Genomic DNA, 116,825 nt, shown 5'->3' on the forward strand with positions numbered 1-116,825 from the left:
GTGGCGCTGTTAATTGTTTTCCAGAAAAAGGTTGCGGAGGTCTGCACGTTTGAACTGAATGTCACCTCATGTAAATCACAGCCTCTGTGTTGGAGAAGCCAATAACTGGGATAATTAGCGTGACTGTCTGCCGCGCCGCACGCAGAGATCGAGGAAGCACACGCTGCTGAGGAAGAGCGTTCAAACGCAGGGGGAAGATTCCAAGTGTGATTAACTTAAAAAAACACCTTCAGAGTTAAATCTGGAGTTTTGAGTGGGAGGACCAAAGAAGAAGACACATAGACTGAAGGGGCAGGTAGAGAGGGAAAGAGACATGAAGAGAAGACGCACGTGGATGTAGAAAATCACAGAGACAAACACATTAGGAGACGCGGAAGAAAAGGAAACAAGTGAACATTCCTCCCGGCGAGGTCAAGCCACTCGGTAAACAAACAAACAACGCTAGCTGCACACACACAAAGGGGGTGAGGCGGTGTAAAACAACAAAGTGTCTCAGTCGTTTGCCTACGCCTTACTTTGTCTCCCCTCATCAGTTACATAAACACAAACAAAGGCCTTTAAATTCAGCTCGGCTTTTTGAAGTGGAACAGTGACATGTGCTTGGGTCTCATTTGCTGATGATTAATGCAAAGTAAAAAAGAATATATTAGGAATGTAAGAATATATCATCCCTTTGATCGAACCATGCTGTTGACCATAATTGTCTGCATGTTGACGTCGCTGCTTTACGTTTAATTACGGCAGAGATACTCCCTTGAAGAATTCCTTTTGTCTCTTAACATTACAGCTCAAATTAGTCGAGCTCAATGTCACAAAACTCATATATAAGCAGATGTGAAATGGCTGAACTTGGAAATAATGATATGGTAACTAAAAAGCCTATACAGGTGCCAAAGTATGAGTGTTTAAAAAAAAAAAAAAAAAATTCAAAACCATCCAGCAGGGAAAAAACAGCAAAATCTCACATAAGATAATTTTGAATATATGAAAAGGATCATTCCAGTGTTGCAGAGTCCCACCACCAGTATCACACTCCATATCTCTCCCACCCTGTCTCCCCCGTGCCGTGCATGGGTTTTCCTTCCATTGTGGCGTGTGAAACTGAGAGCGCCGCTCACAGCGCCTGGCCAGCGATCCATTCTTCCTGGACAGATTGATGGAAAACAATCAACAGACTATACATCTTGCTCAGGCGCAGCGGGTCACCGGCACTCATCCTGGACAGCTGGACTTACATCCTGGGCCGCAGCGCTGAGGTAAAGCACCAAAAGAGGGTCTGGGAGGGAAACTGACTTGTAGGAGGTGAGACGCTATAGGTTGGGGGGGGGGGGGGGGTATATGGAGCTGGCATGAGGCGTGCAATCTGCGTTCTCACTTAGCAGGAATAATCAGTAAACAATGTATCATCAGTGAGGGCCGGGATTAGGGCGGCTGGGAGCTACACTGCTCGATGACACACTGTTCCAGCCTGCTGGGAGAGGCCCGAGTATCCTTCACTGAGAGGAGCTGCTGTGTCTATTCAATTACGAGCAGCAACACAGGCGGCCATGTAACACATTGGCTGTGAGAGAGCACTTAGTGGGCCGTGCGCTCGACTGTCCACACACATCAGAGCATTGAGAAAACAAAGCGTCGCCCCTGCCCCCCCCACACACACACACACACACACACACACACACACACACACACACATAACCATGCACGTCCGAATGTATAGCATCACACACCGAGAGGCACACGCTCGCGCTCTTCACGCCTCATTTGAAAAGCAAATTGAGCGCATCTTCTAGGGCGAGTCACGGACTAAATCCTGGAAAACGTTACCCTTTTTTTCACTCGCAGCACTGCTCGCTCTCACACGTCACACATGAGACCTTTCATATGGTAAATATATCTTCATTCTATTTCTCCTCTTCTATCTCTATCTCCTGCAATTTCCAACACCCAAAATGTAATAAAAATAGCTCTTCCAAGTAGGACGCTACTCATTTGGGTCAGCTGTGGCCGGCCAAACCCCTTCATTCTGGGACAGAACAAACACTGACACAAAAGGCAGTGGGAACGACCAAGGAGAGCGGCCAGGTCAAGCAGGGAATGTCAAGCAGTAATGACAAAGCACTTTGCCGAAAAAAAATAAAGCTACAACAGCGCTATTTACAGTAGCTCTCGCCAAACTCCTCATGTCATGAAACCCAGAACTTTTCACTGATTTGGCATTTGTAAATTACATTTTTTATGCCCTAATAAACTGTTTGTTACCCGCATTCAGCTGGGGAGCATTAGCTTAACTACCTATAAAGTGTGATAGCAGCTATGTTTGGTTTATTGGGGAAAGAATTAAAAACAGAAAAACACACACACACACACACACACACACACACACACACACACACACACACACACACACACACACACACAAACTCAGGTACATAAGATACTTATTTTCAATGTGTTCCCTCCTAGTTTCCTCACCACAAAACAAAAACAGCTTGTGTTAATTTGACATTTCATATCATGGAAACAAACCCATGTTTACTCTAAGAATGACGTGTTAATTTTTTTGTGGTGTGTTCACAACTGAAAGCGAGCCAGTTGTTGGTGTTGAGAGTGCTGAAGGTCTGGATGAGACAGAAAGAGGCAGTGCAGTTTTAGAGGCTCCTCGACCTCCAAACTCGCTGCTGTCAATCAACGCAGCCGTCTTTCCCTTGGGGCTGCGCTTTCCTCCAACCCGGGGTGGTGGTGGTGGTGGTGGTAATGGTGGTGGGGGGGGAACCACCGCAGGGAAGAAAGAACACAACCAAACAGATGCAGAGAGCTGCAGGTCAATGTGTGTGTATGTATGTATGTGTGTGTCAGTTAGGTTATATTGCCCGCCTGTGGATTCTTATAAGTGCGCATGCGTGTGTCTGCATATGTATTTGTGTACTGTGTATGATTATATCTGAGGGTGGGAGCTGCGTCTATGTGTGTGTGTGTGCGTATGTGTGTGTCTGTGTGCGTGTGTGTGTGTTGTTATGTGTGTGTGAGGCAGATTTGTGAGGCGGCCAACACCTGAGGGAGGGGAGTTCTGCCTGCATATCGATGAGCCAGCAATTCTGCCTCTTTGCCCCTCAGCCCTGCACAAACACCACAACCAGCTCAGGGCCAGTCCGCCCATAACATCTAGTGCAGCTGCCCCCATCCCACATCAAGACTGCACAAAAGAAACATCAACGAGAAACAACTAAAAATGTCTAAAACGAAAAGGGCTGTGCCGAAAAGATCCCTCCTCCCACAAAGAGAAACAGCAAAAGAGAGATATTGTCAGGGTCTCATGACTCTGTTTCCAGCTTCTCTTTGTCTTGGAGGGAAATGTAAAGCTAGTGATAGGTGGACGGAGACACAATAGAAAAAACAACTGAGAGAAACAAGCAGAATAGAGAAGGAAATTAATGACTATGCTTCATAAAATAAAAAAAGACCCAGGACGTGTGAAAGAAGGAGGAATTAATGAAGACCTCAAACTTCAGACGTCAGACACATCAGCAGATAGAGTCAGAAGAATGTAGGATAGCTGCACTGTAAGTGTGTTTTCACCTTCTCACTAACACAGTCATGGATATGAAAGTGAAACTAAGCTGAGGGGACGGAAGGCACTGCCAGTAAACCACATTAGCATCAAATGCAAATGAGAAGGGGGCTAATGGCTGGACAGGTGCAGACTGGGCCTCTAAATGACACGCGCGCGCGCGCGCGCACGCACACACACACACACACACACACACACACACACACACACACACACACACACACACACACACACACACACACACACACACACACACACACAAATGAGATGGATGAATTAAACATGGGTGGGCTCGGCTTGGGGGGCTGGCAGGGCTGACATAAAGTCAATGACATACATTATTCACTAGCGCACGTTAGCCCAGCCAAGGCAACACATGACCTCTCACCCCAGGAAGTGCATCCAAACATAACAACCAAAACAATGAGGGGGTTCCCCACTACAGAGGTAGGCAAAGAGGGAGAGAGAGAGACAAACAAGCTATTCAGCAAAATGCATCTGCTTGGAAAATGCAATCCTCAAGTTTCCTTGTTCCTTCCAGATGTGTCGGGTGATCTAGTGTAAAACCGAAGCAGGTGTAGGCCCATGGCGGGCCGGAGAAACAACAAAAACAGGTCCACAAGGGCTAACTAACTACCCACCATGAAGCTGCTGAGAGTCAGTCCGTTCCACTGGCTCACAGAACAGGAAATTGTCGGCCATGACATCACCCTCCCCGGGAGGAGCACTTCCTGCCCGACATTCTTCACTCAAGACACACACACACATACTAGCCAGGAAATGGCCTCTATCAACACACACACACACTCTCCCGGGGAAATAGCCAACATCGATGCGGATACACAAGCAAAGACACGCATGCAAGGAAATGGGCCACATCAACGGCGGGCTGCAGGAGTGTGTGCAAATGCAAACACACACTCAGAAGCAACTATAAACCTGAAATAACATTGTCTGTGCCACACACACACACAAACACACACACACACACACACACACACACACACACACACACACACACACACACACACACACACACACACACACACACACACCCTTCCTTCAATGGAAAGGGGGATCATGGGAAATGCTGGGCTATCCAGTGGATCCTTATCTGTGGTCACAGAGAGTTTCTCTCCCCCCTCCAGAGAGGCTCTCCCTGCCTGGGGACACCCTGCGGCAAGCCTGGGGGAGCTGGCCGGGCAGGAAAGGGCCACGGGACACAGGTGGTAGAAGGCACGAGAGGACACATGGGGCCGGAGGGACAGTCATACCCCCAAAGCGAGTAGGGCCGAGATATTAGTCCACAATTAGATGGCTGCAGCAAATGAATGAACGAAAACAGTTTTGTGGGGAGACATATTTGAGAAAAGCTATGCAGAGAGATGGCAAAGGTGTACACGGGTGAGAGGCAAATGTGCTTGTGATTTGAGGCCCATCCAGGCACATGATAGACTGACTAGCAGTAGCTGCATGTGATTAGCCCCACACTAACCAGGAGTGATGGAAGCGGAGTTGCTGGAGGGGGTTAAGGGCTCCACTCATTTTATCCTCCCTCTGTAAGAGGCTAAAGTGGACCACACATGTTTCCCTGGGGAAGATATAGAGAGGCGCACACAAGCCTCTCACCTTTCAGCTGCTTCCCCTGCGCAGTGTCAAGCACAGACACAACATGTCCTGCCAAGGTCTTACTGAATTTCTTAAAATTCACCACCTCAGAGGTTAAATGCATGAAATATGGCATATGTTATCTTCATCTTCAGGACTGACTGATTCAGATCAGATGGACTGTGAAAATCTGAGACAGTCAGAGATGACAACGCTACATATAAAACTGAATGCCTCTGCTACCATGATAGTCCCAAACCAAAGCAGCATGAAAACAGGACAGATTGTGGGGGATGTTTCTTTCAACTCCAGTAAAAATCTAAGAAATGTTAAAGTGCTTTTTGCTATCGTAGCCTAAACAAATATCCTTCATAATTAAAATCTGCCTCGTATTGCTCCTTGCAGACGCTTTAAAGCCCAAACAAATTCACTTTTCGACAGGAGGGGAGATAAAGAGATGGGTGAGGGAGATTTTCCCGGTGAGCGAGTACAGTACCCAGAGCGCTGCCGATCCACACTGTACCAGATTTGTTCTCCTAACAATCAAATAAGTTTCTCATTAGCTGACTTTATTTTTCCTCATTCCTGCGGTTTTGCTGCAGTGGCCTGTTTCTCCCATCTTAACGAGAAAGAGCTAATTAGGCAATCAGACCCATTACTCTTCCAGAAGAGTTAGAGCTAGCCCAGCTAATTAGGGCTGTAAAATCTAATCATCTCTGCGAAACAGCAGAGGGCTAACGAGCCCTTATTTAACGAACTAAACAACTTCAAGGGTGGAGAGAGGCTGTTGATGGTATTTCTTTATGAATTTGAAGGAGGGGAACTCGTGGTAATTGAGTCAGTTTCACCCTCACAGTTGTTTGTTTATGAATCCCTGATTATTACAACTGCCAAGAATATATTGGTACTAAATGAGCAAACGTATAAACCCTCCTCTCGTTATTCCCCTTCAGTCCCCCCTTTAAAGCAAGCCAACCTCCCCATTCGCTCTCCTCTCACCTGACCTATTTTCCTGTCCAGAAAGAGTGCTCGCTGGAGAGGAAAACAGAGATATTGCTGTTGTTTTCCCTCCCCCTGTTCTAATTTGTTGTTCGTTAATGCTGCCCTCACACCTGAGCCACTGGGCGTCGGGGGAATACCGTCAGCGAGCGACCACAACACATGCTCAGTGTGGGTAAAGCTGTTCACAGCAGAGATCAGCCTGTTTCGCCAAGGTGGTTCTGCTCAAACTGCGGCAAAACCCGAAGGGAAAGTTTAACCGCGGCGAGCCAGGACGACACCCCCCGTAGAAGCGAAGCATCGGAGCTCACTCATGAGAAATTCAACAAGTATGCGCACACAGAAAACAAAAATCAGAAATGTGGCACGGAGTGATGGGCAGGCGAGTTGTCTGAGGCCACGTGGTGGGGTGCAGCTGTCTCAGGGAGCGCTGAGGTGAGGCCTTCCGCTTCACTGGAGCGGAACGAGGGTGACGCACACACACAAACTTGCACACAACACGGACACACAACACACACACACACACACACACACAGGTAAAGAGTAGCTTTTGACTGCAGCAGCGAGCACAGGACAGCTGTGTTCATCGGGTAGCACAGGTCACTGCCTGATTAACACTCACACAAATACACTCGAATGTGACAAATTCAAATCCTACATAAAACCTAAATAATCTATGATGCACTATGTGATAATGCAGTTGTTTGGAGAGGTTGAACACAGTCAGACAAGGCAATACTTTATGGAAAAATCACTTAAGTACAGTAAGTTCAGCCTTAAATCTGAAGGCTCTAACTGCTCAAGTATAAACAATAATTTCCCTCACACTGTGTGTCCACGTGTGCTACATGGACGCTCAGGCCGGCCCGTAAATCTACGGGGCTTTTCTTTTTTCCCCCGACTGACCGTAAATCGTGCGAGCTGCTGCATCTGTCAGAGGAAGTTTATGACGGCAGGAGAAAGGTGTACACTCAAAGAAAAGTGTGTGTTTGCAGGAGTGTGTCCGTCTGTGTCAAAAGCGGCAGGCAAGCTTTTATACCCAGAAGCACGCGCACACACACACACACACACACACACACACACACACACACACACACACACCAGGCTGACGCTGTAAACCTAACTGCTCATCAGCTAAATCATCAACCCAACCACACAAACACTGTTTGACCACACTTGAAGCAGAGCTCAACTGCTCTGTGATTGCTCCTCCACCTCACACACATACCACTGGAATATTATTCACTAGTGTTTCACACATTTTGCGCACAGATACGATTATGGTTGCTGAAACTTTAAACAAGCTGTGGCCTGCTTTATTATGCCTGCAGGTTATGTTTTCTCAGCCAAATAGCATGTGGGAAAGAGCTTTCATCCGTTTACTTCACTGGAAATATATATGAAATTTTGTCGTGCTTTTTTTTTTTACACCAGTATTGTCTTTCTGCAACATCTGCTGCCGGTGTATTCTGCACACAGTTCCTGTTCACACCCATCGGCCGTCATACGTGCTGTATTTATGTTCGCGATGACAGCGCTGCATCACGTCGGCCGGGGTCAAAGGGCAAAGTTTGCTTACCTGTCGATGATGACAGGGTCTGATGGGGTCTCGTTCCTGTTGCCGCAACTCTTCTTATCACAGCATCGACTGCAGGGAGGCGAGAGAGGAGGGTTGCGGTGGGGGCAGAGACAAAGGGGAGTTAGTCACAGAGATGTGAACAACAGAGAAATAAAGATAAGGTACATCACAGACATGGAGGAGGAAGTCAGATGAGCATACAGGAAAAAGAAAGAGAAGTAAAAGGGCGTGAGACTTTGGCAGAGTTTAAGAAGCAACGTGAATTGGATTTCTGCCGGGCTTCCAGAGGTAAGACCGGGGCTCTAGCGCTACAGTAGTTGAGATCAGCAGGGCGATTTTAGGAGAAGTTTGGAGGAGAAGAGCAAAAGCAGGGAGCTTGAATGGGGCTGGAAACAAACTTGAATTAGCCTCCAGGGCTCAGGTTAGCTCCATTTCTGTCAGACATCACACAACCAGACATCTTATGTTCTCTATTTTTCCTCAGCGCTCGTCCCCTCCCTCTATCCCGCCTCTCTCTCTCTCTTTCTCTCTCTCTTTCAGAAGTGGGTCACAGAGTGGTCCCACTGGACCTGGGGAGTAGTGCATGCTGGGTAGAAGGGGGTTGCATACTGATGTGACGAGTCCTTTCTGAATCATTTGACTGCAGCACAATGTAACAGTGTTGTTGTGTGCTGTCAGCCCCCCCCCCAACCTAATTCCCCCAAAAAGTATCATCACGTCTACCTTTTCTTCCCTGTCTGCATGTACCTGCATCTTACTACGTGTGTGTATGTGGGAGGAGATGGAGAAAGACACAAAAGAGGGGGAGAGAATGGGGGGAGAAAGATTGACCCTCCCCCCCTCTACTTTCTTGAGTCCCTCAGGACAGGAGGCTTGGAGAGCCAGATCAGATTTCTGATCTCGACCATTTCCTCCAGCATATGAAAACAAGTGGTCTAAATTGCCTTGTGTGATAACCAGGAAGTGGCTACACTTTGCCACTGGCCATTTCTCTACATGTAAACTCTACGTGTATTTCCAAATGGCTAAATGATGCTATTGTTGATTGTAAATGCAAGCAAAGGCCTGTGAGATCTACGCTTGCGTTGGTATATTTGACTGTGTGTGTGTGTGTGTGTGTGTGTGTGAATGCGTGTCTGTATTTTATGTGTAATCCGAGTCTGTCCCCTTCTGCACATAGCTCACTGTCAGGACACAGCAAACTGCATGTATTACACAGACTAAGGAGGATGGGTTTGAGTAATGAGCTTTTCCTTGTCCTAATTAGCTGAACATGAGAGGGATGCACACTCACGCACACACACACACACACACACACACACACACACACACACACACACACACACACACACACATATCCCTACCAACAGAAATAGGCCAGGGCCCATCTCCCCAACCCACTTTGAGGAAAATGATAAGATTTCTATTGTAATTTAGCGGTGCTCCTCGTGCCTTTGCCCCCCTCTTTACACAACAGATACGCCTCCAATGTGAGAATAACGTTTTGTCTTACCTGCACATGATCTCATGGGTCAGCAGGACCCGACACATCTCTGGGTTTTTATCCTGGCCCTCATAGATAATCGCCTGAAGGAAGGAGAGAAAATTCAAATAACAGTGATTTAGAATTTATTTATGTGTGGAATGTTGAAAGGAAAAAAAATAATAAGTGAGTCGTGAATAAAAAAACAGAAAAGTGTGTGTCTTTCATCTGGGAGTAGTGCTGTCTATCCGGCAAATGTGTGTGTCGTGGAAATCCGGTCTTCCTGAACAGGAACGCTCTGTTCTGACAGAGACAGTAAGAGGAAAAAGTGTGTGTGCGTGTGTGTGTGTATGTGCCAGTGCATGTGTGTACTTCTGCGTGTGCATATGTGTTTGTGCGTGCACGTATGTTTATATGCTGTGTACAGTGAGCAGTTGGGCTGCCAGACTGGAGTATAGTGCACCATCTGGTCCATGCAGCACAGCGTCCAAAAATCTAGTCTGGTTACCCCTCCAACCCCACTCAACATGCTCTCCAGGGCTGTGATCACCGTGCGCACACACACGTGCACACACACACACACACACACCGATAAACACGCCAACACGAACGCACTCACACAAACAACATCCCCTCCTACTCCTTTCATTCTAAGGCAAACTCTCTTCAAGCCTAATGGCACTAGAGGCAGAATTGGCAAAACAAAAGACCCGATATCAAAACAGCGTTGAAGAGGCTTATTTTCATCGTATCTAAGTTGTCCGAACGGAGAATTCCCTCAGTGTGCGCCAGCCCACATGTGCTGCTCTGTATTTCTTTGTGTGATTGAATTGGCCATAACACACTCTGGGATAGTTTGTTCTGTTTCACATTGAGGAAATGAGGGTCAAGGTCCTCAAAGAGTGAGCTGGCATGCATCACTGTCTCTCTCAAACACTAACACTAACACACAAGCGCTTCTGCACCTCACCGAGATATCCACACAGTCACAGAGCCACACACACACACACACACACACACACACACACACACACACACACATATATACTGCCTGACGCTTGTAAAAACACACACACACACACACACACACACACACACACACACACACACACACACACACACACACACACCATCCGTACTGACTGGCTGCTGTGCAGAGGTAGAGTATGAGGACACATGTCCTCTACTTTTCTGGGCCTCTGTAAATGTATTCCACAGGTAAGACAGGTCGTTTATCAAGCCGGCTGTGCTGTGCTGAAGTTGAGGGTCTCAGACACAGGCATGTGGTGGGGACCAGCGAAGAAGGGGGGGGCAACATTCAAACCAACACCACCAACAAACTCCCCGATGCACAGTGTCATTCTTTGAACCTGTAGTTTAGTGCAAACCTCTTACCTGTTTAGTCATAGAGTCAATGAGACGAACGTACAAGTCCTGCTCGGTCCTGATTCCTGCAGAGAGACAGAGAAATGGGTCAAATGTAACGCTACTAACAATGTACCACAAGTTTGATATATTCTGACTTCCCCTCTGAGGCACTTTATGCAGACTAAATTAGTCCAAACTGATACTAATGATTCTCAGTATTTGCTGCTGTCAGTTTGCTTGGAACTCAAAAAATTCTTTACCCTTGCTGTTTTTCTCAAAATGTGCAAAGCAGGGAGAACCCCATAGTTTACTGAACTATAATCAATATAATTTGATGATTCAATCGAGGCACCACGACTAAAAAAATAAATGTTAAAAAGGAGTTTAAGAAACATTTTATTATGCTTCCCTGGGTTGTTTACTGCTGACCGGAGAAGACATTTTTACTGTAGAAATCAGCAATCACAATAATAATATTTATAAGAATAATTACTATTAAATAGAAATGTAGTGATAATAAAAGTAATGTGTAGATAACAACTTGTAAAGCATTTACTAAACAGATAACACAGAAGATTTCCTGAAATAATAAAATAATACATATAAGAAAACAGGATGTGACTTCTTTAAACATTTGTTTCCCGAATTTGCTGACGTTGGTTTAGCGTATTAGTCATTGTTGTTTTTATTTTTATTGCTTCATAAAAATGATGGCTAAACTCACCGTTACTGTAGAGGAGCTGAAGTCTATAATGGATCCCATTGTTGGTCTTTTCCCCCGTCGTTTCCTATGAAAATTAAACCAAACAGAGCCGGTCAGAGCAAGAAAACCACCTCCTCCTGGGACTTTTACTGCGCGTCCACGGCTTGATATTTTTAGACTGTGATCACATTTAAATCACTTCGTTATATCAAAAAGAAAGAACACAAGGTGCTGTGTGTAACTTGAACAACTTTTCTTTATTTTATTTTTGACGAAATATAATATAATCTGATATTTTAGAGAAGAGAAAAACGTTCTCGACCAATAGGCCTGTTTACAACTTTATTGACCCACATTGGAAACGGAAATTGTCGCTACAGACAATTAACAAATGTAATAATACAAAAAAGGACATATTTATTAATTACATATTCATAAAATCACATAGTGTATAATATAATATTAAAATGTGTTATTGCTGACCAACAGCAGAGGGACGTTTGGAATTAATAAATAACAAACAAGTCGATACTAAAGGCTGATGAATAAAACACGCATTTAAAGTAAAACACTCACTTTAAACGCCACTTTCAAACAGATCAATATTACACTTGATCGACGCATCAAACACTAATATTGATGTTTGTATAGATAATTAAATATCGTGTCTGACAACACCTGCAGGAATAAGGCAACCCGCTGTGCTGAACTGTCATAAAAATATCAGTCAGTGTCATTAGTGGCAACTGGCTGAAAAAGCATTCATGCACTTGATTTACACCTTTAAATAAATTACTTTAAAATTGATTTCGAAGGGTTCTTTTAAATTATAAAGAGAAGCCAAAATAATCAGAAGTGTGTAAATCTTTCAGGAAACCACATCTAAAACAGCCTCCGTGTCCCCTGCTGTGTGTGTCTGGCCACTTTGTTAACACACGTCTGACAATTTATCACTTTGACTAAACAGCCAGTACTGTGTTAGTCAATGTTCCAATAAAATTAGAAGCTTATTTAACAGATTTTATTATATACTGTCATGGGTTGAAAATGTTTTTTGTGTGTGTGTGTGTGTGTGTGTGTGTGAAATGTGTAAACTCACCTTTTCCTTCTCTACAAAGTCAATGTAGGTGGTTCTCTCTATTTCCACCGGCTGACCCTGTCTGTCGTACAGAGCCAGGACGAAGTGGAAGAAGTTGGACTTGCGAAGGTTGGAGGGCGGCTGTTTCTCGAAGTGTGCCCGAGCAAGACCCACTCCGCTGCGGACACAAGCACAAACCAGCACCATCCACCACGGAGGCAATTTAAAAAATGTATTCAATAAAAATGCAACATAAGAGAGATCTGCTTTTAAAACACAATCTACAGTTGCTTATGTTTTAGTCACTGTCTGATGATAAAATCCCTAACGACACATCATTTAATTAAAACCGATTTCGAATGCGCACAAATGCCTTTTCTAGTTTAATTAACAATAATGAAAGAAATAAGTTGAAATGTTAAGCCATAAGCCCCAAAGGTTAATTATACTAATTTACATTACAAACATAATTTGGAACGTAAATTGCATTCATGGCTGTTGTCGATAAAAGTTAGATATTATATTTGTACCATGACCAACTTGATTTGTTACAGGCCTAAATATTTTCCATTGTATTGCTTTAAGAAAAGAAAAGCCCCCCTAAATTCAAGCTGGACAAAAATATCAAAATATGCACAAAGTAAGCTACTCTACTTTATCACAACCAAAGAAGAGCAACAACCACCGCAGTAAGGTGAAACACACTCTTACAGCACTCGTTTCACGCACGAAAGTGAATCTAAGTCTTCATTTAAACCCCGCAAGCCTTAAAGTGCTTGGAGCTAACTGTGCTTTCCGTCCAAAAATATGCTAAACCACTCTGAGCCACATGCAGCGTTATATCATGTTGGACTTGCAGCTAGAAACTTAAAAAGCCAGCAGGAACGGTGGTTATCCAACTCTACGTCCTCTGGGAACGCATGCTGCCCCAAGTGATAGGCGCTCCGTCTTTAACGCCGCGGCTCTGAACGCGCTCTCCCCCCCGCCCGGTCTCCACGCCCCGGAGCAGCGCAGCGCCAAGGCCGCCTCGGGCTCACCTCTGGGCGGCTGTGTTGGAGTCCAGCACTCCGGCGCCCTGCATCCATGTCCGAACCGCGTTCATCCCGGCCACCATGGGCTCTTCTTTCATACTACTCCCACTCCTCTGGATGCTCTCGTGGATGCCAAACATCAAAACGCACCTTCACGCTGTCGCTGTCTCTCTCACGCTCTCTCTCCTCTCTCTCTCTATCCTCCTCTCCTGGGCTCCCTCCTTTTTTTCCCTGCCTCCCCTCCTCTTGCGTCTGTTTGATCGCGCTGTCAGAGGAGCAAAGTGGCGTGGTCTGTTTCACTTGGCGTTTAGTTGCGCGTGTTTCTCAAAGTAAACAAAAGATGCGACATGTGGAAGGAAAAAGGGGAGCTGTCGGCATCCAGGGTTAGCTGCACCTCATGTCAGCGACTCCACGAGTGAAACAAATAAATAAAAAAGAGAGGGGGAAGCAGCAGCTGTGAAGATGAACAACGCTGAGAACGATGAAAGGGGAAGCGCAGGATGAGAGGCTGCACGGAGTTGGCGACAGTCCCCCGGATCAAGGTGCAGCTGACAAAAACACAAGCAAAATGTCACTTTCTGCAACAAACAGTCCGCGGCGAGAAAGAAACACCAAGGAGATGAAACACGCTTCACCCTCCTTTGCTCCGTGTCTGTATTTGCAGAGTCTTCTCCTCCGTTCAGATGAATGAAACGGAAGATTACGCGCAATTAAAGAGGCTGTCCTGGGCAAACTGCGGCTCCGCTCCTCGTCAGCTCCTGCTCGGGTGATTTGCGCTCTATTCTTCCCTGAGGAATCACTTTGGACCATCTCTGGGATGCCAAACAGGAGAGAGAACTAGTAGGTGAGGGAGGCGGGGTTTACAAGGCGAGTAGGAACGCCCCCCAGTTAATAACGCGGACCATCAGCTGTCCACCAACCCGACCAGCACGCTGTCCGCCTGCCTGCTGTCCCCGCCTCGTCCCACGCAGCGTCCCGCCCCAGCCACTTAGACAGAAGCTGCGCACGATGTGTGTGTGTGTGTGTGTGTGTGTGTGTGTGTGTGTGTGTGTGTGTGTGGGGGGGGGGGCGCTCATGTGTGCCAGCGCGTACGTGTGCTCCGTTTAGAGTTGACAATTAACGAATGCGCGACTATCAAACATCAGCTCAGGGGAGGACATTAGTTAAATCCGTGCAGTTTGCACACTGAGGCTAAAGGGCAGAGTGAAGAGCAGACCCGCGGTGGCTGGAACATCCATCGTCCGTTCGCTGCGTTGTCGCTTGAGCCGCAGCTATGGAAATGTGCCCGCATCTGTCTGCAAAACAAGACGAAACAGAAGCCGATCAAATGTTTACACGAGCACCAGAATAAAGCGGAGTTTCGTCTCGTTACTATGTGACAAAAAACGTGCAAGAGCCCAAATGAGATGACACAATGTGAGGAGTATACTTCCACCGCCTGTGTGCAGAGTTAATTGCGCTTACTTGTGTGAAATTAATTCAACATTCACAAATGAACACCCGTATTTCAATTTACCAGAGCGCAAGAGTGTTACTTTGAAAATAATACAAAAATCACTTAATTTGAACATTTTTTAAATTTAAATGTAGTGTTTTTTTTAAAGAACTGAATCAACCGCGTCGAGCGGTCCAAGTGCTCATTCAGAGTATCAGCTCTGGCAGATTATGAGCTTAAGAAAGTTTCAGCTCACAAAAAGCCTGGCAGCCGCTGCACACATTTCTTTTTTTCTGTTACAGCCCGATGGTTTGAAATTAGCTTTGATTAGATGCATTACATAGTCTTGCGGACTAAGTGCTGAATCCAACATAAATATGAGGATTACAGCTAAACTGCGCAGTTGTCCCGCTGTCCAAAAAATACAACCACTCAAAAATAACTGCCCAGAAACAAAATAAACAAAAACAAAATGTGTGAAATAAATAAATAAATAAAAAACGATTGCTCACAGAACCATGAAACTGCAAGGTGGGCTCACGTGCATGAAAAAGTGCGCTCCAGCTCGCAGAGAGTCAGCATGTTAGCTCTCCTCGTGCTCCCCATCAGTCCTGGTTCCCCCCATCATTACAGGGTCATTTCCAAATTGTCAAATTGAATTGTCTGAGGGCCATCTGTTCAATAAGTACTGTTTGGTTCATTATAATGAAATGGAAAGAATGAGAGAGTCAGTTCGTCTGTTTGTTTTATCGGGGGGGGGGGGGGGGGGGGGGCATCTTTGAAAATTACGATTTTATCAGGGATTGCTAAAATGAATCGGTTTGACACGTTTGAGTTGTTGGCATCACAGTTTTGTAAAGCTGCACGATTAAGAGCCTCAGTAAAAAAAAAAGTAATATTATAAAATAACAAAATGTGTACAGTTTTGTGTAAAATAAATATATTTATGCAATTCTAATAACCTAACTAATAATCTAATGACACTACATATCTATAGTTATATCTCCTCATCCCAGCAGACCCAGACATTTGAGTCTCAGCAGTCTGATACTGTATATGCCATAAACGGTCAAGGTTGGACACCACACCCCCGCAATCATCTCATCATTGTCTATAGATGTTTATTTATGTCTCCTGCTGTGGGGGGAGAAATGTGACCGCCCCACCACGTGAGTACACGATATCATAAATAGTGACAAATAAAGCAACGTGAGATAAAATGTCTCTCACACTCACGCTGCCTCACTTTTACGCGCGCACACACACACGGACACACACACACACACACGGACACACACGCTCAGAGCTATCCTTCAGCACATTTGTTTGATTGTGGCCAGCTCTCTCGCCATGATCCTGTCTGCCTTGGTCGGCATGCGGGCCAGCGCGAACACTCGAGGCCCCTGGGGTGGCATATATTTATATCCCCGAGCACCAACGCACACTGTTAGCCAAATATCACCGTCTCAGTATTCAAAAACAGAGATGTCAGTTGGGGCCCGATGATCCAGCCATGTTAATACCGCGATCTACTAACTCCGTGGCACCCAGACATTAAAGGTTTGCAACATATCTCCGGCCATTACGCGCAGGCAGGAATGCGCACGCCATGTAAACGATGTAAAGGTGTGTGTGTGTGTGTGTGTGTGTGTGTGTGTGTGTGTGTGTGTGTGTGTGTGTGTGTGTGTGTGTGTGTGAATTCCACTCAAGTGTGCACATATGGGAAGTCTATTTAAAATAAAAACCTGCGTAATAACTCTAATAGACATTTTGAAGTAAGTGATCAGAATGGAGTTGTATAGGCGCTCTTGTACAACCACCAGATGTTCTCGTAAATCAAAAGGTTGGGCTGATGATAATAATGGCCTGATTGAATTGAAGACTCATAAAAATGACTAGTTGTAAAAAAAATCGGGCATATGCTTACGACAATGAGCCTTATGTCTACCAATATGCTCTCTAGTCGACATAAAAGACGACAGATATAGATGTGTACCATTTAAAAATGGAGACAAGAGACAAGCAGAATGCAATTTCCTTGATGCCTTAGTAAAAAAAAGCGTGGATACTTAAAAGACATGCGAGGAGCTATTCCATTGCTACTAAACTGAATGAAAAATGCAAATTTAAAAATGGAATCAGGGGCAAACAGTGATAAATAGTTTGCACATATAACAAATTGTGATAAACCATTGTTCAAATACCATTTTCTGTGCGACACATCTGTGGTACTTCCCGATCATGACCTTTTCCATTTCTACTTCAGGGGACCCGAAGACCTGTGGAGCTGAAAACTCTATAGTCACAGTATTTGGTGCAATGTTGCCATCTAGTGGCTAAAAAAAGACATTGAACGATTATGTTTACAATGTTTTGCGTCCACCTTAAATCAATTGTATTCTCAAACGTAGCACTTGCATAGTAAGTGGAACACAGATCAATGCCATCTGTCCAAGTTGCTGTTTCTCTGCACCTATTAAATTAACATGGTCAACAAATATGGGCATGGTGGACTCATGGGAACAAGTTGGGAATGTAATTGATCATGTGGGCGATATCATATGATAAACTGTTAGAATAAAGCATGTGGATTCAGTCTAAATGGGTAATTGTCTCAAAGGGGATTTACCAGATCCTTTCAAATGTTCCTGATTTCTTTGTTCTTGCTCCGAATGAATACATTCATTGTTTTGAGGTTTCAAGTCAATATGTATGACTTCTCAGTTTTTGTGGGGAAAAGAAGGCAGAGGGTAACTTCTCCATTTGCAGTTCAGCTAGTGTTTGATTTCAAAATGACTACAATATGTTTGTTTTTTTACCATACTAAATGTGCTTTAATTATAAAAAAATATATTGTTTTTAATGAAACATGAATACTATTTCATACATTCTAAGATTTAAACTGGGGCTTAACTTCCTGAACCTCTTTGGCTTGTGACCCCTTAAAACAAAGCAGTGCCTTCCTCACCACTTTCAGTTGTGACCAATTCAGCCAAAGACATTTGTTTTTTCCAGAGTTTTGTTGTCGTTTTGTTGAATTAAATTATTTTTTAGAGGGCTGAGAGTACTACTATATCCAGTATACAATTGAGTAATAAAAGCTCAGATTAAAGGAATGACTGAAAAAAAATGATCATGTTTTTGTGTAGCAGTAGTATGTTGTTCTGCAATGATCAATCAGCTTTACCCAGTGGCCCCTTTAGGAAATACATGTATTGCAGTCTGCTAACCTTTTTCATGTACAAGACTTAATTAACTCCCTTTTTCTTGGATCAAATATGTTCACATTTCTCACATATGTAAAAACAAGTTGTGGTCTTGTTTTGCTTCTTCTCAGTGCCACAACATATCATGAAGCTGTGATTTCTTTGAACACTTTTCATACTAAATTGAAGTTTGCCCTTTTCTCTAGTTTCATGTTTACTCTTAAAAGAGCAAAAATGATTCGGCCACAAAAAGCTGCACCATCAGGACTGTGAATCCGTGTACTGATGGATGCGTCATTTTATTCAGAGGTCAAACTGTTTGTTCCAGTGAATTCATGTGAGACATGCTGCACACACACTTCATTACAGAGCGACTGGAGCCTAGGTCAGGGCTGACTCATCAGTACTCCTAATGTACACATAATTATCTTCATATCTGTTTCTTCTGTCTCAGTTTCAGCTGTCCATGGTGAGCTTCGTCTCAAGACAGTCTGTGCTCATGTCCATGTATAGGGATCGCTGCTGGCTACCTTGTAGAAGTTTTTATAAATCATCCTATTCAACATACTGAAAACTACAGAGCTGAAACGCTTTGTCACTTAATAATAATAATAATAATAATAATAATAATAATAATAATAATACATTTTATTTATCAAGCGCTTTTCCAAGTACTCAAAGACACTTTACATTAAAATCATCATATATAAAAGCTATACACTATAAAAACATAAAACAATAATAGTCACACATTAAAAGCAGTTTTGAAAAGGTGGGTTTTGATTTTGGATTTGAATACGGAAAGTTCAGTGCAGTCTCGGATGTGTTTGGGGAGAGAGTTTCAGAGGGAGGGGGCAGCTATGGTGAAGGCTCTGTCACCCCATGTCCATTGCTTGGTCCTGGGTGGAAGGGACAGGAGGTTGGCAGGTTAATAAAATATTCTTTCAGTAATATTTTAAGCAAAAATTCCAAACACTCGCTTGTTCCTGATTTATTCATGTGAGGATTAGACGCCTTTTTTGTCATATATAAAAGTAAACTGAATATATTACAATTCTTGACTGTTATTCAGATAAAACGAGCAATTTGAATGTCACTTTGAGCTGGGAAATTTGAATTGGCATTTTTTTTTTTACTATTTTCTGACAATTTATAGACGAAACGTGTAATTGAGTTGAGTTAAATTAATTGAGAAAACAATTGTCAGATTAATCGATAATGGAAATAATTATTTGCTGCAGCCCTACTGCCAGAACTCAACACTGATCACCTCCATAATCTGTTATTTGAACATGCGCATGAACATTTATTGACATTTACAGACATCTACTGATACTGAAGAGGATCTTTCACCAGTGCCCCACCCACACGGCATGCATTACAACATTGTTCATCCCTTTGACTTTTCAAACGGGGGGGAAATGGAAGGACAAAAGCAGAAAGGTTTATCAAAAATGAGTCAAGTGCCTCCTGAACACAAAGCAAACAACTAAAAGTCTGAAAGGTCAGGGGTGTCGAGTTAAACATGTGCAGCATGTCGGCCCCGAAAGCACTTACATCACTTTACTGCTTCTGCTTTTTATGATGGGGAAGTGAAAAGATGGTTCACCACCACCTCCTGACCAGCCAAGGGACCAATACTGGGAAGAGTGGCCTACTATTCTTTAGGTGTGATGTTGTTGGTTTGGGCTTTTCTTACATGTGACATGGAATTTTGCTAATAAATAAATCTGTGTATCCATTTCTTTAATAATTCTCTGGAATTTTGGGTAGTTTGGATCTGCTTTTTATATCTGAAGGGTGATTAGTTCCCATAGAATAATAGTGCATTAACGAATAGTTTCATTCCAAAGCACTTAATCTGTTTTGATTAGTAGAGTAAAAAGACACATTTTTCTACAGTGGGATTTAAAATGTAAATAAATGGTAACATCTGTAATTTGCCTATTCGTTATTAGAGATAAACAACTACAAATTTGCATCGCAAATGCAAGAGAGAAAATACAACATGAGCTTTCAGATACGTCTGGATCCCAAGCAAATGTTTCTCATCTTACAGTATATGTGCCTTGTACACTTACTATATCGACTGACTCATTGGACTTTGTGATTATTCTCCACTGCCAGGACTCCAGAAATGAGTCCCTAAGTCACAGGTTGATGGATGATGAGAGGGACAACAAAAAACAATATTGGGATTACAAAGAGAAAATGCTGATTTAACAAAATTTGTTGCTGTTTTTCTTGTAAAATACTACTTTCTCCAAATATAAAAAAAACTATATTTGAATAATGATTTGGTTGAACTGCTCACAATGTATGTCCGCAGGCCCTAACCTATGATGAGGAGTCATATGCTGACAATGCTTTCCTTTAAGGGTCACAAGCCAAAAGAGGTTGGGAACCACTGCACTAGACAAAACCAATACTTCTCTCTGTGATTCCAGTTACTGCTAGTGATAAATACGACTGTCACAAGCACTGGACTGATATATCCATATATACCAACATGCTGTTAGTGAACTGTGGTTAAACCTCAATCACTGTTATTGTAAGGCTGAGTAACGCAGACACTTTCTCTGCTGTCAGAGGGGAGAAGTTACTGGAACTGAAAATGGATCAGTGACTGATGCTGTTACCCAACAGCAGCAACATGAGCCTCTTTTGTGATTTAGAGGTCGATACCGTACTATTGGCATTTAACTATCAATATAGTGTATGTGAGAGTCCCCTCATAGGGATGTTTATATTACTGTGCGTAGATCAGGGACTCTCAATAGACTATTTCATTCCCTCATTTGCATTAGTTTATAGGATGCAATTTGAATACTTGATTTAAAAAAAAAATTAAAAAAAATTGTTTGTCAGCAGATCCCATGTAAAACTGTGACTTCCTACTTTTCTAATGTGTTTTATGAGGTAAAGCAGATGTGCAGGATGATAAAGTCCCAAAGTTGTGATTCGGTTGTCTGACGAATCCATAGCCGTACTCAGGAGAAGGACCGAGAGAGCAAGAGAGAGAGAGATGGCAGGAGAACACGACACAAAAACAACATGTGTATTGGCATGCGACAGAGGAAATACCACTCGTGCCATATCTCCTTTGAGAGAACAGACACGGTTCAAAGCCCAACGGCAGTTTCGTGATGAGTTGCAGTGTGAGTGGCAGAGTTTCCACCAAAAGCCACACTTTCACCTAACTGGTCTGGGAAAAGCCACAAGACTGTGACAACATTCAAACCTTTTGTTTATTGGTCATTTAGAAACAGCTATTGATGTTTCTGTTCTCTACTAAAAGGTACAGAGGTCCAGGCCTTGTTAAAGGGAATACGAGAATGTGGTACAAAAGAAAACTTTGTATGTTTCAATAAATACTTTGCCAATGCCATCATTCAAATCTAAACATCAGTTCTTCTAATTATGGCTTGGATTAGAATGAAGCTTCTGCTTGTAACTGTGAAACAAAGGGAAATCCAATATACAGCAAAAGGACATGTGAGGTAGTGATGTTTTGTATTAGGCAATAAACAAAAAAGCTTGTGTTAAATATTTTAATTCTTCACTCATGATTAAGAATGGCTACATAGTACAAACTACATGATATAAAATAAGTTGAATATAAATATATAAAAACATAAATAAACATGAGATTTTAAGAGATTATTTTTCTTCCGTAACATTTGTCTTCTTCTGATGTTTGTTCTTCTTGTGACTCCTCAATCTGTAATGAAAAACAAATAATAAGGAAATTAGTCTGAAATAATCATTATTTTCATATTTCAAAGCAAAATGTATGAATTTAGCACTTTTCAAAACAGAAGTTACAAGCTAGTCTACATCATGTGAGTTTCTGAGATCTAGTTTAGTTTGATGCTGTCAACAATGTGACTATGTAAAGCAAGTCTATTAATCAGTGCAAAATCGGTGATAATAGAAGTACAAAATTAATAAACAGAAAATATTTTCTCCCATTTTGATACATACAAAACTCACAACAGAAAGCACCGAGAATGTCTTTTTTGTAGAAACTAACGAGCAACATAAAAACAACACACGACCTGGCAGAGAGCTAAAGCTACCAACAAAGTATACACAGTTTGGTTTACAGGCAGGAGGAGTTAGGTGACTGACAATAGGTTGGAAAACCTCGAGGATAACTGGTCCCACTTCACACCACTGGGAGGCACTGACCTGATAAAGCTCCAGTCGCTCCACTGTGAGTTACACAGAACATCCTTAGCCCGGATGCAGACGGCCTTAGCCCTGCGCTTCACCTCAAACTGACAAGTAGAGTGGACCGTCGAGGTCTGAGGAATAACAATAAATGACTTCTCATCATTTTTTTTATGTGCAGTAACTCTACGGTTTGTCATTTGACACAAACGTGACATTTCTATATTATTTTCCCTTCACTTTCACAGTTCAATTCAGCAGGTCCCTCTTACCTTCGTGGCTTTTGAGTCAGTGCACTGGTTGTCACACCTTTTGCATCGCCCTCTAAGCTGTGCAATCTGGAAAGTGAGGGGGAAGTAGGAGTAGGGACTGCTCCAGGAGCTCGGGTAACTCCACTCTATCGTCGTAGTGTTGACTTTATTGATCGTCACCTTGTCGGGTTTCACTATCGAGGGCGAACAAAAAAGATATAGAGTGAGATGAAAGCAAAGAGAGGAACAGAAAGAAAAGCAAACAACGCTGTATTGTGTGACAGCAAAAGAAACCCCAGAGATGTCCCACCTATCTCTGACAGGTAAAAGTATTTGGAGTAGTTCTCCACCAGAAAGTGCTCCGTCTTCACGTAGACAGTGACGTGGATCTGCTGGCTCTCCTCGGCGTAGGGGCAGTGCTGCTGGTCCAGGCACGAGATCCTGTGTCCGCTGTCATCCACTGAACAGCCAAAGTTCCTCTGACCTGAAGAGCATGTCCAACGCTGATCGCTTTCATCCACTGAACACTGGATGTTGTTGTCGTCAGAGAGACTGCATAGAATCGCGTACAAATTTGTCTTTTTATTCAGACGACACACTGATTTTGTAAATTTGGCTTTGAATTTCATGCCAATAAACTGTCACAGTTTTTATAGACAAATAGGTGAAAAAGCAAAACGTATATAACTCTGTGTTATTGTTACATGGAATCTGATCCCAAGACATGGCCTTGATCTTTAAATGACATATAAAAAGTACTTTGTTATGTATCCTTTCATAAGGAGGTATTTATGGATGCCACTTTGTAGTCTCAGCTCTGACATGAGCCAGAATACTGTGTTATTATTGGACAGCAAAGCACAAAACATTTTAGCAGTTTGTGAACTTACCGTCGAGCTTTGATAAATGCTACTTTGCTAACCCGTCGGGGGTGCCAGGTCCAAGAGCACTGGAACTCTCCGTTGAAATTTTGAGCCGAGCAATCTAAATAATCTCCTAATAAGAGAAGCAACAGAAACATGCAGAAAAGGGGAACACAAAAAAACGGGAATTTACCAGATGAAACACTTTCCCCAAATCTAGCTACTGTATAACAGTGACAATGCAACATTTCAAATCAGACCGCACCTTGGCCGTCTTTCACAAGAATTCTCCTGCTGTTAGTTTCGTCATCTTGGATCAGGACCTCGGTGTAATTGAGGAGAGCCCCATCCTTGCTGTGGCAGGTGTAGTTTCCCCCCGCAAAGCTTTCCTCCAGCTCCAGCAGATATGCGTTTCCTCTCTGTGCTTCCTCCACACCGTTCTTCCTCCAGGAAATATCCTCATCCTTGTTGTCTCGCCTCAGAAGCTCCTCTGGCTGCTCCAGGCAGCTCAAGGACTGCTGGCCCAAAGAGCCATCCACCACCACAACCAGAACTAACAGAGGACACACAGGAATTGAAACAGGTGAAGGAAGAATGACTCAAGCTCGGAGTGAGTGATGTGTTTTCATAGAGATCAAGTATACCGTGGGGCGTCATGGTCCACTGGCTGGTCGGATTTTGATGACTGATTTGCAGAAATGCACAGACTAAACTGAAAACAAATAACTTCATCTGAATAGCAAAGAGAAGACAGAGAGGGAGAAGATGAGCTGGTTACAGAAAGAGAGCACGAGGTAAACAACAAAAGAACTAAATCAGTACAGATATGACTCTTGAATGCACAAGCCCAAAGACATTACATCTTGTGCTGATGACACAGAAAGCCATACATTCATGTTGTAAATAGTAAATATGGAATTCATCTAAATAGTAATATAATAATAAATAAAACCAAAATAAAAAAGGAAGAGAATGCAAAATCCTGAGTGAGTGCAGGCTAAAAGCACCATTCTGACATTACAAAATCACTCTCACAAAGGCAAAATTAAGACACAATTTACACTCGCTATCCTATACCACAGTTTCAAAGAGCCACTAGCTATGTTTTTATCCTTCTGAAGGATGTCAATCAAATAACTGCAAGTACATAAAAGAAAAATAAGATAGAAATCTTCAGGAGTTGTTTTCATGATACTGATAATATATTTCCATCATGTAATCTTGAAAAACATCCAGATCAAATGTAATTAATAATATTGTCTATGGTTTCTAATCGCATTTATACTTTGTACAATGTAGTTATACATTAACAATCTATTCTAAACCGGCAGATACATATGCTCACATACATTCCTCTGCGGTTGGTTTCATGTCGCATCTGTTTTTATTTTTAAAATAAAGTTATACAAGTAACAACAATCAGTCAAAAAGCCATCTTACCTTGGGATTGATCTCTCTGATTCTGCGATTCCGGGCGACTTTTATGTGTGAGACATGCTGACATTTGAGAGACGAACTTCCCCATCATCGTCTAGAGTAGAGAAAAGTCCAGAGGAACTTCGCTTTCCAGCAAGGTGTTAACGGAGGTATCCAGCCACCGTGTATTCACTTCGCTTCTTTTTTTTACGACCTTTTATGTCACTCAACACTATTTTAGGGGTATTATTGGGTATTTGTAACTTTACTGTTTTATAGTAACGCTGTTTGTCAGCTGTAACTTATGTGTGCAGTATTTGTTTCTTCAGGCTGGCATGCATTTCATTTTCATTTTAGTCAGGACCGTTTGCCACACTGGCACCTGTGGGCAGGTAGACTGTTCCCAGAGCCTCTTTGAACTTCCCCCATTGCGGCATAACGTCACACTACTTAAGAATGCTACATTTAATTTGTCTTACGACAACGGTAATAAAAAAGATACAAACTGACATCGCAAAACTATCAAACCTCCCACTGCAACAACCACGGGATGAACAGTGAACGTCAGCAGTAACGTCAGCCTGATTTAATGTTGCTGCAAGTATTGTTACCTGAGTTTAATATGAGACTCAATCTCACAATTATGATGAGAAAGATACACATATTAGTACCATGAATATTTAAAGTAATTTTAAAGTATGAAAGGGAAAAATACCTACTTTTGCGTTCTCTGGCAAAACTTCTGGCAAGAAAGTTTGGTCGTTATCCCAGGAAATACACTGGGCCTTAATTGCTCGTGCCCACCTGCAGCATCAGTAATAAAGACTTCCGGCCCAGATCCTTCAGAATAAAATGGCATTCAAACGATAACTGGACGCAGCACACTGTGTTTTGAGCTGTTCCACTATTTACACTAGCTGTTCATCTATGTCATTGCATCCTTTGTTCCTTTGTTGATGAACAAGAGGCAACAATAGGCCTTTCACACAACTTGAAGAAGAAAAAAATAAGGCTCGAAGATTTGGGAAGATTTGGGAATTTGTCTGCTGTGATAACAGTGTGTGTGTGTGTGTGTGTGTGTGTGTGTGTGTGTGTGTGTGTGTGTGTGTGTGTGTGTGCGTCTCTTTTGTTTGTACATACCAATTAATGATGTCAGTGCATTCCCTTCATGATCTGGAAAACGTCAGTTTGTTATGGGAATTATGAGAGCCACTTCCGCCATCTGTTTGTCAGACAAAGAGGTGAAAGTCCGTCAAAGTAAACAGCATGTAATCAGAGTCACCAAAATTATTCATGGTGTGGCATCACAGTATTTCCATGATTCATTTTTAATTTCTGTTTCTGTTTCAGCTTTCTCTGTTTGTTTTTTTGATTCCCCAGGAGTTACTAGCTTGAAATCCTGGTTTAAATACTAGAAATCTTTGGGCCCTCTTTAGCAATATTTACTTTGAACAAGAACTATATTTACAATAGCCTATAATATCATATATAATGGTTGTTATCCTTGTAACACCACAATGATGTCCGAATGCCATTTAGTGGTGTGTCATCTTTAAAACAGGTTTGACAGTCCTTAACTGTCGATGTATTTATAGCCACAGAGAACTCTGTCTCAAAAGACATCGTAGACCGTAATCAACAATTGATGTGTGATATGTACTGTAACAAGACAAACCACACAAGAACAGGATGTGTATTACAGTACGGTAATATGTAACAAACTCAGCCGTAACTTTCATCTTAAACCTTCTCTGAAAAAAAACATTAAAGTGAAACCAAGGAAATAGAATAAAATAAAATAAGCTGGCCAGGTCAAAGACGACGGCCGCGTCCATGAGGCTGATAATATGACAGATTTAGGATAGGATAATAAAATGGACAACAAATGGGGCAGTGAGATTGAGATATGATGAATGAAAAGAAACATGAGCTACTCAGAAGATGGGACTTAGTCCAACTAGGTCGACAGACAAAGGACTGGGATCCTCAATGGCTGTTCCTTCACAGTTTATATGCTCTCTCTCTGTACTTTCCTTTGTATTTATTCCAGCACACTGCAGCGCTGTAAACACAAATTAACGGAATTATTGCCCAGAATACATTAATAAAACGATCATGATACCTATCAATGATGACCTACTACATGTTTTAGTGTGTGTGATGTCATGGCATTATCATGCAGTGATGAAACCTGTAGTCTCAGTCTCATGAACTATACTGCTTGTGGTTGGCTTCACTTTGCAGGTCAGAATTCAAACAGAGCATGAACTCATTATGACTCTCCTGTTCCCTTTTCTTCATGTGCATGTGTACATGCGTGTTTAAATTCAAATTTTGACTTGAAGCCTGGGTGCCAGTTAGTCTTTCAACAAATATAGGAATCCTATTAAGACGAGCAGTAGTGTAGTAGCTTGTCACGACTATTCTTTTTGTAAATATTAAAACCCTGTAAAGCCTGACACATCATATAATATTCAGAAAATTCAGATTTTTTTATATTGAAGTGTTTATTAGACCTTTAGTCAAAAAAAATAAAAAAAATATTTTTTTTGTATTTACATATATGATATTTTTTTTGTATCACATTTGATACATCAGGCATATTTGTCAATTTATTGATCACAACAATGTTTATTTTAGAAACAATAACTAATGATTTTCATTGCTTTTGGAACATTTGGAACATTGCAGTTGGTTTGGTTCTTATTTTTTCCCAAACAGCAACCTTTTTACAACCTGTTTATTTTGCCTCGTGGCAGGAAAAGCACAGTTTCTGCAAAGATGGACTTTACATTTCCCACAGTTGACATGGGAGAAGTGTTTGCCTGTGCATTGCTTGCATCTGATTGTTTACTCTGAATTTCTTTTTTTAATTAATTAATTAATTAATTAGCAATATAACAAAAGGTTATGATAGCCAAGGATTTTCTTTTTTATACATAAAAAACTCTTACTACCTTTAATTACTTTAATTAAATGACCAAAACAGTGTATTTGGCATTGTGATATGGCATAATCCAGAGTGCATACTGAAATACAATACAAGGATTTACAGGTGAATTATTACTTTATAAACCTGCTGTATCATATTTGATACCTATGTTTTCAACACAATTTTACTATAAAATAAGGAACGAAATATGAAGTAATTATAGTTTACTTCAATACAGTAAATATTCATATTGAAACATTAGTAACACTATAAATGTTATTCTTACCGTAACTGTTTCAAAATTAGCAACGATTTCCCTGCTGAAAACGAAAAAGTCACTTTGTGACGGTTGCCATTTTGGAAATGGAATTTAAAAGCCTGCTACTGCCTGCAGTGCATGGAAACTCCACCAGATGGTAGCAGACATGTATAGGATTGTATACAACAGTTTTTTCAGGAAAGTATTGCTCATGTTAATTACGTAGAGGTCTCTGAAACTCACGTAGCAAATATGATACAAATGGCGCTACAGGTGCTATACAAGGTTGGGAGAATTTCGATTGCCTCTTAACGGCTCTCAACATGGCGAACACTGAGCAGGCGGCTCACTGCTAACAGGGCTAACAGGGCTAACAGTGCAAAAGTGCTGACAGAGCTGACGGAGTTAATGTGAGGGGGCCGGAGGGTAGATCATCGTAATTCCTCAACGACACCTTTCCTGGCCGTGTGCATGCTTTTAGCGCAAGTTAGTGCATGTGAACGGGCCCCACTGGTTCGCTCACGGCAGGCGATGTCGACAAAGTATGGAGAAGCTCTGATAACAACACACACAGAGGGAGAGCTTCACATAGCAAATAGTTGTTTGATGCTATATTAAAGCTCTGAATTCTATATATCGCATCTTTTAAGGAATACAGTCATTTCCAACAGATATGTAAACACTGATCTGTAATCTTAAGAATGCGGTTTTTAAATGTAATATGTGTAAATGTAAAAACATGGTTGTGAACTGTTTCCGAAAGCCTCTACAGGAAATTATTTGTCAATTCTGTTTGGGTTCAGAACAATACTACTACATATTGGTTTTATAAGGTCAGAAGAAAAGAAAGAGGCTAATATTTGAATATCTATTTTATACATACACTAGTGGGGTCTGTGAGAACCCAAATAATGATGAAGTAAAAACAAAAACGAGGGCAGCATGAGTTCAGCCCCAGGTTTTCTAAACTGGTGTCTACGCTCTATGTAGTGCTTATGTGTGCCCACTAGATGTCCCCAGAGGGTAACAGTTGAGGACACAACCTTAAATCTAATCTAAACATATTGCGGTTTCCATTTAAAATGAAAAGTCGTCCAACAGGTTAAAGTAACAGCTCAGACATCCCTCGTATTGAATCCTTGTTGTATGATTATGCAGTCATCATCTACGCAATATTATTAGATCGCACATGCAATAATATTGGAGATATTAATGTGGAACATGTGCACGTTGGCTTTGGACAGATTCCGATTTAATTAAGTCCATGTGGTGTCCTTGCTCAAGTGTCATAGTATATGACATATGCATATGCAGCTGTTGAGAATTACATGGCTGGGCAGGAAGGCTCGGCACGGGAATGTCTCCCATATGCCCCCAAACCGTAACAGCTGGAATGAAATCAGTGCGGTGATCTCATGTGTGTGAGGGAGGGAAAGTAGGGGAAACAAAAGGAAAGACGAGAAGACAGTAATGATGTAATGTGTGCATGCACATGGCAGGGTGAGGAGGGGAGATGAGGAAAGGAGTGGACGGTCGTACGGAAAGGTCAAGTCAAATAAAGTGTTGGATTCTGCGCCCTGAACCACGGCTCCATCTCTATTATTGACAAGGCCCTTTGTGATTCTGAGCAACAACAGATTTGTTTTTCATCATGGACAGACCTCACTGGCATTTCATTTGTCTTGGCAGGTGTTTGTTTATGCAATTTCTCTTTGGAATCTCTTAAAAATGTGCGTTGGAAAAAGAGAGACTGCATATCCAGATTCACAGATTAATGGAATTTATTTGACTGACTGCAGTTCCCGCTATTAACATTCCTCTCAGCAGAGAACTGCTCGTTAATCCAACACCACATTTACTGTGTTCGTGACAATGAAGTCAAACTGTCATGTGAGGAATTTCCAGCCTTGTAAAATAGTCTGAAAGTTTTGACGAAAGAGGTTTGAGACAGAATCGCAGTTTTGTAATTGTTATGCCATTTACCTTGTTTAGTGTTCAAAGAATAGTCTTCCTCTAGAGGTCCTTCCTCGTACCTACAACACACAAATACACCCACACACTGCACACATAACAATCTGGCCACAATCAAACATAAAGTCTTCATCCTTGTCACATTGAATAATTGCCAATTATAGAGTATCCCCTCTATTCAGTGACTCTTAGCCCTGTGCCATTTTGTACATTTTGTATCTGAACTCCTTAGTACAATGCTGAAATATGGCACTTTCCTCTACAGACTGTTGATTAGTCAATTCATTATCTTAATTATCTTCTTAAACGATGCCCAAAGTCACATTGCAATCAGTAACTCCTGAGTCTAGGCTGTTTCTATCAAATCATCTTTTGATACTAAAGCCTGGTTCAGAGTAAATAAGAGAGTTCAAAGAGTTCAACAAGTTTGTATGTGGCTTTCGCTGCAGATGAAGAGTTATTAATATTAATGAAAGCAACGTCCCACAGTCTCTATCGTCCTCTCTCAGGGAAATATAGGACGGTGCCACAACGTTTATCGTCCTCTCTCAGAAGAACAGGGTCAGTGAGGGGTAGCCTGCTGGAGAGGAGGGGAAGGTGGAGGCAGTATATCACCTTTTCACAGACTGCCTACAAAGTTTCTTCTCAACACTGGAGAGGGAAAAACAGCCCATTTATTTAAGTTTTTCCCACTAAAAGCGTATTAGAGAGAAAAATGTTGTTCTTAAGTAAAGGGGATGGATGAAGCTTGTAAAAGATCAATGTCATCAAAGTGTCTAGCAAATGGCCGCTGATTTGGCTTTACAAAGAGGTCCTTTGTGTTTGACAAAGAGTGTTTTTTTTTCTTCTTTTGTGACAGGATTCTCAGGAAGAACTGGCGATTGATCTGAACAGACAAGACAGGAGGAAGAGAACAACAACACCAGAACATGTATAGGGCATTGATTTTCCTATTGCGCGTTGAGAAGCAAGATATTACGATGGGGAAGTGGTCATTGCAGCTTTGTGTAAAGACACAAGGGAGAGGTATTCATTATCCCATGACTGATATCTTATGAAATACTATAATCATAATTGGTAAATTTGAATTTCCTTAGTTTGAGGAGGAAGGGTGAAGAACCAGAGAGGAACAAACTTAGTAAATGTGTTAATCGAAATAATGACAGTGTGCAGGAGTTTTGTATTTTCGGGGGAATTCATATGACAGGTAGCAATAATCACCCATTAAATTACTCTAAGACTTGGATTATTACTGGTTTAGCTAAGGCTCGATATTAAAATGTACTCTGAATGTCCTTCTCTTTTCCCAGGGAGGATAGTTTTCCCTTTCAAAGAGCTCATGGGGTGTGGGATAGATTATTTTTTTTTGCCTCTCTCCGTGGGTGGTTCAGCAATATAAAAAAAGGAGCTGGTTCAAGCACAAGATGTTGTTTCTGTCTGACAACTTTATCAGACTGTCTCATGAGGTCAGTGACTGTTGACTGTGTGTCTGTGTGTGTGTGTGTGTGTGTGTGTGTGTGTGTGTGTGTGTGTGTGCATAAAGTGCGTATGCTTACAACCAAAGAGGATAAATGAGCTCAGTGACTCACTGATCACTTCACTTTAAGTGTTATTTTTAGAAACTGCCCATAACAGTGACTTCAGCTGGCCAAATGGACTTGCCGGACCTCCTTTGAACGACTCAACCTTTGTGCTGTCTCTTATCTCTAAGTGTTTGGAACGGCGCCAAGCTCTATGAACTGTCGCTGTATTTTCATTTTCTGTAATTAATATGTTTCTTCCTATTTTGGTGTCCTTGTAGTGGCACAGGGCAAATGTCTGGACTCTCCTTGGGGAAACTGTCTTTTTCAGTAGGAAGCAAAGCCAAAGAAATGTGAGATAAAATGTGCTACTCTGCCCTGCTATGTGCAAAGTAGTACATCACAATCGTAGCATAGCAACGTCAAATACTTCCTGCATGTGCAGTCATGATAATGATGGGTGACAGAGAGACAAAGAGAATGTGAACGTACTGCCCTGTTCTACTAAGGCTAATGTTACCTTAAAGGTGACCTCGGATTTCTTTTGTTTTCCTGTGAACATGGATGTGTTACGAAATGTGGAAATAACACATAACAGGTGAGGTTTACCACATCTGGTATGCCAAAGCTTTTAACAACCAAAAAACATGCACAAACAGCGTTTGTTCTAAATCTCTGTTGATTCGCACATAACAATTTGCTCTTGTCTAATTAAAAAAAAGGGACTTTTCAATGTTTTTGGAAAACTGCAAAAGTGATGATGCTCATACCAGCCAGATCGAAGAGTCCTTGAAGAGTCTAGATGAGTCCTTAAACAGCACTAAGTGATGTCAAACAACTTGCTTTGTATTTATTTATTTATTTTACACTATACCTGTGACTGTGAATGCAATTATAATTCAAAAGTCTCAGAAACGATGTCCAGCTGGGAAGCACTGCAGCTAATCCTTGTCAGTCAGGCATTTGTAAGTCTGTACATTTAAATTAAAGCAAGTACTTCATATCTCAGATGCATTCAGGTGTAACTTTGGATCAAAGAGGGACGTGTAATTGGTGGTAGTACCGGCCAACACAATCAATGTAATGGTCTATTTTGGTCTGGTCACATTGTATTATCTGAGCAGTACAAGCTGATATGTGGAGAAGTAGACCTGTGATGCCGTGCCAGTGGAATGTAAAATGTCCAACAAGGCTGCCTCTTCAAAGGCAGGGTCATGCCATGGCATTGTTTTCTCTTTCTTGCCTGATGAATGGAACGAGCAAGAGTGCGAGAAAGACTCACAGTCCTTATGACAAGGGGAAACGGAGGTGCTGGTGGATCACGTCCAAACTGTCTGAAAAGAGAAAATTATTTAATTGTAGTTACACCAATGACCTCAAAATTCACCAGACATCTTGTCATGTGTAGTTTGCTTGTTGGAAGTTAGGAAAGAAAGTGAGAGGATTTCATGTTTTTCTTTAAAACCATTCATTCAAGCTCACGATGCAAAGAGCTCAGAGGTGAACTACAGGTCAATAGCAGCCATACAAGCTCAAAAACCTAAGAGAAAACAACATCAGTGGCATCAGTAGATCAGTAAAGTAAACCCACAGCTGTCTTCTAAAAATTATGTTTAGATATTACTCATTCGCAACAGTAAGTACTTTTTTAAACACCCAAGGGAAATAACAAAAAGCAAAACATTGTTTTAAGTGGCGGCGGACTTTAACATATCTGTCACAAAATGTTGATACTGACCGTACCTTAAAATGTTCACTATCGACCATGTCATTTGTTTACCAATTAAAGTTCTCTCAATGCGGTATATGCTCGTCCCAACTAAAGCATGATATAATGCTTTTTATGGTTATGTTAAGGCGACTCACGTAACAAGTTAGCAGTATATAAAACTAATTTCTAGAGACAGGGTTGAGCAAAGTGAATTCATGTGACTCAACACCACCAATCAGTCCTCGTCTAGGACCAAAGAAAACAGCATACCATATGTGAAAGCTGCTCAATGCCTCCTCGCTCTGTGCCATGGCCATACATACAAGAGCCTCAGAAGGACTGAACTTAACCCTGTGTCCAGGCATCATGCAGTCGTCATCTTGGAAACATCACGTTGTTCACAGAGAAAGAAATTCCAGTTACATCCGGGGAGAGTCACCCTGTTTCTGTCATATTACAGACTCAACCTTGCAGTATGTTTTTTTTCTTCCTTGAATATATTTCCACAATTATGACAATTAAGTCAAAAATACAAGCAAGAAAAAATATTCCCATGGTCATAACTCATGCAAGTTCTGGTCCACTTATTTTCTCCCCAAACAAGCACTCAGCTGTTTGCTGTTTCAGCCGATTTCCACGTTGACGTTTTTAAAGCTCCCACTCACTCCATGGTGTTCAGAAGTGCATTTATTCAGTTGAAGTTAGAATATGTTGGGGCATTTCATTTCATACGTGTTCATCAAAACTTCCCCAATGAGTTCCCCCCAACAATACTCTGCCATAGCACCCTGATCAATACACTCTTATCATTCTCTACAGACAGAATACCCACATGTTTCCTCCCAGGGTAGTTGATCTATGAGTCACGGTTAGTTATAGTAACGGATGATCAGGCCTTGGCTGGTTCTGGTTCTGTACACAGCCCTGTTTTCGACAGGTGTTAAAATATCCATGTGTGGTTTTTCAGCCAAGACCCTTGTCTGCATATTCTCAGAGAAGCTGAGTTACATCCAGTTAACGGCCTGATCGCCGATATGTATTTGTACGCAGCGGGTGTCATTTGGAGGTCAGGAACAACCTATGCACATCCCTTGAGTCAAAATCTTGTGATACAATGTTTTAAATTTGGTAAAAGTTGCTGAGAACATGCACTGATCAGTTTTAGCAAACAAACAAGCTTAACACTTGTAAGATGGTTGCCAGCCGAGATGATGCAAGTTATTTTGAGTATAGCAGAGAGGATTCCAGTGAAAAACTAATCACTGCTGGGCAGCACAAAACAATGTTCCTCTGTTACAATTAATTATTTTTATTGAATGAATATGTTTCATAATGTGAATTTATGTTTATCATAAACTATGTTAATAATGGTGCATAGTTGGTGAGTTGTGATGTGGTTGTGTGAAGTTTTAGTGCTTGGGCTAACCACTTTAATCTGCCCTTGCTATTCTCATACACTGGAATGTTTGCATTATTTAACAAGATTGGAAAATATTTGCCTTCCCCAGACTTGTGGTGAAGCCCATTAACTACCAATGACGTTTATTTTATATAATGTCTGTGAACATTTATGATGAGAAACTTGCCTTGGATAAGTAATCCATCACAAATAACGTTGTGTTACCCTTGTATTAGTATTTTTTGAATGTAGCCTTCCTGTCTTTGATTCATGCATTGTTTTCTCAGGATTTTGCAGCGCAACAGTGGTAATTTTGAGCGTATTATTTCCATTTTAAGCATTGCAGAAATGTTCAGATATATCCTTTTTTTTATCAGTTTAGAAGGGGCTCATTATTGTTTAATTATATTTGAAATAAACTATTAGTGTTTGGAAAAACAGGTGACAAGCAGATAAAAAAAAAGGATTTAACAATGGTTTCCCTTCTCTATTTTTTGTATCAAGGATCTGCTTCACTGAAACATCCAAACATGTCAGACTAGAATCAGGCCAACAGCTTTCAGTGACCAACAACATATCAAACAAGGTAACTTGTCTTACCACCCAGTCAAGCAGGATGTTAACCATTTTTGAAGCATCATGATACATTGTTGCGTTACACTGAATGTCCTTTACATTCAGTTGATCTTGTTGTATTGGTGTTTTTATATGGATCGCATGTCGTACAAAGTCTGCTCTACTTGTGCCTGTGATCTTGCTGCTATAGCAACTGCTGCCGTCGGGGAGCGGCTTACATCCTGTGTAATTTGTGCTTCAAATATAAAAAAGCATCAAACGAAATCAGCAGTAATTTACTGTAATATTCGCAACAGCCCCCACCCAACACACCACAGCTCAAGAAAAAACACCCTTCAGAGCTTGGGATATTGGCCTCTACAGTGAGCAACTGTTTTAAATTGTAATCTATTCATAAATTGTAAAAAAAAAAAAAAAAAGATCTTTAAAAAAACTAAAAAGAAAAAGTCTATTTAGTTGCTATAGTTAGATGTGGTATAATGAAAACGTGAGCAGGGAAAAGAGAGAGAGGGAACGTTCAACCTCTTTGTTGTCTCTCCCACTCACTTTTGGATGCAGCTTTAACTCGGCTAAATATTCCCATTTATATGCAGGTGAGTGAGCAGGTGAACGCTAGTCTATTATCCCTTTGATTCCTACTTCGTAAACAACACGTCAGAGATGATGGCGGAGATGGAGAGGAATCAGATTCTATAATTATATCAGCTCTCTTCTGGAACACAGCGCTAATATTAGAGATTCTGCTAATGCATCTTTCAGTTAAATTCTGAATTAAAGCTGCATTATTCATCATTTGCCATCTTGGCACAAAACCTGAGTGGAAAGACTGAGGCCTATCATTCATTGCTTAATATGAGCCATCTGCCTGAAGTGAAGTGGCTTTGAAATACAGTATACTGAGATATTCGGTATACCTCTCTTTTGAATGTGTTACTGGGAAATTATAAATTCTGTAAAATATATAAATTTAAAGATATATATAAACTTTTAAAAATGACATTTAAGATGTCTGGTGACTGTCATGTGGAGCACATCCAGGGTTTGGATGTGTCTAGAACTTTCCCAGTTGAATCATCAATAAAGATGAGCTATTTCTTTTAAAAATACAGATGCAGGTTCATTAAAAAAAAGAAGAACTTCACACACTTGGGTGTCACGAATAAACAACATGAAATTGTAAAATACTCGCCTGTGAATCTGTAAGGTTTTTATTGTGAAAGTCTAAGGGCTAAAGAAGTGGATTTGGTACATCTTTGTCAAGATTGAAAGGAATAATAAACTTTAGTGTTTCAGTATGAAGTTTCGGAGCCTTTATGTTGTTGTCTCTTACATGTAGGTGCAACTCAAACTGTTCCAAATAATGTGATTGGTTGCAGAATTTATTTGCTGTGCAAAACTTCAGAGAGATCAACTTTGTTGCTTTTTTCGCTGCATTGCATTCTATGTGATAGTATCCATGACAAAAACAACTGTTTGACAAAATATATTCACGTGCGAATCAATCACACGAAAAAAAAAGGCCGCACCGCCACACTTTAAAAAAAAGGCCACTCTGATTGCAAAAAGAAGTCTGACAAAAAATGAACCCACATCTCAGTTGATTTATTGCCTCAGTAAATATTGTCAACATGACTTTATGGTCTCAATTGCTAGTTTCCAGTCTTCTTCAATATAGCATGATGTTATAAAAAAATATATATATATATATTCATAAATAGAACATAAAGCGGAGTATGCTTTAGGGTTGGCTTACTGTGATTAAAAGGTAGCTGCCGGTAGCAGAGCCATATCCGACGTCACTACGTCACTCCTCCACGTTCCATATACGGTAACTTCCGTTCACTGGTTTAAAAAAAGCCAATATGGCAATGGCCGTATTCCAAGATGGCACAGGCGAAATCGCCGAACTCAAGGCTTCTTAACCGCAGTCTACAAACCAATGGGTGTCTATAAAGAAGCTGAAATGGGAGGCAAACAATGTTGGAATAAAATAAATGCTTCCCTTTAAAGTGCAGTGGTCGGGGTTTGTGGCTCCCCCTAAGCTTAACAGCAATTTGGTAAATAGCAACTAGATTAGGTTAACTGTTTATCTACTAATGTCTTGCCAACGGTTTCATATATTTTTGGGCTTAAATTGGATTTCAGCGGCAGACAAAAGATTTAGGATGCTACTATGACTATCCAGGCATGACAAGTGCACTTAAAAAAACAGAATTAATTCAATCTTTCTGCTACAAACGCGATGTAATGCTGCAAGCGCGGCCCAGCGGTGTTCCTGAACAGGCAAGCCGCTCAGGTGGTGGGGGTAAAAAAACAACAGTAAATATTCACTCATGTTGAAGGAAACGTCTATGTAGCTGCTGTACTGTACTGCCAAATATAACTGTACAACTGTAGAAGTGATAGGCCTACCTCAGACAGCCAGACATGTTTTACACTGTGGAGTGGTGTTAACATTTTCAATGGACACTTTGATGCTTCTTCTGCTGGAAAAACTTGCCAACCTTAAATTGCATTGAAACTCACATGATCCAAGCTAACAGCTGTGCTTTGAGGTTGTACCTGTTCACTAATTCTATGCTAATGTTAGCTTATTTCACCACTTGTCTACATATCAACAAGAAGGAGGCGAAACAACTTCACAAATCTAACACCAAGTGCTCAGTTTCAAAGACTTCATGTGAAGTTATTAATATTCAATTGGATAAATTAGACAGAAACAATTAGTTGTAAACAGTCAAAACTGGATAAGTGCCAAGATTGTACAGCACAAATGTATGGCTGACTGCAATTAGTTTTGTTGTTTTTTTCAGAAAATACAAGAGCAAATTAAAGTGTACAGAGAAGTCCTCTTGATGAACCAAAAGCAACTCTGGCATTAGCAGTAAAAGAGTGAAAAATGCTTCAGTGCATTTTCATTAAGTGATATTCAGCTGCACATAGTACAGCACTCTCAGCACAAACCTGGTCCAAGCAGTAAGGTCACATTGATCATATTTGATGTAAAGTGACAGGCAGTATAATGAAACAGCTCCTCATTGTTAATAACACATGACTGTGCTTATCTGAAACCATAAAACAGAACACTGCTGTCTCTATCTCTCACCTCTGGCCTCCTTCTACCTCATGCTTCTCTCCTGAATGGGGGTGGGGGGTGCTTCAAATACACTGCATTTTTGTCTTTATTCTTCATCAGTTAGGCTCATAACTTAACATATATTGTGTCAAAATCAACACGGAAGGGGTTGCGGTTGCTGATAGCACCATGAATTGCGTATCATGTGCATCTGCTATCCGTCCCATCTTAAGGTTGATTTACAAAAGTTATATATAACACGCCCACAACTTTTTGTACCTCAGGGCATTTTTGAATGAATCTCATCATGAATTTTCGAAATTGACTTATTGGGGAGGTTTATTCAATTATTCAACTGGCATTGCATCCTGAAATAAATCAGTTGCTCTATCCTGGTTACATTCACAGCTGCCATGATCGATGGAAAGTCCAGGGGTGACGCCGCATGTGCTTCAGCTACCACCAATTCTTTGAAGATGCTTTTATTTCACCGTAACTGCATGTGGCTATTTGCTTTGTGAATTGGACTGTTTTTGCAATGAGGCTAATTTGCATAGAAAAGGGTTTGCATATTAACCAATTTAGATACGTGCTAATAGCACAGGAACACCCAGGCTCTATTTGCTTGGCAGCCAAAATGATCCCATAAATGAATGACTGCTATCCACTGCATCCTTCGACCGCAGAGTTAAGACAACCACTGAGTTAATCAACAGTGCCGTGTGGGAGGGTGACACATTGTTTTGTCTCAGTATTCAACGTTGGGTTTGAAATCAAACAATAAATAAAACTAAAGCATAATTTGAAATGTTGTTGTTAAGCTTATTAAACAGATAGGAATATGGCCTTTCTGTTAAGGTCCCACTTGCCATGCTTTGTCAGAGCTCTCAGTACGTCTATTCTGCACATAATTGAGCATTATGCAATGTTTCAAAGTGGCACCACAAAGCACTACACAAATGTTCAAATCTGAATGTAGACCAGACTTTTATAGAGAAATGAATAAGCCCCTGGTGACTAAACACTGCCAGAAGTCTGCCAGTCAGTTCTGAATTCCGTGTACATCAAAAGAAATGTGAGCTATTGCTTTCTAGAGATGATAATGCCACCCAAACTACTTTGGATTACATTTTGCTGTATGTCAGCTGTGTCAAGGGTTAGCTTAAATTAAAGGCAGGAAGCAAGAAGACATTTATGGAAGACATTACGTGAAGCAGCTGAAGGTACAGTGTGCTGTACAGAAAAACAACAGAAAACAAAATCAGTGTTCAACCAAAGAAGTTCTAAATATAGATTTGGATATTCATCGATGCCATTTTGTCTGTTTGAAACAGAGAAGTGGAGGAATGGCCTCCTCCACCTTTTTCTTTTCTTTTCACAAAGTCAGGCAAAGCAGAGCAGAAGACAGTCAGCCTTTTAATAGATTATTTGTGTTTCGTCGTGGCTCCAGTTGGCTCGTAGCTTTTGATTTCTGGAATAAAGAAAGGCCAACACACTGAATGAACCACTCGACGAGTAGTTTCAGTACATGGCAAAATGGACCGCTAACTCACTGGAATGAATAGCAGACTGCAGAAAAAACTCTCTGACTCCATATTTCTACAACAGTTTTGTGTTTATATTGCCACTCGGAAGGCTAGGTCACCCACACTTTCTACATTAAAAAGCTCAAATCTGAGGTTACAAACATTTTTTTGATGCATATTTTTCCTCTTATATAGTGTACATATGCTAAATTTGTTAAGTGATGTAATAGGATGATAAACTAACTAAAATGTGTAAGGTGTATACAATTATAGGTTCAGTAGTTGTAGTAGTTCAGTACATCATTGGTAGGCTGGTATAGTTTTTTGCTCATCTTTTTTCTGATTGTCTTGATTAAAACGACACGACCGCACAGGAACTCCATGGTTGTCTACAAGGTAGCCAATGTTCTGTCTGCTCCCAAAATAGGAGTTAATTATTACCATGTTCGACTTGGAGATTAAAGTCTTGGCGTTGACGTCTTTGGTGGAAAGAAATAGTCGTTAACTGTTTTAACCGTTTTACAGAACAACAGCGTACAAATCTACATCGAGACATTTTGAAAGTTGTTAATGAGCAGGATGGTGAATCACCTTGTTTTCCTTTTCCTCCTACTATTGGCAGCATTTTAAAATAATACCAGCTTTCCTTTCAAGGAAAGTCTTTTTTTTCAAACCCTCTGCTGAATGTCTTCTCTGGAGTCCATAATTGTTGCTCTTTTGTCATTTTGCATTTTAGCTTCCACCTAAGTGAAGGTCGACAAGCCCCAGAGCTTGTCTTTCCCTAACCCTCTGCTCTCTGTGTGTATGTATGTGGGCATGGCAACCAGGCAGAGCATCAATAAAGGTGAGTGAAAAAGAAAAGAGTGAGTCATCCTCATCCACAAACGAATGTGCAAATCCACTTTTCTTTTTCTTGTTTTTGTGCAAATAACTTGTAGAAGAGCCTGTTTTCCACCACAAACATATATATTGACGTATGCATTTAGGACACTTTTCATTTGTCACAATGTATGACTGTATACAGTATTATGATTGTACTAACCTAACTAAGGTGTCAGTTATGTTTGGTTTCCACCTCACACTGCATATATACTATATATATTATATATATACTTTATATCTTATTGAAGTTACTACAAGGAGCTTTTCACTGAATGTAATAATGATGCCTGTAACTGGGTGTGATCCCCCACAAAATCTGACTGTGCGGAACAAACTGTCAGAGGTTTTCTTAAAGGCACTCTGGTGCTCGGAAACACTACCACTTTTGTCCACAGGGATTGTCAAAATCAACACAAACTGAAAGTTCCTTGCAGAAGCTTTAACCTCAAAACAAGGTGTCTGTGTTTGCATTCATTCATTTACTGTTTGTGTTGTGTCAATCATAATGCACGCAGAAATAACGAACAACGAGAAGCTGCATGTTTCCATCATGAAACATCTGTTTAAACTAACTTTCTTTTCATGGCACACGTTTGTAAAGATGAACATATCTTGCTCTAAGTTTTGAGGTTGACACTATTTTTCTAGTTGTCACAGTTTTTGGCTCTACTTGTTTTTGAAAGAATGTGAGCTGCATTGCTCAACACCTGCAGGAAGTAAGATAACGTGGCAAAAGAGCATCTCTCTAAACCAATTATCAGAGCACTCTCCAATTTGAGGGCTTCACTCAGGCATACAGTATTCAGAGCGGGCGTCATTGAATCCGACTTTCTGAGGCAGCTTTCCTTTAAATTCAAAGTCGTACCTTAGATGCTGCAGTTGTTGATGAATTTGAGGGTGGGGTCATGTTTAAAGTGTTCTGATCGTTATCATATGTCTCTGTACGGTGCATGCTAAATATGTACAGTATGTACACAAGCACCTATACATGATCTACATGCAGTTGAAACGTGTGCAGACGGTTTGAATGTTTCAAAAGGTGAGCCTGAACCTGAAAAATGTTGTTGTAGTAGCTCACAGTTTGGTTTTAGGGAATGGGAACCCGGCCGACCAGCCAGACCTGTTCACACCTTTCTATTCCTGCCCGCTGGCTATTCACATAGTGTTCTAGTACATAAATATTGGAGTGGAGCCTGCAGACATGGCGATGACTGACGGGTATATTTTTGTCATTAAAACACTGATGTAAGACTGCTAAAGTCCGACCATGTCTGCTGTAGAAAACCATATTAATACTTGAGGCTTCTTCTTATTTTAGACATCTCTATTTATGTCTCTTGACCTATATTCACAGTGAACTAGTGAATTCCTTTTTTAAAAATGTATTTAAAAGGATGAAACACATTTCAGTCATTCTGCTGTAACTGACAACTTAAACATAAATGCTGGGAATTGGCTTGTATGTTAATGTAATTCTCTATTTATATAGAGAATATATAAAATATAGATATATATTATCATTATTCTTATTTTAACTATTGTCAAAATCATGTTAAATGTACTTATATTAGGCTACTGAATGACCATTGCATTTGCTCTTCAAAGTAAAAAAAATCACATTTTTATCTCAGTGATTGTAATTTCTTAAGTACTGTCATGTGATAAGGAGAGAAGTAGGCTACGGTATAAATAATCTGTCTGGGGATCATTTTGGCCCCTGTGCTGTCCTGGTCTGAACTGCCACCTATCAGGAACACTCAGGGGTGCAAGGTTTCATTTCATCCGAACGCATACGGTGTCTGCCAGTTACGAACTGGTGTCATGTGCACAGGAACAGGGAGATAAGGTGCGATACACCACTCAAATGCCGGCATGCAGAGACGTAGGCATGCCAACACCCGAGCAGGAGCCAAGCATGTGTGCAGAGTTTGCATTAGCTGGCACACACAGCTGAATTTAAATGAAACTCTCAGTAGCTTCACTTGCAGCACTTGTCTTGTGCCTCTATTCTGCCACATCATGTGACCACAAAAGCTGAATGCATACTTTCTTCATACAAAATATCAGTTTGTGGTTTTAAGTCATATGGTATCAGTAGGCCAACATGAAATATGGCATTGACTGTACACAAACAGCATACTGACAGACATTTTGCAAGCTTCTTAAAGAAAATAGAAGTAAAATGTTTCCATGTGTTGAATGCACACAGTGTTCTCTTTCCATGTGATCCCAAGCCATCGGTGCAAACTGACTTCTCCAGAGGCATCGGTCGGAAGTAAACATCACCACTGAAACAATGCCAGTGTTTCTTATCTTGCGGGTTACAATGAATTACTTTCTCTGTGGGTTGATGCAGCACAAGTAAAACAGGTCTCATCCCTGGTTCCTAAGGACTCCACTGAACAGGAACATGCATGCATCAGCCAACCTTTTGACACTGTCCACATGAATTCCCCAACACAAGAAGTTCCCCTTCCTTTCAACCAGCTGATTGGCACATCATATTCACTCTGCCTCCGAGAAATGAATGAAGCATTTGCCCCCTGCATCTCTTTCCTTCTCTCAATCTCCCAGTTTTTTTTTTCTCTTAACAGTGTTTCTTTCTCTCCTCAGCTAAGAAATTGTCACGCACTAAAGCGGACCCATTCCCCCCTCACTCAGACTCAGTATCCATGAATTCCCTGGATAAAGCTCATTTAGGACCCCTGTGACCAGAGGCATCATTAAAAACTGCCCATCCATCTGCCTGTGTCTTTGTGTCTGTAGACTCGTCTTTTTGTTTTCCTTTTACCAACACTCTCCCTGAAGAATGTTAAAAACATTTCATTCAGAGTCACAGCAGTGAATCCGCATTACCAAAGAAAACAAGTAGAGCAGAGTGATTCCCTACTCTGATCACACCCTAATCAGCGGCAGACCTTATACTCCAGCCATCGAGTAGGTTGATCATTATGGCCCCCTCCTCCCCCACCACCACCACCACAGACAATCACTTTACTGTACGTATGTGACCCATATTTCTTTTCTTTCCTGTCCAAGGTTTGTGTGTTCTGTTATTGATGGGCGGTCATGGCAAACCAGCGTCACAGAGGGACCTGGCAAGGTATTCAGGGCCCAGTTGAGCACAAAGCCAGGGCTTGTGTGATAATTATATCTCCAGCGTGGACAATCTGTAAAGGTTGTTTCCATCTGATGAAAGGCTTGTGGGCGTGCTTCCTCTTGGCCCTTGTGGAAAAAAGGATAAGGTTAGAGAAAGTGACCGACGGGACCTGGCTTAAAGGAAGACTCTACTGTCAAATACTCGTGTGTGTGTCATATGCATTTTAGTTTACTTACAAAAAATAGTTTAAAATGCTGTCATATTTTCACATGACTAAAAAAAACTTGAAAGGAATGTATGGAATGGATCAAACAGTGTGTTTGAATGCAACAGACGTTAGCATGCCTGACTTACTATCTTCCAAGCCAAAGGGGAAGCATATAATTAGTTTTACCTCACTACAATTATTTTGTGGAGTTACAGGTTTCTTTAAAATTGTTGAAAATCCTTTTTCTTGTTTTGTATTTTCCTATGATTCAGAAAGAAACTTTACAAATTCAACAACCAACTAACTGAGTGATTAGTTTCCTACAGTTGCGATGGTCTGGCTAAAAATGAGAATCCTAGTCTATCTTTAAATCAATTACTGTTTTAAAAATGACTAGGGATTTTGAGGGGCTTGTAAACTGCAATCAAGTCATATTAGAATGAAAACTTGGCAGGTGTAGGACAGGTTGCTAAGGGAGGTGGGTCTTAGTGAATGGTCATAAACATTTGATAAACCAGCAAAGGTGTGAATGTGCTATGTGTCGAGTTATATGTGCCACCATCTAGCTCACTGAGCACTTGGGCGTGTTTCAAATTGTAACCATACCCCCTTATTGTAACCATCCTATTCTTCTTTAATACAACCTACTGCCAGAGGCTACATTTGAATCACTGCCTTATCTATGATGGAGTTTTTCCTCCTTTAAATGTTAAATGGAAAATTATGGAACAAAATAAATTGTTTCTCTTAACATGTATCTATAGAGATCCTATCATGTTACTTATATTTGGTCTGTTGTTTGTGGCAATAAGAGACATTGTTAGTCTGTATGTAAAGGGAAACCTCTCCCAAGAATGGCCGGCTGTACAGTAGCCTATGAATTGAACTTTAAAGTAGCAGTTTTTTTAAACCTCAGAGATGATCATTGCCCAAAACAACAAACTAAATTTCACTAATAACATCCCTGAATTTCCCTAAGAAAAAGGCAATTTTAAATAAATAACATGTCCTTTACCTAAACTCCTTCACTGGAAAAAGGTTTAACAACCAGAAAAGGCTTTTCACTTCCAGTGAACTGCTATATAAGTGCTCCATATTTACAGTGGAATATTTATTAACTATTTAACAAACTAGCAAATCATGATTGTAACATAAGTCTATACCAATTTTCCCGTTCAAAGCCAGAAAGCTGCTAAGGTGGAGGGCAACAATCCTTTCAAAAGTACCAACCATGGGGGCACCATCTGTTGCTCATCCCCCTTGCACACACTTGCACACGCACTAAAAGCAAAAGAACAAAGAGAGATCTGTCAAATCAATCATCAAAATAAAAATGACCCAGGGTCATAACAAAATGCTCAACCACACTATTTGTCTCATCAGCGGGATATTATCCTTCATGTCCTGGAATGAAAGTTTGATCAAAATAAAAAATGTAAAACACTGCAGTATATACGCCATACTTAGGTCAGTTTAAATAACTTCTATTCATCTTGACTTGTAATGATTGCTTGCTGTGGAAGGTTCATATGCGATCAATCTTCACGGGTATTGACTAAGTCTTTCCTGCATCATTGTCAATAGCCACGCTGTGACATTTGCTGCGAAACATGAGAAAAGGTTAACGATATCTGAAACAAATTGTACAGTACACAAAGAGGCGAGGACATTTGATTGGCTGCTTCCCTGATCCCTCAGTACAATTAGTCTTTTTGATTCATAAGGTTGAGTTGAAGATATTAAGCATGATTTATATTGGCACAAGAAGGTGATGAAACCTAATTTGTGTCTGTCAGGATATGAATAAAGTCTGAAACTACCACAGAGGAAGATAAACCCTGTCCCTCAAGCTGTAAGTGAGATGCTTTATGAGATACACGGTAGGAAACTGTGACAAATTGGTTGCATACATTGTCTTCATTTTGCATGTGATCAGGCCTAATGAAAGAACAGTTTGCAACAGCTCCTAATTCTCAAGAACCTAAGAGTTCTGTCTCAGTCAGTACATTATTTCCACTCATTGTGATTTGCTAATTAGTTAGTTGGGTCTATGATGCCTGTAGCAGCAATGCAACTTGAACTAAAGGAGTAAACATGTTGGCTTAACTAAACCTAGTCTTTTGACTTGGTTCAATCAAACCAAACAAACACAAATACAAAAAAAAAATGGTTAGTGTTGAAACCAGTATGATTTACAACAGTATCTTGATTGTCCATGTCTTGCAGTTACATTCCCAGGGATGTGTAATTGTGAGTGTCTCATGTGAGGCTCAGTGAGACTCATGTGTTGTTTGTCATTCATAACATCTGACTAAACAGGAACTGTGACCTGGTTGGGGGTTTGAATGGCGAAGGCTAGAAAACAATAGAAGAAGGTAGGTCGAGGAACTGATCATGGCCCTTAAGAAATAAGTTTATGGAAAAACTGATGAGAAAGACGGGGCGAACAGCCGGGTCAACTCAATTTGTCTTTAATAGGACATACTACACTACTGACCTGTGAAAGCTAGGGTGGGTATTGTATTTTACAAACATTTATAATTGTTAAATTACTCATTACATCCCAACAGCAATTAATAAATCAATCTTACAAAACAAAAAGGAAAACATTTTGTGGCCGACTTTCTCACTAGAATTAGTGACTTTTGGAGCTAGGGCTTCTCTTGTAGAAGAGTTGTCAACACTGTTCTGGGTTTTAGGTTGGATTTTTTTTCTTTTTATCTAGCATACTCAAACTGATTTCTCCAATGTTGCCTACCCAAACGTTAATGTCTGACCATTAGTGTATTATGCTTTAAGAGTTATAACGTCTACACACAACATCTCTGATGTGATAAATTATCAGGTTGGTGATATTCATGCACTTGCAATGATATTCAGGCTTGTTAAACAATAACCTGTCCACATACTGGCAACCATAACAGTTACACTGAATGATGGGTTGCAGTAGTAGACATGTATCTGCTTTGACAATGCACTGTGTGACAGACAAGTGGATCTTGCAAACAAAAATGTATGTCAAAAATGTATGTCAAAGTGCAGCTGCAAGTCAACAGTAGCTACAAACTGCGATTCAGCCATTTCTACTTGTCTCTTTGACAAGTAGGAACTATATGTCACTCTGCTCAACAAGGTATCAAGAAAAGAAAATAGTACCTATTATGGTCACAATCACAGGAGATTAACAATCAGGTTTGACAGCAATTAAGATCACGAACTGTCAGATTATGAGGTAAAATAAAGAAAACAAAGATCACTCAAAATTACATGGATCACACATGTGTGTGTTTTTGGGCCTTGATGTAGCAAAAGTTATAATTCTTGATGTAAACTTTATTTGCGGCAATATAAAGTAATCTTTAAAGTCATGCTAGCATGACTTAATTGTAAATGTTAGCTTCCACAGGATTTCTACAGATATATCTTTTACATGTTTAAGTGATCTTAAAAAAATGATCAGATCATTTTACCTAGTTCTGTGAAGACTTGTGTGCAACAGCTGGTTTCACATGATTCAAATGTCAGTCACATGATTGACATAACTATTAAGCTGAATGATTGATGTTTCGTTTAATTTTCCACTGTCTTTTACTCTCTTTGCGTTTACAAAGTACAAAACTCCACAGCAAACCTGTCATAAGCCTGTAAACACGCAGATACACACACACACACACACACACACACACACACACACACACACACACCCATGCATAACATGCATTCTTGTAAAAAGAAAACCAAACCAAATAAAGTTTGCAATCATGTAATCGAATGTAAAAACTTGCTGATACTTAAATGTACAGATTTTAATATATAATGCTGGCAGGCTCACTCCTGAATATACAACTGGCAAAACACAGTTTACAAGCATATAACTTAAATAATGAAGCCTACAAGTGCATCTTTTCATTCCACAGATTTGTAGCTGCTACTGCCATTTTGCCCTTTACTATCAGTGAATGACAATTGTGCATAAGATGTCATGCCTGAATAGTGTGTTCTTGATTAAAAACTTGAAGTTCTTGCATCAATGAACCTTTCTTCTTCTCAAAACCACTGATAAGTTGTGTAACTGTCCTGCAATACTATGCTCATAACGGTACCTTTGGCAGTATTCATATTATAGGTATCAAAGGGTAAAAAAACGAAACTACGTTGACAAAAGACATCATGTTTTTTGTCATGTGTTCCTTTTTATTTTAATAAAATTCTAAAGAATACGGATTGTTTTAGGTGCCATTCGTTCAACAAGTTTCCAATAAGTAGCACAGATCTTGGCAATCCTCATGTCTTCATCACCAACATATTAATATAGTTGTGTTCACATCTAAAGTAACTGTTGTATCTGTTAACCAAATCTTAAAGAATACTAGCTGCACATTTGCAAACAGCTCTTGGGGCCATTATGAATTAAGATCAATGCTCTAAACCTGAATAGTCCAAATTCACTAGTCTGTAATTAGGAAAGATGAGTTTTGTTACGGGAGAGGGGAGGATGAAAGGCCACATTGTCTGATGCATGGTTAGGATTCATATTAAAGTCCTGTCTCACATAGCAGTATTGATCATGTCAGTGCGGTGTAAATAATGATAGTCCACCTCTCACTGGGTTAAAGCCAGAGGGCACCACTGTTCTTTTGGTGGACTAATCTTCAATATGGCCATTCAAAGACGAAGGTTAGAGGGAGCAAACGCAGCATAGAGAAGGTCACAACAGAGTTGTTTGTAATTAGTTGCAGCTCAATTTGTTCGGCCTTGTCCACAGTGATTGCAGTGGGATTTCTCTTCGTAAACCCATTTCATAGAGGAAGATTTTCTGTGAGGTAAGCAGGATGAGCTAACCTACAGAGTCGCTCGGGACCAGTACTGGTTATGTATAGAGGAGACGTGGAGAAGAATAGCTTGCTTCATCAAAATGAACGCAACACATTGCACAGCGTACTGAACGAGTGATTTAATGTCCGTTTACAAAGGAATGCCGGTATCTATTACTTTACTGCTGCGTTGAGCGTGAAGTTGCTTGGATGAGCGGTTTGCTAAAGTGGCAATCAACAACAGCAGAGGCCTAAGCAATGGTAATGTTTCCCCTCAACACATAATGGACTATTGGTAGTAGTCGATAGTGAACTGAAAACACCATGTGTTCAGTTTTCAGTTCATTTCAGTTCAGTTATTTGGGTAGACACTTCCAATTCCGAACTGACTTTAGTTGCTCCAAATGGGGAATTCTGAGAAGACGCAGCCCCTTGTTAATTTACCATGTTGCAACGGTAAAATGACATGCTGCAGGCAGTGTCATCCGAGAGTTACCAGTAGCTTGAGCTAATGTACTAATGCTAACAGTTATTTTCAAACAACTTTACTTTTTTTTAAGTAAATAAGATCCTTGGGTTGTTGATCCAATGATGGCAGCACACAGAGTGGTTTTCATGGTGGGTTTCTGTGTCCTGCATCTTTCCTGTCAAGGTGCTTACTTATTGAACCACGTTTTCATTGGGTATGTAAAAATATCAAAAGATAGAATTTTCTAGCGATCCATACCAAATCTCTTTCGGATGTTTGTTTGCCTAATGTTTCTCTGATCGGCGCCTTGTATATCCTTTGGGACGAAATATGCTACATAAAACCTCTCCTTGTTTGCTTGCTGATAGCGGAGCATGCATTATCACAACTGTAATTACTTGCAAAAAATGTGACAGACCGTAGGAAAGTTGCCATTTTCAAAACACTCTCCTGGTGAAAGCACATCTCCGCAGCCTCGCCAGAGCTAACATAAGCGGCTAACTGTGTTCTATGGGTGAGGATTTACAACAATGTGTGTGTGTCTTGGCAGATGCATGCCCGTGCGTGAATATTTCCGACTCCTAGGCACGTCAGCGTTTGTACTAACTGTTGTATGTCACCCTTCTGCTAAATGAGGTCTCCAATTACCTAGGCGGTTGACTGCAGTCAAGGTTTAATGCGGGGCTCTGGCTGTACCCTGCCTTTCTCCAAACAACGAGAACAATGCACTCTGTGGTCAGTATGCAAACCGGAAGCTACAGTGGGACAGAGAGACACATAAAAAAGGGTGAAACACAGATTAAAGATGTACACCAAAGTATCAATCTATCGGCGACCAGTATTCATCCTCTTCCCCAAGAGGCACAGGAGCACATTTTATTACATGTTGTAACCTAACATTGGTTGTACAACCTCTCCGTTCTTTTGTTTTGTCCCTCGCTTTCTTATAAATGTCTTTGTGTTTTTCACATGCAAACACGTTTGCACACATACGTTATAGCTGCATCCCAAGACAAGAGTTTCCTGCATTCTCAGTTCTGTTTTCTAAAGCCAGGGAGCGTGACTGGCTGGCAGACCAGTCATGCAAAATTGTAGAAGCAATAGTGCCGAGACAAGGAAATGAGAAGCTTACAAACAGGAATCAAATTACACATACTGTGTCAATATGCTGTACCGATGTGGTGATAAACTGCTTTGGAAACAGGAAGGCACTGACGAAGAGTTTATGTCAGGAGTTAAAATGTTAGATATAATTGCTGTTGTTACCTGCGGAGAAGAAACTTTAAAAGTTGTCTAAAAGTGAACAAAGTTATGAAAAGCGTATGACCTGCACTCTGCCGTGTACATATCAGCTCAGTTCAAATTAAATGTGCTGCATTGCTCTCTTTAAAACGTTTCCTCTTGGTTATCAACTTCCATGTCACAATCTGATGTTTCCTTGTTACTTTATATTTCTGCTGAAATAGTTTTGGTTGGTAAATGCATCACTGGGGACCCAAGAACAATCAAAACACATAGTAATTACGTCATTATTTATCATTTTTAGCCATAAGTCAACTCTTTGATCCAGAGTGAAATACAACAATTATTGGAGTGACATTTGCAAATACATTCATATCCTCCAATTGTGAGAACTTTGGGGACCCCTGACTTTTCATCAGGTACATTTTTCAATTTATTCAATACTTTGGTTCATGACATGCACAACAAGTGACATTCCCATCAGCCTCAGCTGTATTTTGTTGGAGATACTTAGTATGGCCCTCATTGCCCTCCATGCTGTTGACAAATGTGAACAATCTGTCTCAGTGTTCTTTGGCACAGAGAATCGTTCATCTTCTTCTTAACAATTTCCCTTTCAGAACTTTGTCCTTATCATGTATCTGTATAGTTAGACACAGTACATCACTTCAAGTTGCTGTCCATTTACTCTAAAAAGTACAGTGTATATGGTAATTTGATTGATAAAATCATTGCACATTTCTGAAAATACATGAAAATGCTTTCAAGACAATCCTGGCAAACAGGGAATTTAAAATTGTTAAAATTATTAGCAAATGTTACAAATATCTGATTTTCTATAATTAAGAGAAGTGAGATTGTTTGACTATAATTGCAGTTTTTATGGGTTTGTATTACCAGTTGGAGTTTTGCTAGTGAGGTCAGCGTATTACTGGCACATGGGAGAAGAAATGTCTGCCAGAAATCTCCTTAGGTTTGGGCAACAAACCCATTGGTTAGATTTAGGAAAAGATTGTGGTTTGGGTTAAAATACAGCCTTTTTGGTAGAAATCCCTGAGGCAAACTTCTCCTATGGGGGTATTAAAAATATACATTTACTTACTTTACCAAGCAGCAACCCACCAGTAAACGGACTGAATTATTTGGGCTGAAGAGCACATAGTATGACAGACCTCAAACACTCAAACTTGCCTCAATATACATCTGGGGTTCTCATGTAGACTAGAAATGCACAACATGCTCAACATGGTGCACATTCCCATTAAGTTCCTAACTTTCATGATGCATTGAGATTTGGATCAACAAAACATGGTTTATTGTCTGTAAGCTACATAGCTGCAGGTCACTGACCTCATTCGTGTCTCCAAAGTGGTTATGTAACCTTAATTTGCTTCTTCCTCTGGGTGGTATCTGATAAGTGGTGAACAGTATGTCTCCTGGCAGCAGAAAAGAGGAACTAGAAGTGAAAGCGAAGCAGAAAAAATGAAGAACACCTCCTATTAGCACAGTTTAGCAGCCTAAATGTAGCATCAACACTTCCTGAGTGTGCTTTTACAGAGAAAAAAACTGGTTTTACCACGCAGTTTGTTCAATCATATGAGTTATATTTGTCAGAGAATATACACTCAGGAATTGAGTGAAATATCATGTGTTTGAAGAACGAACTGTACAGTACATTGAACCCTGAAACTACAGGCGACAGAAATATCAGACTTGCATATGTACACCATCAAATTTGCAAGTCCTATCTGATTTTACCTCACAGCCGTCTGCTGTTCACCAGCGTGATCTCACACACAGTGTGACTCTAGCGATGGCAAAGACGGTCAGTCAGTTCACCACTTTGGTTCAGGCTGAAATAGCTTGACTATCTCAACTGTTGTAAGGATTGCAGTTCAACATTATATATATATATATATTATATTCTACGATGTATGAGAAGAGACTTGCGCAACATGTTCCTGATAAATAAGAGGAAATAAAGTGTTCCGTCTTAGTAATATAATGGCCTTTTTACATTTTATGTAAACTTACATTGTTATTGTCATGTCAATTGATATTGTCATTTCCATTTCCTCTCATAGTCTTCTGCAGGAATGAGTCTTAAAACCCAGAAATTAGTCAGCATTTTTGCACTTCTAGTTCCCTCTTCTCAAAGTCAGTGGGGGTTTTGATTGGGCTTTTGCTTATATATGGAGATATTTTAGCGCTTGGTTCTATATAAAATACATTAGTAAATACCACTCTCATCAAGTTTGAAGCTTTGTCTTAAAAAAGGCGGTTCCTAACAAGTGGCTTAATGAGACTACCAAACATCACACAGACTAGTCCACCTTCACAGCCTCAGTGTGTACTAACGCTCATGTGACTGTGGTGTAGTTTGTTTATAGTCAAACTAAAGGTTATATAAGGTTAGCATAGCAATTTTATTCAAGCTTCAATAAAAGTAGTGTTCTTTTGTGAAGACTACCTTGCTGAACAAAACGTGTAAGCATCACAAACTTGTGTTTGTCATTGAGCTTATTTTCTGCAATTATCCAGAATCTAATGGAAAAATCCCTTTAACTTTTTATTAAATGAACCAGCGGTCTAACTTCCTGGGTTGGCCAACAAAAATATGTCATCCCTGCAGCCCTCTGTTGTTAGCCACTGTATTCCTCTAAGGCACCCTTAAACAAATGTACTGTTTGGTGGATGGCAAACAGTCTGGTATCTTTACAAACTTGTAAATGATTCAGTGTTGTTTTTTCAAAATGAGACTGCATGAAATAGTACCATTGTAGTGGCATTGCCTTTATTATTAATATATATATTTATATATTTACAGACATTACATAAGACACTCTTCAGTTTTATATGTTGCACTTCTCCATTCGTTAAGCAGAGAGGCTGAGCGCTCCCTGAAATATTTCTGTAACATAAATCAACCAGAATGATTTTTGTACAAGGCTGTGTTATTGAGCCATCAAGCCATTAGTGTAACAATGACCTCTAATTAGCCTCATCCTTGTCCCATCCTTCTCAGGCCACCCAGAGGCGCATCACTTGGAGAGCAGCTGCGTTACATTTATCTCCATGATGTTACTCGGACAGGGTCAGTTGAGTGGGACTGAGGCTTTTATTGGCGGCTCAACAGTATGAGCGTGTTGACCTGCAAAGTCAGGGTCAGGGCGTGTGCTTGTGTGCTCTTGTGCACACTAGGTCAGCCAGTCACTGCTGACCTGGTGTGCACACGAGCCTCTCGTTGGAAATCAGCAAAGCACAATCAACACTGCAGAAAACAATACCAAGACGTAAATGCATTCTCACTCACATCTCCAGTATAAACACATCAAGACGCACAAATACAGATAGCAGGTGGTTTATTGACGACAGCACTTTCGTTTTGCATCCTAACACTAGGATGCACATGTTCTGGTCACTGAGTTAGTTTAACAATGTTTATGTTAGTATCACATTTGGATTCTGCATGCTTGAATGTGCAGCATACATAATGCTACGGCTGGTCCAAGACAGCTGTGTGAGCATGTCAAAAACTGTCACTACAGCTGCTGGAATCTGCTTTATCTAATAAATGCTCACAATTAAAGTGTCAGGGTGTTAACAACTAATGATGATCCAGTAAGATCACATGTGTTTTCCTTTTCAGTTTCTTCTCAAAAAGCTAGAAAACATGTGTATGATTCACTCGGACCCTTTAAAATAAGTCATATGCAAACATAAGTGTCAGAGACTTTCTTTTTAATTAATGTAATCGTTGACTTACATGCTATATATGCTCATGATTACTGCAAAAAATGACTTTAAACAGCTTCTGATAAAAATGCAATTATGATGCAATGCAATTGCATTTCCATGTGACCAATAGAACCTCCCACAGTGCAAGTAGGGCCTGTTTACTGACACAGAAGCAGGGCAGCAATTGTAATATAACAAGGGAAGGAATATTTAATATATGAAAATGCCAACTTATATGACACAAATTATAAATGTTAAAGTTTAAGCCATCCACATTGTTTCCAAAGTACATTAGTCAGGGAGTTTGTTGATGATTTTGGTGGATGTGCCGTACAGGATGCTGTTGCAGTGGTCAGCATCCTGTATACGACCTCAGTTATATCTGTGTAGATCTGTATCTAATGCAGGGTTTTTGCCTTTGCCAAGACATAATTCAAAACTACTAGGCACTGTCATTTATAATACTTCACTCAATTATAAATCACCTGCACCCAGAATGCATCTGTGAAAACACCTGTAACCAATTAGACCACTTATAGAGGTTGAACACTATATATATATATATATATATATATATATATATATATATATATATATATATATATATATATATATATATATATATATATAATCAGTGGCGGACCGTGCATTTTATACCTTGGCCTTCTGTGCTGTCCTACTAGACTTGAGCCATGTCCTAATAAGCTCATTATGACGTCACAGCTATGGTTATTTGTTTCTAGGAGTGTAATAATACACGTATTCATATTAAACTGTTCGGTATGAGGCTTAAGAACCGAACAATACGTTTGAATAATACTAGTGCATTTGGAAAATGCAGAAGCTTAAATTGTGGGAGATATCATGTTTTCGGTAGACTGCGCTCATGTAACAGACAACAGGCACTGTGACCTTTGAACCCGGGACAATAACAAAAAACAGCTGAAGCTGCGGCACAGCATGTGTCTTCAGGAGGGCTAAGCTAACTAACGGACAATGCATATAGTCCAAATCGATGTAATTACCGCAATGACAAGAAAAACTCACAAGAACCAGTCACATATATTTATATGACAACAAAGCAACAAATCAATCCAGCAACACTGCGGCGCTAGAGCACGAGCCATTCATATTATTCATAAAAACGACACGATAGACAAACGAACACAGTAGAAACAGTACCGCAGATGTAAAGATGCAAAATCAGTTAACTTACCACAGCTGCTCTTCACTTAAAAAGTCCACTCAGGTCTCTCCAAAAGTTTTCAAAAGCAGTAGCTTGTGCGTGTCCTGTCCTGTAGCTACCTTGGTTAGCGTAGCGTAGCCCCAAACAGCTCCAAACACCAAGAGCTCAGTTGCAAATGAAACGCATTCTTAGCCATAAAATGTGCAACGCTTCTCCGCCACTGTCAGACAGAAACACCATTCGTACAAATCCTTTTCCATGCTGGGTCAGGGCTGCTAGCTGTGGGCTTGACCGACCCTTTGATATGATGTCCAGCTTTTCTGGAAATGTCTTTCTCCAGAAATCCATTTAAAAACTCTAAAAATGTCATGTCAATGTCATAACTTCTTACGTCTTTCAACTTGAACTCTTACTAAACACTAAGTTCTGCTAGCTAGTTTTCTGTTTGACAAAAGTCACGCTGGCCCACTGACCAATCACAGCGCACCTTAATGCTGACATACTTAGCAGGCTACCTGGGTAGCTCTGGCACGTCAAAGAATACGCCCAACATGTCAAACTAAAGATCTGATTGGTTGAAGACGATGACAATCAACAATATTGTCCCCATATACTTTAAACTGCAAAGTCTACCGAGAGGGCCTCGGGCCTCTCTCCTTACATAGAGACATAGAGGCTGAATCTGATTGGATAAGAGCTCTACTTAAAACAAGCTGCACTGGAAGCAGAGCAACTGAGGAAGACAGGAGCTGTGCAATGAGAAAATAAGCTAATGGGAAAAAAATTATAATACTTGTAGTGTATTTGTGAAAAATGATTAAATTATAAAATAGCTATAACTTTGTGATTCTGTTTAGGCCAGAAGCGAAGGCTTAGCTGGCCCTGACGGCCCACCACTGATATATATATATATATATATATATATATATATATATCAGATTCAGTTTGGTAGAATGAGTTAGAGAATTAAAACGACAATATATTGTATTTTGTTTATGTAATGTCCATGTTAAAGGGATTGTGTCTGATACTGTTATGAGTAGATAAGTATTGATTAGAAATACATTTGATTGTTTATCCACTGCCTTTGCCTTTCTATTCATAGTCTCTATTTACAGCACACTACGGTTGAAAATGCCAAACACTCTAGATAATAGTGTTATAGCACTTTAGTGTGGAATGTGGAAAGAGCTATTTATTTGGTGTTTTGCATCTGAAGTGGTGATGCAAACACTTTCAGCATGTCGAAAAAAGTCCATAAAAAGTCATACTGATTATCGGAGGTAAAAAATATGCATATTTAAAGGAGTTTATATAGTTTGGGAATACGTGTTTGCTTTTGTAAGAGATGTTATGATCGATAAGATATTTAAAAACTGTAAGTCTGTGCATACCAGATATTTAATAGGTTTTAAGTTAATGTTCCTATATAACATCAGTTAGCTTAAACAATACTCTGTAGATCTGTATCTAATAAAAGTGTTTGCACTGCCAGAAGATGTATAACTTGTTAGGATAAAACTGGCCAGGCAAAACGCCAATGCAGTTTAATATTTGCAGCTGCAGGACAGACATGCATACACACAGACAGACACACACCTACACACAGACCAAAAGCAGCATCAAAAGATCATGTTGGGTCATGTGGAGTGGTTTCATAACACCTCTCAAACTTCATTTAAATGTGGCTTTTTCACTTGTCACATTTTCTGTCGTTGGTGTGGTCTGACAGTGAGGTCCAGTTTTAATCATTTAAGGCTGTAAACAAAAGACTGGCAGGGAGACGGTGGCTGATGGTGGTCTTAGTTAAATGTCACAGATACCAATTTTGCATGTGTATGTGTCTCTGTGTGTGTGTGTGTGTGTGTGTGTGAGGGCGGTACATTCTAACAGAGCAATTAATGAGTGTTAAATGGTTGCTTGAGCTTGTGTTGTGTGATTCCAGTCATCTGTTTTCAGCTTACACACAAAAGGAATGGTAATCCTTCGTCTGAAGTATTATCATTGAACCGTAAAGATCCCATCACAACTGTTTCGCTCTGACCCTCTCTTTTTCACCTCAAAGGCCTCTTGTGAATATGTTTCATTCCAGAAACCATTCAGGACTGCAAATATTTATGCAAGTTGAATATGTGCCAAAGCTGTGGCGAAAAACCAAACCAAAGAAGGCTGTTGGTTACACATCTTATGCTCACTCGGTGTGGAACAGATCAAAAGTTGACTTTTTTCTGCAATCAATCACAGTAGAGAGTACAGAGAGCAGGCAGGGAGTCGTTAGAGGCTGAAGTGGCTTCCTTAAGTGGCAAAGAGAGAGAAATTAGCCCTTGCCCTGTTTATTCTCACATTAATCATTGTGGAAGAGAAAAAACTAAGGACTAATTCCATGGTTCAGCCCCATCCCCTCACTTAATGCAGATTTATACACTCTTGAAGATACAAGGGTTCCTAATTTAGCAGAGCAAATGAGCACAAATTATGTGTTGAAAAGTTACAAATGTTGGGTTACAACTGTTAAGAAAATATAAATTAGTTCTGTGTAGGTTCAGAAATAAAGCACACAGTGTACTCAAAATATGTGAAAGAGCAGTATGGTCAGAAGACGTGAAGAGAAAGGGGCTTGCATCCCTTATTCCCATCCCATGAATACTAACTGGTGTCCAAAAGTTCACGATTAATATTGCTGGCAGCTCCAGGATTGGTTCTTGGATGCATCTTTCCCATCGCTTTCATTCAATCTGTTTGGGAAATAAAATGGTAGCTGTTCATTTATTTATATTTCTATCTACTGTACCGTACCGCCTTCAACTGACATTCACCATTGCCTATATCCATAAACAGTAAATGAGACAACACAATAATCAGGCTTCAAATGGCGAAAAAAACCTAAGAATATAAACATCATAGTATGCTAGAAATGTCCTCAACTATTATAAGAAGAAATTATTTATTTTTTATTTGCATTAAAGAAAAGCAAAGATGGATTGTAATTCCCCTCTGTGCTGACCAAAGGTCTACAGGGACTTTTTCACTGATTGATACAGATTTGTGCACACTAATTAAATCCTCACAATGTCACAAATTCCACTACATTTTAGATTGTTTTGATCCTGCCTCTCCTGTCATTTCAGGTCCTTCCACTCGTGCCATGTAATCACTCGTTCGCCTCGCCTGGTCTTCCACGCTCACCTGCAGCCCATTCTCTCATTAGATTCTCACTAATTAGATCTGTCCACTTGCACTTGATCCCTGCCAGATTGTCTTGTGTGTTACTGCAAAGCTCTCCAGTGTTATTCTAGTTTCTGTATATGATCTGCCTGTTCCGGCCCTGCCTGCCCGTTTTGACTTTGGATTCTCTGCCTGCCCATTTTTTGGATTTGTTTGCCTGAGTGTATGATCTCCCGGTTTTGACCCTGCCTGAATACTGAGTAAACTGAACTATCCTTGTATCTCTGTCTGTTTGTCGTGCCTTTGGGTTCAAGTTTGCATGTACTAGTAACCTCTCCACACAAGGACAGTAATGCACTAAACAAATATATTAATTTAGCTCAGGCCTTGACAATCTAATTAGCACCATAAATCCTGCCCTAAGTCTCAGATTCAAGGCAGAATTCCTGTCTTACCAACAGAAAATTCAAGTTAACTGAATCTGTCATCGGGGCAATCCCAGCATGTAACCTTTAACCTTCATGAACATGTCCTGTAATAAGTCTAATACCCTCTGAATGTTTCGCTTTGTGTGTTACGAAGTTAATAAGACAAATCATGTGACTCTCATGAGTTTTGCAATTTTTCTGCCAATCAAAGAACAGCTTTGGGAAGTAATTCTGCCCTCCTTCATTGACTGCAGTAGAGTTTGCTGTCCCTTGTCAAATGCAATCCATGCAGGGAAATGTGTGTTGACTTGTGGTGGCGATTTCAAAAAGGGTTTTGTTCGCGCTCTAAAACACACTGTATGTGTTCCATTGGTCAGACCCCCCCCCCCCCCCCCATAACTACATTTTTTTTATTTATCTTTTGTATATGTTGAACTCTGTCTGGAAGCCAAAGCCCAAACTTGTTGAATAGTACAGTGAAGTGTTTTTACAACCTCTTCCTCCGTCTGAACTTTATCAGGGGCAAACTGAGTGAACAATGACTCCCGGTCAGTAACTCCTGAGTCTATATATGGTCTGATCCATTCCAAATATACAAACTGTTTTGTCTTACTGTTTCTGTTTATCTGCAAAAACACGTGACACCAACTTCGATATTTTCCACCAGTATCAATAACACACTCTGTGTCTGTAGATGCATGGCAGTGCAAACAGTGTTTTGGTCTTTGATGGTCATAAACTCATTCGTTTTTGGGTGGACCTATATGAGTGGACCTCACCTGCAGTCCCCCAGGGGCCTTTACTACAGAACTAATTAGTGATTCAGGCACTGTATGTTCCAATGAATTAAATAAGAACACGATTGGCCTCACAATAAATCAGACGGAGATTGATTGGATTAGACATGGCTGGACAGTCAGCAGCACAGATTTTGTTTTTCTTTTTTCGCATCATCGCATTCAATTTGAAGTAAATTTTGGATTTTCTCACTTCTTTCTGTCTCCTGTATGAGAAATTTAGAGAGAAAATAAGGGCTTATGAAACATGCACCAATTGCAAGAGTACTTTTGATAACACATTTTTTCATTTTCTATTTGTTTTTGTGCCAAAAGTGTGTGTATGTGTGCTTATGTGTTGGTATGTTTTCATGACTTGTCACTTTACACAGTGACATTGTGGGGACTCGCCTTCCTTATGGGGACAAAACACACATCATGATGTAAATCATTACATTTTAGGTTGAAGGCTTGTTTTAAGGTTAGGGTTAGGATTAGGCTGGTAGCGATGTCTATGCTTTGCACCTTGCAAATATATTTATATGTATATATTATTTATGTCCTACATTACTTATATAGAATCTTCATATACTTTTTTCTGAAATGGTGTTGATCTGAGCATCAGCTAGTGTTGATTTGTCAGTGTTGATATGTAATTATATTGTTCACTCATAATGACTGATATGATTGATATAAGATGATCGATAGATCGGTAGCAATCTCCTCATCTAACTCTCAGCAAGAAACTGAATGAGGATTTCTTTGATTATGTTTACTTTTACAAACAAAGGCAAGTGTAATACCAGTACAGTCAATTGACATTTAAGAAAACAAGTGAGAGAAAGTATTTAGGTTGTCTCATTTCCTCTCATGCTCCTGAGGGCTTTCCCTAGAGGAGCAATGCCTCCAGGTATTGTTCCTCACAGATTACAGGAAAAATAGAGTTGGGGGAGGTGGGAGGTGTGTGCAGGGTCATCAGGTCAACATCGCAACTTTCTATGAAGGAGAGAGATGGGAATCTAATTGAAGATGGTGTGGAGAGGAGATAGATTTATTCTAACAGTGTTTGAATAAACAGCGCGGTGTACAATATCTAACTGGTGACAGGATCCTAGCTCTGCCTGGGAGTGACAGGATACAGGAAGACAGACTGAGGAAACCGGTCATGATTAATAGAACGTGCAGACTTACACTTTTTGAAATAGAAATCGGATTTACGTTACATTTAAGGTACGTACGCAAAGTTCGACAAGTGCAGAAGCTGACTGAGGTTTATCCCAAGAATCAATTATTGAGGAGTTAATTTCTCAAAGCTAATAGCTCATCACTCTGTAAAAATAAAATGATCACGTGATCAAACAGGTCAAACAAGAAGTAGACAGCTTTTACATTATTCATTAAGTCTGTTTTTAAGTAAAAGCAGACTGAGCTCACAAAGGTTCCAGTGTTCGTTATACCCCACAATCCATACGAGTGGAGGATTACAGACACCATACTGACCTTGGTAGGAGTGAGCTAGTCAAAGTGGGTTTGTCCTGTCGGTTGATCAAGAGATAAGTCATGTTAGCTGATTCAATGGGGACCAATGACGTTAATCTGAGTTGCAGCAGTGACATTTGCACGTCATTGATGCAGGACTCAAGCTGAATGGGCTTTCAAAATGAAAAGGGGTCTATCCTTAAGTGAAGGGAGATGTGTCAATTTCAGGGCAAAGATTCCTATATTACAAACGGAAATTTCAGCCCAATGGCAGCACTGGAAGAAAGGTAAGGAAGTCATCAAAACATTTGAATTAATTCCGAGATCATGAATATCCATGTTCATGGAACCATGCAAAGATACGCTGTCATGCAATGAAGTGTTTAGGTCACAAGATCTCCAAAATCTCTGCAATTAATATCTTTAGTGCATTTTATGCTAATCTGTAATCTGAAATTAATGAGATTCTGCCGTGGATTAAAGAGCTGGATGGATGGACCTCCACTAGGGGGGAAACATAAGGTAAATATCTTTTAAGGCTCAAAAGCAATATGAGAAATCATAGCATAGTAATGCATCTGAGCTCTATTGTATTGAGTTACAAACACAAACACATCTGTAAGCCCCCATAAAGAACTAAACAATAAACCTAACCTGACCTCCCCCCGTAGTGTGTTTCAGCTAAATAATTGATTATTATCAAAGACAACTGCAGCAAAATTAGTGCACAACAAGCCTGGCAAAAAAATGTGTTCATTAACACCTATTGATGACGGGTGTCTGAACGAGCATTGCTCCCTTTACTGCAGTTAGCGGCAAAAACAAGGAAATGCAGTAAATATCGAATGGAAAACTACCCATCCACAACACATGCCCGTTTGATTTTGGATAGTTGTGTGGTGTCAGGACTCAGGGAGTATTCTTTATTCCCAGAATGAATATTGTTTACATGTGATGTGGGACCTTAATGCAGGCTGTTCAGGTCTCCAGTGCCTCCCCGAGTCCAAATGGCCATAGAGTGATCAGGGCTCTGACTTTAAATTTAAATAACCTGCTAATTCTTCAAACACACACTCAGCTAATGCTTATATACAATAATGTATGTCTATACATACTCATAATATTATTTAGTGTAAGCGCATCACACTGACTCACTACAAGCAGGGCTGAGGCACGAACTGAAGCAGAATACAAACATTTACACCCCACTGATCTGTTCTCCTCTCTCTGCCTTTATCTGTCACTGTAGCATTTCGGTTCCAGCACTGAGCTCTGTTTGTTTAGCTAATGAAGATAATACACACATAATGCAGTTTATTCTGTCACAGAATCTGAATAGTGTACCAGATTACAGAAACCTTTCAATGAATAGCTCCATTTTACAGTCTTTACATAGACCTTGGATGCTTTACAGAAATGCAAATTTGCCCTGAAACTTTATTTTTTCTATTTTAATGCAGTACATCGTGAGAGTTTGTTTGTGTCCTGCAGGGTACTCTTTCTGGGCAGTGGGAGTAGATTGATACCAGAAATAGGAGGGAGTTTTCTGCAGTGTAACCTTTATATATCTATCAATGTAACATTAGGACATGCTTTTGATTTAATGTACTGTATCTGCAAGGACTCAACCACTCTCGGTTTTTAGTTGTATGCAGTTGGTCTACATTTTTATGTCAAAGCATCATGGCAGGAAAAGCACTAACACACCAAGGTTTTGTCAGGAAAAGGCAAAGTAATATTCAAACCTCCCAATAAATCATAGAGTGCACACTAGAGTTGGTTAGACATGCCAGTTGGAACACTTGTGCATCCAATTTTCTCCTACAAAGAGTCAAAGAAAGCTGTACCTGTTTTTGATGTGATCCAGACTAACAGGCAAAAGCTGGAAAACCTCAGTACTTGAAATGTACAGCTGAACTACTTGTTTTCTCTAAACCGTAAATTCTAATTCTAAAAGACTTAGTTTACATATGTTTAAAAGATGTCTACCTAAAACCTAGAAAAGGTTTGTGCTTGTATTTGCAGCTTTTGTCTCATGCAGCAGCAGCGGCTGCAGGGACAATGTGTTCAAACTCTCGGGAGCTCTCAGCACCCTCCGCAGGCTGGCTGTCTGATTGGCTGAGCACTGACCATGATGTCACCACTGCACATTATAAGGGCTCTGACGAATAGCCCGGGAGACACATTAGAAGAAACACTGCTCAACTGAGGGACTGAGTGAGTGAGACACACGGAGGTTAAGAAAAACAGACAGTGGAAAGAAGGACATGTGACAGTAAAGGAGTTAACTGAACAGTGACATTTCCACTTTGTATGGGAGGCAGGAAACCAGACAACTACCTGTGGAGGTTTGTACTTTTAGTTTTGCTTGGCTTCTTTAGCATGTTGTTTTTTTAAGCTGTGCTTGCTGAAGGCTAGCAGGATGTAATATATTTTTTGTTTTGGGATGTTAGTGTTGTAATTTCTGTTCCCCTTTTTTGTGGAAATACAACTTACGACAGACACATCAGATACTTTTTTAGTGCTACTTGTTTTGATGCAGTTACATTTAAATTGTGATCTTCACCTGTGTGTGTGTGTGTGTGTGTGTGTGTGTGTGTGTGTGTGCGTGTGCATGCGTGTGCGTGTGTGTGTGTGTGTGTGTGTGTGTGTGTGTGTCATCTACATATGGTCTCTTCAGATGGGAAGTACAACCCTCCCAGTGTACCTCAATGTGAGTGCAAGGATGACCAACTCGTCATCAGACCCAGCTAAGAATGAGGAGGCTTACAGTGAGGCCACCATGATCCTACTGGGCATGGTCATGTCCTTACTCGTCCTGGTCATTGTCTTTGGCAACATCCTGGTCATAACAGCGATCGCCCGCTTCCAGCGTCTCCAAAATGTCACCAACTGTTTCATCACATCCCTGGCCTGTGCTGACCTGGTCATGGGTCTCGTCGTGGTTCCTTTCGGTGCCTGCTACATCATCTTTAAGACCTGGCACTTTGGCAGTTTCTGGTGCGAGTTCTGGACTGCGACTGATGTGCTCTGCGTGACTGCAAGCATCGAGACCCTGTGTGTCATAGCCATTGATCGTTATTTGGCCATCACCTCTCCCTTCCGCTACCAGTCGATGCTGACCAAGTGCAAGGCTCGCATTGTGGTTGTGCTGGTGTGGGTGATTGCCGCCTTGACGTCTTACCTGCCCATCCACATGAAGTGGTGGATATCAAATGATACGAAAGCAAGGGATTGCCTTAAGGACAGTAACTGCTGCGAGTTCGACACCAACACGGCTTACGCCATCACCTCCTCCATCATCTCCTTCTACATCCCTGTGGTCATCATGGTCTTTGTCTACAGCCGCGTTTTCCAGGAGGCCAAGCTCCAACTGAAGAAGATTGACCAAAGCGTTGGACGTTTTCAAAACAGTGACAACAGCCACCTCAAATCTCTGGAGGCCAACAACGGGCGTGGCCACAAGAAGGTCAAGTTTTGCCTGCGAGAACACAAAGCCCTAAAGACACTGGGCATCATCATGGGGATCTTCACTCTTTGCTGGTTGCCTTTCTTTCTGCTCAACGTGGTGGTGGCCATATGGAAGGTGGAGGGCACTGAAATCACCTTTAGGATACTCAACTGGATAGGTTACGCAAATTCGGCCTTCAACCCGCTCATTTACTGCCGGAGTCCCGAGTTCAGGTATGCCTTCAAGGAAATCCTTTGCATGAAGAGGAACAGCCTCAGCAACCCGGGGCTAGTGAACGGATATGTCTACAGCAGGCACAGCTGGCAGAGCGAGCAGCAAGGGAGGAGTAAGGGCAGCTTGGAAGACAGTGACACTAATGAAGGGTGTCTGGGGAAGACACAGGGGGTCTGCAGTGTTGTGGACAGAGCAGTGGACCCCAATGGGAATTGCAACAAAGGCCTATCAACTGTAACGACCGTCCTTTAAACTTGGAGCCCTGAGACTTCCTGTCAACAGGGAGACCCGGACATGTTTACATTACTGTCATAAACTTTTTGACTAATGAAGGTAAGGCCAGTCAAACTGGCTGGTAGAGACTGCTTTAAAGAAACTGTAATATTCATGTTCAGGAGAGGAAAGTATTTCTCTTCAAACACAGTGAGCAAATACTGTAGGTAGATCACTTTTCCTTTTTGCTACATTTCCCATGTTTTACTCATCTACCTCATTACATCTTTTTCATGTGTTTCTTAACTGACTATTTCACAATAACTCACTGTCCACCGAAGTTACACTTGGGCAGCATCTCAGCTGTTTATTTACTCTACTAAATGATCTGTTCATTATGTAATTGCTAATTATCTGGCTCAGATTAAATTTGTGGGCATGTTTCTTGTCTCAGAGTTTTTGGCAAAACAACCTGCGAATTTATTAGCATAAAAATGTTTTTGAAATTCAAAGTAAGTGTTGTTGGAGTCTGTAAATGTCCCATTGGACATGCCAATTCGGCACGAATAGCGAGGAGCATGCAACTATTACCCTTTATGCCTCTTTGGTGCTTTGTCTGAAGAAATACATTCCAAGTCATCCAAAATGTCACATCATGATTTGGCTTCATTTCATAATTAGTTTTTAGTTTTTTGATTGATTGTCTCAGTGTGAAAGACAATGATAATAAACAGGCAGAATCTCTCTCTCTCTCTCTCTCTCTCTCTCTCTCTCTCTCTCTCTCTCTCTCTCTCCTCACTGCTCAGCAATGTTGTGAAGCCCTGCAGCCTGCTCTAGTGTTTTACAGCCTGTTGCATGGGTGTTCCTGTTGCCAGCAGATTACACCAGAGATATAAAGTTATCTATATCTCACTGGTGCAAGCTGAGAAACACATGGGGCTATCCTCGAAAACTTCAAAGTTTGTATACGTTGTATCAGCCAGATTTAATTGTGAGTCCTAAAGCTGTACAATATCTTTAAAGCAGATGGCATCAATGTGGTTAAATCTGACCTTTAAAGCAGGCACCTGCTATACAAATAAATGCACGGTGTTTAACAACGTTTTCTACCGCACAGACTACCAGTCATATCCTGCATTCAGTCCGCTGGTTCATTTGCATAACATGTAAACCAGTATTTGATGCATTATAAAGCCATTACATAAGTACTGTATAAGGCAAACTATGAGTCTTTCTTGTTCCCTCTATGTGGCGATAGCAACAGTAACAGTCCTTTTTGTGGCACAAGTTTGTTTATTAAAATGTGTGGTTGCTGTGTTTCAGCATCTACAGTGTTTACTGAAACCAGAGAAGCTGTTTCCTTAGTCATGGCACAAGGGTACAAACCACACACAATAATAAACAGTGCGTCTAAATAGCCGAGCGATAACAGCGTTCCGGGCCAGAAACTGGTCTTGACGACTCTGAGGCCGATAAACGGAGATGAGAAAAACAGTCCCGAGCAGTGCACCTTTGTCTCTGCTCCCTGACATTTCCCAGAGTCTCCTCACTGTAAGCGGATGTCTGGATCTTTGTGAATTCCGTCTGACATTTGCATATGTGAGCAGTGCCTCAGCTGTTCCAGTTGTTTCAGTCAGTTTCAGTCAGTCTCCAGGAAATGCCCCCAATCCAGCTGAGCCCAGCAAAATAAACACAAATAAATCCATTATCTCTAGCATTTAGCTGGAGAATCAGATAACTCCCTCTTAGGGAACACTGAAATAGATTAGTACATTATAAAGCATACAATTTGTATGATAAGATTTGATGAGATCCAAAGGGCCAACCTGAAATGAGATTCTCTTTCTTATCTCCCTGCTTAAGGTCACGGGCTCTTAGTGGAACATTAGCGCTTCACATGTAGGTGTTTCAATTGGAGAATTCACCCAATTTTCCCACACTAAGTGACAGGTGTAAGCCCCTTTCCCCTGTCAGTTTGGTGTTCCCTATGTCCTGATCAAAGTGACAGCATGCTAAATGTGGCTATAGAAGGCGGAGGGGGGAGCAGGGACCCACTGCCAGTCTAAATCGGTGTTAGTGACCTGTGTTTTAGTGCATGTAGCGTTGCCTCTGGCCAGCTGACTCGAGTCAAAACTGTGAACTTTGTTCCCTCAGAGGAATCCATATGTACTGTATCGCTAGGTTTGGTCAGCGCCGTTGTCACTGACCGTAGGAATAGACGTAAGTACGTTGTCATCTTACGTCAGTGTTTGCCATGTGAAAAACAAGCTTTCCGTCTGTTGATCTTTTTTGCTGTTTTTCTTTTTCATGGATTTACAGCAAAGTAAATGCAGGGGTTGAATGTCATAAAAAAATGTTCTCCAGGTCGTTGTTTTTTTTTCTTCCAGCATTTTCACTGTACAGGATGCACAAAGCACAACACACACAACGACTCTAGACCAAGATTTGTGCTATATGACCATTGTGTTTACTCTATTTACTCTAAATTGATGAGTCACTGCTGGATTTGAAAAAAGGTTAAAAGGTCTGTCATTTTTAGAAGCACTTTGCATGTGACAGTTTGTATGTCTGCTATATATAATTGTGGTGATGTGTTTGTGCACTATGGTGCCACTTCCTTTCAAAGTGATCCGTTTGAGTCCAAGAGGAGCAGGTTGTGAACTATACGTCCACACTGCTCCCTCCTGGCAGTGGCCTCACCTTGCACCTCAGCTGTCTCAGAGGTATTAGTGGTTACTGTTTCATCAATGCGCCCGTATAATAGGGAATGTTATGCACGTCTTCACCTCCTCATGCTGGAGGACACAACGAAGTTATGTGCAATGAGTCTTGAATCCTTAATTAACACTAGAACATTCCAAGTACAGCTGATGGTTTGTCTACTGATGCACACAATGAACATTCAGTTCTCCCAATGAAGTTTGTCCCTAGATCACCCATCGTGTCCACTGGTACCAACGCTGCATACATGAAAGGTTATTTTAAAAGTGGATTCTGGGTTAAAGACCAGTCTTCGAGAATATATTCCAAGTCATGTATATAATCCTGGCTATATTTTAATATGATCAAGGCTGAGGTGGGCTAATGCTATCCTCACTGATCAATTGTTGTCCCTAGTCACACTACCCCACATAAAAAGCTCCCCACAATTTAGATTTGGATCGTTCGCTAACTTAATGCAGCACTCCATAGTACTTTCACGAAAAACATTTGCAAAAAAAAAAATGTAACAATTGAATCCACGTTTGAGTTCGTGAACTATAAACAATGACTGGCTGGAGAGTTCACTTGTGCCATAATATTTTTGTGGAAGTCCTCCTTCCTGTTTGCGGCTATAAAAGCGAGAATCATGAGAAACTGCAGAGTCTCAGCACAGATGTTGTTGAAAGCGGACTGTCCTGATAAATTGAGAGTGTGATTTCTCTGTGAAAGTTTTTTCGAGTGAAAGAAGTCGTCACTCAGCTGAATGTTTACTAAATGTTTGCAATGTTTGTTTTTGCACATGTTTTTGTCACTGTTTGTTAAGGTAATGAAGCCTGTTACAACATGTGGTGTCCTGTGGTATTTATGAAAAAACGCAAGTGTATGTGCTGTAACAATAAATTATGTACATGTTGCATGTACTGTCCTCATTGATGTTTCCTCTATGACAATGAGTAGCAGAGTGTATCTCTACAATACGAAGAACTTGAAGAATAAGGTATGAGCCGCCTTAATGGATCAGGCCTGCACACGGACAGCAGTTAAATCTATTTCAGTATGGGAAAACCAGTCATCGGCATGTGATCCAGATGGAATGATGGACAGGAAGGAGATCGGGATATTATGAAAATGTTTCCACTCTCCTTTTGAAACTGCATGTCTGCCCAATGCTCCGAGTAACAGAACACCTAATTCTATCCCAAAAATCCAAGGGAGGAGGACACTGGAGATATATAGAGCCATAAAAATGTCTTGATGTTTGGAGTTTAAAGAGTTTTTAATATTCTTTTTAAGGATTCAAATATGTTCATCTGCTGAATGAAGATTAAAAACCTAAAATGTAATTATAATTAGGAATGCAGAAATCCATGAGCAGAGCAACTTATCCAACATCAACCAACCAAATCAGTTAATACATCAAGATTTCATGGATAACAATGACATTGGACGCCTACTTTTAACAGATTTTTACACATGTACTGACAAGAGTGGAAAAATGATCTGGCTTGCAACCTTTTGTGAGGATTAATGTGAGTTTTCCTTTAATTACTTATATCTACTAGCTCACATAAAAACAACGTTGTTCTTACTTTTCTTCTACATTGACCATCAACTGGTGAGGATGGTGACTTTTAACTTGAGACCTGTCAGCTGTAGCCTCAGTCTTTAAGCACAATATCACTTATATAGCCATCCAGTCAATATTAATGATCCTTTTGTAGGGTTTTTTAAAAAGTCAGCCAGCGAATCCGATACATGACGCATGATGTTGACTGAATTAGCTAGCTGGCCACAGCTGATAAAACCTATTAGCAGCCGTTATACTCCAGCTGACAGTTCAATCAGGAGAGACAAGTCAAATGAAGAAAAGATAATTGTTTCTAATTAACAGATGATATGTGATGGTAACGTCTTGACGGAGTCTTTGGCGCTTGGACTCTACAGGGACATTTGTAATCAAGGAGCAGCAGCAACATAAATCCCCCCATAGAGTCCAGATACTGATGAGGCTGATAGAATGATGAGTTGATGATGCTGATGGATCTGCGAAGACTACTTTGCGTAACAGCAACATGAACGTACTGGAGGTAGAGAGACAACCATCATTAAAAAGAGACAGCAGCAAGATGATAGGCTAACGATGTAATTGTTTTGTTGTGCTATTGGATCTAAACAGCTGATATCATGATTGACAGCCCCGAGCAATGACTGCAAGGACATTATGAGTGAGCATGCGTGAGAAGTGAATGGCAGATGTATGAGAAATAGGCATGCAAGAGTATAAACTTCCTGACTGAACTTCCGCTAGAGCTTCATGTGGTTTTGAGCTAGAAGTGACTGTTTTCATTGTAAACTGCCTAATGAGAATGATTCTATAATAAGTCAAAAAGCTATTTATTGACTCATCTTTCATGTCTTCCTCTTGCATTTGAATTTCACTTATACTGAGGCATCTTCAAGGCAAGGTAAGTTTATTTATTAATAATAATAATAATAATAATACATTTTATTTATCGAGTGCTTTTCATAGTACTCAAAGACACTTTACATTAAAATCATCATATATAAAAGTTATACACTAAAAAAAACATAAAACACACAATAATGGTCACACATTAAAAGCAATTGTATAGCACATTTCAACAACAAGGTAATTCAAAGTGCTTCACATAAAACCATCAAAACATAATTGTTTTTCTGTGTAAATTCATCCACCTACCTGTCACCATCTAATCCTTTACAACTCGAGTTTCCCTGCAGCGTCACATTGTAATTTCAGTTCAAGCCGTGTCAAATGTTCCATGTCTTTAAGAGGCTTAGACGTGAACTGTGGGCGATCCACAGGGATGTGCGCAGACATAAGTCTGGAGATATGCCACGTGCTCCCTGGAGCCTCATGGCCAATTTTCAATACCGACAAAGAATCTTGAAGAAATCATACCCAACTTATTTTGCCAACAGTCTGCTCAGCCTTTCAGAGTCCATGCATGGAAAATAAATATCATCAGGCTTCAATGACTCAGATCCTTAAGAGCAAGAAAAAAAGGAAATTTCCCATATCTAGACCAACCACTTTCTCTGAGTCAGTTAATGCACCGTGGAGGGAAAAGTCTCTGGAAACAAGAGTTTGTTTTGGTACAGGATGACTGTTTTCTCAGATATTGGAATCACGGCAGTGATGCATACAGGGTGTGAGCATGTGAAAACGTTCTCTGATGGATCGATAAGTCCCCTGGCACTTTGGTGAGTACAGTGACCGAGGCACCACAATGTCTGCAGTCCCCTCACTCCCAAGGGCCTTACTAGCATGCACATGTATGTGTATTAGAGAGCGTGGGGATGTCTGTGCGTGCATAGGCGCATCTCAAATCATAGCTTGTCCACATCTGAAAGATTTGCTAACCTGAGGTTATAAAAGCAAACATGAACTTAAAAAAAAAAAAAAAAAAAAAAAAAAAGTACTTCATTCTGTTTTTGAGGCCAATGAAAATGCAATAAAACATTACTTCAAAAATATTTTACTTCTCAAACATGATATTCTGCCAACATGTTTGTTAATCATCATTGAGTGCGGTGATATTGTAAATTTGTTTTTTGGTTCCAATCTGCAGCCATTTTTGAGCTCAAAATATAGTAGAGACAGTTGATTAATGCTCTCTTCTACAAGAGTCAAACCTTTAGGACAGACAGTCTGGATCTTGCACTGGCATCTCTTTACCTTAGTCCTTCTACAAAATAACAGAGATAGGCAACCTAACAGATCCCAGTTTAAAAAAAATATATATCCATTTTCAAATTTCGCGAGTGAGGGAACAATGGAACGTGAGATTGGCCGGAGAATCGGAGCAGCTGGGGCGGTATTGCAGTCGCTTTACCGCAACGTTGTGACGAAAAGAAAGCTGAGCCACAAGGCAAAGCTCTCTATCTACCGGGCAATCTTCGTTCCTACCCTCACCTATGGTCATGTGGACTGGGTCATGACCGAAAGAATTAGATTGCGGGTACAAGCGGCCGAAACGGGTTTCCGCAGGAGGGTGGCTGGCATCTCCCTTAGAGATAGGGTGAGAAGTTCGGTCATCCGTGAGGGACTCGGAGTAGAGCCGCTGCTCCTTTGCGTGGAAAGGAGCCAGTTGAGGTGGTTCGGGCATCTGGTAAGGATGCCACCTGGGCGCCTCCCTAGGGAGGTGTTCCAGGCACGACCAGCTGGGAGGAGACCCAGAGGGAGGCCCAGGACCAGGTGGAGGGACTATATCTCCAAACTGGCCTGGGAGCGCCTCGGGATCCCCTAGTCAGAGCTGGCTGATGTGGCTCGGGAAAGGGAAGTTTGGGGTCCCCTGCTGGAGCTGTTGCCCCCACGACCCGATCCCTAATAAGCGGTCGAAGATGAGATGAGATGAGATTTTCAAATTTCCAATTGGCAAAACACTAATATGTCAATGGGATAAGACATGAGTAATGTGAAGAGGATGCCCCAAAAGCTCTGATGAGCATAAATATAACGGCAAAGCAGCCCACATGTGTTTTGTGAAGTGAATTCACTGATTGCAGTTAAATAACTTAATTTAGTTGTTAATGTCGTTGTAGATGTGATGCCTCTAATCTCCAGTTTCTTTCTGTTATCTTCCCTCTTACTTTCATATCTGCTGCTTTACTCTTTGTGAGTAAATAACTATTGGATTCAAGTGGCTCCTGATTTTTTTTTTCTCTCCCAGAGACAAGAACACAGACACAGACGCTGCCCTGTGTTCTTGTCAACAGTATGTGCAGCATACAACTGCATACATCTGTTTGTGCTTTTCTTTGATGAAAAATGCATTCCAGCTTTGGTTTACACAAGGTCAAGAAAGTTTAACTGAATGTATGTGCGATCACACACAGTAACTTAACCGCTTACTGTCAGCAGGGAGTGTTGTACGACTTAATTTCAAGTGTCAGTCCTATATCTAGTTTTCTTCATCCTGCTGCTGGTGCTGGATGGTTTCTGATGTAGATTTGAATGAATCGGCAAAATGACACAGGCCAAGGAGGATGCAGTGTAATAATACCCTTCTTTCGCTCTTAATGGCTCAATTATCTGACAAAATAACAGTCATAATTTGCTTCCAAGTAATCAATTGGACTCTGAGTCAGCTCCAGCATATTGTATTCTTAATCGTAAGCAATTGTATTTGTTGATGGCTTTGTTAGGTATCCCTCCGGTGCCTTTTGTAATGTTATAGAATATGTTTGGTTTACATACAAAGTTTTGGAGGGAGATGAAAAACATTGTATGACATAGTGTGGTCTAAGCTTCAGGAATTGACTTTGGAAGAACATACACATATATATATATACACATACATACATACATACACACATATATATATATATATATATATATATATATACACACATACATACATATATACATATATATGTATATATATATATACATACATATATATACACATACATACATATACATATATATACATATATATATATATATATATATATATATATATATATATATATATATATATATACACACATATATATATATACACACATAGATAGATACATATATATATATATATATATGTGTGTTTTCCAACCAGCACCTGACTTAAAAAATTGATACATGTCAGCAGTTTGACTAAATGCAGGCTGTCACTCACTGGTGGATGTGCGTAAATGGGTGGATCCCATCAGGAAATGTTCCTCTTTTTAGGCAACTGGAAATCTCACAGGTTTTCAATCATCCAAGAGAAACACAAACACAGGAAGGAATGACTGTCATATGTTTGCAGTGTCCTACCAAAGAGTGGAAATTCCTCATTCCGACCTGTCGCAGCCAGACTTGTCACTAGTTGTATGCCCTTTATGTCTTTGACATCAGAATGATCTCCCCCTGCTTTTCCCGACATACTCACAGTGTTTACTAAATGACTAATAAGGTACTAAAAGATATGGATATGGTGGCATGCCAACAAGTGTGTCTAAGTGTGGCGTTATGGGCTTATGTTTAATGTCCGGTGGCAAAGAACTATACAAGAGTAAAACCTGATTCAACAATGTAGCACTGCATGTGTAATGGTAGCTATGAATTGTATTTAAAACTCATCTCAGGCCATTAGTAAATATGGGTAGTTTGTTTGATTAAATGTCAGTTGCTGCTGCTTTATCAATATAATGGACATACTGGACTGTTTGCTAAAGCAAACGTGTTTTTTTTTTTTATATATATATATATATATATATATATATATATATATATAAAGCCAGACCATTAAATGTAACATGCATTAATAACCAAATTGTAAATTAAATGAAAAGGACTAAAAACTTGCGGGTGACAACCTCAATGCTGTACTTTTAGTGCAAAGAGAACTATGTTCAAAACCAGTTCAAGTGCAAGGAACTTGAAAGACCTGTAAAGACCTGTTGCAAGGAACTTGAAAGACCACAGCATGGTTACTGTTTCAGTTTGCTGAGAGTAACCCTTCCATGATATTACAGAGAGCACACAGTCACCAGTCTCCCATGAAAGAACAAACTGATCATCATCATCTTTTACAACAGCATTAAGATAATGCAGCCAGAGGAATTATTGTATAGATGCAGAAGGGCAGGGCAGCTTACAAAAGTGAGGAAGTGGGTGTTGTTGTGTGTCCTGAACTGTACAGCAAACCAGGCATGTTCTAAAGGTACTGACATTGAACTGTGACCAAATCAGATGCAGTGTGATGTCCCAATGACATTTAACCCTCAATATTTCTTTGTTTGGTTTTGCGTGTCCTGTTGTATCGTGTTACTCACTGCTCCTCTCTTTTCAGATCACTTCACTTCCTGCCTTTGTGTGTTTTCACGCCTGTTTTGGTTGTCTGCTCCGCCCTGATTAGTTTCAGCTGTCCCTCGTTAGGCCTGCAGTCGCCAGACCTCCTGCTCACCTATTCCCACTTCCCCCTGTAATTAGTCACTCACTTCTTATAGCGACCAATTCCTTTGTCAGTTTGTCTTCATTGTTAGTTTTGATTTCCTTTAATCTGCCTACCTTTTTTATTTCACTGTTAAAGTATCGTCACTGCCAGTCTACATTTGGGACCTCCCTGCATCCATCAACTTTGACAATTGCCATTTAACTTAAACCAAAATACAAACACGCTACCATGGGACTATTATACCATAAAAGGACTGCAGAGATGATGTGGGAGTTTTTGAAACACAATTTGATTTGTTGTAAGAGGATTGACTTCAAAATTTGTTTGTTTCTTTTTTAGATGCCAAGCATACCCGATGTACAAAGTGTGTTTTCTTTTCTTTTATTTCATGACAAATGTAGTCATTATTGGTAAAGTCCATTCGGAACCACAAGGTGAAAAATGAAAGCGTCTAACAGACTTCACACTTTGTGAACAAGACAAATAACTCTCAAGGTCTTGGATGTAAGTGGAAACAAAGATCAAAGTGAGTTCTATATCAACTTTTTCAGACTTTGGATCCTGGAAGTGTTGACTGTGTGCAGTGGTGTGACCATGACTCTGACAGAAGCAGGGCCAAAGCTCCTTAAAAGGGCCACTTCTTGGTTCTCCTGAAGGCTTGGTTGGCATCGAGGGCTCACTACTCTTTTTCTGACATCATTTCTGGCCATTTTTGCAAACTGATAATGCAGATAAAAACACAAAGTAGTTCTTAAATGGTTACTAATCCAAAAATGATGAATAGGTCATCAATTGCTATTTGTGTTGCTGTTGCATTACCTATATGTACCTCAGTCCATTGACACATATATATTATATTGAATGTATATGTACAGTGTACAGCACAATGTCTTCTTTTTCTTGTACCTCCAAAACCCACTATTAGTTAAATTCTCTCGTTAATTAGCCAATTTCTTCTGTTTTCTTTTGTCTTTTCTTACTACATTTTAAAATGTTTTTAATTGATTATTCTTTTGTTCAGTGAACATCCTTATTGACTAGTGAATAGGAGAGGGTTGTGTTACAGCATATGCTATATATGGTAGTTTATATTCTATAACATGTTTCTAAACGTCTTTGAGACTAGTTATACTCACTACTTTAGTTTATAGCTCCATGGGTTTCAAAGTGGTGTTTCCTGAAACTTATCTCTCAATCTAAGAATGTAATTTACGACAAAAGAGCCTTGAAGATCCTTTTTTTTCAGGATGATGTCATCTTGATATACCATTGAATAATCAGAAAGTCAGTTACTTCATGATCTGTAATCGTAGCCTTTTGTTCAACCTTGTCTCAAACTTGGAAGACTATGATCAAAATCAATTATTTATTTTCTTAATTATTCGTAACCATCACAATCTCCTGTGCCAAAGAAATTAGACAATAACAAATCCACATTCTATGCACTTAGGATTTCACATGGTTTGTTGGAAAGTGTTTGGGCCACATACGATTTTTCAACCTTGTGTGTTTCTGCTGTTGATATTGATCAGCTTCTCTTCCACATTAGCATTTAATGAAGTGAAGAGCAGCAAACTTGTTAAGCCCTCGTCCCTAAAGATCTTTGGAAAGTAACCCGGGAATACTTAGAAAGGAAGAACAATTCAATGCTTGTTTTGGCACAATCACACTTGTTTTGAACTCACGCCTGTGAGGGAAGGGAAGCAACATTATTCAGCATGCAGGCCATGTATGCAAACCTTTCCTTCATTTGGCTCATTGCTTTAGGACCTAATGCCTAACAGTGTCTCTTTGTTTGGCCTTGCCTCAACTCTCACTCTTGCTTTTCTTTCAATTTCCACTGTGCCAGTTCCATAAATTGGAGGCTAGTTTGTATTCTCTCACTGTAGTTAAAGACATTCGACACGCCATTTTCACAAATGTGGTTGATTTCACGCAGCGCCATACTGACCAAATCCCTATTGTCTTTATTTTAAAACCATCCTGTCAAGAGAAAATAAAATCCACTTCTGTTTCAGTGTCATAAGGACCTTCTCGCACAAAATAGACTTCACTGTTGGACTTTAAGTGAACCCAAACCTGAAATGGTACAGAGAGGCCACTTTCCTTTGTGCTCACCTTGGATTGCTGCCATTGCTAGTCAGATGACGAAAATCATTCTCTTTTTTTCCTCCCGTCTCTCTCACCTGTTAAAAGTGGCTACAGCAGCTGATGCAACACAGGCTGCAGCTGCTGTAGGAATTGTCTTTCACTGCCCACCTCTGGCTAAACTGAGGAAGGACAACGATTGAGGTGGCTTTTTACAGCAAAGCCCAAAATCAACCCGATAGCGCTCTCTTGTGTTGCTTTCAAGCCATAGTGTTAATATCCAAACAAATCCACTGCTCCCATCTTAGGCTCAGAGGTGCAAAGCATTGGAAATAAAATCACCTCTTCCCCAGTGGCACACAGCTGTACAAAGAGAGAAATTCAGTTGAAGTTAGTAATTTTGAGTGTAAAAATGTAGTCCCCTCTATTAACATGATACATGCCTGAGCTACTTATTGGAAACATTTTAAAGTGACTCAAAATCAGTGAGCTTCTTGTGGATGGTTGTGCTGTCTACGTATCGGCTTGCAGTTAACAATGTCATCCTTACGCTATACAGGTCTTTTATGTGTGAAACCATAGCTCAAGCAGCATTGTCCCTGTAGCACTACTGCAGCCCATCTGAGTTGCATACAAAAAATGTCATGGCATTACAAATAAATACAAAATAAAATGGCAAGAAGCCTTTGGCGTTCTGTAGGTTTGGACCCAATTGCAGACAAAGACAAGGGAAGTAAAATAAAATGAAAGATTTATTGCAGGGATAATGGGTGAAGAGGTTGATATGGAGCAGCGGAGACCAAGGGTAGGGCGATGGTGAATGACTAAGCCGAGCAAGGCAGGGCAGGTTGGGGGATGAGCCGGCGAGACAGGCGGGCTGGGGAACCGGAGAGGATGATCCTTGAGGCCCAGAGACACAGGGTAAGTACAGGCAAGCAATAACACAAGGAATAAACTCAGACCTTACAAATAGCGGCCAAGCACAACTAACTACCACATTACAACAAGGATCTGGCCATTAGTGAAGAAACTGAAAAAACCATCACATGACCCCTCTGATGTCAAGAACTTCAGACCGGTTTCTCTTCTACCCTTTCTATCCAAAACACTTGAACGTGCTGTCTTTAACCAACTGTCTTCATATCTCCACCAGAACAGCCTTTTGGACCCCCACCAGTCCGGGTTCAAAGTGGGTCACTCGACAGAGACGGCCCTCCTTGCGGTGACAGAGTCGCTTCACGCCGCGAGAGCTAACTCTCTCTCCTCTGTCCTGATTCTCCTGGACTTGTCTGCGGCGTTTGACACTGTGAACCATCAAATCCTCCTCTCATCCCTCGAGGGGATGGGCGTCTCAGGCTCTGCACTCTCCCTGTTTGCATCCTACCTGACGGGTCGATCCTACCAGGTGACCTGGAGGGGGGCCGTGTCAGAACCACGCATGCTGACTACGGGGGTTCCGCAAGGGTCAGTCCTGGGCCCCCTTCTCTTCTCGCTCTACACAACATCTCTGGGTTCTGTTATTCGCTCGCATGACTTCTCTTACCATTGTTATGCCGATGACACCCAGCTGGTCTTGTCATTTCCCCCTGGTGACACCCAAGTGGAGACGCGCATCGCTGCGTGTTTGGCTGACATCTCGAAGTGGATGACGACACACCACCTCAAGCTCAACCTAGACAAAACTGAGCTACTGTTCCTCCCGGGGAAGGGTTGCCCGCACCGGGACCTGTCCATCACCATTGATGATACCGTGGTGACGCCAACTCGGACTGCGAGGAACCTGGGTGTGACCCTGGATGACCAACTGTCATTCTCGGCAAACATTTCATCCGTTACACGCTCCTGCAGATTCCTGCTCTACAACATCAGGAGGATTCGTCCCTTCCTGATTGACGAGACGGCGCAGGTTCTCATCCAGGCTCTCGTCATCTCCCGCCTGGACTACTGCAACTCTCTACTCGCCGGAGCCCCGGCGTCGGCCATCAGACCTCTGGAGCTTGTCCAGAAAGCCGCAGCTCGCCTGGTGTTCAATCGCCCCAAGTTCTCCCACACAACTTCCTTTCTCCGTTCTCCAGTTTAAGACTCTGGTGCTAGCCTACAGGGCAGTGAAAGGAACAGCTCCTTCCTATCTCCAGGCCATGGTCAAGCCTTACACCCCCGCCCGACCACTTCGCTCTGCTGCCTCGGGGCGATTGGTTGCCCCGTCACTCAGAGGTCCTGGCGGCCGATCGACCCGGTCACGTCTGTTTTCTGTCCTGGCCCCACAATGGTGGAATGAACTTCCCACTGACGTCAGGACAGCGGAGTCGCTGCCCATCTTTCGGCGCAGGCTGAAAACCCACCTCTTCAGGAAGTGCTACCCTGAGTCTTCCACTTAGCACTTATTGTATTCATACTAGCTTGTTGCACTTATTGTATTCGTATTACTTATAGCACTAACTGTTTTTCTTGTTTCTGCACTGTACTTTGGCTCTGAGTTTTGCTCTGCTTCATGCTCTTAGATGCTTGTTTGGAAAAGGAAATGCACTTATGACTTCTGGTGACTAGTAGTTCTTTTGATTACCAATGTTGAATGCACTTATTGTAAGTCGCTTTGGATAAAAGCGTCTGCTAAATGACTGTAATGCAATGTAATGTAGTGGATGGAAAGCCGGGGTAGGTATACTGCTGAGTTGATGAGAAGATGGAAGGCAGCTGAGCAGACTGAACAGGTGAGGTGAATAAGCCGTAATCAGGAGGGAGACGGGAGGAGACCGAGGGTACATCTCAAGTCTCTTAATTGTCATTTCCTCGCTCCTCGATCCTCGCTTGAACCGGAAGTTGTTCTGCGCCGCCATATTGACGGCCGTCCCAAAGCTCTTATTTAGCTCGGAGGAGCGAGGATCGAGGAGAGAGGAAATGACAATTAAGAGACTTGGTTGGGATGTACCCCAGGTAGGAGCCACGGACACACAGAGACACAGGGGGAGAGGGAAACACAGGGGAGAACAGGAGGCACGGTCTGGTTGTGACAAAAGCCAACCTGCTTCCCTCTTTCTCTGATTACTATTATTATTATTGTCAAATGTCTTTGTGTTTTCTTCCATCATTAAGGATAAGGTTAGTGTTACGCCTGACCCTTGGGCAGCCCAATGGGGCGAACAACACTCAACTAATGACCCAAATCAACCACAAATGAGACACCAGAACAACATTAAGACATAATAACAACTGGTCCACCAGCGGTCCACTCACTAAAGGCCTCTCCTTTCTGCTGCCGCCACAGAAGCTTTTAATCCCTTCTTGCACCCAGTTGGCCAATGCAGCACACCTGCACACCTTGTTCGGTGCCTTAAACACCATTGGAAACACATCAATGAGCAACACCGTTGCACTGGGTGACATGTGCCTGCATTGCAATGAACATGAGCACTGTAGTTTGCTTTAAGTAACCATAAATTCTCACTTAAGCCCCAAATGTGTATCATTACGCGACAGAAGTCCCCAACAAATGCACCTACAGGCTGTGCCTCGTGAAGAGGTCGTTAAAATATGAAATTTGCCTTGAGGAAAGCAAATAGTTCAGCATGTATGGAGACATTCTAATTATAACTAAATAATGAATACATTTTTATTTGGATATAAATGTAGCTGTATTTTTAATGGGAACTCCTTACCTGTAATTATTAATTAGTTGTTTTCTGAAAAATTCCTAGGAAATTCTAAAGTGAACTGCAGACCTGTAAAATGAGGCGTTATCTAAAATAATATTTTGAAATCATTATTATTATTATTATTATTATTATTATTATTATGTTATATCCTGTTGTATCCCGTATTTGTGGATTTGCACTAGATGGTGTTCAGGAAGAGAAACAACAAAAACACCTGAGGACTACAAGGTAAAATGTTTTAGTTACACCTTTGTCGATGAAAAAATATTCCAAATAACATAACAGTTTTCAGACATTTAAACATTTCACACACTACATTTTATTTTTAACATTTTTACATATCAAATATTCAAAGACAATCATTTACAGCAACAGCACCATTTTTTCAAGAACCGGCGGAAGAAGCCTTGCTTTCTCTTCTTTTTGTTTGTGTCATCTTCTGACACTGTAACAAGAGGAGGTGAAGCTGGAACAGCAGCAGAGGCTGGTTCTCTGGTGGGTTCAGCAGGAGGGGTCAGTGCAGATGGAGTCACAGTAGAGTCTGGTTCTACTGTGGGCTCTAGGTTTTTATCCGCCCTGGTCTGAACGGCAATGGATGGAGGTTCAACAGGGGGTGTTGGAGAAGCGAGAACAGCAGCAGGGTTTTGTTCCCCTTGTTGGTTCTGGGTCAATCTCCAAGCAGGAATCCTCATTTACATCCTCCCTGGTCTGAACTTCAATAGATGGAGGTTCCCTCTGGGTTTAATTTATTATTACTAACTTCTTGTGGGTAATATTGTGGGTAACAATTGAATCATAGTTTTGCAGTTAAACTGATATCCTGTACCAGCATTTCTAGGATTTGCACAAGTAGATGGTGTTAAAGAAGATAAACAATAACAACAAAAGCTACAACACAAAGCTTCATTTACGCCTGATAAAATATTCAAAATTATAAAAATGTGTTCATACTTTAAATTGTAGAGCATTTAAACGATAACAATTTTATTTTAAAATTAGATTTTTTTTATTTTGTATTCATCAATAGTAAATACAGACAATCATTTACAACAACAACACAATTTTCTCAAGAGCCAGCGGAAGAAGCCCTGCTTTCTCTTCGTTTTGTTTGTGTCGTCTTCTGACACTGTAACGATCACCACTCGTTGAAGAGGAGGTGAAGCTGGAACAGAGGCAGAGGCTGGTTCTCTGGTGGGTTTGGGCCCATCCTCAAAGATTGACTTTTCATTTGAATCCTCCCTGTCCTGGACATCGGTACTGCAAGGAGTTTCAGTAGGGGATGTCGGAGGAGATGGTGGAGGGGACACCTCAGCAGGGTGTGTCTCTGGACTGGGTGTGTGCGGCTCCTCGGTTACAGCCAGGTTGAAATCTTCCTGGACTGGAGTGTTGGCAGGAGGTTCAACGGCAGGTGCCAGATGAGCCGGTACTTTGGGGCTCTGGGTCTGAAACACCCCACAAATCTGTCCCACTGCAAGATCAACAATTTGACTCAGCAGCACTGGTGCAAAGCTCTTGCTCCTTTGCACCAGGACATTGTATGGGTTGGTCTCTCTGATTTTTGTGAGGATTGACATGACCATGTCATCCCTGATGAAGCGGGAGAAGGTGGCATGACGCTTCACACTCGTGAGAGCTTCGGAGACTCGGTCCAAAACGGCCTTTGTGACCCCAACGGACATTATGCTGAGTTTCTGGGAGCGCATATTCAAGAGGGGGCGAGGTGAAAGCACCCACAAGCCCTGCAGGACTCTGGGAACAACTTCTAGCACCACCTCTTCTGGACTGAATGCTTTGGAGCAGAGAGCCTCCTGTGCCTTCTGTCTCAGGATCTTGGCATATTCTTCTGCCACGCTGAAGACATTAGGATTTCTGTAGGTCACAATCATTAAAATTATTTTTTAAAACCCTTCAGAATATCACATAGATGTTAAAAGCGCTGTAGTTTAACTGTTGATACATATGTGTCAAATACAACTCACTGAAAGTTAGAAGGTGTGGCCTCTGGAGAGTTGAGGAGCAATTGGGCTTCAAACGCAACATCCCTCATTTTGTTACTGACATTTACTGCCCACAACTGAAACAAGGAATTATATATGAGGATTGGTTAAGACATAGTTAGAGGACAAAATAATGTAACAATTCACTCCAAACTACTCAAAGTTTCTTCTCAAGGTTCTTGTCTTACCAGTGTCAGCAGAGGCTTGGTGTCCTCCTCATCAAAACCCTCCAGTTCAAACTCCCAAAGTCTTCAAAAAGAAACAAAACTATTTTATTTTCACTGTCACTCTCTACATTATCAGTATAATATTAGTGTGACATGAGCATAGTTCAAGATGATGGACCGTCTGTCTCAGTAACTCACTGTTCTCTCAGAGATTTTTTGCTCCGCTCCAAAATGAGGTTGATCATATCTTCAGCAGTCACCTGAGATGGGATCTGGTTTGTCTGCTGAAGACTTAGAAGTTCCCTCATCAGTGCAATCTAAAAAAGAGGAGATAAGTCATCTTTAAGCATGGCAAGACATAGTTTATCATAATTTACCTTACATATTATAGTGTGAGCTTGGATGGATAGTGGGTCTTACCTGACACTGGTAACTGTTCATATTTCAGTTGATCTGCAGAGCCCATTCATAAATCGGCGTATCAAACAACACCTTTGAAGGGAATAAGACATGATACTTTTAGTTTAAGTCACTTCTTTAACACACATCTGAAAATGTTTAAAGTCTAACTGTAGAAAAGTCAAACAACTCTCACTTACCCTGATGGGTCTGTAGATTCCTGTGCTTCCTTCAATAAACTCCATTGGTATTTTGTTGCTGTAGTTCACAACACAGAAAAAAACCAAACAGTTCAGCGACAAAAATAAATTTCACACATCTAAGTTCAAGGAGAGTCTGGATAATAGTCTATCACAGTCAAACTTTCTGGCACAAGTGAGCAGAGTGAGTTCTGGGTCAAGTGATATAAGCTCCAGAGAAGAATCATCAGGATTCTAGAATGGAACTGACTTGTGTTCCACATTCTGGTTGGTCATGTGGTCATGATGGAACCATGAGGTGCCATTGAGCGCCTGGAAATGTCAAAAACGACACTAGAAATTCATATTGATAAGGAGAACAGGGTGAGGACGAGCAACAGACTTCAGAGGTTTTGAGGTCAATATGTAAGAACAGTGTCTGACCATGAGTATGATGATACTGTACATCTTTATACTCTTATATGTATTTGTTATATTGTGCCAAAGAATTGACAGGATATAAAACAATAAAGTTTGAATGGTTTTCACAAGTGCGTATAGGTTGGAGCTACTATTATATGCATAAACATATTAGTATTGATCCACTGTGGCTGTGCACTGCTATGTATTCTGGTAAATAAGAAGTGGGTTTGATTTTATCCTCTGTCTTCTTAAACAGTAGAATTGCTGACTGATTTGCGACGGCATTGTTCTCACTTTTGAGCGCAGCTTCCGCGCGTCTACATTGACGATGGGTTTGAGGGAGCAAAATATTTTTTACATGTGAATGACACCTTTGACTTACTTATGAGTCTATAATCAGTCAAAAAGCTATTTATCAAAAATAATAACAAATCTGGTGGTCTGCATCCGCCTACAACTTCAGAGATCAATCTGAGGAGTCATAAGACAGGTAACATGGTAGCAAAAAAGAAAAGAGTACCAATTAATCTTGTTTTTGCTCTTGTCTTGTGAGATTAGAAAAACATTTAGAATATTCTAGAGTCAAACTTTCTAGATCTCAATGGCAATTAAACTGAAGTATTTTTATTTGGACCACAGTATTTGACCAACAGAATATCTTCTCATCTTGGCCCTTTGACCTCTTCTGTTTAACCATTCAGTTCAGGATTTAAGTGTGGCAAATAAATCAATGAGGTAGGTAAATTATGCTTAGTGTTTAGTAAGAATGAACCAAACGTCTCTTTTTTGTTCAATTGTCATTATTTATTGTTTCATGAACTACACATGCTCACACTTCCATGACATAAAGATAACAAGTAAATACATGATGTATACAACTAGGTTGCAAATTAACCCTAAACATCAAATATCAGATGAAATAATCTGCATTAAATACATCTGTATCAATAACCTAGGAAATTAAAAAGGTCACAGGTAAATATAACTAAATCTATGGTTTAAATACACCTATACTGCCTCTACTGGTAAAAATGGTAAACACATTTACTCTTCATCTACTTTTATACTCAATATACTCTGCGTTCACAGCACAATATGGTGGAAAATGAAATATCAGTGCTAACAGCAACAACTGCACACACAAAATGACTTTGATTAAACTATATTACGAACTGTATTGCATCAAATAATGCACAGATTAATTGATAACATAGTCCCATCAGCCCACGTTTATTTATTTGTTTATATGTATTTATTGTTACCCTCGTATGTGCTTGCATCATGGACTAACACTTTTCTTGCATGCCCTCATTCTATTGCCTTGGCGTTTATTTTGACATTTTCTTACTTCCATACTACCTGTCTTGCTTTGCGTCTCACTTTAAAAGAAAAAACAAAAGAGGGTTTTATAAAAAAAATGCAAAATCGGCTCGTTATTTGAGTTTGGTTCTCTGTTTTTTTCGTTTTTAGATTCAAACAACAAAAACGAAAAAATCGTGATATTTCTGTATTTTCGATTTTTCGATTAAACGAAAACGTACGCGGACAGGTGGCGCTGTCCCCCTTCACAACTCGAAGTGTGTCAGCTCAGTCACCGGGGGACAGGCACATGTTCCCCTGCCTCTCGTGTCTCCTCGCACTCTGTTCAAACCTCCGAGAGGGAAAAGAGACAGCCCGATTCTGCGCTTCCTCTCTCTTCACGCTGCCAGCAGGCTGATCACTGTCTGCTGGGTTCTGCACCAAGTTCAGGAGAATATCCTGCGGAGCCACGTAAACGCTGTTTGTTTCATTACATAACCAGCGAGAGAACAAACTGCAGCAGACTACCAGCGCTGGTCCAAGAGATGTCCTGCGTGCAGAATATGGTGAGCGCCAATTTTTCTAATCTTTTCGTGATCCGCTCCCTCCATGCACATCATGCAGCTCTGCAGCCCGAGGATCTGTGTCAGTATTAGGGTCGTGCTCGTTGTGGTCCATGATGATGGCATGTTCAAAACTTTCTGTAGACCAGACGTGGACATTTTTATTTTTTTAAATGCTTTAATGTGTTGCTTAAAGTCTGTTAAGTAATGACTCAACTGGATTAAAGAGTTGTAGTCTCTTAATCAGGGTTAATCCTTACAATTTGTTTTCACTGTTGACCTGGCAACTGGCAGTGTGTGTGTGTGTGTGTGTGTGTGTGTGTGTGTGTGTGTGTGTGTGTGAGTGAGTGAGAGAGAGAGAGAAGATGGATACTGATGGATGAACAATGTATTTTTATTTGCCTATTATTTCCTGTCACTTTGCAGCTATGGTGGTCTCCACTGCAGTGTATTGAATGGTGTTTGGCCTGCATGGCTGTACATGTTTCAGTGGACGCTCACACTCCAGGGTCTCTTTTAATGCACAGGAGTTTGGGGACAAAAGCTGTTTCTGTGTGTGTGGGTGGAGGGGTAGACACCAGCTCAGTCTTGGGGACTGCCAGGCTGTTGTCGTGGAGACCAGAGGCCACAGGTGACCTCTGACCTGAGGACTCATGGCGCGTTGCAGGAAGAGTCCTTTGAGTGTGGTGGTTTTGGGTGTGCGTGCTGACGCAAGTGAAGGAGCAGGTCTGACAATAGATGTGTGAGCTGTTGTTGGACACTGCGTGGTAACCATTCCTGTAATTTAGGAATGGACTATAGAAAGCAAACTTGTGATAGCGGGGTGATATAATGCTGGTGTGAAGTATGACGGATCACTGACAGCTTAAGTACTGTTTAGGGTTCCAGTCACTGCACAAAACTGCATTTCTGCATCTCATCAGGCCCACTTCTGTATGACACAGTGGTGACTGAGTGATGAGATTTTGCAATCAGCTCTCCTTTATCGTCAACTGGAAAACAGACCAAAAAATAGTGCAGTGTTGGCTAGAATTGTGTGAGGTCAGGATTGACTGTAAGAGGACTGTTTAAAAGGTCAGTTCACAGTTTACCCCAGTGTTATCTATCCATGCAGATAGCTTAAGGTTTTTTGTGCAGAAGTTTGGAGGTACTAGTGTCTGGATCTTTGGCCACCAACCCAATGAAATGGAGATGGAATTAAATTTGTTTCTGCAAAAGAAATCAACATTTGACTCAACAGTACAAACTTCCCAGATGGCTAGATAGTTGTATTATGTGAAGCTTGGTTGCAAGTTTTGTCACTTAAAAATCTTGTTATCATCATTAAGACATTAAGAGAATACAATTTGAAATCCTTTCAAATATGTGACACTGATTATTGCCACATTATCGCCATGGAAGTATTTGATCAAAAGTATCATGATGCTGGATTTTGTCAATATCACAAAACCCATCTGTTAGCTAAAAGCTCATTGGGAGATTTCTGACGACAATCTATTGGTGCAGTCTGTCTCCTGGCTGCTCTTCTCTCTGCAGAATCAGCCGGACAGCTGATGTGATGTCTTCGTTCAGCTGTTTTTAGCTCCCAGGGGGTTGACACTCCCCTGTGTGTGTGTGTGTGTGTGTGTGTGTGTGTGTGTGTGTGTGTGTGTGTGTGTCTCCTTAAAACACTGGCAGCTGATGAAACACTAATTCTGCTGATCGGTCAGATGTCTGCTGACCATTTGCTTAACAAACTCCACGCCTCCGTATTCCCACAGTATGATGTTAGTCCTGCTGTAAAGCTTGAATAAAAATGCAACTAAATACAATAAATCCAACATCACCACTGTAAACTCCAGCACAATACACTGTAAGGCTTTTTCACTCTGTGTAGCGTGTAAGTGCATAGCAGGTCAGTCATGCATACTACAGTCTAGCAGATGGTGTAGCGAGGAGAGCTCAGTGTTGGTAGAGATTTCCCCCTGAGGCCAGCCAGCTAATCAAACACTAATCAGCCCTTCTTCTTCTACATCAGTCTGTGTCTACTCTTCATCTTCTTCTTCATCATTTCCTCAGATTATCCTCCACTTTCTCCCCAGTTTCTCTCTGTTTGCTGCTAATCTTGGGCTCGTCCTATTACCCTATTCTCTCCCTCCTGTGTACACTCAGCTCATGGAGTCTTTATAGAAAAAAGGCCATGTCTGATCTCTCTGAGGAGAAAGTGTCGTGCTCTTACTCTTAGAGCTTTCACTCCTCAGTCATCCCTCTGCCTGATCCTCTCTCTGGGCCGTCTGTCGCTGCAATTAAAGCCTGACTGGGTTAAGATTTACTGTGTGGCTTGGCCTGGCGTGCAGGGCCACTGTTGTAAGGTGGTTTAGCTCAAAGCTAACACAGCAAATGGTAATAGTTTGCATGACATTGCTTGTTAGAAAAATCAAAGTGTCCATCTAAGTGACTGCCTGAAAATGTATTTCCTATGTAATTCTGCACTACATAATCAGTTGTTTATCCACATGAACTAACCGGTCAAACATGCGGTTATCCTCAGTCTTGTATGAGCCTCGGTAAAACATTGATTTATTTTACACAAATTTCGGCGGGGTCAAGTCACAGGGCTCACAGGCTTGAATTATTTTCAGTGCCAATACAGAGAACACACCCAAGTTAATCATTATCCCCACATGACATATATTTCCTTATAGCTTGAGATTGATCTTTCCTCTTGACAGATTTCAAACTAAATTATAAATTATAAATGGTAAATTATAAATTATAAATTCAACCAAACTACTTCTCCTTGAGACACATTAAAGCTGGAGGATTGCTCAGTTCACTATGTGTAATGTGAATGGAGTTGCTATTAATGACAAATAGTCATCACCGAGTTCTGCAGTTCTCTTCAGCTCTGCGGAGCTTTTCAGCATCTTTCAGCTCATTGCTTTGGTTTTGGTTTTGGCAGGCAGCGTTTTCATCAAAATGCTCTAAACACCCACTCTACCGTACCGGCCCAGCTCCCAACGGCAGACCAAGTTAGAGACTAGTGAACATAGTGCAGCATTTATTTCCCTAAAGGGTTGGAGGAGACCAAACCAGAGCCAAAAGGAGAGTCACTATATTGAACTGTTTGATAACAACTTTGCAATAATATGTTGTTGGTGTTTACAGCTTGTTCCCTTGTTACTTAAGGGTCCAAATAAAATTCTATTTATAAGCACTTAAGCATACATTTTGTGCAGTGCTTTTAACACCTGTGTGTCATATGTAGTTGTCAATGTCAAGTCCTATAGGTGTCCCTGTCTTAAGAACCAGAACGTAAGGCATGTTAAGACAGGAAAACCAAGTTTACATACAATCAGAAAATAACACCTGGAATGCAAACATCACAGACGCATAGGTGACAGCGTGCAGGCGTCCAAGCCAACGTGGGAGTTTTACTTTGGCAACAAACTGGGATGTCTGATGTAGATACATCTTCTTTACTTTCATTGTCTACAAAGAAATCAGATAACTCTCCAGACACTTTAAATACACGGGTTAGATGAAGCCACACTGTCCGCCAGAAAACAAATAACTTTTGAATACTTTTCACAACACTCATGGAAAACACGGAACATCACAGACTTATGATAAATAAGTTCAGCGTGACTTTGCATTGCTGCATTTGGCACAAAGAGGAGCTAACAAAGTGGCCTACATCAAAATCTCTTCTGCTGCCAGATAAACCTGGCAGATATTTTACGTTTATTCACATAAGTCTACTGTGTCCAGTATTTCCTGGGTTATTACTCACTGCGTGGTTGGTTGACCTGTCACCTGACTGCTGAACATTAGTTTTATCATCATGGGACAAGCGGGACCCCCTGACCTTCAGAGGGGAGAGGTCTGAGAGTGTAGGAGGGTGGACGGACCCCATGCTGTGACCTTTGTTTTCTAAATGTCATCAACTCAGACAAAATAGCCGGAAATAGCCGCCTACTCTGGCGGACATTACATTCTGGGACTATTGTCTTGTTAACGATGTAGCCTCTTTTCCCCGTGAGTCAACCCAGCCTTATCGTTTCCTCGTGTTTTTATTGATCCGGCTTATCTCCCAGAGAGGAGCACATGCACTCACCTGCCTTCTATAGATATCAGCAGCAGTAATAGCTACTCTGTGTGTGTGTGTGTGTGTGTGTGTGTGTGTGTGTGTGTGTGTGTGTGCGTGTGCGTGTGTGTGTTGGGATGAATTGTGTGCGTGCGGAGTACATGGTCCTTGTCTCTTTTATTTAGTCTGAAGAGTTGTAGCATTGCAGAACACAAGGCCACGAGTCAAAGCCCTCCTCTGCGAGTGGGCATTGTTGTTTATTTATATCAGTACAAGTAGCAGTCGTCGAGGCGGCCGCAGCTCTGTTCTCTCTAACAACAGCATTTCAGTTTGCTGCCACATCCTGTTCTTTTACAGGAAATCAATACGGTGGATTTAAAGGTTACATTTAGTTGCCGTGACCTGCACATGTCTCACTCAGGTCACACTGGCAGTAAAGTGGACTCGCTGGCACTGTCCTTGTACTTTGTCTTGTTTTTTTAAGGAAATAGTTTGACATTTTGGAAAATACGCATCTTCATTTTCTTGCTGAGAGTTAGATTAGAAGATCAATATACCACTTGTATTTGTTCGTTACGTATGAATATACAGCCAGCAGTTGGTTAGCTTAGCGTAGCACAAAGACTGGAAAAAGGTGGAAACAGATATCAGGCTGTGTCCGAAGATAACAACATCTGTCTTGTTGTTTTTAACTTCGGATTTGGTATGAATTAAATAAACATGTTAACTAATTAGCTTCAGAGGCTCAGATACTAGAGTTTAGCTGTTTCCCCGTTTCCAGTCCTTGCGCTAAGCCAAGCCAAGATAAGCAAAACATCTGCTGGTTCTAGCTTCAGATTTACTGTCATCCATGTTTTTATCTAACTCTTACAGGCAAACTAAAAAGCACATTTCCCAAAATGTCAAACTATTCCTTTAACTTCATTTGTTCATGTGAAATCTGTCTAAATCCTTACTGGCAGATTTTCAAAATGTCATATCATGTTTTTTCTAAAAGAACTGACACACCGAGCTCAAGATAATGTAATTTCTCAAGAGCCAGACATCCAGCATGCCTCCCATAGCTGCTTCCTGTAATGTTATTGTCCAGAAGAGCTTAGGCAAAGGAAATGAGTCTAGCTTGGTTTGTTGTCTCGTCTAGTTGACTGGTCAGACAGGTACAGTATCTTTAAGCAGGCCCTGACTCGTCCCTCTCTGTTGTTTTCTGCCTCACATTTCCATCCATGCACCTTCACATTCCTGCTCTTTCTTTGCCCTGTCCTCCCTCCTGCTGCTGCCATTTTTCCATCCCCACTTGCAAGTTTGCAACTGGAAATCTGTGGAATCTCAGACTGGATATGCCTGCGGGGCCCAAAGGTAATGACAGGGGTGCCGTAGCAGCACCTGCTCAAGTGTTGGACTGCTCTGCCTAACTTTGATGGGGTTATCCCCTTCTTTCATTTTTCAGCTGATTTTCTTCAATTTGCACTCGGCAGGGCCCCACAAAACATTGCATTCTTGCTCTGGAATGCCTCTAATAGCGTGCCAATCGCTACATTGTGCATCTCTGGTTGGCAAGGTGCTTTATTAGCTGGGATTCCTGTGTGCCCACCTATCGGTGCCAGCTTTAAGAAGTCCAGATACCTCCTTCACTCCCCTCAGCTCGGCGGCCTACATCGCATGGCGAAGAAAGGAGTCACTCTCTCCCGGTTAAGGATCAGAGAACAATGTCCTCTCTTTTCTCCACCCCTCAGATGCAAGTGGCTCCAGTTTGAGTTATGTAACTTGATACGTTGCAGAACCCATCCAGTAACACAGCCTCAAGAAGGGGGACTTACACTCAGACTATTGTCCAGACGGTCCACGCTGAGACAACCCCCACATGCTCTCATTTTCCATTCCTTCCTCATCTGCACACTCATTTTTTCCAACCCTCATCCCTCTTTCTCTGTGTTCCTGCTGTCTGTCTTTTGACCTAAGTCTGATCCCTCATTATTGTCTTATTATCCGTGAGCAAACAAGGCAGATTGTATTATTGGTATTTGTCCAGTGAAGCTGGCTCTCGTATGTCAATGCAGGCTCTGGATTGACCGCCTCAAAGCTGGTTCACATGCGGGGCTTTTGTTTGTGAAACTGGGAGAACAAGTCCGACCACACCGGCCCCTGAGAGGGCTGAAAGAGCACAAAGAGATGAGCAGGTGAGGAGGGGAAGAGGAGGAAAAGGGATAGGGTGTAGAGTAGGCAGAAAAGTACCAGGTTCTCTCAGGGGAGTCGAAACTGGCGTATAGCTGCTGCAGAGGTCAACCTAAAGATTTCTCCCTGTTTCTTAGTTTCTTATATGAAACAAATATATCTCCATGCTTTTCTCTGTAGTGAAACATCCTCACACACAGCTTAAGATCAATTTAGTCTTCTATTTAGATCAGTGCAAAGTCATCTTGTCGTGGCCTGCAGGTCAGCTGCTAGGACCGGGCAGCTCCCTCCCATCCGCACCTCCCAACCACCATCACAGACTGAGAAACAGGAAGTCATAATCATGGTGTGATAATGAGCAGCGCGGGCATGAGACAGAAAGAGAGAGAAATAGAGTGAGCATGGGAGCAGGAGCAGAGAAGTGAAGCTTCAGGTGGACAAACAGACAGGTAAATAAGTGACTTTTTTTCCTTCTTTTTTATTGCAGTTATTTTGGATTTTTATTTGCTTAGAAAAGTCAGTCTTATGATACGGAAAGTACCTGAACTCTACAGTCTACTGTGTCATACTGGGCTTCAGATCAAAGCAAAAACTCGGCTCACCTGTGTGTGTGTGTGTGTGTGTGTGTGTGTGTGTGTGTGTGTGTGTGTGTGTGTGTGTGTGTGTGTGTGTGTGTGTGTGTGTGTGTGTGTGTGTGTGTATATTTTATACATTCCTGAGCTTGCTTCTGCGAAAGTTTGACTTATTTACATGCCAGCCGGCTCAACACGCTCTGAACTCACTGTGATTTAAGGCTGCATTGTCAAAAGAACAGCTTGAGCTGCAGAAAGAAGAGGAAAGCAGCCTGATTGTTAATTACTCATCCCACGGGGTTGAATTGGAATTAGCTAACTTTTTAACTAGATCTTTTCTCCTGGGCAAATGACGTCACACTGAGCAGCAGCCGCAGCCTCCCCATTCACTGCCAGCAGCACAGAACCAATATGCTAATTAACTGTTAATTATTGAATGTCCCAAAAATGGAGCCACATGGTGTTCAAAGAACAGTATATATGATTATCTGCTCCACTGAGCTGTGCAGCATGATTTCCTGAAAATAAAACTCTTTTCATTAAGGTTTTTTTTGGTGATTGTCGGTCTGATGGTCTATTTGTGTTCCCGGAATTCCCCCTGAGGACTATTCGTGGCTCAATGTTGTACCCAAGCTGGGTAACAAGATTTTCCTATTGAATTGTGTAGCTGGAGGCAAAGCGGCACAAGGTGACATTCTCCTCATGACGACGTTTAACAGTTGTTTCTTGTTGCTTTGCTGTCATTATTAACAGTAAAGCTGTGACCTGTGCAGGCTGAACAAGCTGATTTTCCGTAGTGCCCACTCTGCTGCTTCTCAGCAATAACACACAACAAACACTGACTTTATTTACAGAGAAACTCCACAGGAGGAAAAAGTGCTGATCCTCTGACTTGGCATCAGTGTGCGTCAGCATCAGTGTTTACTACCTGACACGCAGGCTGCTCCGCTCTTCCTCTGGTGTTACAGTGCAGATGAGATCAAAGAAAAAGTGTGCTGAGATGTGATCTGTAAAACGTTTTATCTATGCAGCTTATTTAGGCTTAAATAGGAAAGAATTAACATTTAAAGCAGTCATACAGTGAATCAATCAATCAATCCATATCTGTGTATTCCTCTGAATCCCAATCAGCTGCAGTCCACTCGTTTCCCTCTTTGTGTTTGCGCTGCATGTGTGGTCCACCACTGAGGGTGTTTGGACGGATGCACGCACGCTCACCGCAGCTGCTAAGTGGAATTGGTTCAGGTGTGGGTCGATGTGGGAACCACTCGATTTCTATCTCTGTAATCACAGAACGGTGGTGACTCCTACATGAACCGCTCCAGGAAACAAAGGAGCCACAGAGAGAAAAGAGAAAAGAGCCTCTGCTCACGTCTCCCACTATCCTCCTCGCTCTAATGAATTTAATAAGAAGCTCGCTCTCAAGCTTTTGTCTTTATCAGCTCAATTTAACACAGTATGGCTCCCCCGCTCTGATTACGTGGTAGCATTATCAGTCATTAAATGTCTGATGTTACCAACTTAGCTCTCATGGGAACTAAGGCGCTTTGGGTAACAGACATTTTATTTTTTTAAGTAACCCACAACACTTCAGGGCCCGTAGCAGAGAAACGGGCCCCTGTCCTATCACCCATATCAGCTTTATGGGTTCTGTGAAGGGACATTAATAATTACCTGGTGAGAAATGTAGGGAATGTGAGTTTGTTTCCTCACATCGTACTCTCCCTTCACATTCTTCCCTCTGAACTTGTGCTCTGTGTTGAACATGCTCTACTGATAGCAGCAGTTGGCAAACATTGTACAGGCTTTGCTTGTTAACAAGTTGAACAGAAACCAACAGAGAGACTCAAACTGGTTTCAGGATAAGGTGAAATATATGACGTGCCACTCTGTTGTTTGCTATCTCACAAATTCCAATGAAGTTATTGAGGAAATATTTCTGTATGGTGCTGTTTTTGCACTCCTTGTTTTATCCAGCGTGATATATTGCCAGTGGAATCAAGCAAGTAGATCATATGGAAAAAATCTGGAGGAATATTTATCTCAGCACTCCAATACTCTCAAAGCAAGTAGACATGTTAGTTGATAAAGATGTATCATCGTCCATACTAGCTTCGGAGTAATGCTCAGACACAAGTCAGCATATTTTGATACATTTTGCATTTGATACATCTGTAGTCCATCACCTTTAAAGTATACTAACTGTCTTAAGCACAGGACATTTTTTTTTTTTTTTTTTTTTTAAAATCCATATTTCTCTTTTTTTTGTCCCAGGAACAAAGGGCACAATGTAATTATCTCTAGCTCCCTACATGTAACATTAGGAGCTCTGTCAGCAACCCCAGCTGACAAAATAACACCATGATCTTGAATTTTTACTTATAGACTGATGACTAACTGCTATACAAGAACAATACTGTCTCTTTATTGAAATGTGTTTATCAACTGGTGAGAATGCTGACTTTTTGCTTGGGACCGGTTAGCTTTAGCCTCAGCACACTATCATGCATGTAGCTAGCTATCTAGACCGTGTAACATTAGCTAATGAGTCAGCCAGAGACGGTGTTTTGAAGCAAGTCATGGTGCAAGCGTTAGGTAGCTTGCTAGCAACAGCTGCTAAAATCTGCTAGCGACAGTTAGTCGGCATTATCGAGAGTATTCTAGAAATTAGAGGCTGCTTTTGTTGTTCACTGGAAATAATTCCTCCAGTTCAACCCCCAGAATTACTCATGCAGGACTCACTAGTTGATGTGATGGTGGAACAGATGGACATATAAAATTAGAAATTAGAATCCTTTAGTGAAGGACCTCAGTTTGTTTTAAATTATATTTGCCTATCAGATTCTAGTTGCAGATGTATTCGGTTAGGATGTTGTTTTTACCACTCTGGGTAATTGGCAGATTAGTTGTGTGTGTGTGTTTGTGTGTGTGTGTGTGTGTGTGTGTGTGTGTGTGTGTGTGTGTGTGTGTGTAGGTGAGTGAAGGGCAAGTCGATGTCACTTAAAACAACACTGAGGTCAGCTACTTATCCATTTGCCGCTAGTACTAATCTCTCTTTATCACACACACACACACACACACACACACACACACACACACACATATGGTTTAACCTTGTAACCAACACAGGCATTCATCTAAACAAAGTTAGGGATTATGCAATCAATAATTTTTCACATCACAAATGGAAGATATTGATATTTTAACAAAACAGGCTCATTGTCCTGTTGGGAGGAAGCAGTTGTTGTTGAGTAAATGTTCCCATGAATAATAATAATAATAATACATTTGGATGTAAGAGGTGGCCCTGTGAATACACTCCCTCGGGTTGCCATCTTGTCACGCTGAAGCAGCCTGCTCTTTCATCAGTCAGATCCAGATCAATAAGGTTCCATGAAACACCAGTTCAACCAGTCACCCCAGATAACCCAACATTGCTACTGTAGTCAGAGTCATTAATTGAATTCTGTGCAGAAATACAATACTGGAAAGTCAGCAGAGGCAGTTATGGCCAAGGCGCACTGTACGGACCGCCATCGATGGGATAACAGATGCAGCGTGAGGAGACCCACCTCAGCTGGTCCGCCAGTGTTGTTTGCTGATTTTGTGGATTGAGTCCAGTTTAAAGGCCAGTCAGTCATGATGAGTATGATGAGAGTTTTGGGTTTTCAAGGTTATCTCTTCTGGGTCAGTAATACGGGAGGCCGCTGTGGAAATTATTAATGAGAGTTTGATAGCATTTTCTCTATTGAAGAAGGAACCAGCTCAAATCAGATGAAAATGTTTAATATAGATATTAAGAAAAAATAATGAGACGGATGACAGGCATGGCAGCATTTGATGAGGAGGGATTTCAATTGGTCCAACATACTGTAAATATACAGAATTGAAGTCAAATAGAGAATTTAAAAAAAATTTATTTAAATGTATTGATTACGCCTCGCGATTCACTGGAAACTACGATCGACAGCATATCTGTTTTTCGCACTACAGTGAAAGAGTGTTGTTGTGTGGACACTGCGTTAAATTTAAGATTATATGTACAGTTGTGGTCAAAAGTTTACATACACTTGTAAAGAACATAATGTCATGGCTCTCTTGAGTTTCCAGTTATTTCTACAACTCTGATTTTTCTCTGATAGAGTGATTGGAACAGATACTTCTTTGTCACAAAAAACATTCATGAAGTTTGGTTCTTTCATGACTTTATTATGGGTTAACAGAAGAAGTGACAAAATCTACTGGGTCAAAAATATACATACAGCAACATGAATTAGCAATTTTGGTGACTTAGAAAGTTGTGTCAATGAAATGAGCTTCATAGCATGGCCTCTTAACTTCTTGTGAGTGATTATGAGTGACTACAGCTGGTGACTTCTCTGAGGCCATTTAAATAGGGCTCATTGGATACAAACGCCCACAAACGCTACAATGGGAAAGTCAAAGGAGCTCAGCATGGATCTGAAAAAGCGAATCATTGACTTGAACAAGTCAGGAAAGTCACTTGGAGCCATTTCAAAGCAGCTGCAGGTCCCAAGAGCAACAGTGCAAACAATTGTTTGTAAGTATAAAGTGCATGGCACTGTTTTGTCACTGCCACGATCAGGAAGAAAACGCAAGCTATCACCTGCTGCTGAGAGAAAATTGGTCAGGAGGGTGAAGAGTCAACCGAGAACCACCAAAAAGCAGATCTGCCAAGAATTAGAAGCTGCTGGAACACAGGTGTCAGTGTCCACAGTCAAGCGTGTTTTGCATCTCCATGGACTGAGAGGATGCCGTGCAAGAAGGAAGCCCTTGCTCCAAAAGCGGCACCTTAAGGCTCGACTGAAGTTTGCTGCTGATCACATGGACAAAGATAAGACCTTCTGGAGGAAAGTTCTGTGGTCAGACGAAACAAAAATCAAGCTGTTTGGCCACAATGCCCAGCAATATGTTTGGAGGAGAAAAGGTGAGGCCTTTAACCCCAAGAACACCATGCCTACCGTCAAGCACGGTGGTGGTAGTATTATGCTGTGGGGCTGTTTTGCTGCCAATGGAACTGGTGCTTTACAGAGAGTAAATGGGATAATGAAGAAGGAGGATTACCTTCAAATTCTTCAAGATAACCTAAAATCATCAGCCCGAAGGTTGGGTCTTGGGCGCAGTTGGGTGTTCCAACAGGACAATGACCCCAAACGCACATCAAAAGTGGTAATGGAATGGCTAAATCAGGCTAGAATTAGGGTTTTAGAATGGCCTTCCCAAAGTCCTGACTTAAATGCCATTGAGAACATGTGGACAATGCTGAAGAAACAAGTCCATGTCAGAAAGCCATCAAATTTAACTGAACTGCACCAATTCTGTCAAGAGGAGTGGTCAAAGATTCAACAAGAAGCTTGCCAGAAGCTTGTGGATGGCTACCAAAAGCGCCTAATTGAAGTGAAAATGGCCAAGGGACATGTAACCAAATATTAGCACTGCTGTATGTATATTTTTGACCCAGCAGATTTGATCACTTTTTCTGTTAACCCATAATAAAGTCATGAAAGAACCAAACTTCATGAATGTTTTTTGTGACAAAGAAGTATCTGTTCCAATCACTCTATCAGAGAAAAATCAGAGTTGTAGAAATAACTGGAAACTCAAGAGAGCCATGACATTATGTTCTTTACAAGTGTATGTAAACTTTTGACCACAACTGTGTGTGTGTGTGTGTGTGTGTGTGTGTGTGTGTGTGTGTGTGTGTGTGTGTGTGTGTGTGTGTGTGTGTGTGTGTGTGTGTGTGTGTGTGTGTAAAGCTGTTAAGCAACTACACTTGTACTAAGACTCTTATTATATCAGTAAAAGTAAAACATTGCTTCAAAAAAGCATATTAGTGCATCACACAGTGCCGGCCAAATAGTTGGGCTCATTTGTCATTCATAATCATGAGCTCAGTGTGTATACAATGGTATAGTATGGTACACAAGCTGCTCCGGTGTTCCCTTAAACGTGACACTCCTCCCCCTGTCAGAACTCGTTGAATAAAACGTCTGTGTCTGCTCTGAACTGTCTGTGGGCTGAATAGCGCTCTGTAGCTACTTCCATGACCAAATATGACCCGTTAACCTCTGTAAAGACTCAAGTGTTGCTCATCAATGGAGAGAGTGTGAGCCCGAACACTGGGCCTTCAGCTCTCGCACCGCCACGGCTAACCACCAGTGAATTATGTTCCATGTTTCCCACAGAGAGACTGCTCATCATCTCAAGCGCCGTGAAGTGAAAGTCAACCTTTTTACGCAAAGTTCTTGAAAGAGAGAGCTTGGGGCGCTTGACTAAATTTCCATGTCTGCATGTAGCTTGTCAGATTTTACAGATGTGTGACTGCCTTCAGATGCAAAGAAGGAAAGAACATTTCACGACCCTGGCTCCCCTGAAAGGCCTCGGGGTCCGTGGAGAAGAACGAGGTCTGTCTGCCTAAATTGTCTGCCATCCATAATGAATAACCTGCTAACAATTAGAGGCCGCTGCTGAGCACTCCTCTGCTGTCATGCCCCACAGACAGAGACTCTCACACTCACTCATTACACGCTGACGTGTAACATCCAGTCAGAGAGGGAATCGCTCCGGATGGTTCCTTCCTATGATCGTCCTCCAGCACAGTTCACCCTGCGGACGGATCTAGACAGTCGAAACTCCACGATGTCATATATCAGTCACACTTGATATTTGCATTACTTTAAATGCTGTGCTCTTTGTAGTGTCATCCATAATATCCATTATTATTTTGGGTAATTGATGAGATCCTTGCTTTTTGTCCAAAATGTTGAAATGTACTGTACTGTATCCGGTCATGGCAGAGGAGGAGTTAAATATAATACTGCAGTGAGATGAAATAAGGCCAGCGGCTGATTTGGTAATCGCACTATATTGTTTTACACAACTAACAGCTGTGAAAACTAGCGAGCGCAGCTTTGATAGAGCTTATATAATAGAACAGTGTGCCGTGTGGGAGTTTTAGATGTAACCTGCAAAGTTATCCCACAAACGTAAACAAACTTTGATCATGGATTGGGGGAAGAGAGCGCATCGAGGGAAGAGGGCAGAGGGTCCGGAGCTGCGGAGCCACGCAAATGCTTTTTTCGGGGCTTTGTTGAGTGACCCGCTCACACACACAAGTGCGAGTGAGCGGGTCCGTGGGAGTGAGCTTCTTTTTTTTTTTCTTTTTTTTTGTGCATCAACAAATGACGAGCCCGAGCTTGTGCTCTGTAAAGCATCTATGGAATTTGGCTCCCTCTCTCTCCTCTGTCTCAGTCCCAGTGCTGACCTTTGTCTCTCTGAGGGTTTGAAATGTCCCCTCTTCACGCTCAAGCGTTTCATTGAAAGCTTTCTTTTTTCCACGCAGGACACCTGATTACAATATTTTAGGAGAACGCGTCCTTGAAAACCCTCCTCTTGAAGGCCGCATGTGTCCTTTTCTTTGTGATTATAGTAAAGTGGCACTTGGATGGTTTTCTAGATGAGTTAGGATATCACCCTGAGAAAAACTCGAGCAGAACTGTGAAGGCTTACTGAGAGGCTTTAGAGACGCACACCTCTCAGCGGCATGTTCACATCTTTTCTCTTTAATATGCACTGCTTCACTCTACGAAATAATGTGGTTTCATACTATATTCAGTATCACCCTTTCCCTGTGTCAAGATAAACTGTGCAGTCCCACAAGGCAATTATACTGATGCATTCAGCCTGCTGACAAGGTGTGCTGACTTGATATAAAGTCAGTAAATGTGTTTCATTCATCTACTAATTTTACTTTAGAGCTCCAGCTTTTAACTATTGCAAGGAGGCCACCAGAAACGAGCGGATGCAGGTGAGCGTGTGCAGCATCTGAGGGATAGAGAGCCTCACCTGTTGCCTTCGCAACACTTTGATACACCAAACTTTTATTACACTCGATCAAAGTGAGCAGCTTTTGAAAAAAGCTCACCACTGCCTTGAAAGACGCATAAATCAAGAACAGAGCACTTTTCAATTAGACCATAACTGTTCAAGGTTGGTTGGAAGCTCTGCTTTGATGTGCGTGTATGTGTGTGTGTGCGTGTGTGTGTGTTGCCTTTCAGGGCCCCATGGTTAGTCGAAGGGCTGGGCTGTAAATCTTGCTGTGTCTTCTGGTTTACTCGGGGCCCATAAACTAGAAGGCAATTAAGAAAAACAACTGGATGCAAGATTTCTTCAGTCCTGTGAGATTTGTGGTTGCAGCATTAAATGATTTTCACCCTCCTGTCTACCCAAAAGGAATTGCTTTGCCTCACCCGCCGTCACCTCAGCCACGGCTTCCCATCAAGCATCGATTGGCCTCTCATGTCTGTGGCAGATACAGGACACAAACGGAGTAAAATACCGTTCCTAAAAATACTGTGTCAGACCTTGGCCCGTGGCCATTAGGTTTGTCACACTCGTGATTTATTCATATGGTGTCAGACACATACACACTCAGCATGACCTGCACCGACTCATATCCGTCATGTCTTACTCTGACCCGAGACACAGACTTCCCGGTCGAACGGCACCAAAGCGCTACCAAGTAGTCACATTATATTTCATAATATTCATCATCATATTTCTTTAGCCTGAGTTCAGTCTGTATTATATTGGCTTATTAAGAGCCGGATGCTTTAGTGCAAAGTTTTACATTGGTAGAAATCGTACCTCATGAATATAAACATGAGCAGCTTGGGCTGCTTTGATCTCGGACTGGCTGAGAGCCCTGAGTGGAGTGGGCTGGAGCTGCCATTGCACAGCTCTCTCTGCCCATTTGAACCATTTGCATAATTGTTATAACTATCGAGGCCAGCAGTGCAAAGCACTTGATGAATGTGGATTGTATTAGAAGCAAGAGGAGATCCTGGAGTGTCACTGCGGGTGTCTGGCTCATACGTAGCATGTGTCTGTGTGACAGCAAGTGAGAGAGAAATGACTTCAAGGTTGCTTGAGTGTCATGAGTGTGTACCGACTGAGAACCGATTCAGGCGGAAGGATGGCCGAGTCATTATGGGGATGAGCCCAGGTTTGAGCCCCCAAGCAGCCAAACATCTGCAAAGCATTCTCGAGCATCCACCATCCATGCACTTGGTTCAATTAATTTCACTACTCTATGAAAAAACAACCTGCAACGACCTGAAACTAATTTTTTTCTCTAAAGTTCTACTATTGCTCCATAGTATTGCAGGAGCCAGCAAGAACAGGTTTAGAAGCTCATCTTGTTGGTGTTTTTAAGGACACTTTTTATCTGAGGAGTCAACCTGTCAAACACCCTTTGTAATGCAAGAAAAAAAACTGCATTCAGGTTTGCTTACTGGTGATATTTCAGGTTGGATCTTGTGACAGCATACCTTTACGGAGTGTTTTTTTTGGCAGCCATGTCTCCAATATCAGATGTCTTTGAATGCACGAAGGAGGAAAATGCATTGCCACGTATTAATAACATGTTCTTTGTGATGGATAACCTAATCCAAAGCATTGTTTAAGACTCTGTGGATTATTTTCCTAAAATAACTAGAGTGCAGATCTCCGCCAGGTGAAAATGAGTGAGCCACAATTGGCTAGCCCCAGTCTGGACACCAATGGGCTGTAAGGCGTCGCAAAACACACTTCATTCAAACTCAAGCTGCGACGTATGCAAGCAATTGTCTCAAATTGTCGTATAAGACACGTCATACAATACTGCCAAAAGTAAAAATAAAACTCGCCACGTTATTGTCCACTTGGCACCAGCTGAGTTGCGAAGAGCACAGTCACACTCACGGACGAATGCACACGTGACCTATCGCATGATCCTCGTGGCGGAGATATTAATAATAAAATTAATCTTGAGATTTGTAGCGGGGTTTGAGTAATGGTTAACAGGATATTTAAAATTGTTTTTTAACGGGCTAATACAAGCAGAATGTCCAGTATGAACCTTTAACCTCTACCTGTTCTAGGAGCGCCACATAAGCTCGAGCACAAAAAGAGAATTTGCCTCCTTCTGGTCCTGTTTATAGTCCGAGAGGCTGCAGCGTGTTTTATGGTCTCGAGAATGTTTTATGGCTGATGGGGGTGTTTATGCACGAGGAGAGAGAGGGTCAAAAGGGTGAAATCAATAGTGAGCCTTAATGAGGTTGTCTGAAAAGAAGGAAGGGAGGGGATATGTGGGTGATTTGACAGACGATGTTGAAGGAAGATTTGCTGCGTAGAGCTGAAGAGGCTCAAACTCAAATTGACAAAACAATAGTTCCCCTTAGGTAGGCGTTGGGGTAACTTGGCAACTGATTTTAGATTTGTCAAAGTCAAGAGAAACTTGTTTGTCAGCGTCATTTCTTTTCTTTCTTTTCTCTTCAAAATGTTGCCTGCGGGGACTGACAGGAAACTTAATCTCACACAAACAGCAATCATATCTGTGGGAAATATTCAGGCCATGCTAGACTCATGAAGGCACACTGTGTGATCGGTACATTTGGATACACATGGTTTTCATGAGAGACGGGAAATTTGCAAACAAAATAAGCTGCTGCAGCAGCACTTGATTCATTGTCCATAAAGTGTATTGTTACCAAAGCACTTATGTTGAATGTTTTTTAAGGAAATGAGCCCTGATGCTGTAACCTAATTGGATCAGATTTAGGAAGCAGGATTTAGATTTGACATATGCTACCCTATCACGAAGAAAACAACAACATAACCCTCACGGATTCATGTGATCCTGTAGTGGTTGAGGTTGGGAAAGGATAACATGAGCCTCTGAGAGGGAAGCTGATGCTGTAACAACTGCATTATGAAATAGACATTTTCAAATTGGTTTGGGATTTGTCCTCTTTGTAAAGACGTAATATTACATTCACTACTCTGCTATAATAGGGTCTTTTATGGAGGTTTTTTGTGTGTTTGTTCTGTAGTGAAGTGTTATACTGTTGTAGGAAGCTGTGTTGTTCTAGCTGTGCTCCGAGACAGCTGTCTGTACGGAGAAACACAGCTGATGAAACACCTGTCAGCTTGTGCTCTTCATCCCAGAGATCAACGTTATCTCAGGGCAGTAAAGGGGCAAGAGGTGGACTTTATTTCAGTTGTTACAGAGCATGGTCTAGACCCGCTCTATTTGCTTTATTGATTTAAATGTCGGTCGGTCCACCACTTTGGTACAGCCTAAGATAGTTCAACAACTACAGGATGGATTGCCATGAAAGTATAACTTTGGTGATCCCCTGACTTTCCATTTAGCGCCACCATGAGGTTGACATTTTGTGATAGTGAAATGTCTTGTCAACCATTGAATGGATTGGCACAGAGGATGAATCATACTGATTTTGACTTTTACTCTGTTTAATCGTAATTAGCAAATGCTGCTCTGTAAATTCATACTAACACGCTAAAATAGCATTAACTATGGTAAACAACACTACATCTGCTAAAAATCAACATGTTGACCACGCAGAGCCACTACAATCGCTGTAGAGTCTTAGTCTTGTTATAGTTTGAAGTGATTGTGTTTAAAGCCCTAGAGCTGCAATATTTAGTCAATTAACAGCATGGTCTACCTACTAAACCTTAATTTTCTCTTTTTTACAGAGCACCTTACCCCCCCACAGAGTCCTGTAACCAATGGCAACCTCTGTCCAAACTCTTCCTTTGACCCGTGGCCCCAACAAAAACTTCCATAACCCGTTGCCCGCCTCGTCCCGTTGCGGCATGGGAAGTGTAGGCAGCCTGGTGGAGAGGCCAGATGTGTCTCCGACTAAAGCCAGCCGTGCAGTGCCCCAGGTGAGACCCAAACAGACCAACGGCCTCCTGAAGAAAGGCTTCACCCAAAGGGAGCTCCTCAACTACCTCAACATCACCAGGTGAGTGCTGCTGTAAAGAAGCAGATGCTTTCATAGAACATTTCACAAGCTGCACTTTTTGAAGGCGAAGTAGTCTGGACTGGTAGGTACTATAAAACGTGACAGGACTTGACCCGGGTTGACCTACTGTGCTTCCAAACAGAAAAGAGCCTAAAGCGAGCGACGGTAAGAAGGACGTTATCTCTGGACTCAGCTCTGCCAGTGGCCGTGAGGAGGACGGCTTATACGCCAAGGTATACCATAAAGACGGCACCGAAATAGATCTGACAAAGAACTCACTGCCCAGTGGGGGCAAGTATGAAAAGGTGAATATTGTTGTTTAAAACACTGCATAGGGTCAGAGAGTAAAATAAAAGACTTAAAGAATCAGGGCAATGTTGAAAGTATTACTTATTAAAGGTACTTTAAGTATCCTAATGCAGTAGATATGAGGGGGACCGAGTCTCATTCACGGTTTCGGGCGCAGATGCAGCTGAATGACTTCCCATTGTGTTCTTTCTATAAATGATATACAGCCAGTGAGCGGCTGCTGGAGCTGTGTTAAATTGATTAGTATCACATTTATACATCTCTGGCAGCGTGGCACAACATCCCTCTAGCCTGCTATCAGCATAAATCAGCCCTACATCTCCTCCAGTGAACCAGCATAGATTGCGAATCTGCCACTTTTTGTGTTGCAGAATTCATTGCAGCAATCAAATCTCACCTTTTTTTTTTTTGCTTGAATTGATCAACAGTAAGAACACACAGGGTGGGACAGCATTGATTTAATAGAAACGTGATTTATTGTTCCGTAGCCCAGCCTCCTTTGCTGTGGGTAAAGTCTCTCTCTCCCCTTTAGCCTCCACTCTGCTACTTTGCATCCTCTAAAAGTCTCCTTGTTCTTCTTCTCCAGGCTCGTTTAAGGTCTGCTTTCAAGCCTGTCACCCCCAAAAATTTCAGCTCCATGCAAAACCTCTATCCAGCTTCCAAGTCGGAGGATGTGGACCATGGCCTTTCCAACGGGCTGCACAGAGCCTACGCCCATGTGCCCAAAGCCGTCTCCACCTCTTCCTCCTCTTCCTCACCCTCCCGTCATGGAGGACCAACATCCAGCGGCAACAAGGTATCTTAACACACGGTAGAAACTTAAAGCCTCCATCCAGTTACCATTAATCAATGTCCATGCCCAGGAGGTGGTTAGTCCATTAATCTGGTTGTTTACTTACTAGAATATCTCACACACCTTCTCATAGATTTCAATTTAACTCGTTTGGAAAGTTGAGCTGTGGGCCAGGGGAACAAGTAAATCAGGTTTTGGATCCAGGATCCAGTCTTTGTGCATTGATCACAGAAGCAAAACAATGAACTTCACGCCATGTGTCATTTCATTCAGCCATTATTTTGGGCTAAAATTAATCTTTTCTCAACCTATTAATGTTACAGTGATGATTAACTGTATAATCCTGACTGTAGGCCCTCTCCTCGGTGCGTGGGACGAGCCAGGAGGATGATAACCTGTCAGACTCAGGCCATAACTCCATGAGCAGCCTGCCGCCGTACCGGCCTCCCTTCCGCCCACACCTGTCTCACATCAGGTCTGCCGCACTGTTATTGTCTTGGCTTTGCTTTATATTTAAAAGATTTATTTTTTTATTTTTTATACTTAATGACTGTGTGGGTGGTGATAATGGAAGAGATTTTAATGGCTTTATGGGTTTCCATTTGTACCCTAGTGCATCTATGGGCCAGATCAACACCATCGGCTCCCTGGACCGCACTGCTCTAGCCCAGAAGGCTGTAGGGCCAGGGGGCGTGGCCATAGGAGAGATGGCGTGTCGGAGCATGGCAACCCTGAGCCGTCTGGCTCCATATGGAGGCGAGGCTCCACCTCCTTATGAATGGACACTCTCCCTGTCTGTTGAGGAAGTGGTGAGCACTGCACAGATGGATGGATGGATGGGAGGGAGGGAGGGAGGGAGGGAGGATGAGCAGGTCAGAATGATTTCCAGACTGGTAAATCCTTCATGTTGTCTTTTCCAGGTCCGGGATCTGGAGGAGCGCCTGGTGGAGAAAGAACATGAGCTGAAACAGATGAGGAGAAACCTTGATGAGAGTGAGGGTGCCATTGCTCAGGTGAACCATATCTTATATCTTACTGGTCTGTTCTTCACCATCAATCTATACATACATCCTTGAAGTTTGACCCACCCTCCATCTGCCCGCCGCATGCAGGTGTTCGAAGGGAAACAGCGTCTGTGGGAGAAGGAGGTGGAGGAGCTGAAACGCCTGTATGCCGCCAAGCTGCGTCAGGTTTCCCAGCATGCCCAGCGTTCCCAGCGCAGCCTGCAGCTGCAGCTGTTCAAGGCCCAGCAGGAGAAGAGCCGACTGCAAGAGGAGCTTGACAGCATGAATAGGGAAAGGAGCCAGGAGGACGGAGCCATGGCGAAGCGCACCAGTCCCACTCTGGAGGAGACGCAGTGGGAGGTATGGCCCTGGGAGGACACTTAATGGCAGAGAGAAGCACTTAAAAAGTAGTAATTACAGGCTACACTGGAGAGAACTGAATACCTGTTCTTGTTTGTCCCGTTAAAATGATCACAACCAGTCAGTAAAAATGTATGTTTCTCCTGCCCCTGTCCCTTGTTTCCCTCAGGTTTGCCAGAAATCAGGGGAGATCTCCTTGTTGAAGCAGCAGCTGAGGGACTCCCAGGCGGAGGTGACCCAGAAGCTGAGTGAGCTCTTCCAGCTGAAGACGCAGCTCAGGGAGACCCGTACAGATCTGCGCAACAGGGAGGGCCAGATAGATGCTTTAAAGCTAGTCGTGCAGGGGACACAGCGCCGCAGATGCCCCTCTCAGACTGCATATGAGGATGGAAAAGGAGCTGAAGAGAGTCCTTCAGCTGGGGCAACAGGTAGATTTATGCGTCTGTCTCTTACTTGAGTGCACATATCATCACTGGGATGTTTTAACTGTGTGCTTCAATGGTTAAAAGCAATACATGTTGCTTTAGTCATGCTGAGGCGCCACAGGGACACACAACAGACACATTCATTTGTTGACACAGCACTTTACCAAAAGCAAGTTTCCGAGCTCTTTACATAAAATGAACTGGATCTCACTGATCAACATTCAACCACAGCAAAAAAAAAATAACATAACAAGTATATCAAACCTATTTAAGCCTGCACATGCCAAGCTGACATACATGGAAAAAAAGTAAAACAAGCAAGATAATTACATGCTAGAAATGTCTGTTTAATATCACAGCAAGTGAGGCATCCAAACTGTGTTTCTTATCCACACGGCTGTATGTCGGTTATTTTGAGTTATGAGGTTTATATGCTTGGACCCCAAATCAGGTTATTTGACTAACCAGGTCATGAGTTCTCTGCAGCCAGTGTATTTCATTATACATCCCCTACGGCTCTGCTGGACTGTAGTTGAAGCCATGTGAACCGCTTGCTTACAGGAGGTTGCGGGGGCCCAACAGAGGAGCGTCTGCGCGCAGAGCTCCTGCTGGAGCGACGCCAGAGCGAGGCCCAGGCCATGGCTTTCGAGGAAGAGAGGCAGACGTGGCAGACGGAGAAGGACAAGGTCATCCGCTACCAGAAGGAGCTGCAGGCCAGCTACTTAGAGATGTACCACCGCAATGAAGCCCTGGAGAGGGAACTGCACCAGCTGAGGGCAGGCAGAGAGCAAGGAGGAGGAGAGGGAGGAGGAGCAGGAGCAGGGAGCAGAAATGGGACATTGGAAACAGAAGTGCCAGAGCTGAGGAGTGAGAAAGCGGGCGAAAAACAAGACGACAGACCTTCCTCTGGTTTGCCGTGGATAGACAGAATTGAATCATCTGAAATTTGAATGTGACAGACTTACTGGTATTTGCAATGCAAAGTGTTTTCACTCTGAACTATGGTTTCTACTTCAGCCCATGTCAACTCGAGAAGCAAAGAACTTACCACGTTAAAATGATGGTAGTGAGTCAAAATTATAAGATAAGTAAAAATGTGTACTTACTCCATTGTGACCCAAGTCAGATTTATGAAAGATATCAATTAACAAATTGTGAATAAATGATTAAAAAAATCAGAATGCTTTTACACAAAATAATAATAGTCCATAGTCAAGATTTTGATCTACTTCGTAAACATGATCAGATACTAAGTTAAAACTCCGACTTTGATAAGTGTTATTTTCATCATGCATCATTTCTCATCTACGTTTCTTCTTCTCCTGGAGAAAATGGGCTTCCCTGGATTCCTAACCGTTTGAAACTCCCTTGTTGATTGTTAAATGCCCTGATCCTGCAAAGACTGGACCAATAAGATCCAACAGAACACACTACTGCTGAGGGGAGCTGCACAGAGTCTGTGCCTCATCTGTCCTTGGCAACTATGTAAAAAATGCAGCCAAACACCTAAACTGTCGCGCTTACCAATTATGAACTTGTAAATGAGCAAATTGATATCTTGATTGTTACTATTTTGTGTTAATTTTGGTCGTTACTTTCTGGATTGGACTGCTGTATAGTCTTGACGGTAACCAAAGGATTCAAGGGGATTTGTGTGGCCCAGTGACATCTCAGCACCTGTTCAGTCTGTGCAGAAGGTTCTGTGCATCTCTGGGTTAAGTATCAAGGATTAAAGCGATCTGGTGCCACAGTACTAATGCTGTGTCTTTGCCATAAAGAAAACTGTGTTCCATACTTATAAAAACTGATTCTTTCTCATTCAGTTTCCAGCTCCTGTGAGATCTATATATTTTGTACATAATGTAATTTTGATTTGATTGGCCTTTAGTCATGGTACTTCAAGCACACTGTTGTCTTAATGGGCATATCTCCACTTCTTTTGATTGCAATGAAAGCAATCAACAGATAGGGATCCTGAACATAACTGCCCTGCTTATTGGTGCACATATCCAACCAATAACAACTCAATGCATGGCATGGGTGAAGTTGTTCTCTTGTATTGTTTGTTTTTAATATATGAACATTCAAACGCCAGCTCTCAACCGACCCTTCAACATACTGTGACTCGTCTATTTACTGGAATTAAAACTGTACAGTATATATATATATATATATATATATATGTATGTATGTATGTATGTATGTATGTATGTATGTATGTCTGTTTTGGATTCATAATAAACGTTTATGAAGTGGTGTAAAAAGCTGTTGGGTTGGTGCTTGCCCCCGATGTCGTTTTCTTGTGCAAATCAAGGCTGCGAAATGCTTCTCAGCCTACCTTTGCCTGAATTCAACTTTTCAGAAGTCGCTCGCCAAAATGTTAGAGGTGTAACTGATGGCATTCACCCGAGAGCTCAGACGCCTGTCTGCTCTGAAGGGGCTTAAAAATCTCCACAGAGCGTGCCAATAAAACCCAAGGACAGGGGCTTTATGGCAGAATGGACAACAGAGCGGTGAAGGCTACTGGGACTAATGTGGCTTTTAGAGGTTGAGCCTTGAATCCTTATCTCAGCCTCTCCCTAAGGCCCCCCCCCCCACTCTACCCCAGCAAGTCCTCACATACCATCTCCTGCAGCACAGACAGCAGGGAGGTGGAAGGTCAGCTGAGATGGAAACATAGGAGGATCCCTGTTTGCTCAAGAAAATAAGCACTTCTATGGAAACCATCAAATGTGCAAACTAGAACAGAGTTCCAAGGATATCTTGGCAGAGATGAAAGCTTGACACTTGGCTCTTTTTTTTATTTTTATTATCCATGCGTTGTTTATGGCTATGCATGAGTGGAAGCATATCCATTACATAGTGTGGGATAGCGCATGCAAGTCCACAGCGCAGGTTTATTTTTTATACAGGGTCAGAATCTGATCAGCTATGAGCTGTGTCTGACTCACAGGGCCCTTACCTTGGCATTTAAAACATTATATAAACGGGGGCTTAATATAACTGCACAGCGCAGCAGTGGTTCACTGTAGTGGGATGAGAACTTACCTCACACGTTATCAGTCTGTAGGAGGACTGCAGTGCTGAATGCCATCAGCACAGCTTATCTGATGAATTCACACAATTATTCAACATTAATTCATGTAGGAAAATAAATGGTTCCCTGTTGTGAAACTTATTCAAATTAAAAACCCTTTAGCATTGAGATCTAATAGACTTCAAAGCTATTTAGTCCCGAGTGTAGATAATGCAGCAATAGCACCACTAAGTGGTGAGGAAAGGAAGGCCGAGCAGCTTTAAATCCATGAAGGAAAATAAATGGTGAGTGAGTTATGGTGGGAGCAGGCCACCACCGTCAAACGCCATTACACGCCTCCAAAACTGACTTGGAGTATAAATTTTTATTTTTATTTCAGATGCAAGTATATGAAACATGTTAGAGGGTAAATATTTACAATAAAAGTTGCATAACACACAAAAGCAGGAAATGCAAACATTCAACAAAAATTAATATGACAGAAGTACGGAGCGCTAGCGGTCTATCTGAAGGAACACTCAGAGAAGCAATGAATGATTGTCAACCAAAGAAAGAAAAACAGGAAATTCAGCGAAAGTCCACACAAAACATGTGCTTCAACCCATTTCCAAATGAAACCAAGATATAAAAAGAAAATCTTGAACTCTGACTTAAAACCGAAATCATCAGTGTGAGCTGTGCTGGTGCGGTGCTTGCTGAACAAATTCGCCTCACTAGAGTGTGAGGTGACATCACCATTTCCCAGAGGACACGGGGGACTTGCACTTTTATTATTGATCATCTAAACATACATGGTACACCCAAATGCCTCAGACCATGTGACACGCGACCCCCCCCCCCCCAGTGTATGCTTACGCAACACCAGCTGAATAATACTGTATATACAAACTCCAATAAACACCCAAACCATGAGCCTCAGCAGTGAAATATGTCATCTTTGTTCAAGACTCCTTATATATAAATGTACAACTTTTACTAACTGCATAATGTGGTATGAACTGTTACGATGAGCCCTGAGGAAATGTATGGATTTTATTGTATCTATTTTGACTCCATCTCAAATAAAAGCTATGCGGCAGAGGCATTTTCTAAGTATATATTAAACGACGGCCACAATGATCAGAGGACTTCCCCACCCACGACGAGTAAAGCTGAATCACAAGCCTACAGCCACTGCAAGTCAGACCATACGGCTACCATCACACCACTTCACATCTCCAAATCACATGGCTCGCAAGCTTAGGACACACAATGCGGGGCAGAGTGAGGCGATGGCACAGCCGTGATGTGAACTGTCGAGTCGATGTTTCGGAGAGTTGCACAGTCGTGTCGATTATGCATGTTTGCTGTTCAGTTTAATTCACTATTTTTACATGAGCCGTTTGTGGCGGTTGCAATGAAAAATAAAAACAAAGCACATTTCACAGTAGTATATATTTTTTGTTTCCTTTTTGTCACTGTTTGTTAAATACATACATAGAACAAGACAAATAGCTTCTACAATGAGGAAAATCTTGCTGGTGCAATCGGTCACGGAAAAACAAACAAAAGAAGCTGTTCCTCCATTGATGAGTGAATTGTTTCGCTGCTCAAATGGTTACATCAGCCAACAGTGACTTTCAAGCTACGTGAGGCCTTTATTACATTATGGAGAAGTAATGGTTCACAATCAAGAGTTCGGTTCAAAAGCAACCTCCACAGTTCCCTTCACCAGCAAATAATAGACCTTCGACAGTTTGTTTTTCTGTGTTTTTTTTTTTTTTTTCATGTATCATAGAATTTTATTACCATTCTGAAAACTGCCTATCTACACCATTTACCCACACTCACTCATCCATAATCATTCAACTGCTTCCAAAACAAAGAAGAAGAAGAAAGAAAAAAAAAAAAAAAGAAGAAGCAGTCATCCAACTCAAACAGTTTTATAAAGCCGGAAGAAAACCACTATAAAGTATTACATACTTAAGAAAGATAAGCCTATAACTCTGCAGGCATTTGCAAATGACTTTCAATGAATGAACCTTTTCCAGGAGGTGCTTCTTTGTGAGGATGCTCTCATTACTGACAAGACTCCTCTCTTTACTACAGGTTGTAGTTGGACCATCCCCGCTGGACTCTGTACACTACGCAAAGTTGGAGGGTCCGAGGTGGGTGACGGGAAGGCCAAGGCTGTCCAGAGGAGCACTGGGACAAAACCTTAATGCTTACAATAAAAAGGCCAGGAGGCCAGGGACAGAGGAAAAGGGCCAGAGCAAACGGTCCTGGAAATGCAAAGAGCTCCAGGGAACTTCATCCTTACTTGTGAGGAAATGTGCGGTATCAAAAGTAGATCTGCTTGGCATGTGACGGATTCTGCTCCATGGGGCAGTACGGACATTTCAACCTGAGGACGAGACGGGGGAGTGTAAGAAGATTCAAGATCATACAACACAAGGTTTTTTTCCAACCAAAGCTACTCACACAACATTATCCTCCCATGCACATATCAATGAATGAATCGGGCTGTATTGCTGACTTACTTCCCAGCGTTAGTCAGTTTGTTGAGGGCGTCTCTGGAGATGACGTGGCCACAGATGAGCTTCATGGGAGGATTGCTCTCCGAGGTCTGCTGCCTGAGGATCGGGCAGGCGAACACAGAGTGGTACCAGCACTTCTTCCCGAGGTCGATTTCAATCTACAGGAACAGACATGATGTGAGTCAGTTGAACGGTGAAAAAGGAGTGGAAGATGCCTCTGGGAAACCAGGAGGGACTTACAGGCAGCTCATCTTTGTGCGTCCAGACTCCGCTGCACTGTCTCTGCTCGATCACCTGCTTGATGTTCATCAGCACTGGCAAGGCCATACAGCCTGATGCAAAACTGCAGAGAAATAGACATGGCAGCATTGATTAACTCCAACTTTTGATGAAATAATTTAAGCACACAAGCTACATGGTGATGGTACAGTTTATAGTTCATCCTGAACTGAAGAAAATATACTAATTAATTGTTTCTACTTTGGTATAAATGTAAAGATTGTAAAGTGAGTCAGAGATGAATCTAGTGTGTGTTGTTCGTGGGTTTGTCACCTAACACTGAGCGGAGACTCTACAGAGAGACCCAGTAAAGCGCAGGCATCCCTGGTGAAGATGTTACAGATCTCGGCCCACTGATTTGTCTCCAGCAGACTGCGGTACGGAGAGTTATCGATGCCGTGACGCAGGTACACCAGACTGCCCATCAGGATCTGAATATCTGCAGGGACAAAAGTGCAAAGTGTGGAGAATGACTAAATCAAACTTTACATGAGAGTTTGTGAGGTAAGCCTCCAAATAATCATGTGTTTGCCTTAAGAACACGTTCGTTACAATTAGAGTCTTTCAAGATTATTTCAAGGTTAAGAAAAACAGTGAAACACAACTCAAATTAAGCATCTTTGTGTGTTTGTGTCAGGAGGTTTCACAATGAGGCCGCTGTGTGCTTTCTACCTCTCTGGTGCTGAGAGGCGAAGGGCTGGAAGTGACGGGCATACTGCAAGGCCTCCATTTGGTTGTTGATTCCCCCACTGAGCAGGCTGATGAAGTACAAGCGGTGCAACTTGAACTCTAGACTGCTGTTCAGGTCCAAAAGGCGCTGCCGATTCGTCACAGCCCACCTACGAAGACGAGAATAAGTACAGTCAACTATGTCGACAGTGTTCATTTAATCATCACTGTGTTCAAAAGGGATGTATTTGACATGATCAAAGTAAACCCAATCTTAATCTCAATAAAAAAAATCCTCCTGAATAAGTTTGAGGAGTCAGCCAGATGGGAAAAGTACCAAACAACTATCTCGTTTATGGAATACATTGTATTGATAAAAGGTTTTTGTACTTCTGTTGTGCATGTTAACGTAAAGCAGCTAGAATATCTATCTTCATCCATGTCTGAAAATAGTCTGAGTCATTTTATTCTCTTTACAAGGACGATGACCATCTAGACACAGATTGTTGGAAAAATAAAACGTACTCTAGTGCTGGCCTGAGGTCCTGCATCCTCAGAGCTTCAAGGATTCTGTTCAGCTCCAGGAAAGGCTGCTTCATACTCATATCTATAACTACACCAGACTCCTGGAAAACAGACAAGTGTATTTTGAATTATCAAGAATTCTTACATTAATTATCATGACAAAAAAACAAAACAAGGATTATACCAGATTTGAAGGCCCATAATGTTGCCTCATTTTGCATCAACACATTTCAGATAGGAATCATCTTAAAGCCGTTCAAGCTGCATTTACACCAAAAACATATTGAGGGCTTCACGGTTACTGACCTGACAAAGGTCCTCTGCTACACTGAGCATCCCTTGTCTGTACAGGTGCTCCACAATTGTCTCACTCAGATATTTCTGTCTCTCCGGGGTGTCCCACACCGTCTCTGCCACCACAGCACTGATCTCTGCATCGAAATTCTGCAGAGAAGCATGTCAAAAGGTTAAGTTTATGTACACCCATTGTTACATGTTAAATAAAGTTGGTCCCCACAGTCCTTACCCTGTCAATGGCTTTGCCCACTTTTGACACACTGCCATGGATGTCCTTATGTCGGGAGGCTAGCATCTGCACTGTTTCTTTGATATTCTTACAACACTGTGCCATAGTCTGAGACAGGACCGATAAGTCTGCATCTTGTACTCCTGCAAGAGAGAAAAAGAAAAAAAGTATTCACTCTGCATTTCTACAATATTATGTGAGAGATTCATTACAATACGGCTCGGATGACGTGTACAAAACAAAGCACCCTTTTAATTTAAATACAAAGAAATTAAAAACCGCTGTGAAAATATCTTCATAGTGTTCAGTCACCTTGTGTGCAAACAGTTTTTCTTACCAAAAGCAACCAGCTGTCCTCGTATCTCGCACACGCTGCGCAGGAGCTCGTCTAGCCTCTCCTCAGACTGGTGGCCATACATTACGAAGCGATGAAGCACTTTCTCCAGCTCCCGCTCAACACAAGCACACTGTTCCATGGTTCAGACTGGAACACGCACACACACAACAACACCTGGAAGAGAGAGAGAAAACACTACAAGTCAAAGCCATTTTTATTTTAGAAAAAGTACCAATATAGATAATTTGATATTTTTTTAAATATAATTTTACCTTCATACAAAGCATGATAAATCCTTTTCTCATTACAATTCCTTACAATTATATTGTTAAGATTTGTGACCAAGATATGTACTAGGTGTGACCTTATTTGTTAAAAAATAAACTTCTCAGTGCAATGTCACGGCAGCATTGTTTCTAAACTACCTCAAATATATCTTCGGCCAACAGACAAGCAATAGTGATATGTTAGCCCAGCTAATGCATAGATCAGGCTGGACCTCTTCAACGTTAGTTTGCAGCTCTCTGTAGTTTGCTGCAGTGGATACAACACAAAAGAAACTCCTACAAATTTAGATCGTGGACCCATTAAAACAAGATGTAGGATCTGATTCCATTATTTCACAGTTTCACAAACCAGTTGCCTGCAGTATTTGACAAAACCGATCATGCTGACAATCCCACGATAGTCACACAGCTGTCTCTTGAACAAGAAAGCCCCAGCGCTGTGCTACAGTGTTTTAAAAAGACATTTGACAGCTGGTCGACATTCATCTTTCTATCCAGAAAATACAAACCGACCCAGTACTGCCCTGATTAAAAGTTTGCTAGCAACCAGCAAGGCCTTTAAACCGTTAAACTCAGGCACTCTGTACTCTGCGGCCTGGTGTTTACTAACGTAAGTCACCACTACCTCTCAACCAGACAAAGTAGAAATGAATTATCTGACAACGACAGACAATGTGATTAGTGATTGTTAGAGCATCTGGTCTGACTTCGGATAGTATTTATGTATTATTATAAAAAGCACAGAGTCATTGGTAGGTATAGCTTTGCTGTAACTCACCCATTATAAGCCGAATACAGAAAATGTCCACCTAGCAGTAACCGTAATAGAGCTAACCAACATAAACGCGAGCTATGTTTCTATTTTAATATTGAAAATGCCACCTTTCGTATTTGTATTACTCACTAACAACGACAAATACTAAGTGCCACAAACTACTAACTATGTATTTTGATTCGATGCCGTAAGTTATACAATGAAGGAGTCGCACAGCTAACATAAACAAACGGTGTCACAGTGTCTGGCTAGCTACAAAAGCTCGCCATTGCTAGCAGCTACTTGGCTAGCTGTTAGTTGATGTTAGCCAGCTGCTGACTGACAAGGCCCAAATTATTTCAGGAGAGAATGACAACCCGCTTGTCTTCACTGTTTTGCATCACCCCAACACCTGAAACATCTATCGCCGTTAACTGAATTATAAGATATGTTGAAATAAACACCACTCACCTATCCTGCTAATTAGTTAGCAAACATTAGCGTTAGCCACTTGCCTGTTATGGCAACACTTCACCAGCAGTCGTAATGCGGATCTTCCTGTGTCGCATTCAGCCTAGACTGGACATTTCACAATAAAAGTTATTCTCTCTGCGACATCAAACACCAGCTGTCCGCGTACAATATGATTTACACTTTCTCCCTTTTGCACACGGGCGTTTTGAAGCTGTCACAACTTATCAGGATACTATATGTATCAGCATGTAAACAACATTTTAATGTTACAGCTGGTCAATGTAGAGCTCATTTTAACTACTTTAAAACTCCAGTTCTGAGGTCTTTGCACTGGCTTCCTGTCCAACAAAGAATTGACTTTAAAATCCTGCTGTTGGTT

At 41.4% G+C, this 116,825-nt stretch overlaps 5 protein-coding genes across 13 annotated transcripts in view; 2 read left to right on the plus strand and 3 right to left on the minus strand.

Moving 5' to 3' along the window:
- The window catches only part of ebf1a (EBF transcription factor 1a), a 54,684-nt gene extending 40,476 nt beyond the window's left edge, over positions 1–14,208 (minus strand). For all 4 annotated transcript variants that reach the window (XM_068714480.1, XM_068714479.1, XM_068714477.1 and 1 more), the window contains exons 1-6: positions 13,424–14,208; positions 12,408–12,564; positions 11,330–11,393; positions 10,633–10,688; positions 9,268–9,341; positions 7,755–7,823 (exon numbers count right to left, since the gene is read on the minus strand). In XM_068714480.1, the coding sequence (XP_068570581.1) occupies positions 7,755–7,823; positions 9,268–9,341; positions 10,633–10,688; positions 11,330–11,393; positions 12,408–12,564; positions 13,424–13,557 (554 nt within the window). In that variant the 5' untranslated portion in view covers positions 13,558–14,208. The remainder of the gene's footprint in view (positions 1–7,754; positions 7,824–9,267; positions 9,342–10,632; positions 10,689–11,329; positions 11,394–12,407; positions 12,565–13,423) is intronic.
- A 7,501-nt stretch (positions 14,209–21,709) lies between these two features.
- il12ba (interleukin 12Ba) lies at positions 21,710–24,862 on the minus strand. Its single transcript, XM_068715387.1, has 8 exons — positions 24,786–24,862; positions 23,990–24,077; positions 23,611–23,898; positions 23,373–23,478; positions 22,793–23,034; positions 22,504–22,676; positions 22,250–22,365; positions 21,710–21,779 (listed from the first exon to the last, which is right to left on the minus strand). Exons 2-8 carry the CDS (start codon positions 24,075–24,077, stop codon positions 21,719–21,721), a joined length of 1,074 nt encoding a protein of 357 aa, XP_068571488.1. The 5' UTR covers positions 24,786–24,862; the 3' UTR covers positions 21,710–21,718.
- A 38,553-nt stretch (positions 24,863–63,415) lies between these two features.
- On the plus strand, positions 63,416–68,733 carry adrb2a (adrenoceptor beta 2, surface a). The gene is made up of 2 exons (XM_068714481.1): positions 63,416–63,566; positions 63,899–68,733. Exon 2 carries the CDS (start codon positions 63,899–63,901, stop codon positions 65,153–65,155), a length of 1,257 nt encoding a protein of 418 aa, XP_068570582.1. The 5' UTR covers positions 63,416–63,566; the 3' UTR covers positions 65,156–68,733.
- Positions 68,734–85,274: 16,541 nt separating this feature from the next.
- n4bp3 (NEDD4 binding protein 3) lies at positions 85,275–109,292 on the plus strand. 3 transcript variants are annotated; one of them, XM_068714482.1, is made up of 10 exons: positions 85,275–85,510; positions 103,880–104,151; positions 104,294–104,456; positions 105,047–105,256; positions 105,607–105,728; positions 105,867–106,062; positions 106,174–106,266; positions 106,366–106,617; positions 106,787–107,045; positions 107,604–109,292. In XM_068714482.1, exons 2-10 carry the CDS (start codon positions 103,913–103,915, stop codon positions 107,990–107,992), a joined length of 1,923 nt encoding a protein of 640 aa, XP_068570583.1. In that variant the 5' UTR covers positions 85,275–85,510; positions 103,880–103,912; the 3' UTR covers positions 107,993–109,292. The 3 variants fall into 3 exon arrangements, with proteins under 3 accessions (XP_068570583.1, XP_068570586.1, XP_068570585.1); XM_068714485.1 differs by having other exon boundaries at positions 104,294–104,384; XM_068714484.1 differs by lacking the exon at positions 85,275–85,510 and adding an exon at positions 92,107–92,194.
- A 1,132-nt stretch (positions 109,293–110,424) lies between these two features.
- rmnd5b (required for meiotic nuclear division 5 homolog B) lies at positions 110,425–116,569 on the minus strand. Of its 4 annotated transcripts, none has more exons than XM_068714487.1 (10): positions 116,488–116,569; positions 114,932–115,105; positions 114,595–114,737; positions 114,375–114,512; positions 114,069–114,169; positions 113,547–113,713; positions 113,148–113,313; positions 112,836–112,938; positions 112,599–112,753; positions 110,425–112,462 (listed from the first exon to the last, which is right to left on the minus strand). In XM_068714487.1, exons 2-10 carry the CDS (start codon positions 115,068–115,070, stop codon positions 112,399–112,401), a joined length of 1,176 nt encoding a protein of 391 aa, XP_068570588.1. In that variant the 5' UTR covers positions 115,071–115,105; positions 116,488–116,569; the 3' UTR covers positions 110,425–112,398. The 4 variants fall into 4 exon arrangements, with proteins under 4 accessions (XP_068570588.1, XP_068570587.1, XP_068570590.1 ...); XM_068714486.1 differs by having other exon boundaries at positions 116,444–116,524; XM_068714489.1 differs by lacking the exon at positions 116,488–116,569 and adding an exon at positions 115,997–116,278.
- Positions 116,570–116,825: the final 256 nt, after the last annotated feature.

The sequence above is a fragment of the Cebidichthys violaceus genome, unplaced genomic scaffold (genome assembly GCF_023349555.1).
Source record: "Cebidichthys violaceus isolate CVI_PGR_0920_01 unplaced genomic scaffold, fCebVio1.0.p SCAF_2, whole genome shotgun sequence".
In the NCBI taxonomy this organism is placed as follows: Eukaryota; Metazoa; Chordata; class Actinopteri; order Perciformes; family Stichaeidae; genus Cebidichthys; species Cebidichthys violaceus.

What these genes read in the sequence shown, in the direction of transcription:
- adrb2a (XM_068714481.1), top strand. Translation starts at nt 63,899, where the DNA reads ATGGGAAGTACAACCCTCCCAGTGTACCTCAATGTGAGTGCAAGGATG.
- rmnd5b (XM_068714487.1), bottom strand. Translation starts at nt 115,070, where the DNA reads ATGGAACAGTGTGCTTGTGTTGAGCGGGAGCTGGAGAAAGTGCTTCAT. An exon ending in TGGGCAAAGCCATTGACAGG is followed by an intron (nt 114,513 to 114,594) that starts GTAAGGACTGTG and finishes GCTTCTCTGCAG; the next exon opens with AATTTCGATGCAGAGATCAG. An exon ending in GACCTCAGGCCAGCACTAGA is followed by an intron (nt 113,714 to 114,068) that starts GTACGTTTTATT and finishes TCGTCTTCGTAG; the next exon opens with GTGGGCTGTGACGAATCGGC.
- n4bp3 (XM_068714482.1), top strand. Translation starts at nt 103,913, where the DNA reads ATGGCAACCTCTGTCCAAACTCTTCCTTTGACCCGTGGCCCCAACAAA. An exon ending in CCACACCTGTCTCACATCAG is followed by an intron (nt 105,729 to 105,866) that starts GTCTGCCGCACT and finishes TTTGTACCCTAG; the next exon opens with TGCATCTATGGGCCAGATCA. An exon ending in CCCTGTCTGTTGAGGAAGTG is followed by an intron (nt 106,063 to 106,173) that starts GTGAGCACTGCA and finishes TGTCTTTTCCAG; the next exon opens with GTCCGGGATCTGGAGGAGCG.
- il12ba (XM_068715387.1), bottom strand. Translation starts at nt 24,077, where the DNA reads ATGAAGTTATTTGTTTTCAGTTTAGTCTGTGCATTTCTGCAAATCAGT. An exon ending in TCTTGTGAAAGACGGCCAAG is followed by an intron (nt 23,479 to 23,610) that starts GTGCGGTCTGAT and finishes TTCTCTTATTAG; the next exon opens with GAGATTATTTAGATTGCTCG. An exon ending in GCATTTATCAAAGCTCGACG is followed by an intron (nt 23,035 to 23,372) that starts GTAAGTTCACAA and finishes GATTCTATGCAG; the next exon opens with TCTCTCTGACGACAACAACA.